Source organism: Pseudophryne corroboree, chromosome 6 (genome assembly GCF_028390025.1).
Source record: "Pseudophryne corroboree isolate aPseCor3 chromosome 6, aPseCor3.hap2, whole genome shotgun sequence".
In the NCBI taxonomy this organism is placed as follows: domain Eukaryota; kingdom Metazoa; phylum Chordata; class Amphibia; order Anura; family Myobatrachidae; genus Pseudophryne; species Pseudophryne corroboree.
In genome coordinates this window covers 68,060,137-68,204,315 of record NC_086449.1, presented here as the reverse complement: position 1 = coordinate 68,204,315, position 144,179 = coordinate 68,060,137, and the positions used below count along the sequence as shown (strand labels likewise).

The window sequence follows — 144,179 nt, the reverse complement described above, 5'->3', positions numbered from 1 at the left end:
ATGACGTGAACTGTGCTGAAGAACTCTGAATGAAGAAATGAATGATGACTTTTGAACGATGCTGAAGAACACTGAATGAAGAAATAAATGACTTGTGAACGATGCTGAAGAACACTGAATGAAGAATTGAATGATGACTTGTGAATGATGCTGAAAAACTCTGAATGAAGAAATTTGTCACGAACCTGGGTTGAGAGGGTTGAGAACTCAGGGATTCTTCCAATAGTCGGGTGGAAGAACTGTAGTCGGAATAGAGACGCCCGAATGTAGGTCTTCTTCATGCAGGACCAATACTGAACTTAGTCAGTGAACGATGCTGCGTGCACTGAATGAGGAATAAAACAAAGACTTGAGAATGGTGCTGGAGAACTCTGAACGAAGGAGTAAATGATGATTTGAGAACTATGCTGAAGAACACTGAACAAAAAGACAAGTGATGTTTTGAGAATGACGCTGAAGAACTCTGAATGAAGAGTTGAGTGATGACTTGTGAACAATGCTGAAGAACACTGAACGAGCAGATGAGTGATGATTTGAGAATGCTGCTGAATAACACTGAACAAAAAGACAAGTGATGTTTTGAGAACAATGCTGAAAAACACTGAACGAAGAGGCGCTGGCAGCAGCGGAGTCTGTGAGCCAAGGGACTCACAAGCCAGGAGCACTGGAGGCTGCAGGCTGAGACACACTTGTACGCTGGAAGCACTGGAGTCTGCGTGCTGGGAGACACACTTAGATGCTGGAAGCACTGGGGAGTCTGTGAGCCAAGAGACACAGTAGCTTAGCAGTGACGATACTTCCCTCTCTCTTCTCATTGGCAGAGGGGCGGTGCTAACAACACCAGCCCCCTCGCCCCCACGTGGACAATCATGGCGGCGCTTATGGAGCCAGGGACCGCCGATGGCAGCATCACCTGCACCCAGGGAGACAGGAGCCGGCGGGGGAAGAGACCACCCCAGAGACCAGTGCGGCCAGACAGGTAAGCCCTTGAACACTGACAGTGGCCCCTGGACACTTTCCTGGCTTGGTTGGGTGCTTGGAGTGAAAGATCCGCACAAGACAAGGGGCAGAGACATCCGAAGCTTTCACCCAACTTCTTTCCTCAAGACCATAACCTTTCCATTCCACCAGATACTGCAGATTCTTGCAGCAGTAACGAGAATCGAGAACACTCTTGACCTCAAACTCCGTTCCCTCTTCGGATCTCCACTGGAGCTGATCTTGGAGAGTCTGAATGGAACCGATTTAGAATAAGAGGGAGGAGAAGAGAAATATGGAAAGAGTTCGGTATTCGGAAGTGAGAGGGCAAACCCAATTTGCAGACAACTGGATTCAGGACTTGCAGTACAGGGTATAGACCGATGAATCTCAGAGCAAATTTCATAGCGGGTACCTTCAGACGAAGGTTGCGGGTGGAGAGCCGCACCATGTCGCCAATCTTGTATCGAGGAGCTGCCCATCGTTTCTTGTTCGTGAAAAGTTTATATCTGATGGAGACTTTTTTGAGGTTAGCATGAACTTTACTCCAAATGCGGCTGAAGTGCTGCAGAGTGGAAGTTTCGGCAGGAACATCTTCCGTAGGACAGGATGATAATTCCGGGTGGAATCCATAATTGATAAAAAAATGGGGTTTCACCAGTGGAGGTATGATACTGATGGTTATGGGCGAATTCTGCCCAGGGCAACAACTCTACCCAGTTGTCCTGAGAAGGCAAAAATTACATGCGGAGGAAAGTCTATAAGTCCTGGTTGACTCTTTCGGTTTGTCCGTTGGTCTGTGGGTGGTAGGCAGAAGAAAACAAGTTTTATTTGGAGGGCTGAACAGGGAGCTTTCCAGAATCTCGCAGTGAACTGCACCCCTCGAGCAGAAACCACCTCCTGGGGTAATCCATGTAGCCAAAATTGTTCCTGGATAAATAGTTAAGCCTGTTTGGGAGCTGTTGGTAGACCTGTCAAAGGAACAAAACGTGCCATTTTTGAGAAGCGATCCACGATCACCCAGATGGTGTTACAACCCTCAGAGGGGGGCAACTCGGTGATGAAGTCCATAGAGATATGGGACCAAGGTCTTCTAGAAATAGACAAAGGTCGAAGCAATCCAGCAGTAGGTAGACGAGGATCTTATGTTGAGTACATTGAGGGCAAGAGCTCACGAAATCTTGTATATCTCTCCTCATAGAGGACCACCAATAAGATCTACGCGAAAATTCAAATATTTTTTGGGCTCCTGGGTGTCCGGAGGACTTGCAGATATGAGCCTACTGCAGCAATTTCGGTCGGAGTTCAGCTAGAATGGACGTCCTCCCAGGAGGAGGACCTAGAGAAGTGGGAACTTCAGAAATGGAGACATGACTGAGAATTAAACTTTTCTCAACGGGATTCTCTTCATCGGAAGTGGTCAGGGAGCGAGACAGGGCACCAGCTTTTGCGCTGAAAGTCCCGTCCTGGTACTTAATGACAAATGAAAACCGAGTAAAAAAGAGTGCCCATTTAGCTCGACGGGGATTTAAACATTGGGCAGTCTTGATGTATAACAATTCCATGTGGTCGGTGTAGATGGTAATTAAATGTTTAGCACCCTCCAATAAATATCTCCACTCCTCTAAGGCAGATTTTATTGCTAAAAGTTCCTGATCTCCAGTGGTATAAATACGTTAAGCAGGTGAAAACTTTTGAGATTGGAAACCACATGGGTGCAACTTCCCATCAGAAGAGTACTGAGAGAGGACGGTTCCGACACCAACTGAAGAGGCATCCACTTCCAAGAAAAACGGTTCTTCAAAATTTGGCTGCTGGAGCACCGGAGCAGACATAAAGGCCGACTTCAACTGGACAAACGCTACAACAGCTTCGGGAGGCCACGAACTCGGATTGGAACCTTTCTTGGTCAGAGCAGTAATAGTGGAAAACCCTCTTATGAACATCCTATAATAATTTGCGAAGCCTAGGAATCTTTGCACCGCTTTCAAGGAGAGAGGTTGTGTACAAACCTGGATAGCTTTGAGCTTTCTTGGATCCATGAGAAGCTCTGTGCCCGAGATGACATCTCAGAGGAAAGGAATTGATGGAACTTCAAAAGTACATTTGGAGATCTTGCCATACAGATGGTTATTGCGAAGACGACATAGCACTTCTTTGACCCGAATTCTGTGCTCCGAAATGTCACAGGAAAAGATATGTCGTCCAGGTATACCACGACACATTGATATAGCATATCCCGAAAGATTTAGTTGACAAACCCTTGGAAGACTGCCAGAGCATTACATAGTCCAACTGGCATTACCAGATACTCCTACTGCCCATCCCTAGTGTTAAAAGCGGTCTTCCATTCATCCCCTTGTCTTATTCGAATGAGATTATAGGCTCCCCTCAAGTCGAGTTTTGTGAAGACTTTGGAACCGCATATCCTGTCAAAAAGCTTGGTAATCAGAGGTAATGGACATCCATTCTTGACGGTGATATCGTTTAACCCTCGATAGTCTATGTAGGGTCTTAATCCGCCATCTTTTTTTTCACAAAAAAGAAACCAGTTCCCTGCCGGAGAAGTGGAGGGCCGGATGAACTTCTTTTGAAGGTTCTCCCTGATATATTCCGACATCACTTGCATCTTGGGCAAAGACAAAGGGTGCGTACGACCACGAGGTGGCATCTTCCCAGGGATCAGGTCAATTGGGCAGACCCAGGGTCTATGGGGTGGTAACCGGTCGGCTACTTGCTCTGAGACTACATCTGCCAATTCCCGATAGGGCTCAGGAAGGGATTCTTCGATAGGCTTGGAGGAGGCATGCAGACTGATGTAAGGCAATTTGTGCGGCAAAAGGAACCCCAGGACAGAATTTGCAAAGTCTCCCAATCAATATGGGGATTATGAATCTTGAGCGAAGGGTAGGCTGAGAACCAACTCATGTGACATATCCGTAATCACCAGGAACTCCAGGTATTTATGATGCAAAGCTCCAACCTGTAAGTTGAGGAGCTAAGTTCGGTAGGAAACAATTCCGTTAGATATCTGGGGGCCATTAATAGCAGTTAACTTGATGGGTCGGTCGACGGGCCTCACTCTCAGATGAAACTCTCGGACACAACTGGCAGCAATAAAGTTCCCAGCAGCACCGGAATCCAATAATGCAAGTAAAGTCTTAGTGGAGAACCCCGTCGACAGCTGAACTGAAAGTAGACAGTCCTTCCCAGGAGATTTAACTGTAGTACCTAACTTGACTCCTCCAGAACAGGCTAGGTTTGTCCGTTTCCCGGGTGGGTCTTGCAGGATTTAATAAAATGATCCACGGCACCACAATAGAGGCAAATTGTACCTTCACGACGGCGTTGTCATTCTCCCAGAAAATAAGAATTTACTTACCGATAATTCTATTTCTCGGAGTCCGTAGTGGATGCTGGGGTTCCTGAAAGGACCATGGGGAATAGCGGCTCCGCAGGAGACAGGGCACAAAAGTAAAGCTTTTACAGGTCAGGTGGTGTGTACTGGCTCCTCCCCCTATGACCCTCCTCCAGACTCCAGTTAGGTACTGTGCCCGGACGAGCGTACACAATAAGGGAGGATTTTGAATCCCGGGTAAGACTCAAACCAGCCACACCAATCACACCGTACAACTTGTGATCTAAACCCAGTTAACAGTATGATAACAGAGGAGCCTCTGAAAGATGGCTTCCTAAACAATAACCCGAATTAGTTAACAATAACTATGTACAAGTATTGCAGATAATCCGCACTTGGGATGGGCGCCCAGCATCCACTACGGACTCCGAGAAATAGAATTATCGGTAAGTAAATTCTTATTTTCTCTATCGTCCTAAGTGGATGCTGGGGTTCCTGAAAGGACCATGGGGATTATACCAAAGCTCCCAAACGGGCGGGAGAGTGCGGATGACTCTGCAGCACCGAATGAGAGAACTCCAGGTCCTCCTTTGCCAGGGTATCAAATTTGTAAAAATTTACAAACGTGTTCTCCCCTGACCACGTAGCTGCTCGGCAGAGTTGTAATGCCGAGACCCCTCGGGCAGCCGCCCAAGATGAGCCCACCTTCCTTGCGGAATGGGCCTTAACAGATTTAGGCTGTGGCAGGCCTGCCACAGAATGTACAAGTTGAATTTTGTTACAAATCCAACGAGCAATCGACTGCTTAGAAGCAGGTGCACCCAACTTGTTGGGTGCATACAGTATAAACAGCGAGTCAGATTTTCTGACTCCAGCCGTCCTTTAAATGTATATTTTTAAGGCTCTGACAACGTCCAACAACTTGGAGTCCTTCAAGTCGTCTGTAGCCGCAGGCACTACAATAGGCTGGTTCAGGTGAAACGCTGATACCACCTTAGGGAGAAAATGCGGACGCGTCCGCAGCTCTGCCCTATGTCGAATGGAAAATTAAATAAGGGCTTTTATAAGACAAAGCCGCCAGTTCAGATACTCTCCCGGCCGAAGCCAGGGCCAGTAACATAGTCACTTTCCATGTGAGATATTTCAAATCCACATTCTTTAGTGGTTCAAACCAATTGGATTTGAGGAAATCTAAAACTACATTTAGATCCCACGGTGCCACCTTAGGCACCACAGGAGGCTGTATATGCAGTACTCCTTTGATAAAAATCTGGACCTCAGGGACTGAGGCCAATTCTTTTTGGAAGAATATTGATAGGGCCGAAATTTGAACCTTAATAGATCCCAATTTGAGACCCATAGACAATCCTGATTGCAGGAAATGTAGGAAAACGACCCAGTTGAAATTCCTCCATCGGAGCACTCCGCTGCTCGCACCACGCAACATATTTTCGCCAAATACGGCGATAATGCTTCGCGGTGACTTCCTTTCTTGCCTTTATCAAGGTAGGAATGACTTCTTCTGGAATGCCTTTTCCTTTTAGGATCTGGCATTCAAACGCCATGCCGTCAAACGCAGCCGCGGTAAGTCTTGAAAAAGACAAGGACCCTGCTGAAGCAGGTCCCTTCTCAGAAGTAGAGGCCACGGATCGTCCGTGACCATCTCTTGAAGTTCCGGGTACCAAGTCCTTCTTGGCCAATCCGGAGCCACTAGTCTTACTCCTCTTTGCCGTATAATCCTCAATACCTTTGGTATGAGAGGCAGAGGAGGAAACACCTATACCGACTGGTACACCCAATGTGTTACCAGCGCGTCCACAGCTATTGCCTGCGGATCTCTTGACCTGGCGCAATACCTGTCCAGTGTTTTGTTGAGGCGAGACGCCATCATGTCCACCATTGGTTTTACCCAACGGTTTAATAGCATGTGGAAAACTTCTGGATGAAGTCCCCACTCTCCCGGGTGAAGGTCGTGTCTGCTGAGGAAGTCTGCTTCCCAGTTGTCCACGCCCGGGATGAATACTGCTGACAGTGCTATCACGTGATTCTCCGCCCAGCGAAGGATCCTGGCAGCTTCTGCCATTGCCCTCCTGCTTCTTGTGCCGCCCTGTCTGTTTACATGGGCGACTGCCGTGATGTTGTCCGACTGGATCAACACCGGTCTTCCTTGAAGCAGAGGTTTCGCCTGGCTTAGAGCATTGTAGATTGCTCTTAGTTCCAGAATGCTTATGTGAAGAGACTTTTTCAGGCTCGACCACACTCCCTGGAAATTTCTTCCCTGTGTGACTGCTCCCCAGCCTCTCAGGCTGGCATCCGTGGTCACCAGGATCCAATCCTGCATGCCGAATCTGCGGCCCTCCAATAGATGAGCCTCCTGCAACCACCACAGAAGGGATACCCTTGTCCTCGGCGACAGGGTTATCCGCAGGTGCATCTGAAGATGCGACCCTGACCATTTGTCCAACAGATCCCTTTGCATGGAATCTGCCGAAAGGGATTGCTTCGTAAGAAGCTACCATTTTTTCCCAGGACTCTTGTGCATTGATGTACATACACCTTTCCTGGTTTTAGGAGGTTCCTGACCAGGTCAGATAACTCCTTGGCTTTTTCTTCGGGAAGAAAAACCTTTTTCTGAACTGTGTCCAGAATCATCCCCAGGAACAGCAGACGAGTTGTCGGCATTAATTGGGATTTTGGAATATTCAGAATCCATCCGTGCTGCTTTAGCACCTCTTGAGATAGTGCTAAACCCATCTCTAGCTGTTCTCTGGACCTTGCCCTTATTAGGAGATCGTCCAATTATGGGATAATTAATACGCCTTTTCTTCGAAGAAGAAATATTATCTCGGCCATTACCTTTGTAAAGACCCGAGATGCCGTGGACAAACCAAACGGCAGCGTCTGAAACTGATAGTGACAGTTTTGTACAACGAACCTGAGGTACCCCTGGTGTGAGGGGTAATTGGAACGTGGAGATACGCATCCTTGATGTCCAAGGATACCATAAAGTCCCCTTCTTCCAGGTTCGCTATCACTGCTCTGAGTGACTCCATCTTGAACTTGAACTTCTTTATGTACAGGTTCAAGGACTTCAGATTTAGAATAGGCCTTACCGAGCCATCCGGCTTCGGTACCACAAAAAGAGTGGAATAATACCCCTTCCCTTGTTGTAGAAGAGGTACCTTGACTATCACCTGCTGAGAATACAGCTTGTGAATGGCTTCCAAAACCGTCTCCCTTTCTGAGGGGGACGTTGGTAAAGCAGACTTCAGGAAACGGCGAGGTGGCTCTGTCTCTAATTTCAACCTGTACCCCTGAGATATTATCTGCAGGATCCAGGGATTTACCTGCGAGTGAGCCCACTGCGCGCTGTAATTCTTGAGACGACCGCCTACCGCCCCCGAGTCCGCTTGCGAAGCCCCAGCGTCATGCTGAGGCTTTTGTAGAAGCCGGGGAGGGCTTCTGTTCCTGGGAAGGAGCTGCCTGTTGCTGTCTCTTCCCTCGTCCTCTGCCTCGTGGCAGATATGAATAGCCCTTTGCTCTCTTATTTTTAAAGGAACGAAAGGGCTGCGGTTGAAAGGTCGGTGCCTTTTTCTGTTGGGGAGTGACTTGAGGTAGAAAGGTGGATTTCCCGGCCGTAGCCGTGGCCACCAAATCCGATAGACCGACCCCAAATAACTCCTCTACGCATCGCCTGTCCACTGTCGTGTCCATAAAGCTCTTCTGGCCGAAATGGACATAGCACTTACCCGTGATGCCAGTGTGCAGATATCTCTCTGTGCATCACGCATATAAAGAAATGCATCCTTTATTTGTTCTAACGACAGTAAAATATTGTCCCTGTCCAGGGTATCAATATTTTCGATCAGGGACTCTGACCAAACTACCCCAGCACTGCACATCCAGGCAGTCGCAATAGCTGGTCGTAGTATAACACCTGCATGTGTGTATATACCTTTTTGGATATTTTCCATCCTCCTATCTGATGGATCTTTAAGTGCGGCCGTCTCAGGAGAGGGTAACGCCACTTGTTTTGATAAGCGTGTTAGCGCTTTGTCCACCCTAGGAGGTGTTTCCCAGCGCTCCCTAACCTCTGGCGGGAAAGGGTATAAAGCCAATAACTTCTTTGAAATTAGCAGTTTTTTATCGGGGCACCCCACGCTTCATCACACACGTCATTTAATTCTTCTGATTCGGTAAAAACTACTGGTAGTTTTTTCACACCCCACATAATACCCTGTTTAGTGGTACCTGTAGTATCAGCTAAATGTAACATCTCCTTTATTGCCAAAATCATATAACGTGTGGCCCTACTGGAAAATACGGTTAATTCGTCACCTTCACCACCGGAATCAGTGCCTGTGTCTGGGTCTGTGTCGACCGACTGAGGCAAGGGGCGTTTTACAGCCCCTGACGGTGTTTGAGGCGCCTGGACAGGCACTAATTGAGTGTCCGGCCGCCTCATGTCGGCAAACGACTGCTTAAGCGAGTTGACGCTATCCCGTAATTCCACAAATAAAGGCATCCATTCTGGTGTCGACCCCCTAGGAGGTGACATCCTCATATTTGGCAATTGCTCCGCCTCCACACCAATAACGTCCTCATACATGTCGACACACACGTACCGACACACAGCAGACACACAGGGAATGCTCTATACGAAGACAGGACCCACTAGCCCTTTGGGGAGACAGAGGGAGAGTCTGCCAGCACACACCAAAAAGCGCTATATATGACAGGGATAGCCTTATGATTAAGTGCTCCCTTATAGCTGCTTTTATATTAATATATTGCCATTTATTTTGCCCCCCCTCTCTGTTATACCCTGTTTCTGTAGTGCAGTGCAGGGGAGAGACCTGGGAGCCTTCCTGACCAGCGGAGCTGTGACAGAAAATGGCGCCGTGTGCTGAGGAGATAGGCCCCGCCCCTTTTTCGGCGGGCTCGTCTCCCGCTATTTAGTACATTTAGGCAGGGGTAAATATCTCCATATAGCCTCTGGGGCTATATGTGAGGTATTTTTAGCCTTTTTAAAGGTTTTCATTTGCCTCCCAGGGCGCCCCCCCCCCAGCGCCCTGCACCCTCAGTGACTGCCGTGTGAAGTGTGCTGAGAGGAAAATGGCGCACAGCTGCAGTGCTGTGCGCTACCTTAAGAAGACTGCAGGAGTCTTCAGCCGCCGATTCAGGACCTCTTCTTGCTTCAGCATCTGTGAGGGGGCCGGCGGCGTGGCTCCGGTGACCATCCAGGCTGTACCTGTGATCGTCCCTCTGGAGCTTCATGTCCAGTAGCCAAGAAGCCAATCCATCCTGCACGCAGGTGAGTTCACTTCTTCTCCCCTCTGTCCCTCGTTGCAGTGATCCTGTTGCCAGCAGGAATCACTGTAAAATAAAAAACCTAAGCTAAACTCTCTAAGCAGCTCTTTATGAGAGCCACCTAGAATTGCACCCTTCTCGGCCGGGCACAAAAATCTAACTGGAGTCTGGAGGAGGGTCATAGGGGGAGGAGCCAGTACACACCACCTGACCTGTAAAAGCTTTACTTTTGTGCCCTGTCTCCTGCGGAGCCGCTATTCCCCATGGTCCTTTCAGGAACCCCAGCATCCACTTAGGACGATAGAGAAATAACCGGGACTGGTTGATCTGCATGGGTTTGTCCGGACTTGGCAATGCTGCTTGCCTAGGACAGAGAGGCCGGAATCTGGACCGATCCAACCGACTATGCTCACCACCACGCTCCTGTATGTGGAGGTCCACCAGAAGGCTGCCCTGAGGGCTTCGTTATTCCAGCGTAGTTCTGAAGCAATGGTCTGGAATTGGATGACGTACTGTCCTACCGAACGAGAGCCTTGACGAACACGGAGGAGTTTGGTAGAAGCGGTAGAGGACCTGCCGGGCTCATCGAAGATTCTTCGGAAGGAAGCAATGAAGTTGGTGTAATTGGAGACTAATGGGTAAGAACGTTCCCACAATGGAGACACCCAATTCAATGCTGAACCCTCAAGCAAGGAAATGATGTATGCCACTTTGGAACGAGCCATGATAAAATTATGTGAGAGCAGTTCAAAGTGCACCTCGCACTGGTTAAGAAACCCACGGCAATGTTTTGGATCTCCATTACAGTGGGATGGAGTAGGAAGCTGGAGGCGTGGCCTAATTGCTGCCAGAGGCTGTATGCTACTGGAAACTGCTACTGGGGCAGATACTGAAGGAGGACTCGGAACCACTGAGGCCAAAGATGCTTGGATTTGATCCTGACGGCCAGACAATTCCTGAAGATACTGCATCACCTGACCATGTGCCGCCTCCTGACTCTGTACCCAGGAAGCCAAGCTTTGAATGGAGCTTGCCTCCATGTTCCTGTCCCCCGAGTCCATTGGGCCTTAGTATACTGTCACAAACCTGGGTTGAGAACTTGGGGATTCTTCCGATGGTCGGGTGGAAGAACCATAGTTGGGTCGAAATAGAGATGGCCGAATGTAGGTCTTCCTCATGCAGGACCTATAGTGAACTTAGTCAATGAACGATGCTGGGTGCACTGAATGAGGAATAAAACAAAGACTTGAGAATGATGCTGGAGAACTCTGAACGAAGGAGTAAATGATGACTTGGGAACAATGTTGAAGAACACTGAACGAAGAGATGAGTGATGACTTGAGAACGATGCTGAAGAACACTGAACGAAGAGATGCTGGCAGCACTGGAGTCTGTGAGCCAATGGACTCACAAGCCTGGAGCACTGGACACTGCGGGCTGAGAGACACACTTGTATGCTGAAAGCACTGGAGTCTGCGTGCTGGGAGACACAATTAGATGCTGGAAGCACTGGAGTCTGCGTAGCGGGGGGGACACTTAGATGCTGGAAGCACTGGGGAGTTTGTGAGCCAAGAGACACACGGTGGTAGCTTAGTAGCGACAAAACTCAGGCGCTGGGGCTTTGCCCATCGTCTCCATTTGAACTTCCCGCCCTATTTTCATTTGCAGAGGGGCGGTGCTGATGTCATCAGCCCCCTCACCCCCATGGCGTGACATGGCGGCGCCTATGGAGCCGGGGACTGCTGGCGGCAGCATCGCCCACGCCTCGAGAGACAGGAGTCGGCGGGGGAAGAGACCACCCTGGAGACCAGTGCACCCGGACAGGTAAGCACGGCGGCCACTGCTGCGCAGCCATGACAAAATGAAAAATGACTTGGGAACGATGCTGAAGAACACTGAGCTCAGTGAGAGACTGGAAACACTTGCAATGCTGGGAACTCTGGAACTCAGTGAGTGGCTGTGAACCAATTCTCCTTGAAGGGCAGCGTGAGCCTGGGAGCAGCTAACAGGTGTCACAACTGAGGGCCTGAGCTGACGGGAGGCAGCCTCAGTTGTAGGGGCTGAGATGTACCGGAACCTGGGAGGTTGTATCAGACCCCTGGACATGTAAGTAACATGAAGAAGAACCGCCCGAAGGCGTGACCACGACAACTTGAATAAAAGTCAATTATGTTTATTTATGACAAACTCCATGCATCACAGTAGCAGTAAAAGAAACATAAAAGTCAGCAAAGAATAAATACAGTTCCTGGGAACTACAGGGTGGCAGGAGCCACAGGGCACTGGTAGTGTGAGATAGTTCTTATAATCTTCTAGATGGAAAGTCCTTACCAGGCCCGACTGTAGCAATGGAGATAACCCAGGATTGTACCAGCTGGTGTTCCAGGAAAAGCTGGGCTGCTGAAGATAAAACGGCTGCTGTGGATACTGGCTGGAACCAGACTGTTGTTGGCACGGAGTGGATACTGGCTGGAACCAGTTAAATAATAAATGAACTTGGGAGCGATGAAATATGAGCTGAAGTTAGGAGTTTGAGAGCGGTGAAATTATAATACCGGTGGAGAGTGGTAAAGTGTAGAAAGGACACCGGCCCTTTAAGAGAAGCTGTACTCTGCTGGAAACTGGGCTGGAAGCAGGTAATGTTGTAACTGGAAACAGATGAATCCACAATGGATCGGAGAGTCAGGCTACACCGCAGGTGGAATGCTGGTGCGGGTCTCTATGGTGGAAGTCTTGAGACAGGAGCTGGAACCTGGAAGACAATCACAGGAGAGAGACAAACAGGAACTAGGTTTGACAACCAAAGCACTGACGCCTTCCTTGCTCAGGCACAGTGTATTTATACCTGCAGCAAGGAAGGGATTGGCTAGGCAATTATGCAGATTAACAATACTGACAACAGATTGGAGGAAATGATCAGCTGACAGAATCCAAGATGGCTGCGCCCATGCAGACACTTGGAGGGAAGTTTGGTTTGTAATCCATGTGGTAATGAAAACAGTAATGGCGGCGCCGGCCACTGGAGACAGGAGACGCCAGGCTGATAAGTGCACATCCAACCACGCGGACACAGCGGAGGCCGCGGCTGACGTAATCGCCACTCTGACACTCTGCATGCAGAAGCTCAGGGACGGCGGCGGAGGCCGCGGGAGACGCCATGCCAGATGTAATATGGCGTTACTGTGACAGCGTCTCAGAGAGACAGGAGAGGATGCAGGAATGTGAACATTAGGATAACAGATGGGATCCGGTCCTGGAGCGCTGAGCCAGCCTTAGGAGGCATCTGATGGGTAAGAAATGGCGTCCAGATACCCGGATCGTGACAGCACCCCCCCCTTTAGGAGTGGCCCCAGGACACTTCTTTGGCTTTTGAGGAAACTTGGAATGGAATCTCCGGACCAAGGCAGGAGCATGGACATCAGAAGCATTGGTCCATGAACGTTCCTCAGGGCCATAACCCTTCCAGTCAATAAGATATTGTAGTTGACCGTAACGGTGACGTGAGTCCAGGATCTTGGCCACTTCATACTCAACGCCTCGTTGAGTTTGGACTTTCGGAGTTGGAGGAAGTGAGGAATGAAACCGATTCAAGATCAGCGGTTTCAACAGGGAAACATGGAATGTCCTGGGTATTTTTAAGAAGGGAGGCAACTGAAGTCTGTAAGCAACAGGATTGATGACTTGTTCAATCTTGAAAGGACCGATATAGCGAGGTGCAAACTTCATACTGGGAACTCTTAACCTCAAATTCTTCGTGGATAACCATACCCGATCACCCACCTTGAGAGCAGGAACTGCTCGACGCTTCTTATCCGCAAACTTCTTGTACCTGAACGATGCCTTGAGCAGAGCTGATCGTACGCTCTTCCAGATATTGGCAAACTGATGCAAGGTGATATCCACTGCGGGAACAGAAGTTGCTGGAAGCGGTTGGAACTCAGGGACTTTAGGGTGGAATCCAAAGTTAGTGAAGAATGGTGTTGAAGCAGATGAAGAATGATACTGGTTGTTATGACAGAACTCGGCCCAGGGAAGTAATTGAACCCAGTCATCTTGAGAGGAGGACACATAGATGCGGAGGAAGGCCTCCAAGTCCTGATTCACCCTCTCGGTTTGACCATTGGTCTGAGGATGGTAAGCCGTAGAAAACTTTAGCTTGACTTGGAGGACTTGACATAAACTTCGCCAGAATTTGGCTGTGAATTGAACTCCTCGATCTGAGATAATCTCTTCAGGAAGACCGTGGAGTCGGAAGATCTCTTGTATAAATACTTGAGCCAACTTGGAAGCTGACGGAAGACCGGTGAGAGGAATGAAGTGTGCCATCTTGGTGAACCGGTCAACTACCACCCAGATGGTATTGAACTTGTTGCACATGGGTAAATCTGTAATAAAATCCATCGACAAATGGGTCCAAGGTCGACGGGGAACAGATAGTGGAACCAGTTGCCCCGCAGGCGACTGGCGGGATACCTTATGTTGAGCACACTTTGGGCAAGATGCAATAAACTCCAAGACGTCCTTTTTCAGAGTTGGCCACCAATAGGACCTAGAGATAAACTCCAGGGTTTTTTGGATACCTGTATGTCCGGCAAAACGGGAAGCATGGGCCCAATGCATGAGCTTCTTCCTTAGCATCGGTTTCACAAAACTTTTCCCTGATGGGGGCGTAGAGTCCATCCCTACCGTGGAGAATGCCAACGGATTTATAATAGGATGCGTGTCTGAAGACTCTGACTCATTTTCTTGCTCCCATGAGCGGGAAAGGGCATCGGCCTTGCGATTCTGAGAGCCCGGACAGAACTGGAGTTTAAAGTCGAACCTGGAAAAGAAAAGTGCCCATCTGGCCTGACGAGGGTTGAGACATTGTGCGCCTTTCAGATATAAAAGGTTCTTGTGGTCTGTAAGTATGGTGATTGAATGAGAAGCTCCCTCCAACAGATACCTCCACTCTTCTAGAGCGAGCTTGATGGCTAGCAACTCCTGGTCGCCAATGGCATAGTTGCGCTCAGCTGGGGAGAACTTCCGGGAGAAGAAACTGCAAGGGTGTAAATGGCCATCTTTAGCCCTCTGAGATAACACCGCTCCTACTCCAACGGAGGAGGCATCCACCTCTAAGATGAAAGGAGAGTCGATGTCAGGCTGTTTCAGAACAGGCGCAGAGACGAACCTTTGTTTTAAAAGATGAAATGCTTGCATGGCTTCTTCAGACCACTTGGACGGGTTAGCACCCTTCTTAGTGAAAGCAGTAATAGGCGCCACAATGGTGGAAAAGTCTCGTATAAACTTTCGGTAATAGTTGGCGAACCCCAAGAACCTCTGGACCCCTTTGAGGGTTAAGGGTATCGGCCAATTTTGGATTGCTTGTAGTTTCTCAGGATCCATCTCTAGTCCGGAACCGGACACAATGTACCCTAGAAACGGAATGGACTTGACTTCAAAGACGCATTTCTCTAATTTGCAATAGAGATGATTGACACGGAGACGGGACAGAACCTCTTTAACCCAAAAACGATGTTCCTCTAAATCGTTGGCAAAAATGAGGATATCGTCTAGATAGACCACGACATGACGGTATAGAATGTCTCTGAAGATCTCATTGACAAAATGCTGGAAGACAGCTGGAGCATTGCTCAATCCGAAGGGCATGACGAGGTACTCATAATGTCCGTCACGGGTGTTAAAGGCGGTCTTCCACTCGTCACCCTCACGGATCCGGATGAGATTGTATGCACCTCTCAAGTCCAGCTTTGTAAAGATGGTAGCTCCGCTAACTCTGTCAAAGAGCTCAGTAATCAGGGGTAAAGGATAACGGTTCTTGATGGTAATGTCGTTCAAACCTCTGTAGTCAATGCACGGCCGCAGACCACCATCTTTCTTTTTTACAAAAAAGAAGCCTGCGCCGGCTGGGGAAGAAGAAGGTCGAATGAACCCCTTTGCTAGGTTCTCTTTAATGTATTCCTCCATAGAATGCGTCTCAGGCAGAGACAACGGATAAGTTCGGCCTCGAGGTGGAACCTTCCCTGGAACGAGATCAATCGGGCAGTCCCATTCTCTATGAGGAGGAAGGATATCAGCAGAAGCTTTACTGAACACATCCGTGAAATCTTGATATGGAGGAGGTGGAACATCAGACGACCTGGGGGAGGAAGAACAGACAGGCAATACTTTAAACAAACATGTCTCAGCACAGGAGGAACCCCATGCCAGGATTTGCGTAGTCGTCCAATCAATTGTAGGATTGTGAAGACGGAGCCATGGAAGGCCCAGGACCACAGGATGTGTGGCTCTTGGAATCACTAAAAAAGAAATAAGTTCGGAATGAAGAACTCCCACTCTCAGACGAACTGGTAGAGTCCTTAAAGAAATAACTGCATCAAAAATTTTGCTGCCATCCACGGCAGTTACAGAAATGGACGAAGGAAGTCTCTCGGTGGGTAGGGACCACCGTTTACCATAGGCTTCGGTAATAAAGTTCCCAGCTGCTCCGGAATCAAGGAGGGCAATGACGTTCCGATAACGTTGAGCAACTTGAAGCGAGACTGGGAGATTACAATCTTGAGGAGATGGAGAGGAGATCATTACTCCTAGCCGGCCCTCTCCTTGGCGAGCTAGGATTTGGAGTTTCCCGGACGTTTGGGACAGGCATTAATGGTGTGAGACGGAGCTGCACAATAAAGACAGAGAGACTCGGAGAGACGTCTTCGGCGCTCAGCAGGAGTTAAACGGGAACGGCCAATTTGCATGGGCTCATCTTTAGTTGGTGACAGTTGGCGAGGAGGAGGAGCAGAAGATTTTGGAGCAGATGATCTTCCACGCTCAGTTGCTCTCTCTCTGAAACGTAAATCAACTTTCGTGCAGAGTGAGATTAGCTCATCTAACTTAGAGGGTAAGTCTCTGGTAGCTAACTCATCTTTAATACGCTCAGATAAGCCATGCCAGAATGCAGCATACAGGACCTCGTCGTTCCATGCCAGTTGGGATGCCAGGATCTGGAACTGTATCAGATATTGTCCTACAGTACGTGACCCCTGGCGTAAACGGAGAATCTCGGATGAAGCTGAGGTTACCCGGCCTGGCTCGTCGAAGATGCGCCTGAATGTTGACACGAAGGCAGTGTAGGAAGATAGCAGGGTGTCGGACCTCTCCCATAACGGTGATGCCCAATCAAGGGCTGAGCCACTGAGAAGAGAAATAATGTAGGCAATTTTTGTACGGTCACTGGGAAAATTGCCAGGTTGTAGCTCAAACTGAATCTCACACTGGTTGAGAAATCCCCTGCAGAATCTTGGAGATCCGTCAAATTTTGCTGGCGTTGGAAGATGAAGACGTGGAGCAGAAATGGGTAAGGTGGGTGGGGTTATAGCTGGAGTCACTGTGGTTGACGCACCAGACGCGCCTGATCCACGGAGAGTTGTCTCAATCCCATCCAGCCGAGTAGAGAATCCTGGAGACAGCGGATGATGTGGCCCTGTGCAGCCTCCTGATGTTCTAGTCGGGCTGCCAGTTCTTGCATCGGCCTGGCCGCTTGATCCTGGTCTCCGGCTGGATTCATTAGGTCAGTGCTTACTGTCACAACTGAGGGCCTGAGCTGACGGGAGGCAGCCTCAGTTGTAGGGGCTGAGATGTACCGGAACCTGGGAGGTTGTATCAGACCCCTGGACATGTAAGTAACATGAAGAAGAACCGCCCGAAGGCGTGACCACGACAACTTGAATAAAAGTCAATGATGTTTATTTATGACAAACTCCATGCATCACAGTAGCAGTAAAAGAAACATAAAAGTCAGCAAAGAATAAATACAGTTCCTGGGAACTACAGGGTGGCAGGAGCCACAGGGCACTGGTAGTGTGAGATAGTTCTTATAATCTTCTAGATGGAAAGTCCTTACCAGGCCCGACTGTAGCAATGGAGATAACCCAGGATTGTACCAGCTGGTGTTCCAGGAAAAGCTGGGCTGCTGAAGATAAAACGGCTGCTGTGGATACTGGCTGGAACCAGACTGTTGTTGGCACGGAGTGGATACTGGCTGGAACCAGTTAAATAATAAATGAACTTGGAAGCGATGAAATATGAGCTGAAGTTAGGAGTTTGAGAGCGGTGAAATTATAATACCGGTGGAGAGTGGTAAAGTGTAGAAAGGACACCGGCCCTTTAAGAGAAGCTGTACTCTGCTGGAAACTGGGCTGGAAGCAGGTAATGTTGTAACTGGAAACAGATGAATCCACAATGGATCGGAGAGTCAGGCTACACCGCAGGTGGAATGCTGGTGCGGGTCTCTATGGTGGAAGTCTTGAGACAGGAGCTGGAACCTGGAAGACAATCACAGGAGAGAGACAAACAGGAACTAGGTTTGACAACCAAAGCACTGACGCCTTCCTTGCTCAGGCACAGTGTATTTATACCTGCAGCAAGGAAGGGATTGGCTAGGCAATTATGCAGATTAACAATACTGACAACAGATTGGAGGAAATGATCAGCTGACAGAATCCAAGATGGCTGCGCCCATGCAGACACTTGGAGGCAAGTTTGGTTTGTAATCCATGTGGTAATGAAAACAGTAATGGCGGCGCCGGCCACTGGAGACAGGAGACGCCAGGCTGACAAGTGCACATCCAACCACGCGGACACAGCGGAGGCCGCGGCTGACGTAATCGCCACTCTGCATGCAGAAGCTCAGGGACGGCGGCGGAGGCTGCGGGAGACGCCATGCCAGATGTAATATGGCGTTACTGTGACAGCGTCTCAGAGAGACAGGAGAGGATGCAGGAATGTGAACATTAGGATAACAGATGGGATCCGGTCCTGGAGCGCTGAGCCAGCCTTAGGAGGCATCTGATGGGTAAGAAATGGTGTCCAGATACCCGGATCGTGACAACAGGGACGATACTCAAGCACTGGAGCTGTGCCCAGTGCCTCCTTTTGTATAGCCCACCCGTCCTCTGATTGGGGGAGAGATCACCGGGCCGCGCCATTGGTCCACCCTGCCCACGTGGACACTGGGCACAATGGTGGTGCCCGTGGTCCGAGAGACGCCAGCCGGATGCCGGAGGAGACCCAGCGTGCGGCAGCAAGGTATGCTCGGCGGCCGCCACTCCCGCAGTGTGACAGAAGGATTAGTAGTGGGGAGAAAAGTTGTCTTAGTAGTTGCCAGTTCAGACACAATTTTATTTAGGTCTTCCCCAAACAAAATGTCCCCAGTGAAGGGGAGGACTTCCAAAGTCTTCTTTGAGTCCAAATCCACTTTCCATGACCTCAACCACAGTATGCGGTGCACCAGGAAAGACGTAGCTGATCCCTTGGCCGCCAATACTCCCACCTCAGAGGACGCTTCTTGAATGTAATAAGAAGTGGTGGTAATATGAGACAGGTATTGCCTGGCAGTTTCAGAGATATCCTCTGGCAGCTCTTCCTCTAACGCCTGAACCTACGCCTCAATACCTTTTGCCGCCCAAGAGGCAGCTATAGTGGGTCTATGAACAGGCAGAGTAGATAACACCACTAGGTGGCTGACATGAGAATCCACCGGTGGCGGAGTCTCCCATTTGTTACACAAGTCTGCTGGGAGAGGGTAGTGAGCCAAAGCCCATTTGGGAATAGGGGATTTCTTCCCTGGGTTAGACCAGGGTTTCGGTCTGATGTCCACTAAATGATCAGACTGGGGTAACAGTTTTAACCACCTTCTGCTGTTTAAACTTATCAGTTTTCTTTGCCACAGTAGTGTAATCCTCCTCATCTGTGATTTGAAGGATATGCTTAAGAGCAACCACCAGGTCAGGGACATCTATTAATAAGGGAGAATCTTTCTCAGTAACACAGGATTCCATGTCAGACAAGACCGTATGCTCCCCCTCCTCTTCATATGAGACATCAGAGAGGTTTGTAGACTGTGAGGAGCAAAGAGCCCGCTTAGAAGGACCAGGTACACGGGAGTGCACAACTATATTGTTAGACCCAAATTCACCTAGCCCAGGTTTACGGCATATAGTGACATATATTATTATTATATCTGGGAAACACTGAAAGTGAAACCACACAGCAGATACAGTCACATGCAATGCAGAAATGATATCACAATAATGCTGCACTGGACTTACATATATATCACAGCGAGGTCATAAACTGGAGTGTATAGCAGGATACTCATATAATATACTCTGCAATGTACACCTTTTCTCAACTAATGCTGTCTTTAAGGCATGTAGAATACGGAAGTAAATCTAAGGACACAGTGCTGTAAACAGGCACCTTTACATGGGAGACCTTGCCCAGCAATCCCGGAGACCTGCTGCTGCTCTCTGTAAGATGGCGCCCAGAGTCTCTGTGAGGGAGTGAGGTAGCTCCAGGGCGGGAAATCTGCAGGAGATGGCGCCCTGGGCTGGGACTTCAGGTCAAGTGGCACCTCCCCTATGCTGGTCTTCCACCCCAGGTATTATGGAGCCTCATTAAACTGGTGTTAGTACACCTGACCTGTGCTCTGAATGCCCTGGTGGTCTAGTGGGGTCCTTACTCAGTGACCGTCTCCATGCCAGTGCTGCGGTCCGTCTCCCCAGACCGTGGACGGATCGTAGTTCAATGGCGGGTCCTGCCTAGGAGACCCTCTTACCTCCTCCCTGTAGCAGCCACGTGATCCAGGAGAGCAATTTGCGACCGCACCTAAGTCGGGACGCCTTACCTGGGAATTTGGGAGGTGATGGAGCTGCAACACTGAATGTCACAATGATATACAGTGCTGCCAGCTCAGTTAGCAAAGTCAAATTCTTCCAGATGAAAAGCTTTTAGGGCTGCTCAGTGCAGCGCCCCTCCTCCGTGACCTGCTGCTGCAGGCACCAACTCAAAACTGAGCTCACTATGCCTGGAGGCGGGGTTACAGAGGAGGCCCCTATGCATCCTGGGACAGCTAAAGCTTTACCTGTTGGTGTCTCTGGATCCAGAGCCCTCTACACCCCGATGTTTCCCTGTGGAAACCAATGTACCCTGCTGCAGAAATTTGTTTTACACTATTTCCCTAATGTATGCTAGGTTTTTAATATTATAAAGTTAAATTTTAACTAAAGGGAAGACAGCAGTGAGCAGCAAATACAATATATTAGGGGCACTCAAATGTGATATACATGGCAGGACGCATGTGAATGCCGATTAGAGAGAAGGACATTATCAGGGAACACTTACTTTTGTTAGATCAGTGTTTTAGTCTGATTTCAATAGACTGAATAACTGTAGAAAGTTGAATACAAAGTACATCTTGATGTCAAGTTTACACTGAGTAATATTTATAGGTTTCCTTTGGCAGAAAGGGGATGCAGTCAATTAAAATCCCGACAGTCAAAATACCGATAACCATTGACCGATCGTCAAAATACCAAAATGGTCAAAATGCCGAAATTAAAAATGTCCGCAGACAAAATACAGACATTTAAATGTCGACAGGTCAAAAAAAATTACATGAGTTTTTCATTGAAACCAGCTTGTTCATACTTTAACATCTCAGATTACTTGTTTACTCCTATTATAACTAATAGGCTCCCACTGCACAGGTAAGTTATCATATGATATTTAATGCTCAATTCCTCTCCATACAGGATAGATATACTTTATTAGAGGGTGAGTAATGGTCAGGTACTAATACCTGTGGGAATTGGCCATGCAGGATATTTATTGAAAGTGGAATGAGTTTACCAATGACATTATATTTTCTCTGACGTCCTAGTGGATGCTGGGGACTCCGTAAGGACCATGGGGAATAGGCAGGCTCCGCAGGAGGCTGGGCACTTTAAAGAAAGATTATATACTATCTGGTGTGCACTGACTCCTCCCCCTATGCCCCTCCTCCAGACCTCAGTTAGAATCTGTGCCCGGCAAGAGCAGAGGCACCTAGTGGGCTCTCCTGAGCTTGCTAGAAAGAAAGTATGTTAGGTTTTTTATTTTCAGTGAGATCTGCTGGCAACAGACTCACTGCTACGAGGGACTGAGGGGAGAGAAGCAAACCTACCTGCTTGCAGCTAGCTTGTGCTTCTAGGCTACTGGACACCATTAGCTCCAGAGGGATCGAACACAGGCAGCAGTCCTTGGTCGTCCGGTCCCGAAGGCGCGCCGCCGTCCCCCTCACAGAGCCAAAAGCACTGAAGACCGGAGAAGATCCGAAGACGTCGAAAGCGGCGGCATGAAGACTCCTGTCTTCATTAAGGTAGCGCACAGCACTGCAGCTGTGCGCCATTGCTCCCGCAGAACACCACACACTCCGGTCACTGGTGGGTGCAGGGCGCTGGGGGGGGGGGCGCCCTGGGCAGCAATATTATAACTTTTGGGCAAAAAGTACCCACATATACAGCCTTTGCTGTATATGGGGAAAACCCCCGCCATTTTTACACAGGATCTGAGCTGGACAGAAGCCCGCCGCTGAGGGGGCGGGGCCTTCTTCCTCAGCACACCAGCGCCGTTATCACTTCACAGCTCCGCTGGAAGCAAGCTCCCTGGGCTCTCCCCTGCAGTATCCAGGTACTCCAAGAGCAAAAAGAGAGGGGGGGGGGCACATAAATTTAGGCGCAAAAACAGTTTATTCAGCTGCTACTGGGGTCACACTGAGTTTAGTGTCATTCCTGGGTAAAATAGCGCTGTGGTGTGTGCTGGCATACTCCTCCTCTGTCTCCCCAAAAGCCTTAGGGGGGTCCCTGTCCTCAGTCAGAGCATTCCCTGTGTGTCTGCGGTGTGTCGGTACGGCTGTGTCGTCATGTTTGATGAGGAAGGTTATGTGGAGGCGGAGCAGGTGCATATGGATGGGGTGTCGACACCGTCGGTGCCGACACCAGATTGGATGGATATGTGGAAGGTGTTAAATGATAATGTGAACTCATTACACAAAAGGTTGGACAAAGCTGAAGCCTTGGGACAGTCAGGGGCTCACCGTCTGCCTGATCCCGCGGGGCAGAAGCCCTCAGGCTCTCACAAGCGTACACTGTCTCAGTTAGACAACACAGATGCCGACACGGAGTCTGACTCCAGTGTCGACGATGAGCAGGCTAAATTACAGCCAAAAATCTCTAAAGCCATCCGATACATGATTATAGCAATGAAAGAGGTATTGCATATTAATGAGGAAATCCCTGTCCCTGACAAGAGGATTTATATGTTTGGGGAGAAAAAGCAGGAGGTGACTTTTCCCCCGTCACATGAGTTATGTGAAAAAGCCTGGGAATGTCCAGAAAAGAAGGTAGTAATTCCCAAGAGATTGCTAATGGCGTATCCTTTCCCGCTAACGGACAGGTCACGTTGGGAATCCCCTCCCAGGGTAGACAAGGCTTTAACGCGCCTATCTAAAAAGGTGGCTCTGCCGTCTCAGGATACGGCCGCCCTAAAGGATCCTGCAGATAGGAAGCAGGAAGCAATCCTGAAGTCTGTGTATACACTGTCTGGTACTCTCCTGAGACCAGCCATTGCGTCAGCATGGATGTGCAGCGCAGTAGCAGCGTGGGCGGATAACCTGACGGAAGAATTAGATACCCTAGACAGGGATACTATTTTGCTGACCCTGGGGCATATCAAGGATGCTGTTCTGTATATGCGGGATGCCCAGAGGGACATGTGATCTTTAAGTTCTAGAGTGAACGCACTGTCCATTGCTGCCAGAAGAGGTTTATGGACCAGGCAGTGGACAGGGGATGCCGATTCCAAAAAGCATATGGAAATTTTAGCATATAAGGGTGAGGAATTGTTTGGAGAAGGTCTCTCGGACCTGGTCTCTACCGCCACGGATGGGAAATCAAGATTCTTACCGTATGTTTCCTCACAGCCTAAAAAAGCACCATATTATCAGATGCAGTCCTTTCGTTCCCAAAAGGGAAAAAAGGCTAGAGGTGCATCTTTCCTTGCCAGAGGTAAGGGAAAGGGAAAAAAGCTGCATCATGCAGCCAGTTCCCAGGAGCCAAAGTTCTGCCCGGCCTCCTCTAAGTCTGCCGCATGACGTTGGGGCTCCACAGGCGGAGCCAGGAGCGGTGGGGACGCGTCTCAGACATTTCAGCCACCGATGGCTATGTTCACAGGTGGATCCTTGAGCGATAAAAATTGTGTCACAAGGATACAAACTGGAATTCGAAGAGGAGCCCCCTCAGCGTTTCCTGAAATCCGCCTTGCCGACTTCCCCCATGGAGAGGGAAGTAGTGCTGGCAGCAATTCACAAACTATTTCTACAGCAGGTGGTGGTGAATGTTCCCCTACTCCAGCAGGGGAAGGGGTACTATTCCACCTTGTTTGTGGTACCGAAACCGGACGGTTCGGTCAGGCCCATTTTGAATTTAAAGTCCCTGAACAGGTACATGAAAAAGTTCAAATTCAAGATGGAGTCGCTCAGAGCGGTCATTGCAAGCCTGGAAGAGGGGGATTTCATGGTGTCGTTGGACATTAAGGATGCTTACTTGCATGTCCCCATTTATCCTCCTCACCAGCAGTACCTCAGGTTTGTGGTACAGGATTGTCATTACCAATTCCAGACGTTGCCGTTTGGCCTGTCTACGGCACCGAGAGTATTTACCAAGGTAATGACGGAGATGATGGTACTCCTCCGAAAGCAAGGAGTTACAGTTATCCCATACTTGGATGATCTCCTCATAAAGGCGAGGTCCAGGGAGCAGTTGCTGAGCAACGTTGCGCTCTCTCAGGATGTGTTACAACAGTACGGCTGGATCCTGAATATCCCAAAGTCGCAGCTGATTCATACCAATCGTCTGCCCTTCCTGGGCATGATTCTGGACACGGACCAGAAGAGAGTATTTCTCCCAGAGGAGAAGGCACAGGAGCTCACGACTCTGGTCAGGGGCCTCTTGAAGCCAAAACAGGTATCGGTGCATCACTGCACACGAGTACTCGGGAAAATGGGTGGCGTCATACGAAACCATTCCATTCGGCAGGTTCCATGCGAGGATTTTTCAGTGGGATCTGTGGTCCGGCTCGCATCTTCAGATGCATCGGCTGATCACCCTGTCCCCCAGGGCCAGGGTGTCTCTGCTGTGGTGGCTGTAAACCTCTCACCTACTCGAGGGTCGCAGGTTCGGCATACAGAACTGGGTCCTGGTAACCACGGATGCCAGCCTCCGAGGGTGGGGGGCAGTCACTCAGGGAAGAAACTTCCAAGGACTGTGGTCAAGTCAGAAGACTTGTCTGCACATCAATGTCCTGGAACTAAGGGCAATATACAACGCCCTGAGTCAAGCGGAGCCTCTGCTCCGAGACCGCCCAGTGTTGATCCAGTCAGACAACATCACGGCGGTCGCCCATGTAAACCGCCAGGGCGGCACAAAAAGCAGGGTGGCAATGGCGGAAGCCACCAGGATTCTTAGTTGGGCGGAGAATCGCGTACAAGCACTGTCAGCAGTGTTCATTCCGGGGGTGGACAACTGGGAAGCAGACTTCCTCAGCAGACACGACCTACACCCGGGAGAGTGGTGACTTCATCAAGATTGCAAATCTATGGGAACGGCCACAAGTGGACATGATGGCGTCCCGTCTCAACAAAAAGCTAAAACGGTATTGTGCCAGGTCAAGGGACCCTCAGGCGATAGCTGTGGACGCCCTGACAACGCCATGGGTGTTTCAGTCGGTCTACGTTTCCTCCTCTGCCTCTCATACCCAAGGTATTGAGAATCATAAGAAGAAGAGGAATGAGAACAATACTCATTGTTCCGGATTGGCCAAGAAGGTCTTGGTACCCGGGAACTGCAATAAATGCTCTCAGAGGACCCATGGCCTCTGCTTCTTAGACAGGACCTGTTACAGCAAGGGCCCTGTCTGTTCCAAGACTTACCGCGGCTGCGTTTGACGGCATGGCGGTTGAACGCCGGATCCTAGCAGAAAAAGGCATTCCGGATGAAGTAATTCCTACGCTGATTAAGGCTAGGAAAGATGTGAGGCCAGAAAGGCCCCTACAGAGGAATTCCAGCTTGGGCGATTCCTACACTTTCTACAGTCAGGTGTGACTAAGGGTCTGAAATTAGGTTCCATAAAGGTCCAAATTTCGGCTTTATCCATTTTCTTTCAAAAGGAACTGGCTTCATTGCCTGAAGTTCAAACTTTTGTGAAAGGTGTGCTGCACATTCAGCCCCCTTTTGTGCCACCAGTGGCACCGTGGGATCTTAATGTAGTCTTGGACTTCCTGAAATCCCACTGGTTCGAGCCACTTAAGACAGTGGAGTTCAAATATCTCACTTGGAAAGTGGTCATGTTATTGACCTTGGCTTCGGCCAGACGTGTGTCAGAATTGGCGGCTTTATCATGTAAAAGCCCCTATCTGATTTTCCATGTAGACAGGGCAGAACTGCGGACCCGTCCGCAGTTTTTGACAAAGGTGGTGTCTTCTTTTCATCTGAACCAACCTATTGTGGTGCCTGCGGCTACTCGTGACTTGGAGGACTCCCAAGTTATTGGATGTAGTCCGGGCTTTGAAAATTTATGTTTCCAGAACGGCTAGAGTCAGGAAGACTGACTCGCTGTTTATACTGTATGCACCCAACAAGCTGGGTGCACCTGCTTCAAAGCAAACTATTGCGCGCTGGATCTGTAACACGATTCAGCAGGCTCATTCTGCGGCAGGATTGCCGCATCCAAAATCGGTTAAAGCCCATTCCACAAGGAAGGTGGTCTCTTCTTGGGCGGCTGCCCTAGGGGTCTCGGCATTACAGCTTTGCCTAGCAGCTACTTGGTCACGTTCAAACACGTTTGCAAAATTCTACAAGTTTGATACCCTGGCTAAGGAGGACCTTGAGTTTGCCCATTTGGTACTGCAGAGTCATCCGCACTCTCCCGACCGTTTGGGAGCGTTGGTATAATCCGCATGGTCCTTACGGAGTCCCCAGCATCCACTAGGACGTCAGAGAAAATAAGAATTTACTCACCGGTAATTCTATTTCTCGTAGTCGGTAGTGGATGCTGGGCGCCCGTCCCAAGTGCGGACTTTCTGCAATACCTGTATATAGTTATTGCGCAATACAGGGTTTTTTGTTATGAGCCATCTGTTCAGTGAGGCTCAGTTTCTGTTCACACTGTTAACTGGGTAAGTTTATCACTAGTTGTACGGTGTGATTGGTGTGGCTGGTATGGATCTTACCCTGGGTTCCAAATCCTTTCCTGGTAATGTCAGCTCTTCCGGGCACAGTTTCCTTAACTGAGGTCTGGAGAGGCATAGGGGGAGGAGTCAGTGCACACCAAATAGTATATAATCTTTCTTTAAAGTGCCCAGCCTCCTGCGGAGCCCGCCTATTCCCCATGGTCCTTACAGAGTCCCCAGCATCCACTACGGACTACGAGAAATAGAATTACTGGTGAGTAAATTCTTATTTAATACCTGCTAATTATATGGTGTCCCAACTGTACTGTACAGAAACCCCAATGTAGATCTGGTCAGTAAATGGAGACATAATAAGGGAATATAAATGTGAACATATACCTTGATGGGAGTGAGATATGATTTTTAGTACCAGCATAAATTTCAACCGTCAATGGAGATATATTATGTAATATTTTACCTCCTGCCATTTAGATGTCACCGGAACACTCATTGTAATAAGATTTCACATATGTCCCATTTATGTAGCTGGCAGATGGTACATTACTGAAGCACTTATATGTGTTACGAGCCGCCGGCTCGTGTCCCTGCACGCTCCGGCCATTTCTAGGTGACCAAGACACCAGAGAACTTCCACCCGGCAGCTTTCTGTTTGATGCTAGGTGACGGGACGCCAGGCACTTGCAGAGGCAGTTGAGCTCAGACATGCAGCGCTCCAGCTGGACAGAATTATTTATCAATGGGAGGCAGGCTGAGAAGCATGCCGATTTGCTCCTGTCTGCTATATCCCTCAGTCAGCCCTGCCAGGCCCCATCGGTTATAGTTCTTACTTGCAGCGGGACCCCTTGTCCCTTTGCTTGTAACTGAGTTCTCCCTGGTTAACCTGCTCCAGAATATCCTGTGTTCCTGTCCGAATTGTATGCATCAGTTTGCATACAGTTCGGCATTAGCCACATCCATTGCTGTGAGTCTGCTACTCTGTCCAGTTTTACCAGCCTGTAAATTTGCATGTCAGAGCAGTACCTTCTACGCTATTCTGGAAAACCTGGCCTGTCATCACCAGTTTGCATTCAGCTCAGCAACTATCATACCAACTACAGTGAGCCAACATTCCTGGCCTGTTCTCTCCTGCTATCAGCCTGCTTGGTGTAGCCATACCATCCACATAATATAGATCTACTGTCCTGTCAACTCCTGTCTACACTCTGCGAGGACGGCCGCCTTAATTGCTGTGTGCTGGCTAGTCTGCTCCACATGACTTAGTCCTTACTTGTCTAGTGTCTTTTGTCATTTCTTGAAAGTCTTAAGGTCCATTCCGTTGGTAGCTGGTCCAAGATGTCTGAAATAAGCTTGTACCACTGTCTGTAGCGTAAGTCCTGCGGGCATCTCACTACCAGTAAGCGTGCCATGCTTTATGGGAAAGGCGGCTTGTCAGTCCTACGGGTCTTATCCTTGGATGCTCGGGGGTGACTACCAAGATCTTCAAGCAGCGTTACAATTTGACGAAATAGATGAATAAGAGTAGTTTTAGAAAAAAAATATTTTTATTATTCACTTTTCATATTCTTTTTTATATCTTAATATTTTGCTGACCTCAATTTATACATTGAATAGGAGTTTAAACTGTAATAATAAAAGGTATATTTTTAAATGGTGCAACTCATTATAGACACTTCTTTCTCATGTAACTGCTTCAGTGGTTGCAATTTTTCCGAAAATGTAACTGATAATTCCCTCAGAGACCGTGCTGACTCCTGTTGCCTTCTCCTTGCAAACAATTCAAAAGAGCCCATCATGAATTTTCGATGGTTTCTTCTTCTTCCCATAGGATTTCCTTGATTTCCTCATTGTGAGGAGGATAACGCAGCTCTAGATCACTGTTTGTGGTCTTGCCCTCCAGTTAGAGCCTTTTGGCTTCGGCTTTGCAGGTTTATGCTGGAGCATTTGCTTAATTTTCTACCCTTTACTCCTGAATGGGCCATATTTGGGATGTTGCCCAGGAGTCAAAAACTCTAGCTGCTGCACACAGAGCAAGTAGGAAAGACCATACTGCAGGTATGGATTCAGCCAGGAATGCCTCCTTTCTAAGTGCTGTATTCAATAACTGTCGGAAGCTGCTGTCTTGTCGAAAAGACAGCAGCTTCCGACAGAAATAGTTCAGAAGGGGTTCCGACTTATTCACTAGGGGCTGATTTTTTCCGACAAGTCGGTAAGTCCCGACTTTTCGGAAAACATGTGGATCGGTGGAATAGCCGCCGATCCACGTGCTTCTGTCGGAAATGGGGCCAAATCCGACAGGTTTTGGCCCCCTTTCCGACAAACTCAATCCAACTTGAAAACACGTCGGATTGAGGTGAGGAGACATGTGGTGCTGCGGGCCGCGAGGGGAACAGAGATCGGCTACCGGCGAGGGAAGCTGGCTGTCTGCAGCGGTGGCAGGAGGCGCTGCAGGGAGACCTCTCTCCCTGCAGCGCCTCACCACGCCACAGACATCTCCGCCTGCAGCCAGCTCCCCCCGCAGGCACCTCTTTCCCTGCAGCACCTCCAGACATGTCCCCCCACAGCGAATCTCTGCTTCCCCCCGCTGCCCAGCTTACCCCCGCCGTTGTCATTCTCACGCCCCCGCCATCATCTGCACTTCTGGCCACTGTTGTCAGCGCATCTGCAGCCGCTGACAGCAGTGCTCGTCCATTGAATAGGGGTTGTCCGATCCATTCCGACAACTGCATGTCTGAATGGATCAGACTTTTATTGACTATAACCCTATGGCAGTGTTTCCCTAACTCAGTCCTCAGGGACCCCTAACAGTACAAGTTTTACAGGTCTCCAATTAAAATAATTAGCTCTACCTTTGGATATTTTTAAATGTGCAAGCCAGTATTTAATACACCTGTGTACCTACTAGGAGACCTGCAAAGCATTTACAGTTAGGGGTCCCTTAGGACTGAGTTTGGTAAACATTGCTGTAAGGAAACATCACTTATTTAGGATAGATTGGCTGGTTGTTTATTTGGCTAAAGAGTCTCTCACCACATCTTTTCATGTTTGGAGCAGTCATATAGCTATACCCCCATTGCAGACCTAATGACTGCTCATCCACTTTCACCCACCAAGTCTAGTAATGACCCTCCTATAGCCTTATTGGGGGGGTTATCTAGTCTGCATGGCGCTGTTCTCCTGCTCGATTTAGGTTTCTTAATTTTATTTTGTGAATTTTATTTCTTGAGTTGTCTATTTATCCATATATCACTGTACACTAATTATTTGTACACGATTCTTCAGAATCAATATATCAATGATAAGTGATCGTTTAGGGTTTTTTAATTTACCGTTAGACTGTCAGTACTATCCAGCTCCCTAATTACTCCTCTGGTTCTATCTTCTAAACCAGTGGTTCTCAAACTCGGTCCTCAGGACCCCACTCGGTACATGTTTTGCAGGTCACCTGTAGATTTTTAAACTGTGACAGTTGGTGATACACAGTGCAGCTTCTGGATGACATGGAAAACATGAACCGTGTGGGGTCCATAGGTCTGCAAACTCGGTCCTCATTACCCCACACAGTGCATGTTTTGCAGGTAACCCAGGTGGTGCACAGGTGTATTAATTACTCACAGATACATTTTAAAAAGGTCCGCAGGTGGTGTTAATTATTTCACTTGTGATTCTGCGAGACCTGCAAAACATGTACTGTGTGGGGTAATGGGGACCGAGTTTGCAGACCTATGATCTAAACTGTAGAAAACTTTTAAAAATATGAATACTTTTACTGTGCTAGTAAATAAAATTATTGTGAAGATACTTTATTAGTAGGCTTGGCATCCAATTTGCCATCCAATGGGCTTAATAACATGAATTTAAAATCAATCTGCTGTAGCCCATGGCATAATGATATTAGTTATTAGCTGTCTACTGCCAGCAAACTAACATGTTAGAATTTGATTAGCTGCTAAAGGATACAGGCAAACAGCATAAACTTGAACCATTTTACTAAAGAGTACGCATAATAGAATATAACAGGAATTAGAGAGAACAGATGAGACTTGTAGGGGTATATTTGTTACTTTTTTTTTAAAGTTACTGATTCTAATTACCTTGAGTGCTGGATTTAATAGAGCAATAGAAATACAAACAAAACAAGTCTGATTTTATGTGTAGTACTACTGACCTTTAATATCCAGCAGGGGTTAGGCACTAAGTATTGAAAGCTTTGAATAATGGTTTATTAAATATAACACATATGGTGAAAGAGAGACACATACAGAGTTCCTATAGAAATAACCAGTACTTATAGCTCTGCCTGTAATGGATAGAATCCCAGTATTGAGAGGAGCTGCTGGAACACTCTACTGGACAGAAAGCGTTCCTCTACTACTCCCAGCTGGATGTAGTGACCGGCGGTCACAACACCTCACCCGACATCTTACCCGCCAAAAATCCAGACGGTCGGCATGCCGACCAACAGGGACTATTCTCACTTGTGAGTGCCCGTAAGGGGCTTCTTGCACTCCCCCCCGTCGGCATTCCGCTGCCAGGATACCGGCGAAGGTATGCTGACTGGCGGCATACCTAACTCCTCCCAGTACCTACTTGAGATTCTATTAAAAAAAATCACTATTACAAACATTTTATTTGCCTTTCTCTAAGGCATATTGGAGAAAATTCAGAGCATAAAGTACAGCGGGGGAAAAAAAAAAAGGAACTTGAACCATGGCAAAAATAACAAATGTATTTGCACCCTTTGCATTGCAACATGGGTTTGTCTAGGTGCAAAGTTATTTGCTTTCTCATTCTATGCTTCCATCTCAGAATCAGGCCCACTGACATAATACAGGTTAACTTATGAAACATGTGTCACGTTCTAAGCATTTGAGTGATTCCTTGTGTATTAAATGTTTTCTTCTTGGTAAAACACTTGCTGCACTCAACATTTAAAGTGCTTCTCACCTGTGTGGCACTTCTTATGTCTAACAAGATTTGACTTCTCTGAAAAACACCTGCTGCATTCAGAACATACAAATGGTTTCTCTCCTGTATGAACCCTCTGATGACTGACAAGATTTGTCTTTTTGGAAAAACACTTGCTACATTGAGAGCATGTAAATGGTTTCTCTCTTGTGTGACTTCTCTGATGACCAACAAGCTGTGACATCTGGGAAAAATATTTGCTGCATTCAGAGCATTTAAATGGTTTCTCTCCTGTGTGAATCATCTGATGTTTATCAAGCTGTGACTTCTGGGAAAAGCATTTGCTGCATTCAGAGCATGCAAATGGCTTCTCCCCTGTGTGAGTCCTCTGATGACAAACAAGATGTGACTTCTGGGAAAAGCATTTGCTGCATTCAGAGCATGCTAATGGCTTTTCCCCTGTGTGAGTCCTCTGATGAATAACAAGAATTTGCTTTGAGGCATAACACTTGCTGCAGTCAGAGCATTTAAATGGTTTCTCTCCTGTATGATGCCTCTGATGTGTAACAAGCTGTCGCTTAGAGGTAAAACACTTGCTGCATTCAGAGCATTTAAATGGTTTCTCTCCTGTGTGAACCATGTGATGTCTAACAAGACTCCGCTTCCGGGAAAAACACTTGCTACACTCAGAGCATGTAAATGGTTGCTCTCCTGTGTGACTCATCTGATGTATGACAAGCTGTGATTTATGTGTAAAGCGTTTGTCACACACAGAGCACAGATATGGTTTCTCTCCTGTGTGAATCCTCTGATGAATGAGAAGATGTGTTTTAGCTGCACAGCGTAAGTCACACTCTGAGCACTGAAGTGTTTTCTCTCTTTTGTGCTTCATTTCTTCGAAGAGTAACAACTTTGTTACAGGTTACTCCTATCCTCTAAATAAAAACGGCTTTTGTTAACTCTCCAGAGGCGTAAGAAAGGACGTCTTTAGTTGGCTTGATCAGAGAACAATGTTCCTTTCAAAATTCACCTGCAAAAAAAAAAAAAGTATGTTAACATTAAAAAGCCTGAAGTTTACTGGCACAAACCTAATTTTTTTGGTAGAAAATAAGAATTTACTCACCGGTAATTCTATTTATCGTAGTCCGTAGTGGATGCTGGGAACTCCGTAAGGACCATGGGGAATAGCGGGCTCCGAAGGAGGCTGGGCACTCTAGAAAGATCTTAGACTACCTGGTGTGCACTGGCTCCTCCCACTATGACCCTCCTCCAAGCCTCAGTTAGGTACTGTGCCCGGATGAGCGTACACAATAAGGAAGGATTTTGAATCCCGGGTAAGACTCATACCAGTCACACCAATCACACCGTACAACTCGTGATAATATACCCAGTTAACAGTATGAAACAACTGAGCCTCTCAACAGATGGCTCAACAATAACCCGATTTAGTGAACAATAACAAGTATTGCAGATAAACCGCACTTGGGATGGGCGCCCAGCATCCACTACGGACTACGAGAAATAGAATTACCGGTGAGTAAATTCTTATTTTCTCTGACGTCCTAGTGGATGCTGGGAACTCCGTAAGGACCATGGGGATTATACCAAAGCTCCCAAACGGGCGGGAGAGTGCGGATGACTCTGCAGCACCGAATGAGAGAACTCCAGGTCCTCCTCAGCCAGGATATCAAATTTATAGAATTTTGCAAACGTGTTTGCCCCTGACCAAGTAGCAGCTCGGCAAAGTTGTAAAGCCGAGACCCCTCGGGCAGCCGCCCAAGATGAGCCCACCTTCCTTGTGGAATGGGCATTGACAGATTTTGGCTGTGGCAGGCCTGCCACAGAATGCGCAAGTTGAATTGTACTGGAAATCCAACGAGCAATAGTCTGCTTAGAAGCAGGAGCACCCAACTTGTTGGGTGCATATAGGATAAACAGCGAGTCAGATTTTCTGATTCTAGCCGTCCTGGAAACATATATTTTCGGGGCCCTGACCACGTCTAAAAACTTGGAGTCCTCCAAGTCTGTAGTAGCCGCAGGCACCACAATAGGTTGGTTCAGGTGAAACGCTGACACCACCTTAGGAAGAAACTGGGGACGAGTCCTCAATTCTGCCCTATCCATATGGAAAATCAGATAAGGGCTTTTACAAGACAAAGCCGCCAATTCTGATACACGCCTGGCAGAAGCCAAGGCCAATAACATGACCACCTTCCACGTGAGATATTTCAGATCCACGGTTTTTAGTGGTTCAAACCAATGTGATTTCAAGAAACTCAACACCACATTGAGATCCCAAGGTGCCACCGGGGGCACAAACGGGGGCTGAATATGCAGCACTCCTTTTACAAATGTCTGAACTTCAGGTACTGAAGCTAGTTCTTTTTGAAAGAAAATCGACAGAGCCGAGATCTGTACCTTAATGGAGCCTAGTTTTAGGCCCATATTCACTCCTGTAAAGAGATTGGTTACCCAGGGGTACTTGGGCGCTTTAGATACGAGATGTCCCGCCAAGCTGCAGTCTCAGAAAAAGGGAAGTCACTCCCGTAGGTAATGCACAAAAAAAGAGGTATTGAGACTGCGCTAAGTTTGATGAATACAACAATGTTAGTATAGTCAATAAAACAGTTTTATTTCTAAAATTAGTACAATAGGTGTAAAAAAAAATATTAGTAAAATAAGTACATGTAAGAAATATTAAATATTCAATGGTATGGTTTCTAAAATTCAGATAGACATTCCAATGGCTTACCCAATACGCCAGGTAGAGAGATTAAAATTTGTGGAGATATATGCAGTGACCGTTCCAGATATTTATCCCCTATATCATTATAGTCCAGCTTAAATCAACTGGCAGTTGATTGCAGCGAAACGCGTCAGGTGAACCAGGGACCCCTGCCAGGAATTGATTCTAAGGAGGACCGAACCATTCCCCAAGCTTTTGTCCAGACGGCCTTTCCAAATTCTCAGACTCTACACGGCAAACACTGCATAAAGGACTACACCAACCGTAACGCATGAGGAGCTCTCCACTAAAGATTCAGGAGCACATTACCCTCTAACGGTAACTAGTCCATCCATTGGACCTTGCCTAAATTCTGAGACTGTTGTTTAAGCTGGACTATAATGATATAGGGGATAAATATCTGGAACGGTCACTGCATATATCTCCACAAATTTTAATCTCTCTACCTGGCGTATTGGGTAATCCCTTGGAATGTCTATCTGAATTTTAGAAACCATACCATTGAATATTTAATATTTCTTACATGTACTTATTTTACTAATATTTTTTTTACACCTATTGTACTAATTTTAGAAATAAAACTGTTTTATTGACTATACTAACATTGTTGTATTCATCAAACTTAGCGCAGTCTCAATACCTCTTTTTTTGTCCATATTCACTCCTGCTTGCAGGAAATGCAGAAATCGACCTAGTTGAAATTCCTCTGTTGGGGCCTTTTCGGCCTCACACCATGCAACATACCTCCGCCATATGCGGTGATAATGATTTGCTGTAACCTCTTTCCTGGCTTTAATAAGCGTAGGAATGACTGCCTCCGGAATACCCTTTTCCTTCAGGATCCGGCGTTCAACCGCCATGCCGTCAAACGCAGCCGCGGTAAGTCTTGGAACAGACAGGGCCCCTGCTGGAGCAGGTCTTGTCTTAGTGGTAGAGGCCACGGGTCCTCTGAGATCATCTCTTGAAGTTCCGGGTACCATGTTCTTCTTGGCCAATCCGGAACCACGAGAATTGTGTTTACCCTTCGTCTTCTTATTATTCTCAATACCTTTGGTATGAGAGGCAGCGGAGGAAACACATACACTGACTGGTACACCCACGGCGTTACCAGAGCGTCTACAGCTATTGCTTGAGGGTCCCTTGACCTGGCGCAATACCAGTCTAGCTTTTTGTTTAGACGGGACGCCATCATGTCCACCTGTGGACGACCCCACTGATGAACAATCATTTGGAAGACTTCTGGATGAAGTCCCCACTCTCCCAGGTGGAGGTCGTGTCTGCTGAGAAAGTCTGCTTCCCAGTTGTCCACTCCCGGAATGAACACTGCGGACAGTGCTGGTACATGATTTTCCGCCCATGTGAGAATCCTTGTGGCTTCCGCCATTGCCATCCTGCTTCTTGTGCCGCCCTGACGATTCACATGGCGACTGCCGTGATGTTGTCTGACTGGATCAGCACCGGCTGGTGTAGAAGCAAGGATTTTGCTTGACTGAGGGCATTGTAGATGGCCCTTAGTTCCAGAATATTTATGTGAAGGGAAGTCTCCTGACTTGACCATAGTCCCTGGAAATTTCTTCCCCGGGTGACTGCTCCCCAGCCTCGAAGGCTGGCATCCGTGGTCACCAGGACCCAGTCCTGTATGCCAAACCTGCGGCCCTCCAGGAGATGAGCACTCTGCAGCCACCACAGAAGAGACACCCTGGTTCTGGGAGACAGGGTTATTAAGCGATGCATCTGAAGATGCGATCCGGACCACTTGTCTTACAAGTCCCATTGAAAAATTCTGGCATGGAACCTGCTGAATGGAATTGCTTCGTAAGAAGCTACCATTTTTCCCAGGACTCGCGTACAGTGATGCACCGATACCTGTTTCGGTTTCAGGAGGTCCCTGACTAGAGAAGACAACTCCCTGGCTTTCTCCTCCGGGAGAAACACTTTTTTCTGGACCGTATCCAGAATCATCCCCAGGAACATTAGACGTGTCGTCGGCATCAGCTGTGACTTTGGGATATTCAGAATCCAGCCGTGCTGGTGCAGCACTTCCTGAGATAGTGCCACTCCCACCAACAACTGTTCCTTGGACCGTGCCTTTATTAGGAGATCGTCCAAGTACGGGATAATTAAAACTCCCTTTTTTCGAAGGAGTATCATCATTTCCGCCATAACCTTGGTAAATATCCTTGGTGCCGTGGAGAGTCCAAACGGCAGCGTCTGGAATTGGTAATGACAATCTTGTACCACAAATCTGAGGTACTCCTGGTGAGGATGGTAAATAGGGACATGCAGGTAAGCATCCTTGATGTCCAGAGAAACCATGTAATCCCCCTCGTCCAGGCTTGCAATAACCGCCCTGAGCGATTCCATCTTGAACTTGAATTTTTTTTATGTACAAGTTCAAGGATTTCAAATTTAAAATGGGTCTCACCGAACCGTCCGGTTTCGGCACCACAAATAGTGTGGAATAGTAACCCTGGCCTTGTTGAAGTAGGGGTACCTTGATTATCACCTGCTGAGAATACAGCTTGTGAATTGCCGCTAGCACCGCCTCCCTGTCTGAGGGAGCAATCGGCAAGGCAGATTTTAGGAACCGGTGGGGTGGAGCCGTCTCGAATTCCAGCATGTATCCCTGTGATACTACTTGAAGGATCCAGGGATCCACCTGTGAGCGAGCCCACTGATCGCTGAAATTTCTGAGGCGGGCCCCCACCGTCCCTGGCTCCACCTGGGGAGCCCCACCGTCATGCGGCGGACTTGGAAGAGGAAGCGGGGGAGGACTTTTGTTCCTGGGAACCTGCTGTCTGTTGCAGCCTTTTTCCCCTACCTCTGCCCCTAGACAGAAAAGACCCTCCTTTTCCACGCTTGTTTTTCTGGGTCCGAAAGGACTGAACCTGATAAAATGGCGCCTTCTTAGGCTGCGAGGGGACATGGGGTAAAAATGCTGACTTACCAGACGTTGCTGTGGAAACTAGGTCGGAGAGACCATCCCCAAATAATTCCTCCCCTTTATACGGCAAAACTTCCATGTGCCTCTTGGAATCTGCATCTCCCGTCCACTGACGAGTCCATAAGCCTCTCCTAGCAGAGATGGACAATGCACTTACTTTAGATGTCAGCCGGCAGATTTCCCTCTGTGCATCTCTCATATATAAGACTGAATCTTTTATATGGTCAATTGTTAGGAGAATAGTGTCTCTGTCTAGTGTGTCAATATTTTCTGACAGTTTATCTGACCACGCAGCGGCAGCACTGCACATCCATGCTGACGCAATAGCTGGTCTAAGTATAATGCCTGAGTGTGTGTATACAGACTTCAGGACTGCCTCCTGCTTTCTATCAGCAGGCTCCTTAAGGGCGGCCGTATCCTGAGACGGTAGTGCCACCTTTTTTGACAAACGTGTGAGCGCTTTATCCACCCTAGGGGGTGTTTCCCAACGTGACCTATCCTCAGGCGGGAAAGGGAACGCCATTAGTACCTTCTTAGGAATTACCAATTTTTTATCAGGGAAAAGCCACGCTTCTTCACACACCTCATGTAATTCATCTGATGGGGGAAAAACTACGGGTAGTTTTTTCTCCCCAAACATAATACCCTTTTTAGTGGTACCTGGATGTAAATCAGAAATGTTTAACACCTCTTTCATTGCCTCAATCATGCAGTGAATGGCCTTGACAGGCATTAGATTTGACTCATCGTCGTCGACACTGGTGTCAGTATCCGTGTCGACATCTGGGTCTGCAACCTGAGGTAGCGGGCGTTTTAGAGCCCCTGACGACCCCTGAGACGCCTGGACAGGCACAAGCTGAGATCTCGGCTGTCCCACATTTGGCATGTCGTCAAATTTCTTATGTAAGGAGTCTATACGTGCACTCATCTCTTTCCATAAGCTCATCCACTCGGGTGTCTGCCCCGCAGGGGGTGACATCCCTTCTAAATGCATCTGCTCCGCCTCCACCTCATTATCCTCCTCAAACATGTCGACACAGCCATACCGACACACCCCACACACACAGGGAATGCTCAAACAGAGGACAGGACCCACAAAAAGCCCTTTGGGGGGACAGAGTAAGAGTATGCCAGCACACACCAGAGCGCTATATATGTACAGGGACTAACTGAGTTATGTCCCTAATAGCTGCTTTTCAATAATATATAGATATATCTTGCCAAATTTAATGCCCCCCCCCCTCTTTTTTCCCTCTTACTGTGACTGTAAACTGCAGGGAAGAGCCAGGGAGCTTCCTTCCAGCGGAGCTGTGAGGGAAAAATGGCGCCAGTGTGCTGAGGAGATAGGCTCCGCCCCTTTTTCGCGGCCTATTCTCCCGCTTTTTATGGACTTCTGGCAGGGGTATTTACCTCATATATAGCCCCTGGGGCTATATATTGAGGTATTTTAGCCAGCCAAGGTGTTTTTATTGCTGCCTCAGGGCGCCCCCCCCCAGCTCCCTGCACCCTCAGTGACCGCAGTGTTAAGTGTGTATGAGGAGCAATGGCGCACAGCTGCAGTGCTGTGCGCTACCTTGGTGAAGACTGATGTCTTCTGCCGCCGATTTTCCGGACCATCTTCTCGCTTCTGGCTCTGTAAGGGGGACGGCGGCGCGGCTCCGGGACCGAACACCAAGGACTGGGCCTGCGGTCGGTCCCTCTGGAGCTAATGGTGTCCAGTAGCCTAAGAAGCCCAATCCGGCTGCAAGCAGGCGAGTTCGCTTCTTCTCCCCTTAGTCCTTAGCTGCAGTGAGCCTGTTGCCAGCAGGTCTCACTGAAAATAAAAAATCTAAGACTATAACTTTCTAAGAGCTCAGGAGAGCCCCTAGTGTGCATCCAACCTCGGCCGGGCACGAAATCTAACTGGGGCTTGGAGGAGGGTCATAGTGGGAGGAGCCAGTGCACACCAGGTAGTCTAAGATCTTTCTAGAGTGCCCAGCCTCCTTCGGAGCCCGCTATTCCCCATGGTCCTTACGGAGTTCCCAGCATCCACTAGGACGTCAGAGAAATGTTATATTGTATAAGGAACTTGATGTATATTTATATACCATAGCAAATAGGACACCATAACTGAGCATTGTTTTTATATTTGCTTTTATATTTATTTATGTTTCCAAACTAGTGGGACCAAAAGCCGGCCAGCCAATAACGCAGGCTGCACAGCCATATATGGCGCCAAGCTTCAAGGGTGCAGTCTCCCGCCGCTGCACAAAAAGTGAGACTCCGCTCATCTGCTGTCTGCCAGCGCCTCCAGGTCCCGGCCTGACTGCTTCTCTTGTAGAGGTTGGCTGAGGGAGCGTCGCAGTCACCCCTACCCACCGCCATAAGTTACGTGTCCCGGACCCTCAGTGGCAGTGCTGCTGGTGAGCTCTCTTCTGCCCTCCCACCTTCCCAGAATATCGGTGTGGGCGTGACGTCAACGCGCACGGCATTCTGGGAGCAGCTGGCTGCACAGGGGGAGAGAAGTCTGAGAAGCAGCAGGATGGCATTGGGCAATTGCACGTGGTTCTACATGAGGCCGCCAGCCCACAAGCACTCGATCTGCAGCCTGCCTGCCTGAGATCCTGAGACCAGTCACTGATTCCAACACAGCACTGCAGGGAGAGTGCTGTCCCAAGGCTGGCCAGGGTGAGTGCTTATGTATACATGCCCTTGCTGGTTGTGTCTATCTCCCACCTCACCCCCTCTCTGTCCTCACCCCTTTCACATCCTCCCCTCACTCTCTGTTTTGTACTCCCCTCTCTCTCATCCTCACCTGTATCTCTCTTTTGTCCCCCCCTTCTCTCTCTTTTGGCCTCACTCTCTCTTTGTCCTCACCTCTCTCTTTAGTCCTCTTCACCTCTCTTGTCCTCACCTCTCTCGCTCTCTCATCATAGCGCACAGCATTTTGGGAGCGGCCGTGGAGGAGAGAAGTCCAAGTAGCAGCAGCACGACACTGGCGCATGGTACTACACGCGGCCAACTGCCCACAAGCACCTCGTCTGCAGCCTGCCTGTCTGAAGCCCTGACCCTGAGACCAGTCACCCACGCAGTCCCGGATCCCGGCCCCAGCAGCAGCACAGGGCCAGCTGTAGCATCAGCACTGCAGGGGCAGTGTTGCCCCCTGTGTAGGACGAGTGTGGGTGTATACATGCTGTGGCTGACTGTGTGTGCCTCTGTCCTCGTTTTCTTGGCCTCACCTCTCGCGCTATCATCCCCACTTCTTGCTCTCTCATCCCTACCTCTCAAGAGGAGCAGTCAGGCCGGGACCAGGAGGTGCTGGCGGACAGCAGAAGCTATGGATGAGCGGAGTCTCACCTTGCGCATCGGTGGGAGACGGCGCCACTGGAGCTTCCCTACATCTGCAGCTGTGTAGCCTGCAATCTTGGCCGGCCCTGCTGGTTATACTAAACAATTATTTTTATTCCACTAAGGGATGCCAAAATCTATATCCGCTTACAAAATAAAATAGGCTCAGGCCGGCCCTGGTGGGACCCCATTTCCAGTCAGATGTGTAGTATAGAGAAATCTATCTTCCTGCAACAGATACAATCTCTATACAATACAATCGACTGCTGAGACAAATTATGTCATCACACTGGAATGGAACGACAGTTGGTATGAACTCTGACCCAAACCGCCTGTGTTAGAGTTGCTCCGAAGAGTAATGGGGCAGTGACAGACACCGATAGAGGGGAGGGAGGGGGGGGGGGGGGGGGGGGGAGTTTTAGGGTGGGGAAATAGAGAAAAAGGGTAGAGGGGAGATAAAATGAGGGGAATGAAGACAGAGAAAAAAAAATAAGATTTTAAACCTACCGGTAAATCTTTTTCTCCTAGTCCGTTGAGGATGCTGGGGACTCCGTAAGGACCATGGGGTATAGACGGGCTCCGCAGGAGACATGGGCACTCTAAGACTTTAGATGGGTGTGGACTGGCTCCTCCCTCTATGCCCCTCCTCCAGACCTCAGTTAAAGAACTGTGCCCAGAGGAGACGGACAGTACGAGGAAAGGATTTTTGTTCATCTAAGGGCGAGATACATACCAGCCCACACCATACACACCGTACAAGATGGTACATACTAAACCAGCTAACAGTATGAACCAAACAGCATCAGCCAAAGACTGATCACAACTGTAACATAAACCTTATGTAAGCAATAACTATATACAACCCTTGCAGAAATTGTCCGCACTGGGACGGGCGCCCAACATCCTCTACATACTAGGAGAAAAAGATTTACTGGTAGGTTTAAAATCTTATTTTCTCTTACGTACTAGAGGATGCTAGGGACTCCGTAAGCACCATGGAGATTATACAAAAGCTCCAGACCGGGCGGGAGAGTGCGGATGACTCTGCAGCACCGACTGAGCAAACATGAGGTCCTCATCAGCCAGGGTATCAAACTTGTAGAATTTTCCAAAAATGTTTGAACCCGACCAAGTAGCAGCTCGGCACAGCTGTAATGCCGAGACACCTCGGGCAGCCGCCCAAGAAGAGCCCACCTTCCTAGTGGAATGGGCCTTTATCGAATTTGGTAACGGCAATCCCGCCATAGAATGAGCCTGCTGATTCGTGTTACAGATCCAACGAGCAATAGTCTGCTTAGAAGTAGGAGCGCCAACCTTGTTGGCCACATACAGGACAAACAAAGCCTCTGTTTTCCTAACTCTAGCCGTCCTGGCTACATACATTTTTAAGGCCCTGACTACATCCAGGGACTTGGAATCCTCCAAGTCACTTGTAGCCACTGGCACCACAATACAACCTATTGGTTCATATGGAATGACGAGACCATCTTAGGTAGAAATTGAGGACGAGTTCTCAACTCCGCTCGATCCACATGGAAAATCAGATATGGGCTCTTGTGAGACAAAGCCGCCAATTCAGACACCCACCTCGCAGATTCCAGGGCCAACAACATGACCACTTTCCAAGTGAGAAAGTTTAACTCCACCGTTTGAAGAGGCTCAAACCAGTGTGATTGAAGGAACCATAACACCACGCTAAGGTCCCAAGGTGCCACTGGAGGCACAAAAGGAGATTGAATGTGCAGCACTCCTTTCACAAAAGTCTGGACCTCTGGGAGAGAAGCCAACTCCTTCTGAAAGAATATAGAGGAGGCCGAAATCTGCACCTTAATGTAGCCTAACTTTAGGCCCATATCCACTCCGGTCTGTAGAAAATGGAGAAAACGACCCAGCTGAAAATCTTCCGTAGGAGCATTCTTGGCTTCACACCAAAACACATATTTCCTCCAGATACAGTGATAATGCCTTGCTGTTACCTCCTTCCTAGCTTTGATTAGAGTAGGGATGACTTCCCCCGGAATACCCTTCCTAGCTAGGATTTGGTGTTCAACCGCCATGCCGTCAAACGTAACTGTGGTAAGTCCTGGAACACGCAGGGCCCCTGTTGTAACAGGTCCTCCCTGAGAGGAAGAGGCCACGGATCTTCTGTGATCATTTCCTGAAGATCCGAATACCAGGCCCTTCAAAGCCAATCTAGAACAATGAGTATTGTCTGCACTCTTGTTCGTCTTATGATTCTCAATAGTTTTGAGATGAGTGGAAGAGGAGAGAACACATAGACCGACTGAAACACCACGGTGTCACTAGGGAGCCCACTGCCACTGCCTGAGGGTCTCTCGACCTGGAACAATACTTCCAAAGCTTTTTGTTGAGGCATGATGCCATTATGTCTATTTGAGGAAGTCCCCAACGACTTGTTACTTCTGCAAAGACTTCTTGATGAAGCCCCCACTCTCCTGAATGGAGATCGTGTCTGCTGAGGAAGTCTGCTTCCCAGTTGTCTACACCCGGGATGAAGACTGCTGACAGAGCGCTTACATGATTTTCCGCCCAGCGAAGAATCCTGGTGGCTTCTGCCAATGCTGCTCTGCTCCTTGTCCCGCCTTGGCTGTTTACATGCGCCACAGCTGTGACATTGACTGAATCAGAACTGGTAGGTTGCGAAGAAGATTCTCAGCTTGCTGTAGGCCGTTGTATATGGCCCTTAATTCCAGCACATTGATGTGTAGACAAGCCTCCTGGCTTGACCATATTCCCTAAAAAATTTCTTCCTTGTGTGACTGCTCCCCATCCTCGAAGGCTCGCGTCCGTGGTCACAAGAACCCAATCTTGAATGCCGAACCTGCGACCCTCTAGAAAGTGAGCACTCTGAAGCCACCACAGGAGACATACTCTGGCCCTGGGGGACATGCTTATCCTCCGATGCATTTGTAGATGGGACCCTGACCACTTGTCCAGAAGGTCCCACTAAAAATTTCTCACATGGAACCTGCCGAACGGAATCGCCTCGTAGGCCGCCACCATCTTTCCCAATACTCGAGTGCATTGATGAACTAACACTCTTTTTGGTTTTAGCAGGTCCTTGACCATGTTCTGGAGTTCCTGGGCTTTTTCCATTGGGAGAAAAACCCTCTTTTTCCGTGTCCAGAATCATGCCCAAAAATGCTAGCCGAGTTGTCGGAACCAACTGCGACTTTGGTCGATTTAGAATCCAGACGTGTTGTTGTAGCACTCTCAGGGAGAGAGACACGCTGTTTAGTAACTGATCTCTCGGTCTTGCCTTTATCAGGAGATCGTCCAAGTATGGAATAATTGTGACCCCCTGCTTGCGCAGGAGCACCTAATTTCCGCCATTACCTTGGTGAAAATTCTCGGGGCCGTGGAAAGCCCAAACGGCAACGTCTGAAACTGGCAATGACAATCCTATACAGCGAATCTCAGGTACGCCTGATGAGGATATATGGGGACATGAAGGTATGCATCCTTTATGTCCAGAGACACCATAAAATCCACCCCTTCCAGGCTGGAGATCACTGCCTGGAGAGATTCCATCTTGAATTTGAACCTCTTCAAATATAGGTTTAGGGATTTCAGAATTAGAATTGGTCTGACCAAGCCGTCCGGTTTCGGGGCCACAAACAGGGTTGAATAAAACCCCTTTCCCTGTTGCCCTGGGGGAACCTTGATAATCACCTGTTGTTGACACAGTTTCTGTATGGCAGCTGAAACTGTTTCCCTCTCTGCGGGAGAAGCTGGCAAGGCCGATTTGAAAAATTGGTGTGGAGGCACATCTTCGAACTCCAATTTGTAGCCTTGGGATACAATTTCGATCACCCAAGGATCCAAATCCGACTGAACCCAGACCTGGCTGAAGAGACAAAGACGGGCCCCCACCGGTGCGGACTCCCGCAGCGGAGCCCCAGCGTCATGCTGTGGATTTTGTAGAGGCCGGGGAGGATTTTTGTTCCTGGGAACTAGCCGTAGCTGGTGCTCTTTTCCCTCTACCTTTACCTCTGACAAGGAAGAGCCCCGACCCTTTCTGAACTTATGCGACCGAAAGAACTGCATCTGGTATTGAGGTGTTTTCTTTTGCTGTGGGGGAACATAAGGCAAAAAAGAAGACTTACCCGCGGTAGCTGTGGAAACCAGGTCCACAACTAGGTCTCACAGCCTCTCTCATATATAACGCTGCGTCCTTAATGTGACCCAAGTTATCTACCCACGCTGCAATTGCGCTACCAACCCATGCCGATGCTACTGCCGGCCTGAGTAGGGCTCCAGTGTGCGCGTAAATTGATTTCAAGGTAGTTTCCTGCCTGCGATCCGCAGGATCTTTTAGGGCCGCCGTGTCCGGGGATGGTAGTGCCACCTTTTTGGATAAGCGCATCAAAGCCTTGTCCACCGTGGGCGAGGATTCCCACTATAACCTATCCTTTGAGGGGAAAGGATACGCCATAATAATTCTCTTGGTAAACCTGCAGTCTCTTGTCTGGAGTTTCCCAAGCTTTTTCAAATAAAGCGTTCAGCTCATGAGATGGAGGAAACATTACCTCAGGTTTCTTCCCCTTAAACATGCAGACCCTCGTGTCAGGGACAGAGGGGTCCTCTGTGATATGTAAAACATCTTTTATTGCAATAATCATATATTGAATACTCTTGGCCACTCTTGGGTGTAACCTTGCATCATCATAGTCGTCACTGGAGTCAGAATCCGTATCGGTATCAGTGTCTGCTACCTGGGAAAAGGGACACTGCCAAGCCATGGATTGACTCCCTGCTTTGTCCTTGGACTCTGCTTTGTCCAATCTCTTATGCAATAAAGTCACATTAGCCTTTAACACATTCCACATGTCCAATCAATCCGGTGTCGGCTGTGCCGACGGAGACACCACCACCATCTTCTCTGCATCCTCCCTAGATGAGCCTTCCGCTTCAGACATGTCGACACAAACGTACTGACACCCCCGCACACACTGGGATCTATAAATATGGGGACAGTACCCCAATAGGCCCTTTAGAGAGACAGAGAGACAGAGAGAGTATGCCAGCACACACCCAGCGCCACTAGACACTGAAACACAGTCCCAGCCTATACAGCGCTTTTTTGTATATGTGATTTGCACCAAATAAATGTGCCCTCCCCTCGTTTTTTATCCCGTTACTTGGTTCAGCAGGGGAGAGTCCGGGAGCAGCTTCTCTGCAGCATGCTGTGGAGAAAATGGCGCTGGTAAGTGCTGGAGGATCAAGCCCTGTCCCCTCGACGGCGGGCTTCGGTCCCGCTCAATTTTATTATACTACGGAGTTTTATAATATACTGCCTCCGCAATACCTAAGCCTGGTGCCAGTCTTATTTGAGGTAATTATTGCTGCCCAGGGCGCCCCCCCTGCGCCCTTGTTGTGTCTGTGTGGGAGCAATGCCACGCAGCGCGACTGCTGCGTGGTACCTCACTGAAGATCTGAAGTCTCCTGCCGTCTGTGAAGTCTTCTTTCTTCTTATACTCACCCGGCTTCTATCTTCCGGCTCTGTGAGGACGGCGGCGTGGCTCCGGGACGAACAGCGAGGACGACGCCTGTGTTACGACCCTCTGGAGCTAATGGTGTCCAGTAGCCTAAGACGCAGAGCCTATCAGTATAGTAGGTCTGCTTCTCTCCCCTTAGTCCCATGATGCAGGGAGCCTGTTGCCAGCAGTGCTCCCTGAAAATAAAAAACCTAACAAAAGTCTTTTCAGAGAAACTCAGTAGAGATCCTCTGCAGTGCATCCAGTCTCCTCTGGGCACAGGATCTAACGGAGGTCTGGAGGAGGGGCATAGAGGGAGGAGCCAGTTCACACCCATCTAAACTCTTAGAGTGCCCATGTCTTCTGCGGAGCCCATCTATACCCCATGGTCCTTACGGAGTCCCCAGCATCCTCTAGGACGTAGGAGAAACATAAAATCAAGGTAAGACTTGCCATTATAACTAGTGATGAGCGGGTTCGGTTCCTCGGAATCAGAACCCGCCCGAACTTCACCCATTTTACACGGTTCCGAGGCAGACTCGGATCCTCCCGCCTTGCTCAGTTAACCCGAGCGCGCCTGAACGTCATCATCCCGCTGTCGGATTCTCGCGAGATTCGTATTCTATATAAGGAGCCGCGCGTCGCCGCCATTTTCACTCGTGCATTGGAGATGATAGGGAGAGGACGTGCAGCGTTCTCTCAGTTGTGTTCAGTGTGCTGCAAATATCTGTGCTCGGTGTGCTGCAAATATCTGTGCTCAGTGTGCTGCAAATATCTACGTTCTCTGCCTGAAAAACGCTACATATCTGTGCTGCATTGTAGTATATAGTAGGAGGACAGTGCATAATTTTGCTGTGACCACCAGTATATATATAGCAGTACGGTACAGTAGTCCAATGCTCTACCTCTGTGTCGTCAAGTATACTATCCATCCATACCTGTGGTGCATTTTAGTTGTGCGCAGTATATATAGTAGGAGGACAGTGCATCATTTTGCTGACCACCAGTATATAATATATAGCAGTACGGTACAGTAGTCCACTGCTCTACCTGCCTCTGTGTCATCAAGTATACTGTCCATCTATACCTGTGGTGCATTTAAGTTGTGCGCAGTATATATAGTAGGAGGACAGTGCATAATTTTGCTGACCACCAGTATATAATATATAGCAGTACGGTACAGTAGGCCACTGCTCTACCTACCTCTGTGTCGTCAGGTATACTATCCATCCATACCTGTGGTGCATTTAAGTTTTGCGCAGTATATGTAGTAGGAAAACAGTGCATAATTGTGCTGACCACCAGTATATAATATATAGCAGTACGGTACAGTAGTCCACTGCTCTACCTACCTCTGTGTCGTCAAGTATACTATCCATCCATACATGTGGTGCATTTAAGTTGTGCGCAGTATATATAGTAGGAGGACAGTGCATAATTCTGCTGACCACCAGTATATAATATATAGCAGTACGGTACAGTAGACCATTGCTATTGATATATTACTGGCATATAATTCACACATTAAAAAATCCACTTCCACTTCGTGCTGAAGCTGCTGCCACTAGTCATGGCCGAGACGATGAAATGCCATCAACGTTGTCTGCCAAGGCCGATGCCCAATGTCATAGTAGAGAGCATGTAAAATCCAAAAAACAAAAGTTCAGTAAAATGACCCAAAAATCTAAATTAAAAGCGTCTGATGATAAGCGTAAACTTGCCAATATGCCATTTACAACACAGAGTGGCAAGGAACGGCTGAGGCCCTGGCCTATGTTCATGGCTAGTGGTTTAGATTCACATCAGGATGGAAGCACTCATCCTCTCGCTAGAAAAATTAAAAGACTTAAGCTGGCAAAAGCACAGCAAAGAACTGTGCATTCTTCTAAATCACAAATCCCCAAGGAGAGTCCAATTGTGTCGGTTGCGATGCTTAACCTTCCCAACACTGGACGGGAAGAGGCGGCGCCTTCCACCATTTGCACGTCCCCTGCAAGTGCTGGAAGGAGCACCCGCAGTCCAGTTCCTGATAGTCAAATTGAAGATGTTACTGTTGAAGTACATCAGGATGAGGATATGGGTGTTGCTGGCGCTGAGGAGGAAATTGACAAGGAGGATTCTGATGGTGAGGTGGTTTGTTTAAGTCAGGCACCCGGGGAGACACCTGTTGTCCATGGGACGAATATGGCCATTGACATGCCTGGTCAAATTACAAAAAAAAAATCACCTCTTTGGTGTGGAATTATTTTAACAGAAATGCAGACAACTGGTGTCAAGCCGTGTGTTGCCTTTGTAAAGCTGTAATAAGTAGGGGTAAGGACGTTAACCACCTAGGAACATCCTCCCTTATACGTCACCTGGAGCGCATTCATCAGACGTCATTGACAACTTCAAAAACTTTGGGTGACAGCGGAAGCAGTCCACTGACAACTAAATCCCTTCCTCTTGTAACCAAGCTCCTGCAAACCACACCACCAACTCCCTCAGTGTCAATTTCCTCCTTACACAGGAAAGCCAATAGTCCTGCAGGCCATGTCACTGGCAAGTCTGACGAGTCCTCTCCAGCCTGGGATTCCTCCGATGCATCCTTGAGTGTAATGCCTACTGCTGCTGGCGCTGCTGTTGTTGCTGCTGGGAGTCGATCGTCATCGCAGAGGGAAAGTCGGAAGACCACTTGTACTACTTCCAGTAAGCAATTGACTGTCCAACAGTCCTTTGCGAGGAAGATGAAATATCACAGCAGTCATCCTGCTGCAAAGCGGATAGCTCAGGCCTTGGCAGCCTGGGCGGTGTTAAACGTGTTTCCGGTATCCACCGTTAATTCACAGGGAACTAGAGTATTGCTTGAGGTACTGTGTCCCCGGTACCAAATACCATCTAGGTTCCACTTCTCTAGGCAGGCGATACCGAGAATGTACACAGACGTCAGAAAGAGAGTCACCAGTGTCCTAAAAAATGCAGTTGTACCCAATGTCCACTTAACCACGGACATGTGGACCAGGGGAGACTCAGGACTATTTGACTGTGACAGCCCACTGGGTAGATGTATTGCCTCTCGCAGCAAGAACAGCAGCGGCGGCACCAGTAGCAGCATCTTGCAAACGCCAACTCGTTCCTAGGCAGGCTACGCTTTGCATCACCGCTTTTCAGAAGAGGCACACAGCTGACAACCTCTTACGGAAACTGAGGAACATCATCGCAGAATGGCTTACCCCAATTGGACTCTCCTGGGGATTTGTGACATCGGACAACGCCACCAATATTGTGCGTGCATTACATGTGAACAAATTCCAGCACGTCCCATGTTTTGCACATACATTGAATTTGGTGGTGCAGAATTATTTAAAAAACGACAAGGGCGTGCAAGAGATGCTGTCGGTGGCCCGAAGAATTGCGGGCCACTTTCGGCATTCAGCCACCGCGTGCCGAAGACTGGAGCACCAGCAAACACTCCTGAACCTGCCCCGCCATCATCTGAAGCAAGAGGTGGTAACGAGGTGGAATTCAACCCTCTATATGCTTCAGAGGATGGAGGAGCAGCAAAAGGCCATTCAAGCCTATACAGCTACCTACGATATAGGCAAAGGAGGGGGAATGCACCTGACTCAAGCGCAGTGGAGAATGATTTCAACATTGTGCAAGGTTCTGCAACCCTTTGAACTTGCCACACATGAAGTCAGTTCAGACACTGCCATTCTGAGTCAGCTCATTCCCCTCATCAGGCTTTTGCAGAAGAAGCTGGAGGGATTGAAGGAGGAGCTAAAATGGTGCGATTCCGCTAGGCATGTGGGACTTGTGGATGAAGCCCTTCATTCGCTTAACCAGGATTCACGGGTGGTCAATCTGTTGAAATCAGAGCACTACATTTTGGCCACCGTGCTCGATCCTAGGTTTAAAGCCTAAGTTGGATCTCTCTTTCCGGCAGACACAAGCCTGCAGAGGTTCAAAGACCTGCTGGTGAGACACATGTCAAGTCAAGCGGAACGTGACCTGTCAACAGCTCCTCCTTCACATTCTCCCGCGAGGAAAAGGCTAAGAATTCCGAGCCCATCCACTGGCGGTGATGCAGGGCAGTCTGGAGCGAGTGCCGACATCTGGTCCGGACTGAAGGACCTGGCAACGATTACCGATATGTTGTCTACTGTCACTGCATATGATTCTGTCACCATTGAAAGAATGGTGGAGGATTATATGAGTGACCGCATCCAAGTAGGCACGTCAGACAGTCCGTACGTATACTGGCAGGAAAAAGAGGCAATTTGGAGGCCCTTGCAGAAACTGGCTTTATTCTACCTAAGTTGCCCCCCCTCCAGTGTGTACTCCGAAAGAGTGTTTAGTGCAGCCGCTCACCTTGTCGCAATTGGCGTACGAGGTTACTTCCAGAAAATGTGGAGATGATGTTCATCAAAATTAATTATAATCAATTCCTCCATGGAGACATTCACCAGCAATTGCCTCCAGAAAGTACACAGGGACCTGAGATGGTGGATTCCAGTGGGGACGAATTAATAATCTGTGAGGAGGGGGATGTATACAGTGAAAGGGGTGAGGAATCGGACGATGAGGAGGAGGTGGACATCTTGCCTCTGTAGAGCCAGTTTGTGCAAGGAGAGATTGATTGCTTCTTTTTTGGTGGGGGCCCAAACCAACCAGTCTTTTCAGTCACAGTCGTATGGCAGACCCTGTCGCTGAAATGATGGGTTTGTTAAAGTGTGCATGTCCTGTTTATACAACATAAGGGTGGCTGGGGGGGCCCAAGGACAAATCCATCTTGCACCTCTTTTTTCTTTCATTTTTCTTTGCATCATGTGCTGTTTGGGGATTATTTTTTGAAGTGCCATCCTGTCTGACACTGCAGTGCCACTCCTAGATGGGCCAGGTGTTTCTGTCGGCAACTTGGGTCACTTAGCTTAGCCATCCAGCGACCTTGGTGCAAATTTTAGGACTAAAAATATTGTGAGGTGTGAGGTGTTCAGAATAGACTGGAAATTAGTGGAAATTATGGTTATTGAGGTTAATAATACTATGGGATCAAAATGACCCTCAAATTCGATGATTTAAGCTGTTTTTGTAAAAAAACACCCGAATCCAAAAACACACCCGAATCCGACAAAACATTTTCAGGGAGGTTTTGCCAAAACGCATCCGAATCCAAAACCAAAACCCGAAAAATGTCCGGTGCACATCACTAATTATAACCAGTACATAATGTAATACAGCCTACTAAAGTTTCATAAAGAACCATAGATGATAATACCTGCTACCAATCTGGTCACATCTGTTGTCATCTGATGCACTAGGTTTCTGGCATTTTCTCTACATGTCATGGAAATGGGGATATTATAAAACCCTCCAGTCATTCTGATCAGTATGAGGTGTGTAGAGGAAACCAGTTTACTTAAGAGCAGATAGGTGATTTTGATGCGAGAGACACAGGTAGATTTGGGGAATATCAACAAAGTCATATTTTGTTTTATGTACTTGCCATAAAACCTTTCATTAATTGAATTGATGTTGCCTGCCATATACATCCCCCCTCCCTACTTTAAGCAGGACACCAGCTTTTTCCACTATAAAATTCCTTCTAGAGACAACACCACATGCAAACTGAAGAGAACAGGAACAAGTGGAAGACGACATAGCATTACATAAGGGAGGGAAAAGAGTTTCCCAGAGAGACCATGAGAAAATAAGATTTTACTTACCGATAAATCTATTTCTCGTAGTCCGTAGTGGATGCTGGGGACTCCGTCAGGACCATGGGGAATAGCGGCTCCGCAGGAGACAGGGCACAAAAGTAAAAGCTTTAGGATCAGGTGGTGTGCACTGGCTCCTCCCCCCATGACCCTCCTCCAAGCCTCAGTTAGGATACTGTGCCCGGACGAGCGTACACAATAAGGAAGGATTTTGAATCCCGGGTAAGACTCATACCAGCCACACCAATCACACTGTACAACCTGTGATCTGAACCCAGTTAACAGCATGATAACAGCGGAGCCTCTGAAAAGATGGCTCACAACAATAATAACCCGATTTTTGTAACAATAACTATGTACAAGTATTGCAGACAATCCGCACTTGGGATGGGCGCCCAGCATCCACTACGGACTACGAGAAATAGATTTATCGGTAAGTAAAATCTTATTTTCTCTGACGTCCTAGTGGATGCTGGGGACTCCGTCAGGACCATGGGGATTATACCAAAGCTCCCAAACGGGCGGGAGAGTGCGGATGACTCTGCAGCACCGAATGAGAGAACTCCAGGTCCTCTTTAGCCAGGGTATCAAATTTGTAGAATTTTTACAAACGTGTTCTCCCCCGACCACGTAGCTGCTCGGCAGAGTTGTAATGCCGAGACCCCTCGGGCAGCCGCCCAGGATGAGCCCACCTTCCTTGTGGAATGGGCCTTGACAGATTTAGGCTGTGGCAGGCCTGCCACAGAATGTGCAAGTTGAAATGTGCTACAAATCCAACGAGCAATCGTCTGCTTAGAAGCAAGAGCACCCAGTTTGTTGGGTGCATACAGGATAACAGCGAGTCAGTTTTCCTGACTCCAGCCGTCCTGGAAACCTATATTTTCAGGGCCCTGACAACATCTAGCAACTTGGAGTCCTCCAAGTCCCTAGTAGCCGCAGGTACCACAATAAGCTGGTTCAGGTGAAACGCTGACACCACCTTAGGAAGAAACTGGGGACGAGTCCGCAGCTCTGCCCTGTCCGAATGGACAATCAGATATGGCTTTTGTGAGACAAAGCCGCCAATTCTGACACTCGCCTGGCCGAGGCCAGGGCCAACAGCATGGTCACTTTTCATGTGAGATATTTATTTCAAATCCACAGATTTGAGCGGTTTAAAATGTGATTTGAGGAATCCCAGAACTACGTTGAGATCCCACAGTGCCACTGGAAGCACCAAAAAGGGGGTTGTATATGCAATACTCCCTTGACAAACTTCTGGACTTCAGGAACTGAAGCCAATTCTTTCTGGAAGAAAATTGACAGGGCCGAAATTTGAACCTTAATGGACCCCAATTTGAGGCCCATAGACACTCCTGTTTGCAGGAAATGCAGGAATCGACCGAGTTGAAATTTCTTCGTGAGGCCTTCCTGGCCTCACACCACGCAACATATTTTCGCCACATGTGGTGATAATGTTTTGCGGTCACCTCCTTCCTGGCTTTGACCAGGGTAGGAATGACCTCTTCCGGAATGCCTTTTTCCCTTAGGATCTGGCGTTCCACCGCCATGCCGTCAAACGCAGCCGCGGTAAGTCTTGGAACAGACCTGGTACTTGCTGAAGCAAGTCCCTTCTTAGCGGCAGAGGCCATGAGTCCTCTGTGAGCATTTCTTGAAGTTCCGGGTGCCACGTCCTTCTTGGCCAATCCGGAGCCACGAGTATAGTTCTTACTCCTCTACGTCTTATAATTCTCAGTACCTTGGTTATGAGAAGCAGAGGAGGGAACACATACACCGACTGGTACACCCACGGTGTTACCAGAACGTCCACAGATATTGCTTGAGGGTCTCTTGACCTGGCGCAATACCTGTCCAGTTCTTTGTTCAGGCGGGACGCCATCATGTCCACCTTTGGTCTTTCCCAACGGTTCACAATCATGTGGAATACTTCCCGATGAAGTCCCCACTCTCCCGGGTGGAGGTCGTGCCTGCTGAGGAAGTCTGCTTCCCAGTTGTCCACTCCCGGAATGAACACTGCTGACAGTGCTATCACATGATTTTTCGCCCAGCGAAGAATCCTTGCAGTTTCTGCCATTGCCCTCCTGCTTCTTGTGCCGCCCTGTCTGTTTACGTGGGCGACTGCCGTGATGTTGTCCCACTGGATCAATACCGGCTGACCTTGAAGCAGAGGTCTTGCTAAGCTTAGAACATTGTAAATTGCCCTTAGCTCCAGTATATTTATGTGGAGAGAAGTCTCCAGACTTGATCACACTCCCTGGAAAATTTTTTTTTTTTTTTTTCCTGTGTGACTGCTCCCCAGCCTCTCAGGCTGGCATCCGTGGTCACCAGGACCCAGTCCTGAATGCCGAATCTGCGGCCCTTTAGTAGATGAGCACTCTGCAGCCACCGCAGAAGAAACACCCTTGTCCTTGGAGACAGGGTTATCCGCTGATGCATCTGAAGATGCGATCCGGACCATTTTTCCAGCAGATCCCACTGAAAAGTTCTTGCGTGAAATCTACCGAATGGAATCGCTTCGTAAGAAGCCACCATTTTTCCCAGGACCCTTGTGCAATGATGCACTGACACTTTTCCTGGTTTTAGGAGGTTCCTGACTAGCTCGGATAACTCCCTGGCTTTCTTCTCCGGGAGAAACACCTTTTTCTGGACTGTGTCCAGAATCATCCCTAGGAACAGCAGACGTGTCGTCGGAAACAGCTGCGGTTTTGGAATATTTAGAATCCACCCGTGCGGTCGTAGAACTACTTGAGATAGTGCTACTCCGACCTCCAACTGTTCTCTGGACCTTGCCCCTATCAGGAGATCGTCCATTTTCTTTGAAGAAGAATCATCATTCGGCCATTACCTTGGTAAGGACCCGGGGTGCCGTGGACAATCCAACCGGCAGCGTCTGAAACTGATAGTGACAGTTCTGTACCACGAACCTGAGGTACCCTTGGTGAGAAGGGCAAATTGGGACATGGAGGTAAGCATCCCTGATGTCCCGGGACACCATATAGTCCCCTTCTTCCTGGTTCACTATCACTGCTCTGAGTGACTCCATCTTGATTTGAACCTTTGTATGTAAGTGTTCAACTATTTCAGATTTAGAATAGGTCTCACCGAGCCGTCTGGCTTCAGTACCACAATATAGTGTGGAATAATACCCCTTTCCTTGTTGTAGGAGGGGTACTTTGATTATCACCTGCTGGGAATACAGCTTGTGAATTGTTTCCACTACTGCCTCCCTGTCGGAGGGAGACGTTGGTAAAGCAGACTTCAGGAACCTGCGAGGGGGAGACGTCTCGAATTTCCAATCTGTACCCCTGGGATACTACTTGTAGGATCCAGGGGTCCACTTGCGAGTGAGCCCACTGCGTGCTGAAACTCTTGAGACGACCCCCCCCACCGCACCCGAGTCCGCTTGTACGGCCCCAGCGTCATGCTGAGGACTTGGCAGAAGCGGTGGAGGGCTTCTGTTTCTGGGAATGGGCTGCCTGCTGCAGTCTTCTTCCCTTTCCTCTATCCCATGGCAGATATGACTGGCCTTTTGCCCGCTTGCCCTTATGGGGACGAAAGGACTGAGGCTGAAAAGACGTTGTCTTTTTCTCCTTTATACGGCAATACTTCCATGTGCCGTTTGGAATCTGCATCACCTGACCACTGTCGTGTCCATAAACAACTTCTGGCAGATATGGACATCGCACTTACTCTTGATGCCAAAGTGCAAATATCCCTCTGTGCATCTCGCATATATAGAAATGCATCCTTTAAATGCTCTATAGTCAATAAAATACTGTCCCTGTCAAGGGTATCAATATTTTCAGTCAGGGAATCCGACCAAGCCACCCCAGCGCTGCACATCCAGGCTGAGGCGATCGCTGGTCGCAGTATAACACCAGTATGTGTGTATATACTTTTTAGGATATTTTCCAGCCTCCTATCAGCTGGCTCCTTGAGGGCGGCCCTATCTGGAGACGGTACCGCCACTTGTTTTGATAAGCGTGTGAGCGCCTTATCCACCCTAAGGGGTGTTTCCCAACGCGCCCTAACTTCTGGCGGGAAAGGGTATACCGCCAATAATTTTCTATCGGGGGAAACCCACGCATCATCACACACTTCATTTAATTTATCTGATTCAGGAAAAGCTACAGGTAGTTTTTTCACACTCCACATAATACCCTTTTTTGTGGTACTTGTAGTATCAGAAATATGTAACACCTCCTTCATTGCCCTTAACAAGTAACGTGTGGCCCTAAAGGAAAATACGTTTGTTTCTTCACCGTCGACACTGGAGTCAGTGTCCGTGTCTGTGTCGACCGACTGAGGTAAAAGGACGTTTTAACGCCCCTGACGGTGTTTGAGACGCCTGGACAGGTACTAATTGGTTTGCCGGCCGTCTCATGTCGTCAACCGACCTTGCAGCGTGTTGACATTATCACGTAATTCCTTAAATAAGCCATCCATTCCGGTGTCGACTCCCTAGAGAGTGACATCACCATTACAGGCAATTGCTCCGCCTCCTCACCAACATCGTCCTCATACATGTCGACACACACGTACCGACACACAGCACACACACAGGGAATGCTCTGATAGAGGACAGGACCCCACTAGCCCTTTGGGGAGACAGAGGGAGAGTTTGCCAGCACACACCAAAAACGCTATAATTATACAGGGACAACCTTTATATAAAAGTGTTTTTCCCTTATAGCATTTTAATATATATAGTCATATCGCCAAATAAGTGCCCCCCCTCTCTGTTTTAACCCTGTTTCTGTAGTGCAGTGCAGGGGAGAGCCTGGGAGCCTTCCCACCAGCATTTCTGTGAGGGAAAATGGCGCTGTGTGCTGAGGAGAATAGGCCCCGCCCCCTTTTCGGCGGGCTTCTTCTCCCGTTTTTCTGAGACCTGGCAGGGGTTAAATACATCCATATAGCCCCCAGGGGCTATATGTGATGTATTTTTAGCCAGAATAAGGTACTATCATTGCTGCCCAGGGCGCCCCCCCCAGCGCCCTGCACCCTCAGTGACCGCTGCTATGAAGTGTGCTGACAACAATGGCGCACAGCTGCAGTGCTGTGCGCTACCTTATGAAGACTGAAAAGTCTTCTGCCGCCGGTTTCTGGACCTCTTCACTTTTCGGCATCTGCAAGGGGGTCGGCGGCGCGGCTCCGGGACGAACCCCAGGGTGAGACCTGTGTTCCGACACCCTCTGGAGCTAATGGTGTCCAGTAGCCTAAGAAGCCAATCCATCCTCCACGCAGGTGAGTTCACTTCTCTCCCCTAAGTCCCTCGATGCAGTGAGCCTGTTGCCAGCAGGACTCACTGAAAATAAAAAACCTAACAAAACTTTTACTCTAAGCAGCTCTTTAGGAGAGCCACCTAGATTGCACCCTTCTCGGCCGGGCACAAAAATCTAACTGAGGCTTGGAGGAGGGTCATGGGGGGAGGAGCCAGTGCACACCACCTGATCCTAAAGCTTTTACTTTTGTGCCCTGTCTCCTGCGGAGCCGCTATTCCCCATGGTCCTGACGGAGTCCCCAGCATCCACTAGGACGTCAGAGAAACAAATTTAACAGTATGTAAAAACACTGATTTATCCTACATCCAATCAAGGGTGTGACAGCTTATGCCCCCTACACATTAGGTGACCCTCCGCCGAAGGTGCCCAACGGCCGATACGGCGAGCGGAAGACCCGGCGGCGAGGGCGTAGTGAAATTTCCTTCACTCCCCCCGTCACCCAGGCCCATAGCAGTGCATGCTAATATGGACGAGATTGTCCATATTGGCCTGCATGCATAGGCGATGGAGCACCAACGATGAACGAGTGCGGGGCCACGCATCGTTCATCGTTGGTGCCTACACACTTAACGATACGAAAGCGTTCTCGTTCATTAATGAACGAGAACGTTCATATCATTGTGTGTTATCTGCCAGTGTGTAGTACCCATTACACTGGGATCTCCAAAGACAAGCTGAAAAAGGGTGGGAATGTGCCAGAATTAGAAACACGCAACACCATTCAATTGATATCTGTGAATCCCACCACTAGAGGTTGCCTGCTGGCAGCAATTCACACATGCTTCCAGTGCCAACATTTTTGCCTGCAAGATAGTTAGCAGAAATGTGCAAAAAGTACCCAGTTTGGGTGCCCAAACAGCACTTTCTGTGGCCTTGCAAGGACTTTAGTTGGGTGCTTTTGGGCGTGTCAACAGTAATGGGAGCCCGATCGGAGCAACAATTGAATTGCTCAGATGGGTGCCGTATTTTGTAAACATGTATAGAGAGGACCGGATTGCTGCCTTGCATAGCTGTTCGCCAGAAGCCACCAGCACTTATAGCATGATTAGAATAAGCCTGGATGGTCTGTGACACAGGCTTCTAGGGAGACACATGCCTTTTTGAAAAAAGTGGTAAGTCATCTTACTACCATTTGGTTACTGGCCAACCACATTTATAAGCATCATACAGAATACAGAGAAAGTCAATTTTATGAATGGACGCAGTCCGCCGTCACTACTCTATCTGTCAGGGAATTCCAAACACGTATTGTCCTTACTGTGAAGAAACCTTGTTGCCTCGGTGTGCGAAATCTACAGATGACCAGGTTGCTGCCCTGCACAACTGATTCAAATGTGCACCATGACGCACAGCCGAAGAAGCCCCAATAGCACACATTGGGTGGAATTCAATTGTTTGAAAAGTCGGTTGGGTGTGTTTTTTCCTGTCTATTAGATTGGAAAAAACAGACACCCAACTGACTTTTCAAATAACTGAATACTCCCCATTGAGCCTGAAAGGTGTCTGGAACAGTTACAGTGGAACAAATGGCTGCAGTAATAGATGTTTTTGAAGCTGGCCAGCCTAGTTTTTGGGGCATCTGCTAATACCAACAAAGATTAAGTACATCACACAAGTGATCTCTGGTTGCCATCTATGATGCTCACACCAAGAAACATATTTCGTCCACATACAATGATAAATCCTAGAAATAACTGTTTTTTTGCATGGATCATGATTTCCACAACTTTACTAGAAAACCCCTTGGCTCTCAATATCTTGGTTTTAAGAACCAAGCCATCAAGGCCAACCAACACCAATCTGTGTGTAGACATGGACCCTGATGAAGATGTGGAAGATCTGATAGCATAAAAGAGAGTCTGGAAGCAGCAGTGACAGGTGGTTATCCGTGCGCAGGAGAGGTGATTGCTACAGGCTGACCAGAGCGGGCAGGGGCAAGAGTGGAGGGGGATCACACTGGAGATGTGGGTGGGTTAGGAGCGGGTAAGTGCTAAGTAGGAGAGAGTGAGGAATTTAGATTGAATTCTTAAGGGTATTAGGAGGCAGTGTGAGGATTGGCATAGTGAGGAGCAGAAACATGCGACAAAGATCAGTCTTAAGATCAGCATTAAGAAGGAACTGAACTGCAGAGTGATGGGTGCTGGGAAGACCAGAGAAGAGTCACCTACAACAGTTAAGAGATAAGGGACTGGAGCAATGTTTTGTAGCGGAGGGGAGGAAGACGCTTACCATGGCAATGTTCTGGAGATGGGAGTGAGTGACTGAAAGACTTAAAGCACTGTAAATATTCTGGTGTTGTCAACAGTGAGGCCAAGGTGGAGAAGAGTGGAAAACAACAAGATCAGTACTGGATATATTAAGCTTGAGCGTGGGTTAAGACATTCGTGAAGCGATGGTAGACAGAGATACATAAAGACAGTACTATACAGATGATGTCCCCACTCCTAATCCACATGGAGGGTGGGTATCCACAATCTGTATGTGTCGTCTACGATGCAATAGTCCCAGATTGAATCAATCATGATATATCCATAACAAGGTCATAGTGAAAATTTGTTCAAATAATCATACAATATAAGCGGGAAATATGATCCCAACCGGTGGCAGCTGCAGCAGCATCGACCACACAATGCATGAGGGGGGGGTTAGCGCGTATAAACATACATGCTATGCTGTATGTAAATATATGCGCTGGCTGGTTACCCCTGGGATCGGCATAGCTATATATCAAAGCTCCCGCTGCACCCGGGACTCCAGTACCGATTCCTTGCACAGTGGGAATAAATGGTATAAATTGGTCAAAAAGTACAATAAATTGGTCAAAAAGGTGTGGGAATAAATGGTATAAATTTGTCACAATGATCTACCAGTGCTGAGTGCAGTGACTGTTCTATCAAATCATAACTGTATCATTTTCAGTATGGCAGTCATTAGTAAGAGCTACTGACCCCCGACAAGTAAACCTCAGCTATATATATATATATATATATATATATATATATACATACATCCATCCAAGGAAAATACAGGCACTCACCACTTCCTTATTGTAGAAGAAATTTAATCACAGGTATATCTCACATAGAGATGGTCAACAGCATGTCAGCAAATTGTGTCGACGTTTCGGCTCCATCTGAGCCTTTTTCAAGACAGACAAAGTAACAACAGGTTCACACCCAACAACCCATAACATCCACCAAACCCTGGATCACTTATATAGCAAAGCCACATTACAGACCCCGCCCATCAATCACCCAACAGGAAGTGACTAAAACACTAATTCTATGATATCTGGTGAGGACCAAACTTAAGAACCAGAAAAACAACTGCTGTATACTAATCATGAGATTAACAAATAGCTTTCAATCTAGATGCGCTGGCTATGTTAATCGAAAAACGGCTGATCGCGGTTAATTGCCGCGATGCCGGAAGTCGCGTGCGTTCCATACACACGTGACGCGCAGACGATGTTATAATGGCGGAAACGGTATGCGTTTCACAACCGTGAAGCGCAACCATGTGACCAAATCATCTAAAGCTACAAAAAACTGCTGCCACCCACTCGTACGCAGCCAATATAAGTACTGATGCTCAATAGCATGTCACATGGCGCCTTCATGACAGCATTTAAATGGTTACTTAAAACATAAACAGCTAAATGTTGGATGTAATGAGACTGCACGAGGACCACATATTAGTACCAGGTGTACATATTGAAAAATATATATATATGTATACAATCATTCCGCATAGACACAGGCTATAATTTGTGTTACACAAAACACCTATGTTAGACCAACAATATTGCCATAGTAGATAAAGCCATGCTCCTGTCTTGAAACCATGGTCACTAGATATTATACAAGTGGCCCAACCCATCTCCCCCATAAATGAAACTATTCAGAAGCAATCATAAGGAGAGGGGTGTACAAAAAAGATAAAGAACATGGGTATGTACACTTAGGGACTAAATGTGATCCATGAAGGGTCTGTGATATGGCCTCCGCCAAAAAAATGGCCCAGGGTGGACACCAACATATAGGACATACACAAAACATATATTTCATCAAGCACGTAGGAATCATGCATAGGAAATTATGTTAGAATTAAGATTAAAAAAACCTCCAATGATAGCCCTATCCTAGAAAAATATTAAAAGGGATTAGCCTCGTTTAGCCCCCGAGGTGCTAAAGTATCCAACTCATAAATCCATTTGGTTTCTCGTTGTCGTAACTGCCTTTCCCAGTCACCCCCTTGTGATGGTCTTGGTACATAATCTATCAACATGCACTTCCGGCTAGATATTAAATGTCCTCTAGTTGCAAAATGTTGCGCCACCGGTTTGTCAGATGTCTTTGAGACCAGTGCAGCTCGAATCGACGTACGTTGGTTTGCCATTCTGTCTCGAAAGTTCCTTGTCATACCGACGTAGTAGTACCCACATGGACAGACAATGATGTAAATTACATGGTCCATGGTACAATGTAACCGATGGTGGATTTTAATCTGTTGACCACTATGTGGGTGTGCGAAGCTTGTCCCAGTCATCATTGATCGGCACGTAGTACAGCTGGGGCACCGATAACAACCTTTTTTAGTTTCCGAAAGCCAGGTCTTATTACCGGCTGATGGTTGTAAGGTCGGTCGCATCAGCAACTGTCGGAGATTTTTGCCGCGTCTGTAGGCACAAAGCGGTGGCTGCAAATTTAACCCTTTAAGCACAGGGTCAGTGGCCACAATCGGCCAGTGTTTACGCAGCACTTTCTCAGACTTTGACGAAGCAACGTCATATGTAGATGCAAATATCATTCTGTTAGCCTGTCTTTTGTCACAATGGTCGTTGGAGTGGGAGTGCCTGTGTCTTGCTTTGTTTAAGCATCTTGTAACGGTTTTCTTCGTATAACCCCGTTCATAGAACCTCTTGGCCATCGCCTCGATCTGCGTCTCCGTGTCATCATGGATGGTATTATTACGCAGCACTCGCATGAACTGCGAGATCGGTAGGCTCTCTTTGAGGTGAGCTGGGTGGTGACTGGAGGCGTGAAGGAGTGTGTTTCTATCAGTCTCCTTTCTATAGAGGGTTGTAGCGAGTCTTCCTTCATGTCGAAAAAGGGTCACATCCAAAAAATTAACCTTATCACGGTTGATGTGATAGGTAAAACGGATAGGGCTATTCAGACTATGGAGGTAGTCAATCATCGCATAAAACTCAGTGTCGGTCCCCAGCCAAATAATAAAGACATCATCGATATAACGAACAAAAAACAAACACTTGGGCCCAAACATTGGCATAATGTTATCAGATTCATATTTATGCATATAAAGATTGGCATACGATGGGGCCAAATTTGACCCCATCGCAGTACCACTGCATTGAATGTAAAAATCTTTCCCATAAGCAAAATGGTTCTTTTTTAACACTAAACCTGCAAGGTCAAGTAAGAATTCAGATGGAGGACCTTCATGGGGCCCCACAGTCAGGGCATCACGCATAGCCTCAAGGCCCTCTGTATGCGGAATGACTGTGTACAAGGACTGAATGTCCATAGTTACTAGCCATGTATCTTCAGGTATTGGGCCAAGTGAATCAATTTTATCAAGCAAATCCGCAGTATCCCTGATATAGCTAGGCATCCTTGTTACAAGTGGTTGGAGAAAGGAATCTATAAAGATTGCTAATGGCTGTAAAACAGAACCCATTGCCGAGATGATCGGACGACCGGGAGGATCATTCATAGATTTATGTATTTTCGGTAGTGTGTAGATGATTGGACATACTGGACTATCCACTGTTAGGTAGCCAGCTATCTTGTGGTCCAACCATCCACACACCAAAGCTTGGTTAATAGTAGTGTCAACAAGTTTCTTGATCTGTAACATGGGACTACCTCTACATTTCACATATACATTGGAGTCAGCCAATTGCCTGAGTATCTCAGCGTTATATTTACACCAGTCCTGCACCACCACGGCACCGCCCTTATCAGCTTGTCGAATCACTATCTGATCATTGTTTTTCAAACTCATCAATGCTTCCCTCTGTATTGAGGAAAGATTGTTGTACCGTGGTGGTGCAGTCCCAGCTCGCATATCGCTGTCAGTTAATCGAAGAAATGTGCGTATACTTGGATTAGTGGACTGGGGATCAAAGGCACTTGGTCTAGCTAATCCAGTTACTTGAGTAACTTCATTATTTTTATCTGAAAAAAACTCTCGCAATCTGAGCTTTCTCCCAAACTTATAATGGTCCACAGCCCACCCAAATCTATTATGCGGGACAGTGGGAACAGATGAAAGGCCCAGTGCTAAAATCTCTGTCTCTACTTGTGAAAGCTTGTGAGTTGACAAGTTGAAAACCGCATCTATTGGTATTTTCTTGGACGTCCCCTTCGCCTTGTAGCCACCCCTTCTCGAGGGGAACCGCGTTCTATGTTTCTGTTGGGGTTTATATCGGTCCGAACATTCCTCCCTAAAAAAGCACCAGAGGGAGGTCTATTGTCAATCACTTCGCTCTCAGAATTCGATTGGGATGAGGAATTGTCCAAGGGGCCCTGATATCTACTTCTGTTATATGGACGCTGTCTTCTACCTGTATAACCCTTGGATTCGCCTCTCAACCACCTGTACACCTGATTATTACTGTAGTCAGAATTAACAGTAACCAATTTTTTTCGTTTAAACGTAATGAGTTCTTGTTCATAAGTATTGACCTGCTCAGTCAGGTGGTCAACCCATTTATCAGCGGTATCAATCACCAGTGTAGGCAAATGCAATGAATTGAACCTGGCCAAGTCCTCTCGCACTTGTTTTAATTCCGTCCCCACCTCCTCAATCACGAGGAGGATGAGGTCTAACGAGCACTTATTTAAAACACCACACCATTTGGTGCAAAAGGTTGGACTATTGCGTCCAATGGTGGGTATGTTGTTAACACGAAATCCTCTGGGGATTTTTTTATTCCTATAGTAGTCCGAGAGGAATTGGCCATGTAAAGTGAGATCTACTTCACGCTTTCTTAATCTCAACAGTTTGTGAAACAAGTCTAACGGTGTCTCATCTGGCAATTTAGAGAATTCTGTATGATCAAATAACACCTTTTCAGCGTCGTCATCAGTAAGAGATAAAAAAGTGCTGTGTGCTAACTGAAAGGTAGCCTCATCAATCACTTGATTAGGATCAATTGACATATTAATAGCAACACAGCTGGACAAACCCACAAATCAAATGATGCTTGATTAGTCAGATCTAAAACCACAGAATATAGACCAGGGGCCGACACTAGAGTTCAGCGATGACCGACCAAACACAAATACAAAAATTATAACAAAAAACATATATATTCATAAAGAATACTAAAAAATACTAAAAGATCACCATATGTTAGTGAAGAAATGGCATAGAGGCATGTTGGAAAAAGATCTTTGTATGAAGAAAAATACTTATGTAGACAAATCCAAGGCGGGTGTCGGACTAAAGAAGCGGATTGTAACACAAGCCGTTCCCAAATATATCTATTCAATCCACACTCACTGCTGCAGTCCACAACATAGGCGGTGCTCCATAAAGGGCTCCCAAGAAGTCCAAAATATATCCAAGGAAAATACAGGCACTCACCACTTCCTTATTGTAGAAGAAATTTAATCATAGGTATATCTCACATAGAGATGGTCAACAGCATGTCAGCAAATTGTGTCGACGTTTCGGCTCCATCTGAGCCTTTTTCAAGACAGACAAAGTAACAACAGGTTCACACCCAACAGCCCATAACATCCACCAAACCCTGGATCACTTATATAGCAAAGCCACATTACAGACCCCGCCCATCAATCACCCAACAGGAAGTGACTAAACCACTAATTCTATGATATCTGGTGAGGACCAAACTTAAGAACCAGAAAACCAACTGCTGTATACTAATCATGAGATTAACAAATAGCTTTTCAATCTAGATGCGCTGGCTATGTTAATCGAAAAACGGCTGATCGCGGTTAATTGCCGCGATGCCGGAAGTCTTGTGCGTTCCATTAGATAATTGGAAAGCCCTGTGTGAGCTAGGATGTTCCGCTCAACCTCCATGCCATCAAACGAAGCTGCCGTAAGTCTGGGTAGATGAACGGTCCTTGTTGAAGAGCTCTTCGTAGTGGTAGAGGCCAAGGGTACTCTACGGACATGTGCAGAAGGGCCGTGTACCGCGCTCTTCGGGGCCAATCCAGGGCAATCAAGACTGCTTCCACTCTCAGGTGTCTGATCCACTTGAGCACCATTGGGATCACAGGAATCAGAGGAAACAGGTAAACCAGCTGGTAGGGCCAAGGCGAGGTCAACGCATCCACTGCGCTCCCCAGATGGTCCCTGGTCCGTGAGCAGTAACAGTGAAGCTTCTTGTTGAGATGAGAGGCCATCAGGTCGATCTGTGGGCAACCCCAACTGTCGATGATCAGTTGGAACACCTGAAGGTGTAGTCCCCACTCCCCCGGGTGGAGGTCGTGGCGACTTAGGAAGTCCGCCTCCCAGTTGTTCACTCCCGGAATGAAGATTGCGGACAGCGCTCTTGCATGTTTATCTGTCCAGAGGAGTATCCTTGACACTTCTCGCATGCAGGCCCTGCTTTTTATCTCTCCATATTGGTTGATGTAGGCCACTGCCGTGGCGCTGTCCGACTGCACCTGGCTCACCCGATCCCTTAGTAGAAAAGATCGGGTTGGGTGTGCACCATCATGCTGAAGTGTTTGCGGAAGCAGAATTGGTGTTCTGGTTCTGAGACCCAGCAACTGCTGGTTTCCTAGGTTTTCCCCTGGAGCCTCTTTCTGCGTTGGAGGCTCCTCTGGCTCTGGATCGAAATCTGGAGGACTGATTAGACGGTCCCCGATAGGTACGTCTAGCAGGAGGGGCCCCCGAAGGGAGAAACGTGGATTTCCCGTCCGTAGCCTTCGAAATCCAGGTGTCCAGGTCACCTCCAAAGAGCCATTCACCTGTGAAGGGAAGTTATGCCACATTATGTTTTGAGTCAGCATCAGCAATCCACTGACGTAACCATATGGCTCTGCGCGCAGACACAGCCATAGCCGTGGTTCTAGCATTAATAGTACAAATCTCTTTTAAGGAGTCACAGATGACTGTGTCTTGAATGTGAGTCAGTAAGGCAACAGTGTCGACTAAGGTCATATTAACTGAGACCTTCCTTTATTTGACAAGCCCAGGAATGGATTGCATGTGTCATCCAGCAACCTGCAATGATTGGCCTTTGTGCTACGTCAGCAGCAACGTAAATAGATTTTAGAGTGGTCTCTATTTTTCTATCTGCGGGATCCTTAATCGTAATATTACCTATAATGGTCTTTAAAGACCATTATAGGTAATATTTAAATCTAATTTCTAAGTAACTAGTAGCTTTTAATTTAGTTCATCACAAATTTATCTCATTCACTCTTTTTAGCAAAGGTTGATATACACATAAGATATTGGATCATATTAGATCCGATTAATTCCCATCAAGCTACTCACACTTTGATATATCAATTCCCCTCAGATATTTATGATTAATCTCTAATGAAGGACAATTGATGAGACATTCACCATTAATTTTAATTAGGATCACTTAGCTAATTCACTTGAATTTATAGTTCAGTATATAATTCTCCATAAATAATTAATATAAAATATTTATTTATTGTAGATTTTCCCCGGACATAGGTCTTTCATCAATTTTAAAACCTTCTGATAGCTCCATAAGTGGATACCAGCCGGCCAAACGCTGCTAGGTGGGTACCCACTTTAAAAGTTTTTGAATCCTTACTTCCCTATATTTCCTTCCTTCCATAAAACTTATGTTTCTCTTCACCCAAACAGTTCTTTTATCCCCTGAAGAAGTCCGCTTAGGACGAAACGCGTAGGATTCATCGATCATTGTACACTATCCTTTTTGCTTCAAGTGTCCTCCTAGAGCTCACACCGTTAGGTGAGGGGGCCATTCTTGGTTTAACATCATAGCAATTTGATATGTGTCCAACTGGTCGGAATGTTTTATGAAATTAAGTGATTACATTGTATGTAATTTTGTATTAAAAATTATTTTAACAAAAAGTTCTGTTATTAATCTGTTATTTTCTGTTGGGTGAATATTTCTGGTGAGTGGGTTTCTCTAGGCCCCAACTGGGAAGACTCTGAGAGGAATAGACCCCAAGAGAACCTACTATATGTGGATGAATTGATTATCACTCAAACATCTTAGTTTACTAGCGCACTCTGTTTTTTCTGTGTTTCTATTAGCAGGGGGGCTTTCAGTTGTGCTGCTTATTTGTAAGCGCAGGAAAGGTATTGGAATTTATATATATATATATATATATATGTACTTTTATTATTTTCGCCAATTATTTTTTGGCAATGAATGGGTTAATTAACACTTTCTCCCCAACACATCAGAATGAATGTAAAAAAGATGGATGAGGGGGAAAGGGGGACGACGACACGACTTTTATGAAACAGATGGTCACATCCTCACTTCATTAATGTCAGTGGGAATTTCCCTCTGTTTGGGCCACTGTCTGTTCCTGCGGAACTCAGAAAACTTCAAGTTCTGTATGTGGGTTGGCGGGCTGTGGGCGGGAGGACAGGACAGCGCAGGACGGGCGGACCCGAGGGAGTGCGGTGTGACATCAGCGCGTCACACCGTGGCCAGGATCACAGTGCAGGGCGGGCAGGAGGGAACGCGGTGTGACATCAGCACGTCACATCGCGAGCCAGATGGTGCTGTGTCTCGGCAGCGCAACCGTCCATTACCCCTGTTCCCTGACCACTGATGAACACAGTAAATAAGAATTTACTCACCGGTAATTCTATTTCTCGTAGTCCGTAGTGGATGCTGGGGACTTCGTAAGGACCATGGGGAATAGACGGGCTCCGCAGGAGACTGGGCACCCTAAAGAAAGATTAGGTACTATCTGGTGTGCACTGGCTCCTCCCTCTAAGCCCCTCCTCTAGACCTCAGTTAAGGAAACTCTGCCCGGAAGAGCTGACATTACAAGGAAAGGATTTTTGGAATCCAGGGTAAGACTCATACCAGCCACACCAATCACCACCGTACAACTTGTGATAACCTTACCCAGTTTACAGTATGAACAAAACTGAGCATCACTCAACGGATGCCTCATAACAATAACCCTTTATTAAGCAATAACTATATACACGTATTGCAGAAAGTCCGCACTTGGGACGGGCGCCCAGCATCCACTACGGACTACGAGAAATAGAATTACCGATGAGTACATTTTTATTTTCTCTAACATCCTAGTGGATGCTGGGGACTCCGTAAGGACCATGGGGATTATACCAAAGCTCCCAAACGGGCGGGAGAGTGCGGATGACTCTGCAGCACCGAATGGTCGAACACAAGGTCCTCCTCAGCCAGGGTATCAAACCTGTAGAATTTTGCAAAAGTGTTTGACCCTGACCAAGTAGCAGCTCGGCAAAGCTGTAATGCCAAGACCCCTCGGGCAGCCGCCCAAGAAGAGCCCACTTTCCTTGTGGAATGGGCCTTTATCGAATTTGGTAACGGCAATCCCGCCATAGAATGAGCCTGCTGATTCGTGTTACAGATCCAGCGAGCAATAGTTTTCTTTGAAGCAGGGGCATCCAACCTGTTGGGTGCATCCAGGATAAACAGCGAGTCAGTCTTCCTGACTCCAGCCGTTCTGGTCACATAAATCTTCAAAGCCCGGAATACGTCCAGCAACTTGGAGTCCTCCAAGTCACGAGTAGCCGCAGGAAACACAATAGGTTGGTTCAAATGAAAAGATGACACCACCTTTTGGCAGGCATTGCGGAAAAGTCCTCAATTCTGTCCTGTCCATATGGAAAATCAGATAGGGGCTTTTACATGACAAAGCCGCCAATTCTGACACACGCCTAGCCGAAGCAAAGGCCAACAGCATGACCACTTTTCACATGAGATACTTGAGCTCCACGGTCTTAAGTGGCTCAAACCAGTGGGATTTCAGGAAATCCAACACAACGTTAAGATCCCAAGGTGCCACTGGTGGCACAAAAGGGGGCTGAATGTGCAGCACTCCCTTAACAAACGTCTGAACCTCAGGTAGTGAAGCCAGTTCTTTTTGAAAGAAAATGGATAGGGCCGAAATCTGGACCTTTATGGACCCCAATTTTAGGCCCATAGTCACTCCTGACTATAGGGAGTGCAGGAATCGACCCAGCTGGAATTCCTCTGTAGGGGCCTTCCTGGCCTCACACCAAGCAACATATTTTCGCCATATCCAGTGATAATGCTTTGCTGTCACGTCCTTCCTAGCCTTTATCAGCGTAGGAATAACTTCATCCGGAATGCCCTTTTCTGCTAGGATCCGGCGTTCAACCACCATGCCGTCAAACGCAGCCGCGGTAAGTCTTGGAAAAGACAGGGCCCTTGTTGTAACAGGTCCTGTCTGAGGGGCAGAGGCCATGGGTCCTCTGTGCATTTCTTGTAGTTCTGGGTACCAAGTCCTTCTTGGCCAATCCGGAACCACGAGTATTGCTCTCACTCCTCTTTTTCTTATGATTCTCAGCACTTTGGGTATGTGAGGAAAAGGAGGAAACCCATATAACGACTGGAACACCCATGGTGTTACCAGTGCGTCCACAGCTATCGCCTGAGGGTCCCTTGACCTGGCGCAATACCTTTTTAGTTTTTTTTTTTGAGGCGGGACGCCATCATGTCCACCCGTGGCAGTTCCCATCGATTTGTAATCTGTGTGAAGACTTCTTGATGAAGTCCCCACTCTCCCGGGTGGAGGTCATGCCTGCTGAGGAAGTCTGCTTCCCAGTTGTCCACTCCAGGAATGAACACTGCTGACAGTGCACTGACGTGATTCTCCGCCCAGCGAAGAATTCTGGTTGCTTCTACCATCGCCACCCTGCTCCTTGTGCCGCCTGGGCGGTTTACATGAGCCACTGCGGTCTGACTGTATCAGAACCGGTTGGTCGCGAAGCAGGGTCTCTGCTTGACTTAGGTTGTAAATGGCCCTTAGTTCCAGGATATTGTGAAGGCAAATCTCCTGCCTTGACCACAGCCCTTGGAAATTTCTTCCCTGTGTGACTGCCCCCCACCCTCGGAGGCTTGCATCCGTGGTCACCAGGACCCAGTCCTGAATGCCGAATCTGCGACCTTCGAGAAGGTGAGCACTCTGCAGTCACCACCGGAGACACACCCTGGCTCTGGGGGATTGGGTGATTAACCGATGCATCCGAAGATGTGATCCGGACCAGTTGTCCCAATGTAAGGTCCTCGTATGGAACCTGCCGAAGGGAATGGCCTCGAATGATGCCACCCTCCTTCCCAGGACTCGAATGCAGTGATGCACTGACACCTGTTTTGGTTTTAATAGATTCCTGACCAGTGTCACAAGCTCCTGAGCTCTCTCTATCGGGAGATAAACCCTTTTCTGGTCTGTGTCTAGGATCATGCCTAGGAGAAGCAGATGAGCTGTAAGAACCCACTGCGACTTTGGAATATATAGAAACCAGCCGTGTTGCCGTTTCAACTTCCAGAGAAAGTGATACGCTGTTCAGCAACTGCTCTCTTGATCTCGCTTTTATGAGGAGATCGTCCAAGTACGTGATAATAGTGACACCTTGCTTCCGCAGGAGCAACATCATTTCCGCCATTACCTTGGTGAATAATCTCAAGGCCGTGGAGAGACAAAACGGCAACGTCTGAAATCGGTAATGACCATCCCGTACCGCAATTCTGAGGTACCCCCCGATGAAGTGGATAAATGGGGACAAGAAGGTATGCATCCTTTATGTCCCGAGTCACCATAAAATCTCCCCCTTTCAGGCTTGCAATAACCGCTCTTAGCGATTCCATCTTGAACTTGAAACCTTTCAGGTATATGTTCAGGGATTTTAAATTCAATATGGGTCCGACCGAACCATCTGGTTTTGGGACTACAACCTGGTCGAAAAACAATCCCCTCCTTGTTGAAGGAGGTGAACCTTGACCACCACCTGTTGAAGTTACAATTTGTGAATTGCAGTTAACACTGTTTTCCTCTCGTGGGGGGAAGGGGCAGGGTCGTCGGTGTGGGGGCATCTCTCAAAGTCCAGCTTGTATCCCTGAGACACAATATCTATTGCCCAGGGATCTAACAGGGAGCGAACCCACTTGTGGCTGAACTTCCGAAGGCGTGCCCCCACCGGGCCTAGCTCTGCCTGTGGAGCCCCAGCGACATGCGGTGGATTTTTGTAGAGGCCGGGGAGGACTTCTGTTTTCTCTGCCCCCGCCTCTGGCAAGAAAGGACGCATCTCGGACTTTGTTTCTTTATTCGAAAAGCTGCATTTGATAATGTCGTGCTTTCTTAGGCTGTGCAGTGATATAAGGCAACATATCAGAATTACCAGCTATAGCTGTGGAGACCAGTCCGAGAACCCTTCTCCCCACAACCCTCAGTCTTCCATATGCCTCTTAAGTCGGCATTATCTGTCTATTGCATATTGTACAGGACACGTCAAGCAGAAATCGACATAGCTGTGACTCTAGAACCCAGTATACTCATGTCTCTATGGGCATGTTTTATATATACATCTCTCTTAAGACACCATCATATATATATATCTACATACATACTAGGGTCTCAATCTCTGCTGATAAGGTACCTGTCCACGCTGCCACAGCGCTATAAACCCATGCCGACACAATCGCCGGTCTGAGTAGTGTACCAGAATGTGCACGCTATCTGCAGGATCCCAGAGAATAGCTGTAACATCAGGGCTGCCTTTTGTGACACCCTAGGGGAAGATTCCCATCATATCCTGGCCCTAGTGGGGAAAGGATACTGCCTGAGAATTCTTTGTGGGAAGCTGCAGTCTCTTGTCTGGAGATTCCCGCTCTTTTCCTCATGAGAGGAGGGAAATTTACCTCAGCTGTCTTTCCCTTAACATGTGTACCCTTGTGTCAGGGACAGATGAGTCATCAGTGATATGCAAATCATCTTTTATTACAATAATCATATATTGAATACCTTTCAGCCATCTTGGCTGTAACTTTGCATTATCGTAGTCGACACTGGAGTCAAACTCCGTGTCGACATTAGTGTTTATTATTTTTGGATAGTGAGCATTGTGAGACTCTGAAGGTCTCTGTGACAGAGGGACAGACATGGGTAGATTTCCTGTCTGTTCTCCAATCTTTTGTGCCATAAATTCACCTCAGCACTTACACATATCCAAACCGGTGTCGGCGTTGTCGACGGAGACACCCTCACACACACATATTTGCTCCATCTCCTCCTTAGGGGAGTCTTTTACCTCAGACATGTCGACACACACGTACCGACACACCACACACACAGGGGATGCTCTATTTGAAGACAGTTCCCCCATAAGGCCCTTTGGAGAGACAGAGAGACAGTATGCCAGCACACACCCCAGCGCTATATGACCCAGGAATCACACAGTAACTTAGTGTTAACCCTGTAGCTGCTGTATATATGGGGGGTAATTCCAAGTTGATCGCAGCAGGACATTTTTTAACAGTTGGGCAAAACCATGTGCACTGCAGGGGATACAGATATAACATTTGCAGAGAGAGTTAGATTTGGGTGGGTTATTTTGTTTCTGTGCAGGGTAAATACTGGCTGCTGTACTTTTACACTGCAATTTAGATTGTAGATTTAACTCACCACACCCAAATCTATCTCTCTCTGCACATGTTATATCTGCCTCACCTGCAGTGCACATGGTTTTGCCCAAATTGCTAACAGAATTCCTGCTGCGATCAACTTGGAATTACCCCCATTGTTTTTATGCCAATTTTATGTGCCCCCCCTCTCTTTTTCACCCTCTCTATCGTGCAGGGGAGAGCATGGGGAGTTTCTCTCAGCGGATCTTTGGAGAAAAACTGGCGCTGGTGAGTGCTGAGGAAGAAGGCCCCGCCCCCTCAGCGGCAGGCTTCTGTCCCGCGATTTTGTGTAAAATTTATGGCGGGGGCTCATGCATATAACAGTGTCCAACTGTATATATGCTGCTTTTGCCAGGAGGTACCCAATTGCTGCCCAGGGCACCCCCCCCTGTGCCCTGCACCCTACAGTGACCGGAGTGTGTGGGTGTAATGTGGGAGCAATGGCGCACAGCTGCAGTGCTGTGCGCTACCTCATGTGAAGACAGGAGTCTTCTGCCGCCGATTTCGATGTCTTCTTGCTTCTGCCGGTCTTCTGTACTTCTGGCTCTGCGAGGGGGACGGCGGCGCGGCTCCGGGAACGGACGATCAAGGTTAGGTACCTGTGTTCAATCCCTCTGGAGCTAATGGTGTCCAGTAGCCTAAGAAGCGCAACCTAGCTGCAGATAGGTAGGTTTGCTTCTCTCCCCTCAGTCCCACGTAGCAGTGAGTCTGTTGCCAGCAGAAGCTCACTGAAAATAAAAAACCTAACAAATACTTTCTTATTAGCAAGCTCAGGAGAGCCCACTAGGAGCACCCAGCTCTGGCCAGGCACAGATTCTAACTGAGGTCTGGAGGAGGGGCTTAGAGGGAGGAGCCAGTGCACACCAGATAGTACCTAATCTTTCTTTAGAGTGCCCAGTCTCCTGCGGAGCCCGTCTATTCCCCATGGTCCTTACGGAGTCCCCAGCATCCACTAGGACGTTAGAGAAAGATTAATGATTATTGTGCACAATAATAGCGTCTCTCCCCCACTATGCCCGGTACCGGTATACAGGGACAGTGTTTGGCGGAGTTGTGGAGGCTGCTGCAGCTGCTGTTCATGCAGAGGAAGGCACCAAAATGCAGCTGAGCCCGCCCTAATGTAGCTCCGCCCCCACCATGGCACCAGAGCTACTGTGCTATATTTATGCTGGCATGTCTCCATTTACATGTACAACCTCACATAAATGCTTGGTACACTGTAGTAAGCCAGTCTCACGGAGGGCTGTAGCGGGTCCCCCTCAGGAGAGACCCATACACTGCACCCGCGCTTTCAGCCGCACATTTGCCCGGGGGACCCTCCTAGCGGGGCCCCCCGGTAGGTACTCACCACCGGCGATCATTTTTAGGCAGTGTTAGGGGTGTGCGGCGTGCTGCAACAGCCAAGGCGCCATGTCCTGCTGAACGAACAGCCCCTCAGGATGGTGGTCCTGCAGCGGAGAAGCAGCTTTGCACCTCAGGAGGCCGGTGATCCCCCCTTAACTCCAACGGCGAAGGTATGCTGTTGCCCAAACAGCATACCGAAATAAATAAAATTAGAAGTAAAATGAAGAAAAACTCTGGAGCATCAGCGTGTGTAACCTCTCCTGAGGGCACTTTTTCTAAACTGAGCTGTAGGAGGAGGCATAAAGGGGAGGAGCCAGCACAGACAGTGAAGAATTTTAAAGTGCACTAGCTCCTTTGGACCCGTCTATACCCCATCGTACTAATTCTGTCCCCAATATATGTTATGGATGCTAGAGAAAAAAGGAGTACATACCTCCCAACTGCCTGCTTTGCTAAAGAGGGACACACTCGCTCCCGAAAAGGGGGCATGGCTTCGCGGGAGGACCTGCGATCGCGAGCCAAGCCCAGTTTTTCTCACTGAGGGGGCATGCCCAGCGCTCCGTGAGCCGCTGGCATGCCCCCTCTCCTCCTGTCTCCACTGAATAGATACTGAATAATCTATTCACCGCTGCTCTGCGAGTGCAGGAGACTCCCAACTGCCCCCCCCCCCCCCCAGAGGTACAGTCCCAAGAAAAAGGGACTTTCCCGTGAAAATCAGGACAGTTGGGAGGTATGGGAGTACATAAAGACTCTGCACAGAGACAATTCCCTGCAGCACAAGATTGCTGAGAAGATGATGGCCCTCATTCCGAGTTGATCACACGCTAGCTGCTTTTAGCAACAGTGCAAACGCTAAGCCGCCGCCCTCTGGGAGTGTATCTTAGCTTAGCAGAAGTGCAAACAAAAGGTTAGCAGAATGGCTCAAAAATCTTTTCATGTAGTTTCTGAGCAGCTGAAAACCTACTCCTACCTTGCGATCACTGCAGTTTAGGTCATGGTTAGACGTCACAAACACGCCCTGCGTTCGGACAGCCACTCCCCCGTTTTCCCAGGCACGCCTGCGTTTTTAGCACACTCCCTGAAAACGGCCAGTTACCACCCAGAAACACCCACTTCGTGTCAATCACTCACCGATCAGCAGAGCGACAGAAAAGCATCACTCGACCTTGTGTAAAACTGCACAGTTGTGTGTGAAAGTACTTCGCGCGTGCGTGCTGCGGCCCATGCGCAGAAATTCCGCTTTTTCACCTAATCGCCGCGCTGCGAACGAAAGCAGCTAGCGATCAACTCGGAATGAGAGTCGATATACAGATTCAGTTGCACAAAATTAATTGCAAAGACACTGGGCACATAATTAATCCGCAAAGAAACATATGCCTCCATGGCTGAGCAATAAGGCAGTACAGGAGTCTGTGGTGGTAAGTACATACAGAACGTGCACAGATTCAAAAGAACTTACATCAAGTAAATTGCAGTAACGGTCATTATATAACATCTGCCTGGAGAGAAATCCCTGGAGGCTGAGTGGTTATAATACAGCACAAAGGGGGTAATTCTGAGTTGATGGCAACAGGAACTTTGTTAGCAGTTGGGCAAAACCATGTGCACTGCAGGCGAGGCAGATATAACATGTGCAGAGAGAGTTAGATTTGGGTGGGTTATTTTGTTTCTGTGCAGGGTAAATACTGGCTGCTTTATTTTTACACTGCAATTTAGATTGCAGATTGAACACACCACACCCAAATCTAACTCTCTCTGCACGTTATATCTGCCCGACCTGCAGTGCACACGGGGGGGGTCATTCCGAGTTGTTTGCACGTTGCCGATTTTTGCTATACTGCGAATAGTCGCTTACTGCGCATGAGCAAGGTACGCAGAGCGCATGCGCTTAGTTATTTTACACAACAGTTAGGTATTTTACTCACAGCATAACGAAGCTTTTTCATCGCTCTGCTGATTGTAGTGTGATTGACAGGAAGTGGGTGTTTCTCGGCGGAACTGGCCGTTTTATGGGTGTGAGCGGAAAATCGCAGGCGTTCGAGTTGCAAAACGCAGGAGTGGCTGGAGAAACGGGGGAGTGGCTGGGCAAACGCTGGGTGTGTTTGTGACATCAAACCAGGAACGAAAAGGACTGAGCTAGTCGCAATGGCTGAGTAAGTCTGGAGCTACTCAGAAACTGCAGGGTAATCGTTACGAGAAAATTAGCGAAGCTTTCGTTAGCAATTCTGCTATGCTAAGATACACTCCCAGTAGGCGGCGGCTTAGCGTGTTCCTGCTTCGATCAACTCAGAATTACCCCCAAAGTCAACTGCATAAGGTAAATTGTAACAGCAGTGAGTACATAAAGATGCGGGCACAGACTAACATGCTTGAAGGTATGAGGTATATGCACAATGTACAGGGATGTCACATACAGACGGAACTTTAATAAATATTTCTCTTGCGTCCTAGAGGATGCTGGGGACTCCAAAAGGACCATGGGGTATAGACAGGATCCGCAGGAGACATGGGCACACTAAAAAGACAGGGTGTGAACTGGCTCCTCCCTCTATGCCCCTCCTCCAGACCTGTTAGATTATGTGCCCAGGAGTGACTGGACACACACTAGGGGAGTTCTACTGAGTTTCTCTGGTAAGACTTTTGTTAGGTTTTTTATTTTCAGGGAGACCTGCTGGCTACAGGCTCCCTGCATCGTGGGACTGAGGAGAGAGAAGTCAGAACTACTTCTTCTTAGTTAAGGGCTCTACTTCTCGGCTACTGGACACCATTAGCAACAGAGGGTTCGATCACTTGGTGCGCCTAGCTGCTTGTTCCCGGAGCCACGCCGTCACCCCCCTCACAGAAGCCAGAAGTCGGGTGAGTATGAGAAGATCAGAAGACTTCAGACGGCAGGAGACTTCAGTGACGGAGGTACAGCGCAGCGGTAGCGCTGCGTTCCATGCTCCCACACACACCAACGGCACTCACAGGGTGCAGGGCGCTGGGGGGGGGAGCGCCCTGGGCAGCAGTTACTGAAGGCTTTTTTACACTGGCCAAAGGCATATTCGGTGTCCGGGCACCGTATACGATACCCCCGCCAGTATATAAAATTCAAATTTGAGCGGGACTACAGCGTGCTGGGAAGGGGCGGGGCTTAGCCGCACAGCTTACGAGCGCCATTTTCTCTCTCCACAGCCGCTGCAGAGACACTGGCCCGGACCTCCAAGCTCCTTAGAAGTAACAAGGGAGCAAAACGGGGGAGAGGGGGCGGGGGGGGGCACATGCAATTTGGTGCTTAGATGTGTATTTTACAGCGCCAACAACATATATTATTTGTTTGTAGTATATGGGCGCTGGGGTGTGAGCTGGCATACTCCCTCTGTGTTCTCTCTACAGGCTTCCCTGTGGGTCTGTCCCCTTTATTTGGCCGGTGCGAGGAAGTTACTGGGGGCGCAGAAAAGGATTTGGGAATGACTCTGTCAGCACAGCCGACGGCTGATTGGGTGAATATGTTGAGTACACTGAATACAAATGTGGCTTTATTGTCTATGAGGCTGGATAAATCTGATTCTCAGACACAAACATGCAGGAAATCCATGGTGGACGCTTTGTCTCAGGTACAGACCCCCTCAGGGTCACATAAACATTCATTTACCCAGATGGCAGATACAGATACCGACACAGACTCTGATTCCAGTGTCGATTTCAATGAGGCTACTCTACATCCAAAGGTAGTTAAGAGTATTCAGTACATGATTGTGGCTATTAAAGATATTTTACATATTTCTGAAGAACCTCCTGTTCCAGATACAAGGGTTTATTTAAAGGGAAAAAGCCTGAGGTGAAGTTTCCCCCCTCTCATGAACTGAACGCTCTTTGTGAAAAGGCTTGGGAGTCGCCTGACAAAAGGTGGCTGATTCCCATGAGAATTTTTATGGCATATCCTTTCCCCTCTGACGACAGGGAGAAATGGGAATCGTCTCCAAATGTGGACAAGGCTCTGTCCCGACTGTCCAAAAAGGTGGCACTTGCGTCTCCTGACATGGCTACCCTCAAGGATCCGGCAGATCGCAAGCAGGAGACGACATTGAAGGCCATTTTTATTACTGCTGGTGCATTACTCAGGCCTGCTGTGGCGTTGGCTTGGGTGAGTAGTGCTATTGCTAAGTGGGCTGATAATTTGGCATCTGACATGGATACCCTTGATAAGGATAACATTCTTTTGACTCTTGGTTATATCAAGGACTCTGCAGATTACCTAAAGGATGTGGCGAGGGATATTGGCCTCTTGGGATCAAGAGCCAATGCCACGGCGGTCTCAGCCAGGAGGGCGCTGTGGATTCATCAATGGAATGCTGATGCCGACTCCAAGAAAGCTATGGAAGCTCTTCCTTTTAAAGGTAGTGTCTTGTTTGGTGATGGCCTTGCTGACCTGGTGTCTACCGCTACTGCGGGTAAGTAATCTTTTCTTCCTTATGTTCCCGCACAACAGAAAAAGGCGCCCCATTATCAGATGCAGTCCTTTCGGCCTAATAAATACAAAAAAGGAAAGGGCTCGTCCTTCCTCGCTTCAAAGGGTAGAGGAAGGGGGAAGAGGTCACCTGCTGTGCCTGGCACCCAGGACCAAAAGTCCTCCCCCGCCTCTACCAAGTCCACCGCAGCACGCTGGGGCTCCCCTCCGGGAGTCCGTGGCGGTGGGGGGCCGTCTCCGATTCCTCAGTCAGGTCTGGGTTCAATTGGCCCTGGATCCTTGGGTCTTAGACATAGTCTCCCAAGGGTACAGACTGGAGTTTCAGGAGATACCCCCCCCGCCGCTTTTTCAAGTCGGCCTTGCCAGTTTCTCTTCCAGAAAGGGAAGTAGTAAATGCTGCAATACAAAAGCTGTGTCAACAGAGGGTCATTGTACCGGTTCCCCCTGTTCCAATGGGGGGAAGGGTTCTATTCGATCCTCTTTGTCGTGCCGAAGCCGGACGGCTCGGTCAGACCGATTCTGAACCTAAAATCCCTCAATCCATACTTGAAAACTTTCAAGTTCAAGATGGAATCTCTTCGAGCTGTGATCTCCAGCCTAGAAGGGGGGGATTTTATGGCGTCAGTCGACATAAAGGATGCCTACTTACACGTCCCGATATATCCTCCTCATCAGGCCTTCCTAAGATTTGCGGTGCAGGATTGTCATTACCAATTGCAGATGTTGCCGTTTGGGCTTTCCACAGCCCCGAGGGTTTTTACTAAGGTAATGGCGGAAATGATGGTACTGCTTCGCAAGCAGGGGGTCACAATTATCCTGTACTTGGACGATCTCCTTATAAAGGCGAGATTAAAGGAAAAGTTGCTAAGAAATGTGGAACTCTCCCTGTCGGTTCTGCGACATCACGGTTGGATTCTAAATTTGCCGAAGTCTCAGTTGATCCCGACAAATTGGCTGCCCTTCTCGGGCATGATCCTAGACAAGGAACTACAGAGAGTGTTTCTTCCGGCGGACAAAGCTCTGGAAATCCAGACCATGGTCAAGGAACTTCTGAGACCGGCAAGAGTGTCGATTCATCAATGCACTCGAGTGCTAGGGAAGATGGTTGCGGCTTACGAAGCAATTCCGTTTGGCAGGTTTCATGCCCGGGTGTTTCAGTGGGATCTGCTAAACAAATGGTCCGGGTCTCACCTGCACATGCACCGGAAAATAAGTCTATCTTCCAGGACCAGGATTTCTCTCCTGTGGTGGCTGCACGGTTCTCACCTTCTAGAGGAACGCCGTTTCGGAATCCAGGACTGGGTCCTGCTGACCACAGATGCAAGTCTCTGAGGCTGGGGTGCCGTCACACAAGGAAGAAGTTTCCAGGGAAAATGGTCAAGCCAGGAGTCTTGTCTCCACATAAATGTTCTCGAGCTAAGAGCCATTTACAACAGCCTCCTGCAGGCGAAGAACCTTCTTCAGGGTCTCCCTGTCCTGATCCAGTCGGACAACATAACAGCGGTGGCGTACGTAATCTGCCAAGGCGGTACAAGGAGCAGGGCGGCAATGGCAGAGGACACAAGAGTTCTCCGCTGGGTGGAACAGCACGTGAGCGCTTTGTCAGCAGTCTTCCTTCCGGGCGTGGACAACTGGGAAGCAGACTTTATCAGCAGACACGATCTACATTCAGGAGAGTGGGCTCTTCATCAAGATGTATTTGCAGAAGTAACAAGGAATTGGGGAATTCCTAAAATAGACATGATGGCGTCTCGCCTCAACAAGAAGCTTCCAAAGTATTATTCCAGGTCGAGGGACCCCCAAGCCAGTGCAGTGAACGCCCTGGTAACTCCGTGAGTGTTTCAGTCGGTGTACGTGTTCCCTCCTCTTCCTCTCATTCCAAGAGTGTTGAAGATTATAAGACGAACAAGGGTTAAGGCAATACTCGTCATTCCCGATTGGCCACGGAGGGCCTGGTATCCGCATCTTCAGGAGTTATTAGTAGAAGATCCTTGGCCGCTTCCTCTACGAGAGGACGTCTTACTGCATGGGCCCTGCATGTTTCCCGACTTACCACGGCTGCGTTTGACGGCGTGGAGGTTGAACGCCAGATCCTAGCTCGGAAAGGTATTCCCGGGGAGGTCATCCCCACTCTCCTTAAGGCTAGGAAGGAGGTCACGGCGAAACATTATCACCGTATTTGGAGAAAATATGTGTCGTGGTGTGAAACCAAAGCGGCTCCTGTGGAGGAGTTTCATTTGGGCCGTTTCCTCCATTTTTTTGCAGGCAGGTGTGGATGCAGGCCTGAAATTGGGTTCCATCAAAGTGCAAATTTCGGCTTTATCTATTTTCTTTCAAAAAGAATTGCCCGTCCTTCCTGAGGTTCAGACTTTCGTGAAGGGAGTGTTGCATATCCATCCTCCGTTTGTGCCACCCGTGGCACCGTGGGATCTGGAAGTGGCGTTACAGTTTCTTATGTCTCACTGGTTTGAACCTTTGCGAAAGGTTGAGTTAAAGTTTCTCACTTGGAAAGTGGTTACGCTTTTGGCTTTGGCGTCTGCCAGACGAGTGTCAGAATTGGCGGCTTTGTCGCACAAAAGCCCATATTTGATTTTTCATGTGGGTAGAGCGAAATTGAGGACTCGTCAACAATTTCTGCTTTTCACATAAATCAACCTATTGTGGTATCTGTAGCTACGAAGGCAGTGGCAGTCCCAAAATCTCTTGATGTCGTAAGAGCTTTGAAAATTTATGTCGCCAGGACGGCTCTTGTTAGGAAAACGGATCCACTGTTTGTCCTGTATGCTTCCAACAAGATTGGAAATCCTGCTTCCAAGCAGACCATTGCACGCTGGATTTGTAATACAATTCAGCAAGCTCATTCTTCGGCTAGGTTGTCGTTGCCGAAGTCAGTAAAGGCCTATTCTACAAGGAAGGTGGGCTCGTCTTGGGCGGCTGCCCGAGGGGTCTCGGCACTTCAACTTTGCCGAGCAGCTACGTGGTCGGGTTCAAACACTTTTGCTAAGTTCTATAAGTTTGATACCCTGGCTGAGGAGGACCTCAGTTTTGCTCAATCAGTGCTGCAGAGTCGTCCGCACTCTCCCGCCTGGTCTGGAGCTTTGGTATAGACCCCATGGTCATTTTGGAGTCCCCTGCATCCTCTAGGACGTAAGAGAAAATAGAATTTTAATACTTACCGGTAAATCCTTTTCTCCTAGTCCGTAAAGGATGCTGGGCGCCCATCCCAGCGCGGACTGTTTCTTGCAGTTTGTATTGATACTTGTTTTCGGTTGCACAAAGGTTGTGTATCAGTTGTGTTCAGCTTGTTCCTGTTAGTTCATACTGTTATCTGGTATTCCTGCTAATCCAGTTGTACGGTGTATTTGTGGTGTGGGCTGGTATGTCTCTCGCCTTAGTTTAACAAAAATCCTTTCCTCAAAATGTCCGTCTCCCCTGGGCACAGTTCCTATAACTAAGGTCTGGAGGAGGGGCATAGAGGGAGGAGCCAGTTCACACCCATTCAAAGTCTTATAGTGTGCCCATGTCTCCTGCGGATCCAGTCTATACCCCATGGTCCTTTTGGAGTCCCCAGCATCCTCTAGGACGTAAGAGAAAATAGGATTTTGGTACTTACCGATAAATCCTTTTCTCCTAGTCCATAGAGGATGCTGGGCGCCCGTCCCGGTGCGGACTATTACTTGCAGGGTTTTCTTGCTGGTTAAATTAGTTTATACACGGGTTGTGTATTGTTTTGTTTCAGCTTGTTGCTGGTGTTAATGCATACTGTTATCTGGTTTAACGTTACTCCGGTTGTACGGTATGTTTGTGGTGTGGGCCGGTCGGTTTGTAGGCCTTAGTTTAAACAAAAATCTTTTCCTTGAAATGTCCGTCTCTCTTGGGCACAGTTCCTATAACTGAGGTCTGGAGGAGGGGCATAGAGGGAGGAGCCAGTTCACACCCAGATTAAGTCTTTTTAGTGTGCCAAAGCTCCTGCGGATCCCATCTATACCCCATGGTCCTTTTGGAGTCCCCAGCATCCTCTACGGACTAGGAGAAAAGGATTTATCGGTAAGTACCAAAATCCTATTTTTCTAGCCTGAAGAAGTGTGGAAATGACCACACTGGGAATACCCATTCGGACTAGGATATGGCATTCAACCGCCATGCTGTCAAACGCAGCCGCGGTAAGTCCTGATACACGCCCCGATCTCGATGTAAGAGTTCCTCCCGTAGAGGAAGAGGCCAGGGATCTTCTATGAATAAATCTTGAAGAACTGGATACCAAGCCCTCCTTGGCTAGACAGGAACAATGAGGATCGCCAGAACCTCTGACCCTCTTACATTTATCACCTTCAGCAGAGTGAATGCGGAAGGGACACATATACCGACTAAAAACACCCAAGCTGTCACGAGGGCGTCCACTGTTATAGCTTAAGTGTCCCTTAACCTGGAACCATATTCCTGAGGTCTCTTGTTGAGGCGAGACGCCAACATGTCCAACTGAGGCACTCCTCAAAGACTTGTCACTTCTGTGAAAACTTCTCGATGACGACTGTATTTCTCCCGGATGGAGATCGCGTCTGCCGAGGAAATCTATTTCTCTGTCGTTTACATCCGGAACGAAGACTGCTAATATAGCGTTCACCCATCTTTCCACCCAGCGGAAAACTTTTGCGGCTTCTGCCATTGCCGCTTTTTTCCTTGTTCCGCCCTAGCGGCTTACTTACGCCACTGCTGTCAAGTCGTCCGACAGAATTAACACGGGCAGATCACGAAGAACATGTCCGTTGAATGTAGCTCTTAAATCAAGAAAGCTTACTGCAGACAAGCTTCCCAGCCTGACCTTTTCCTCTGGAAAAACTTCCCTTGCAAAGACTGCTCCCCAGCCTTGGAGATCCGCATGCATGGACACTAGGATCTAATCCTGGATCCCAAACCTTCGTCCCTCTAGGAGGTAAGAACTGTGCAGACACCACAGGAGCGATATCCTGGCCACTAGGATTATATTCCGGTGCATGTGTAGGCGAGACCCGGACAACATTCCCAACAGGTCCCGTGAAAATCACTCTGGCCTTCGACCTGCTCACCGAAAAGGCCTCCTAGGCCGCACCCAACCTCTTCATCAACGGAACATATTGATGGCGTGGCACTGCAAATCTGATCCGACTCAGGATCCTCAGACTTCTTTCCACAGGAAAACACAGAACCTCAACCGTTCAGCATCAACCCTGATACCACCTCCGACATCTGCGTCGTTGGGAACAACAGCCCTTCCTTGTGTTGAAGAACAGTCAGAGAGAAACAACGATTTGCACCACTTGTTTCTTGACCTCGCCTTCATCAGGCGAACATCTCAGTACAGAATAACAATGGCTCTTACTATTGAAAGAAAATCATCATACTACCATCACTCCAGTGAAATGGCAAAGACCATCCTGGCTATCCCTCCAGGTAATGTGAATGCGTAGAACAACGCAGGTAAACTTTTTTTTTTTATAACCGGGACAGGAGGACAAGACCCTGAACCTGGCGCACCTCTGTATGGCGTCGCGTACTACCTCCCCTTCCAGAGGGGCAACGGCAATATCCATTAGACAATCAGTGAGGTGACACATCTGTAACTCCAGAATGTCCCCCTTTGGATTCCATAAATAACTCACCGGTCCTAGTCTATTCCCAGACTAAGTGAAAGTAGTAACGGAGTCCTCACCGGAGCAGGTCCCGCCATACAGACTCTGTGACATGCAGTGTATGTGGGAGAAACAGAAACGACATCCTCTTCTGCGAACCTAATAAGGCTGCAGAACTCTTAGCTTTTCACCTTCCACAGGCTGTACAGAAAAGGAAAAAAGTGTATCGAACCGATTAAAATTACTGCATCCCACAAAAGAATGCGTCACCAACCGTTGTGAGGGAAACTAATTCCCGAAGTTAGACTTACCAGGAATATCCCCCGAGATTGACTGAACTGAGGCATCCCCCCAAACAGGGGGACACCGTCCCAGGGAAAAAGTCCAGTAACTCTTGGAGTTAGCCTCAGCATTCCCCCGGCCACACTTCCTGTATACGTACGGCAGCCTGCCGCAATGTTATAGAGAAGAACCAACATAAGGAACCTCCCCTGTCTCTTTAGGGTAAATCTATCTGATGTCTTACCGAATACAAACACTCTCTCATGTGCATGCAATGCAAATAAGCCCACAGCATAGAAAATAAGAATTTACTTACCGATAATTCTATTTCTCATAGTCCGTAGTGGATGCTGGGACTCCGTCAGGACCATGGGGATTAGCGGGCTCCGCAGGAGACAGGGCACATCTAAAAAAGCTTTTAGGTCACATGGTGCGTACTGGCTCCTCCCCCCATGACCCTCCTCCAAGCCTCAGTTAGGTACTGTGCCCGGACGAGCGTACACAATAAGGAAGGATCTTGAATCCCGGGTAAGACTCATACCAGCCACACCAATCACACCGTACAACTTGTGATCTGAACCCAGTTAACAGTATGATAACACAAACGAAGTAGCCTCTGAACAGATGGCTCACAACAACAGTAATAACCCGATTTTTGTAACAATAACTATGTACAAGCATTGCAGACAATCCGCACTTGGGATGGGCGCCCAGCATCCACTACGGACTATGAGAAATAGAATTATCGGTAAGTAAATTCTTATTTTCTCTAACGTCCTAGTGGATGCTGGGACTCCGTCAGGACCATGGGGATTATACCAAAGCTCCCAAACGGGCGGGAGAGTGCGGATGACTCTGCAGCACCGAATGAGAGAACTCCAGGTCCTCTTTAGCCAGAGTATCAAATTTGTAAAATTTTACAAACGTGTTCTCCCCTGACCACGTAGCTGCTCGGCAAAGTTGTAATGCCGAGACTCCTCGGGCAGCCGCCCAGGATGAGCCCACTTTCCTTGTGGAATGGGCCTTTACAGATTTAGGCTGTGGCAGGCCTGCCACAGAATGTGCAAGTTGGATTGTACTACATATCCAACGTGCAATCGTCTGTTTAGACGCAGGAGCACCCAACTTGTTGGGTGCATACAATGTAAACAACGAGTCAGATTTTCTGACTCCAGCTGTCCTTGAAATATATATTTTTAATGCTCTGACAACGTCCAGTAACTTGGAGTCCTCCAAGTCGCTAGTAGCCGCAGGCACCACAATAGGCTGGTTCAAGTGAAATGCCGAAACCACCTTAGGGAGAAATTGAGGACGTGTCCTCAATTCTGCCCTGTCCGAATGGAATATCAGATATGGGCTTTTGTATGACAAAGCTGCCAACTCCGAAACTCTCCTGGCTGAAGCCAGGGCCAACAGCATGGTTACCTTCCATGTAAGGTATTTTAAATCTACCGATTTTAAAGGCTCAAACCAATGAGATTTGAGAAAATTTAGAACCACGTTCAAATCCCACGGTGCCACTGGAGGCACTATTGGGGGTTGTATATGTAGTACACCTTTGACAAAAGTTTGTACTTCAGGCACTGACGCCAATTCCTTCTGGAAGAAAATTGATAAGGCCGAAATTTGAACTTTAATGGACCCCAATTTGAGGCCCATAGACAATCCTGCTTGCAGGAAATGTAAGAATCGACCCAATTGAAATTCTTCCGTTGGAGCCTTCTTGGCCTCACACCACGCAACATATTTTCTCCAAATGCGGTGATAATGTTGTGCGGTCACTTCTTTCCTGGCTTTAATTAAAGTAGGAATAACTTCCTCAGGAATGCCCTTCTCTTTTAGAATCCGGCGTTCAACCGCCATGCCGTCAAACGCAGCCGCGGTAAGTCTTGGAACATACAAGGTCCCTGCTGAAGCAGATCCCTTCTTAGAGGTAGAGGCCACGGATCCTCCGTGAGCATCTCTTGAAGTTCCGGATACCAAGTTCTTCTTGGCCAGTCCGGAGCTACCAGTATTGTTCTTACTCCTCTTTTCCGTATAATTCTCAGTACCTTTGGTATGAGAGGCAGAGGAGGGAACACATACACTGACTGGTACACCCACGGTGTTACCAGAGCGTCCACAGCTATTGCCTGAGGGTCTCTTGACCTGGCGCAATACCTGTCCAATTTTTTGTTGAGGCGAGACGCCATCATGTCCACCTTTGGTTTTTCCCAACGGTTCACAATCATGTGGAAAACTTCTGGATGAAGTCCCCACTCTCCCGGGTGAAGGTCGTGTCTGCTGAGGAAATCTGCTTCCCAGTTGTCCACTCCCGGGATGAACACTGCTGACAGTGCTACGACATGATTCTCCGCCCAGCGCAGAATCCTTGCAGCTTCTGCCATTGCACTCCTGCTTCTCGTGCCGCCTTGTCGGTTTACGTGGGCGACTGCCGTGATGTTGTCGGACTGGATCAACACCGGCTGACCCTGAAGCAGCGATTTTGCCAGGCTTAGAGCATTGTAGATCGCTCTTAGCTCCAGTATATTTATGTGAAGAGACGTCTCCAGGTTTGACCACACGCCCTGGAAGTTTCTTCCCTTTGTGACTGCTCCCCAACCTCGTAGGCTGGCATCCGTAGTCACCAGGACCCAGTCCTGTATGCCGAATCTGCGGCCCACTAACAGATGGGCAGTCTGCAACCACCACAGGAGAGACAACCTTGTTCTCGGTGACAGTGTTATCCGCTGATGCATGTGCAGATGCGATCCGGACCATTTGTCCAGCAGATCCCACTGAAATGTTCGTGCATGGAATCTGCCGAATGGAATCGCTTCGTACGAAGCCACCATCTTTCCCAGGACTCTTGTGCATTGATGTACTGACACAGTTCCTGGTTTTAGGAGGTTCTTGACAAGTTCGGATAACTCCCTTGCTTTCTCTTCCGGGAGAAATACCTTTTTCTGAACCGTGTCCAGAATCATGCCCAGGAACAGCAGATGTGTTGTCAGGGTCAATTGAGATTTTGGAAGATTTAGAATCCACCCGTGTTGCTGAAGCACTACTTGTGTTAGCGCTACACCGACTTCCAGCTGTTCTCTGGACTTTGCCCTTATCAGGAGATCGTCCAAGTAAGGGATAATTAATACGCCTTTTCTTCGTAGAAGAACCATCATTTCGGTCATTACCTTGGTAAAGACCCGAGGGGCCGTGGACAACCCAAACGGCAGCGTTTGAAACTGATAATGACAGTCTTGTATCACGAACCTGAGATACCCTTGGTGTGAGGGGTAAATCGGGACATGTAGATAAGCATCTTTTATGTCCAAGGACACCATGAAGTCTCCTTCTTCCAGATTCGCTATCACTGCTCTGAGTGACTCCATCTTGAACTTGAATTTCTTTATGTACAGGTTCAAGGATTTCAGATTTAGAATAGGCCTTACCGAACCGTCCGGTTTCGGTACCACAAATAGTGTGGAATAATACCCCTTTCCCTGTTGTAGGAGGGGTACCTTGACTATCACCTGCTGAGAATACAGCTTGTGAATGGCTTCCAAAACCGACGTCCTTTCTGAGGGAGACGTTGGTAAAGCAGACTTTAGGAACCGGCGAGGGGGAGACCTTTCGAACTCCAGCATGTAACCCTGAGATACTATCTGCAGGACCCACGGGTCCACTTGTGAGTGAACCCATTGATTGCTGAAAATCTTGAGTCGACCCCCCACCGTTCCTGAGTCCGCTTGTAAAGCCCCAGCGTCATGCTGATGGCTTTGTAGAAGCCGGGGCGGGCTTCTGTTCCTGGGCAGGGGCTGCTTGCTGCCCTTTCTTACCCTTTCCTCTGCCTCGCGGCAGATAAGACTGTCCTCTTGGTCGCTTTTTATAGGAGCGAAAGGACTGCGGCTGAAAAGACGGTGTCTTTTTCTGTTGGGAGGGGGTCTGAGGTAAAAAAGTGGATTTGCCGGCAGTTGCCGTGGCCACCAGGTCCGAAAGACCGACCCCAAACAATTCCTCTCCTTTATATGGCAATACTTCCATATGCCTCTTGGAATCCGCATCACCTGACCACTGTCGCGTCCATAAACTTCTTCTGGCAGATATGGACATCGCGCTTACTCTTGATGCTAGAGTACAAACATCCCTCTGAGCATCTCGCATATAAAGGAAAGCATCCTTTAATTGCTCTAGAGTCAATAAAATACTGTCCCTATCCAGGGTATCAATATTTTCAGTCAGAGAATCCAACCACACTACCCCAGCACTGCACATCCAGGCTGAGGCTATTGCCGGTCGCAGTATAACACCAGTATGTGTGTATATACTCTTCAGTGTAGTTTCCAGCCTCCTATCTGCTGGATCCTTGAGGGCGGCCGTATCAGGAGACGGCAACGCCACTTGCTTTGATAAACGTGTGAGCGCCTTATCCACCCTAGGGGGTGTTTCCCAGCGCGCCCTAACCTCTGGTGGGAAAGGGTATAATGCCAATAACTTCTTGGAAATTAGCAGTTTTCTATCGGGGTTAACCCACGCTTCATCACACACGTCATTCAATTCCTCTGATTCTGGAAAAAATACAGGTAGTTTTTTCACCCCCCACATAATACCCCTTTTTGAGGTACCAGCAGTATCAGAGATCTGCAAAGCCTCCTTCATTGCCGTGATCATATAACGTGTGGCCCTATTGGAAAATACGTTTGTTTCTTCACCGTCGACACTAGATTCATCTGTGTCGGTACCCGTGTCGACTGACTGAGGTAAAGGACGTTTTACAGCCCCTGACGGTGTCTGAGACGCCTGAACCGGTACTAACTGGTTTGCCGGGCGTCTTATTTCGTCAACTGACTTTTGTAATGTGCTGACATTATCACGTAATTCCATAACTAAAGCCATCCATTCCGGTGTCGACTCCCTAGGGGGTGACATTACCATCATCGGCAATTGCTCTGCCTCCACACCAACATCGTCCTCATACATGTCGACACACACGTACCGACACACAGCAGCCACACAGGGAATGCTCTAATCGAAGACAGGACCCCCTAGCCCTTTGGGGAGACAGAGGGAGAGTTTGCCAGCACACACCAAAAGCGCTATAAATGTATATAAACAACCCTAGAAGGTGTTGTTTACTATATATGCGCTCTTAATATATAAATATCGCCAATTTATGCCCCCCTTCTCTTTGTTACCCTGTTTCTGTAGTGCAGTGCAGGGGAGAGACCTGGGAGCCTTCCTCACCAGCGGAGCTGAGCAGGAAAATGGCGCTGAGTGCTGAGGAGAATAAGCTCCGCCCCTTTTCCGGCTGGCTTTTCTCCCGGTTTTTAAGAAACTGGCCTGGGTTAAAATACATACATATAGCCTTAATGGCTATATGTGATGTATTTATTTTGCCACTAAAGGTAATTATATTGCTGCCCAGGGCGCCCCCAGCAGCGCCCTGCACCCTCCGTGACTGAGTCAGTGAGCCGTGTGACAACAATGGCGCACAGCTGCCGTGCTGTGCGCTACCTTCAAGAAGACTGAGGAGTCTTCTGCCGCCTGCTTTCCGGACCTCCGTTCTGCCGTCTCTTCAGCGTCTGTAAGGGGGATCGGCGGCGCGGCTCCGGGACGAACCCCAGGCTGACCTGTGTTCCGACTCCCTCTGGAGCTAAGTGTCCAGTAGCCTAAGACTCCAATCCATCCTGCACGCAGGTGAGTTGGAAATCTCTCCCCTAAGTCCCTCGATGCAGTGATCCTGTTGCCAGCAGGAATCACTGAGATTGAAACCTAAAAAAAAACTTTTCTAAACAGCTCTTTAGGAGAGCCACCTAGATTGCACCCTCTCGGACGGGCACAAAAACCTAACTGAGGCTTGGAGGAGGGTCATGGGGGGAGGAGCCAGTACGCACCATGTGACCTAAAAGCTTTTTTAGATGTGCCCTGTCTCCTGCGGAGCCCGCTAATCCCCATGGTCCTGACGGAGTCCCAGCATCCACTAGGACGTTAGAGAAATATAATATCACTTAGCTTTCCTGTATACGATCCTTTGAGATAGGGCCCGTGTCGACCAGGCATTGACCATCCCAGTATTCTATCCGTGGCGGGAAAAGAATAAACCTTCGGACTTCTGGAGAGGGTGTGAGTCACGGCCGACCTAGAGCTTTATCAACAGAGCGACCAGCACATGAGAAGGAATACTATTACTTCAGTATTCATTATAAATCATAATATGAATATACATCTTGTAATACACATATACACACACATATCCTAAATATATATATAACATACATATAAGCGGATTGTGCGGAGCCTTCGGGTCCCCCATGACATTAATGTGTTCCGAACGTGTATGACCATGTACTGAAAAGCCCCAGTTGTGGCTCTACCAGGAAACATTATAGTCGACAGAAAACCCTAGTATTCGTCGACAGCAGTGATTAGTAACCAGGCAAAATTTTATTCTTGCGACCCCAAGGGGTCCGAGGGAAGTATACCTATACAAATATCACTCCCCCACAAAAACTACAATGTCTGTGCTCAAGCTACAGGCCCATGGAACCTTACCATACATATACCTATAAAGTATATACACAGGTATAAGTCAGTTACCGCATGTCCATTTACACCCGGTGAAAACAGTTGGTGCCGACAGGGCCACCCACATACTACTGTGCCTCCCATATAGTATTTACTTTCCACAAGCATACCACTACCGACCTGATCAAGTACCCACATACGTCGGCGATGCCGTCAGTGAACCCCATAGGAGTTTATGACAGAACATTCACGCCTGTCGACACAAGTGAACTAAAGTGGGTATAACTGACAGGGAGCACACAGAAAAATACACACAAGAATGATTTCATACTCATCTCTGAATCAACTAGTGTTATATATGTCCAAATAACAATAAAAGACTGTGCTCCCCCCCCCTTTGGCGGGGACAGAGAGAAAATGTTGCTGACTCCAGTGTGTGTGAGGACTAAGCCCCGCCCCCCTCGGCGCACTCTAGCCCCATTATCTTATATATGCAGGCCGGGGATCGTATATAGTGTAAACACACTATATACCACCTGAAAATGCTGTTCAGGGTGCCCCCCTCTGCGCCCTGCACCCAAGTAAACCGTTGGTGTGTGGGAGAACCGGCGTGCCGCGCGACCGCCGCTATGTTCTGGCGGGGTATCGCACGCGGTGCCCGGGGCCCGTAGCCTCAGTAACTGCTGCCCAGGGCGCTCCCCCCCCAGAGCCCTGCACCCTATGAGTACCGCTGGCGTGTGGGAGGACGGAGCGCAGCGGGACCGCTGCTATGAAATGGCGGGGGAATCGTACGCAGCGCCCGGGGCCCGTATGCTCTTTTGCCAGTTAAAACTTGACCTCAGTAACTGCTGCCCAGGGCGTTCCCCCCCAGCACCCTGCACCCTGTGTGTGCCGTTGGTGTGTGGGAGCAAGGAGCGCAGCGCTACCGCAGCGGTTACCTCTGTTACTGAAGTCTTCTGCCGTCTGACGTCTTCTGTACTTCTCATACTCACCCGGCTTCTTTGTTCTTTCTTCTGGTTTCTGTGAAGGGGGTGACGGCGCGGCTCCGGGAACAAGCAGCTAGGCGCACCAAGTGATCGAATCCTCTGGAGCTAATGGTGTCCAGTAGCCTAAGAAGCAGAGCCTTGAACTAAGAAGAAGGTCTGACTTCTCTCCCCTCACTCCCACGATGCAGGGAGCCTGTAGCCAGCAGGTCTCCCTGAAAATAAAAAAACTAACAAAGTCTTTTCAGAGAAACTCAGTAGAGCTCCCCTAGTGTGTGTCCATTCACTCCTGGGCACAAAGTCTAACTGAGGTCTGGAGGAGGGGCATAGAGGGAGGAGCCAGTTCACACCCAGTTTAAGTCTTTATAGTGTGCCCAAGCTCCTGCGGATCCGTCTATACTCCATGGTCCTTTTGGAGTCCCCAGCATCGTCTAGGACGTAAGAGAAACATGGGTTAATGCGCACTCCCGTGCATTTACCCGTGTTTTTTGAGCTAGTGGAAAAGGGGCATAAAGGTAATAGTTGGAGGCGTGGATAGTGGAGGAACTATCCCGCTGGCCTAGCTCCTCCCCCTTTTGTTGTGACTCCTCCCCCTGACAGAAAAGGTCCCTTTGCCCACTTGGATCTAGCCGCAACCGTCACTCTACCCCTCAGGCTAGCAGTGGGAACAGTTGGGTGACGTCATCCTGTGCACTGGCGTGCGCAGCACATTTTATTAGGGGGTGCACCATCGGAGGGGTGTGTCTAGCACCGCCTTTTGGGCGTGTTTAGTACCTTCTATTGATGGTCAACACATATAAAATATCTTTGTACCAATCCTAATACAGCAGATACATTGTCAGATGTTGTGGTGTGCACCAAACAAGCACCCCTGATGGCACTCACTGCAATTACACTGCTCCTCCTCAGCCTGGTCATGCTGCCCCTCTCTTTCCCCTGCAAACTCCTAAGAGGAACGCTGGCTGCATGCTGCTCCTTATCAGTGGCTGGCGTTGGCATAGAATAGAAGGAGAGAGGTATGTATGTGGCGGGTGTGACGGGTGGGCATGCGAGCAGCATGACATAATCACATCACTTCACACTGTTTTTGTACATGGAGGTGGAGCTGGGAATTTGAAAGCTGGTGGCAGTGGCACCCTTGATTAACCCAGGCGTCCAGTCAGTAATGCATTCCCGACATGGTGTAGCGCAGAGGGGACAGTAATCAGCCTGCTCGGCGATCGCTGCATCAGGCATGTGAGATCGGGGGGGGGGGGGGGGGGGGGGGCAGACATTAGGGGGTGATCCTGTGGGTTATAACGTGCACTTTATTATAGCGCAGCAGCACAGACACAGGCCGCAGGCAGGCCTAGCTCCTCCCCCTGACGTCATAGGTCACGTAAGCCACTTGGATCTGGCATCTACCCAGGCCGCAGCCGCACATCCCGCCCGCCCATCACTCGCCACCCATCCCTGTGCGGGAAGCCGCTCACACACACCAAGCATGGGCTCTAATACACCGGGCACAGCGCTCACCTCACTGCCGGTCACCGCCTTCCCGAATCCCGCCGCCACATCCAGCTTACGTCACCAGCTCCGGCCGAGAGATCAGAGGGGAGGAGAGTGGGCGGAGACACAGAGAAGGGGGAGGAGACTCGGCTGTCACTCAGAGTCCATGAGAAGACGGGGCGGGGACACGAGAGATGGGGAGGAGGCTGGATAGAAACACGGGATGAGTTTAACTGCTAATGAGATACCTGCTCGTCACGCGTTCCCGCCCTTCCTCTTCCTCAGAGCCCCGCCCACTCTCCTCATCCCGCGTTTCTATCCAGCCTCCTCCCCATCTCTCGTGTCCCCGTCTTGTCATGGACTCTGAGTGATAGCCGGGTCTCCTCCCCCTTTCCTGCGTCTCCGTCCAGTCTCCTCCCCTCTGATCTCTCGGCCGGAGCTGGTGACGTAACCTGGATGTGGCGAGGGCGGGGAATCGCGAGTGACGGTGACAGGCAGTGAGGTGAGCGCTATGCCCGGTGTATCAGAGCCGCCATGCTTGGTGTGTGTGAGCGGCTTCCCGCACAGGGATGGGGGGTAAGTGAGCGGCGGGCTGGGGATGTGAGGCCTGTGTCTGTGCTGCTGCGTCATAATAAAGTGCACGTCATACCCCACAGGATGACGTCACCCAGATGTACTCACTGCCAGCCAGAGGGGTATACTGACAGCAGCATCACCTCCAGCCTCTGCACATAACACACGTGACGCCCTATGAGAAAAATGTGATGTGATATATATATATATATATATATATATTTCTCTAACGTCCTAGTGGATGCTGGGAACTCCGAAAGGACCATGGGGAATAGCGGCTCCGCAGGAGACTGGGCACAACTAAAGAAAGCTTTAGGTCACCTGGTGTGCACTGGCTCCTCCCCCTATGACCCTCCTCCAAGCCTCAGTTAGATTTCTGTGCCCGGCTGAGCTGGATGCACACTAGGGGCTCTCCTGAGCTAGAAAGAAAGTATAGTTTAGGTTTTTTTATTTACAGTGAGACCTGCTGGCAACAGGCTCACTGCATCGAGGGACTAAGGGGAGAAGAAGCGAACCTACCTAACTGGTGGTAGCTTGGGCTTCTTAGGCTACTGGACACCATTAGCTCCAGAGGGATCGCACACAGGACCCGACCTCGTCGTCCGTTCCCGGAGCCGCGCCGCCGTCCCCCTTACAGAGCCAGAAGCAAGAAGGTCCAGGAAATTGTCGGCTGAAGACTTCTGTCTTCTCCAAGGTAGCGCACAGCACTGCAGCTGTGCGCCATTGCTCCTCATGCACACCACACACTGCGGTACTGATGGGCGCTGGGGTGGGGCGCCCTGAGCAGCAATATTTACACCTTGGCTGGCGAACTAACACCATTTATAACCCCAGGGGCTATATAGGTGAAAAAATACCCCTGCCAGACTTACTAAAAAAGCGGGAGAAAGCCCGCCGAGAAAGGGGCGGAGCCATCTCCCTCAGCACACTGGCGCCATTTTCCCTCACAGCTCCGCTGGAAGGATCGCTCCCTGGCTCTCCCCTGCAGTCCTGCACTACAGAAAGGGTAAAAAAGAGAGGGGGGGGCACTAAATTTAGGCGCAGTATATTAATATATATAGCAGCTATAAGGGAAAACACTCTGCATAGGTGATATCCCTGTGATAGATAGCCCTCTGGTGTGTGCTGGCATACTCTCCCTCTGTCTCCCCAAAGGGCTTTGTGGGGTCCTGTCCTCTGTCAGAGCATTCCCTGTGTGTGCTGTGTGTCGGTACTGCTGTGTCGACATGTATGAGGAGGAAAATGATGTGGAGGCGGAGCAAATGCCTGTGAATGTGATGTCACCCCCTGCGGGGTCGACACCTGTGTGGTTGAACTTATGGAAGGAATTACGTGAAAGTGTCAACTCCTTACATAAAAGGTTTGACGACATAGGACAGCCGGCTACTCAGCTTGTGCCTGTTCCAGCGTCTCAGCTGTCATCAGGGTACTTAAAACGCCCACTACCTCAGGTGACAGACACAGATGTTGACACGGATACCGACTCCAGTGTCGACGACGATGAGACTAGTGTACCCTCCAATAGGTCCACCCGTTACATGATTGAGGCAATGAAAAATGTATTACACATTTCTGATAATACCCCAGGTACCACAAAAAAGGGTATTATGTTTGGTGAGAAAAAACTACCTGTAGTTTTTCCTGCATCTGAGGAATTAAATGAGGTGTGTGAGGAAGCGTGGACTTCCCCCGATAAGAAATTGATTATTTCTAAACGGTTATTGGCAGCGTACCCTTTCCCGCCAGAGGATAGGTCACGTTGGGAAATACCCCCTAGGGTAGAAAAAGCGCTCACACGCTTATCAAAAAGGGTGGCACTAACGTCTCCGGATACGGCCACTCTGAAGGAACCTGCTGATAGAAAGCAGGAGGTTACCCTAAAGGCTATATACACACACTCGGGCATTATATTGCGACCAGCCATTGCTTCGGCATGGATGTGCAGTGCTGCCGCTGCGTGGTCAGATTCCCTGTCGGATAATATTGATACTATGGATAGGGACAATATTTTGCTGACGATAGAGCATATAAAAGACGCAGTCTTATACATGCGTGATGCACAGAGGGATATTTGCCGGCTGGCATAAAAAATAAGCGCTATGTCCATTGCCGCCAGACGAGGGTTATGGACTCGGCAATGGTCAGGTGATGCCGACTCGAAGCGGCACATGGAAGTTTTGCCCTATAAGGGGGTGGAACTGTTTGGGGATGGTCTTTCAGACCTCGTTTCCACAGCTACTGCTGGGAAATCGACATTTCTCTAACGTCCTAGTGGATGCTGGGAACTCCGTAAGGACCATGGGGAATAGCGGGCTCCGAAGGAGGCTGGGCACTCTAGAAAGATCTTAGACTACCTGGTGTGCACTGGCTCCTCCCACTATGACCCTCCTCCAAGCCTCAGTTAGATTTCGTGCCCGGCCGAGGTTGGATGCACACTAGGGGCTCTCCTGAGCTCTTAGAAAGTTATAGTCTTAGAATTTGTTATTTTCAGTGAGACCTGCTGGCAACAGGCTCACTGCAGCGAGGGACTAAGGGGAGAAGAAGCGAACTCGCCTGCTTGCAGCCGGATTGGGCTTCTTAGGCTACTGGACACCATTAGCTCCAGAGGGATCGACCGCAGGCCCAGCCTTGATGTTCGGTCCCGGAGCCGCGCCGCCGTCCCCCTTACAGAGCCAGAAGCAAGAAGATGGTCCGGAAAATCGGCGGCATGAAGACTCTGTCTTCACCAAGGTAGCGCACAGCACTGCAGCTGTGCGCCATTGCTCCTCTCACACACTTCACACTCCGGTCACTGAGGGTGCAGGGCGCTGGGGGGGGCGCCCTGAGGCAGCAATAAAAACACCTTGGCTGGCTAAAATACCTCAATATATGGCCCCAGGGGCTATATATGAGGTAAATACCCCTGCCAGAATTCCATAAAAAACGGGAGAATAGGCCGCGAAAAAGGGGCGGAGCCTATCTCCTCAGCACACTGGCGCCATTTTTCCCTCACAGCTCGGCTGGAGGGAAGCTCCCTGGCTCTTCCCTGCAATTCTACAGTACAGTAAGAGGGAAAAGAGAGGGGGGGCATTAAAATTGGCACTGTATACAGTATATTATATAAAAGCTATTAGGGACATAACTCAGTTAGTCCCTGTATATATATAGCGCTCTGGTGTGTGCTGGCATACTCTTACTCTGTCCCCCCAAAGGGCTTTTGTGGGTCCTGTCCTCGTTTAGAGCATTCCCTGTGTGTCTGTGGTGTGTCGGTACGGCTGTGTCGACATGTTGAATGAGGAGGCTTATATGGTGACAGAACAGAGGCCGATATATGTGATGTCGCCCCCTGTGGGGCCGACACCAGAGTGGATGGATAGGTGAAAGGTATTAACCGACAGTGTCAACTCCTTACATAAAAGGGTGGATGACGTAACAGCTGTGGGACAGCCGGCTTCGCAGCCCGCGCCTGCCCAGGCGTCTCAAAGGCCATCAGGGGCTCAAAAACGCCCGCTCTCTCAGATGGCAGACACAGATGTCGACACGGAGTCTGACTCCATTGTCGACAAGGTGGAGACATATACACAATCCACTAGGAACATCCGTGACGTGATCCCGGCAATAAAAAATGTGTTATACATTTCTGACTTTAACCCAAGCACCTCTAAAAATGGGTTTTAGGTTTGGGGAGAAAAAACAGGCAGTGTTTTGTTCCCCCATCAGATGAATAAATGAAGTGTGTGAAAGCGTGGGTTCCCCCGTTAAGAAACTGGTAATTTATAAAAAGTTACTGATGGCGTACCCTTTCTCGCCAGGTGGATAAGTTACGCTGGGAGATATCCCCTAGGGTGGATAAGGCGCTCACACGTTTGTCAAAAAAGGTGGCACTGCCGTCTTAGGATACGGCCACTTTAATAGGTACCTGTTGATAAAAAACAGGAGGCTATCCTGAAGTCTGTATTTACACACTCAGGTACTAGACTGAGACCTACAGATAGTGCTGCTGCAGCGTGGTCGGTGACCCTGTCAAACAGGGATACTAGTTGGCAAACATAAAAACATATTAAAGACGTCGTCTTATATATGGGGGATGCACAGAGGATATTTTGCCGGCTGGCATCCAAAATAAATGTAATGTCCATTCTGTCAGGAGGGTATTAGAGACCTGTCACTGGACAGGTGATGCTGACTTAAAAAGCGCATAGAGAGCCTTATAAGGGTGAGGAATTATTTGGGGATGGTCTCTGGGACCTCGTATCCACAGCAACTGCTGGGAAGAAATAATTTTACCTCAGGTTTCCTCACAGACAAAGGTACAGTCCTTTCGGCTTCAGAAAAGCAAGCGGGTCAAATGGCGCTTCCTTTCTGTACAGAGACAAGGGTAGAGGGAAAAAAGCTGCACCAGTCAGCCTGTTCCCAGAATCAAGATTCTTCCCCCGCCTCCTGTGAGGCCACACCATGACGCGGGTGCTCCACAGGTGTAGTCAGGTACGGTGGGGGGCCGTCTAAAAAAATTCAGCAATTAGTGGGCTCGCTCACAGGTGGATCCCTGTTTCTTTCAAGTAGTATTTCAGGGGTACAAGCTGGAATTCGAGATGTCTCCCCCCAGCCGTTTCCTAAAATATGCCTTGCTGACAACTCCCTCAGGCAGGGAGGCTGTGCTAGAGGCAATTAATAAGCGGTATTCCCAGCAGGTAATACTCAAGGTGCCCCTACTTCAACAAGGACGGGGTTACTATTCCACACGGGTTGGGGTACCGAAACCGCATGGTTCGGTGTGACCCATTTTATATTTAAAATCCTTGAACACAAAAATTCAAGTTCAAGATGGAATCGCTCAGGGCGGTTATTCCAAGCCTGGACGAGGGGGATTACATGGTATCCTGGGACATCAAGGATGCTTACCTGCATGTCCCCATTTACCATCCTCGCCAGGAGTACCTCAGATTTGTGGTACATGATTACCATTACCAAGTCCAGACACTGCCGTTTGGACTGGACATGGCACCGAGGGTGTTTTATCAAGGTAATGGCCGAAATGTTGATACTCCTTCAAAAAAAGGGAGTTGTAATTATCCCGTACTTGGACAATCTCGTTATAAGGGCGAGGTCCAAGGAGCAGTTGGTAGTCGGGGTAGCACTATTTTGGAAAGTGCTACAACAGCATGGTTGGATTCTAAACAGTCCAAAGTCACAGCTGGTTCCTATGACACGTCTACTGTTCCTGGGGATGGTTCTGGACATAAACCAGAAATAGTGTTTCTCCCGGAGGAGAAAGCCAAGGAGTTGTCATCTCTAGTCAGAGACCTCCTGAAGCCAAAATAGGTAGCGGTGCATCATTGCACGCGAGTCCTGGGAAAAATGGTAGCTTCCTACGAAGCAATCCCATTAGGCAGGTTCCATACAAGAACTTTTCAGAGGGACCTGTTGGACAAGTGGTCCGGATCGCATCTTTCGATGCATAGGCTGATAACCCTGTCTCCAAGGACCAGGGTATCTCTACTGTGGTGGCTGCAGAGTGCCCATCTTCAAGAGGGCCGCAGGTTCGGCATACAGGACTAGGTCCTAGTGACCATGGATTCCAGCCTTTGAGGCTGGGAGGCAGTCACACAGGGAAGAAATTTCCAGGGACTTTGGTCAAGTCAGGTTATTTCCCTACACATAAATATTCTGGAACTGAGGGCCATTTACAATGCCCTGAGGCCGGCAAGGCCTCTGCTTCAAAACCAGCCGGTACTGATCCAATCAGACAACATCACGGCAGTCGCCCATGTAAACCAACAGGGCGGCACAAGAAGCAGGATGGCGATGGCAGAAGCCACAAGGATTCTCCGATAGGCGGAAAATCATGTGTTAGCACTGTCAGCAGTGTTCATTCCCGGAGTGGACAACTGGGAAGCAGATCTTCTCAACAGACACGACCTCCACCCGGGAGAATGGGGACTTCCTCCAGAAGTCTTCCAATAGGATTGTACACCATTGGGAAAGGCCACAGGTGGACATGATGGCGTCCCGCCTCAACAAAAAGCTATAAAAGATATTGCACCGGATCAAGGGACCCTCAGGCGATAGCTATGGACGCTCTGGTAACACCGTGGGTGTACCAGTCGGTTTATGTGTTCTCCCCTCTGCCTCTCATACCAAAGGTACTGAGAATAATAAGAAGGCGAGGAGTAAGAACGATACTCGTGGATGGCCAAGAAGAGCTTGGTACCCAGAACTTCAAGAATTTATATCAGAGGACCCATGGCCTCTGCCACTCAGACAGGACCTGCGGCAGCAGGGGCCCTGTCTGTTCCAAGACTTACCGCGGCTGCGTTTGTCGGCATGGCGGTTGAACGCCGGATCCTGAAGGAAAAGGGCATTCCGGAGGAAGTCATTCCTACGCTTACTAAAGCCAGGAAAGAGGTTACAGCAACTCATTATCACCGCATATGGCGAAAATATGTTGCATGGTGTGAGGCCGAAAGGGCCCCAACAGAGGAATTTCAACTAGGTCGATTTCTGCATTTCCTGCAAGCAGGAGTGACTATGGGCCTTAAATTGGGTTCCATTAAGGTACAGATCTCGGCTCTGTCGATTTTCTTTCAAAAAGAACTAGCTTCAGTACCTGAAGTTCAGACATTTATAAAAGGAGTGCTGCAGAGTCAGCCCCCGTTTGTGCCTCCTGTGGCACCTTGGGATCTCAACGTGGTGTTGAGTTTCTTAAAATCACATTGGTTTGAACCACTAAAAACCGTGGATCTGAAATATCTCACGTGCAAGGTGGTTATGTTATTGGCCTTGGCTTCTGCCAGGCGAGTATCAAAGTTGGCGGCTTTGTCTTGTAAAAGCCCTTATTTGATTTTCCATATGGATAGGGCAGAATTGAGGACTCGTCCCCAGTTCTCCCAAAGGTGGTGTCAGCGTTTCACCTGAACCATCCTATTGTGGTGCCTAGGCTACTAGGGACTTGGAGGACTCCAAGTTGCTAGACGTTGTCAGGGCACTGAAAATATATGTTTCCAGAACGGCTAGAGTCAGAAAATCTGACTCGCTGTTTATCCTATATGCACCTAACAAGCTGGGTGCTCCTGCTTCTAAGCAGACTATTGCTCGTTGGATTTGTAGTACAATTCAGCTTGCACATACTGTGGCAGTCCTGCCACAGCCAAAATCTGTCAATGCCCATTCCACAAGGAAGGTGGGCTCATCTTGGGCGGCTGCCCGAGAGGTCTCGGCTTTACAACTTTGCCGAGCAGCTACTTGGTCAGGGGCAAACACGTTTGCAAAATTCTACAAATTTGATACCCTGGCTGAGGAGGACCTGGAGTTCTCTCATTCAGTGCTGCAGAGTCATCCGCACTCTCCCGCCCGTTTGGGAGCTTTGGTATAATCCCCATGGTCCTTACGGAGTTCCCAGCATCCACTAGGACGTTAGAGAAAATAAGAATTTACTCACCGGTAATTCTGTTTCTCGTAGTCCGTAGTGGATGCTGGGCGCCCATCCCAAGTGCGGTTTATCTGCAATACTTGTACATAGTAATTGTTAACTAAATCGGGTTATTGTTGAGCCATCTGTTGAGAGGCTCTATTGTTTCATACTGTTAACTGTGTTTCATATCACGAGTTGTACGGTGTGATTGGTGTGGCTGGTATGAGTCTTACCCGGGATTCAAAATCCTTCCTTATTGTGTACGCTCGTCCGGGCACAGTATCCTAACTGAGGCTTGGAGGAGGGTCATAGTGGGAGGAGCCAGTGCACACCAGGTAGTCTAAGATCTTTCTAGAGTGCCCAGCCTCCTTCGGAGCCCGCTATTCCCCATGGTCCTTACGGAGTTCCCAGCATCCACTACGGACTACGAGAAACAGAATTACCGGTGAGTAAATTCTTATTTTTTTGCCACAGGCTGCCCCACCACAAAAGAAAGCACCGTATTATCAGGTACAGTCCTTTCGGCCCCAGAAAAGCAAGAGGGCTAGAGGCTCATCCTTTCTGCCAAGAGGCAAAGGTAGAGGAAAAAAGCTGCAACACACAGCTAGTTCCCAAGAGCAGAAGTCCTCCCCTGCGTCCGGTAAGTCCACAGCATGACGCTGGGGCTGCTCAGGCGGACCCGAGTACGGTGGGGCCCGTCTCAGAAATTTCAGCGTACAGTGGGCTCTCTCACAGGTGGATCCCTGGGTCCTTCAAGTAGTGTCTCAGGGGTACAGGCTGGAATTCGAGACGTCTCCCCCCCGCCGTTTCCTGAAATCTGCCTTACCGGCAACTCCCTCCGCCAGGGAGGCAGTGTTGGTGGCTATTCAAAAACTATATTCACAACAAGTGATTGTCAAGGTACCCCTCCTTCAGCAAGGAAAGGGTTACTATTCCACAATGTTTGTGGTACCGAAACCGGACGGTTCGATGAGACCCATCTTAAATTTAAAATCCTTGAACACATATATCAAAAGATTCAAGTTCAAGATGGAATCGCTCAGGGCGGTTATTGCGAGCCTGGAAGAGGGGGATTACATGGTATCTCTGGACATCAAGGATGCATACCTGCATGTCCCCATTTATCCTCCTCACCAGGAGTACCTCAGATTCGTGGTACAGGACTGTCGTCATCAGTTCCAGACGCTGCCGTTTGTGTTGTTCACGGCACCAAGGGTCTTTACCAAGGTAATGGCCGAGATGATGATACTCCTTCGCAAGAGAGGAGTTTCAATTATCCCATACTTGGACGATCTCCTGATAAAGGCGAGGTCCAAAGAACAGTTGGTAGTGGGAGTAACACTTTCTCGGGAAATGCTACAACAGCACGGCTTTATTCTCAATATCCCAAAGTCACAGCTGGTCCCGACGACACGTCTTCTGTTCCTGGGAATGATTCTGGACACAGACCAGAAAAAAGTGTTTCTTCCAGTGGAAAAAGCCGAGGAGTTGTCATTTCTAGTCAGAAACCTCCTAAAACCAGGACAGGTGTCGGTACATCAATGCACACGAGTCCTGGGAAAAATGGTAGCTTTATACGAAGCAATTCCATTCGGAAGATTCCATGCAAGGATCTTCCAGTGGGACCTGTTGGACAAATGGTCGGGGTCCCATCTCCAGATGCAGCAGCGGATAACTCTGTAGGCAAGGACCAGGGTGTCGCTACTGTGGTGGCTGCAGAAGCCTCATCTACTAGAGGGCCGCAGATTCGGAATACAGGACTGGGTCCTAGTAACCACGGACGCCAGCCTTCGGGGCTGGGGTGCAGTCACTCAGGGAAGAAACTTCCAAGGACTGTGGTCAACTCAGGAGAGTTTACTTCACATAAATATTCTGGAGCTAAGGGCCATTTACAATGCCCTAAGCCAAGCAAGGCCCCTGCTTCAAAATCAGCCGGTACTGATCCAGTCAGACAACATCACGGCGGTCGCCCATGTAAACAGACAGGGCGGCACAAGAAGCAGGAGGGCAATGGCGGAAGCCACACGGATTCTCCGATGGGCGGAGAATCACGTGTTAGCACTGACGGCAGTTTTCCTTTCCGGGAGTGGACAACTGGGAAGCAGACTTCCTCAGCAGGCACGACCTCCACCCGGGAGAATGGGGACTTCATCCAGAAGTCTTCCAACTGCTGGTGAACCGTTGGGAAAAACCACAGGTGGACATGATGGCGTCCCGCCTCAACAAAAAGCTAAAAAGATATTGCGCCAGGTCAAGGGAACCTCAGGCTATCGCTGTGGACGCTCTAGTAACACCGTGGGTGTAACGGTCGGTTTATGTGTTTCCTCCTCTGCCTCTCATACCAAAGGTACTGAGAATAATACGACAGCGAGGAGTAAGAACTATCCTCGTGGTTCCGGATTGGCCAAGAAGAGCTTGGTACCCGGAACTTCAAGAGATGCTGTCAGAGGACCTTGGCCTCTGCCACTCAGACAGGACCTGCTGCAGCAGGGACCCTGTCTGTTCCAAGACTTACCGCGGCTGCGTTTGACGGCATGGCGGTTGAACACCGGATCCTGAAAGAAAAAGGCATTCCGGAGGAAGTCATCCCTACCCTGATCAAAGCCAGGAAGGATGTCACGGCAAAACATTATCACCGCATTTGGCGGAAATATGTTGCCTGGTGTGAGGCCAGGAAGGCCCCAACGGAGGAATTTCAACTGGGTCGATTCCTGCATTTCCTACAAGCAGGAGTGACGTTGGGCCTCAAATTGGGGTCCATTAAGGTCCAGATTTCGGCCCTGTCTATTTTCTTCCAAAAAGAACTGGCTTCATTGCCTGAAGTTCAGACTTTTGTCAAAGGAGTTCTGCATATTCAGCCTCCTTTTGTGCCACCAGTGGCACCTTGGGATCTCAATGTGGTTTTGGAGTTCCTGAAATCACATTGGTTTAAACCACTTAAGACAGTGGAGCTCAAATATCTCACGTGGAAGGTGGTCATGTTATTGGCCTTGGCTTCGGCAAGGCGTGTATCGGAATTGGCGGCTTTGTCATGTAAAAGCCCTTACCTAATTTTCCATACAGATAGGGCAGAGTTGAGGACTCGTCCTCAGTTTCTCCCGAAGGTGGTATCAGCGTTTCACCTGAACCAATCTATTGTGGTGCCTGCGGCTACTAGGGACTTGGAGGATTCCAAGTTACTGGACGTAGTCAGGGCCCTAAAAACTTATGTTTCTAGGACGGCTAGAGTCAGGAAAACTGACTCGCTGTTTATCCTGTATGCACCCAACAAGCTGGGTGCTCCTGCTTCGAAGCAGACTATTGCGCGCTGGATTTGTAGCACTATTCAGATGGCGCATTCTGCGGTGGGATTACCGCAGCCTAAATCTGTAAAAGCCCATTCCACAAGGAAGGTGGGCTCATCTTGGGCGGCTGCCCGAGGGGTCTCGGCTTTACAACTTTGCCGAGCTGCTCCTTGGTCAGGGGCAAACACGTTTGCTAAATTCTATAAATTTGATACTCTGGCTGAGGAGGACCTGGTGTTCTCTCATTCGGTGCTGCAGAGTCATCCGCACTCTCCCGCCCGTTTGGGAGCTTTGGTATAATCCCCATGGTCCTTTCGGAGTCCCCAGCATCCACTAGGACGTTAGAGAAAATAAGAATTTACTCACCGGTGATTCTATTTCTCGTAGTCCGTAGTGGATGCTGGGTGCCCATCCCAAGTGCGGATTGTCTGCAATACTTGTAAATAATTATTGTTACAAAATCGGGTTGTTATTGCGAGCCATCTGTTCAGAGGCTCCATTGTTATCATACTGTTAACCGGGGTTCCTATCACGAGTTATATGGTGTGATTGGTGTGGCTGGTATGAGTCTTACCCGGGATTCAAAATCCTTCCTTATTGTGTCAGCTCTTCCGGGCACAGTGTCCTAACTGAGGCTTGGAGGAGGGTCATAGGGGGAGGAGCCAGTACACACCAGATAGTACTAAATCTTTCTTTAGATGTGCCCAGTCTCCTGCGGAGCCGTCTATTCCCCATGGTCCTTACGGAGTCCCCAGCATCCACTACGGACTACGAGAAATAGAATTACCGGTGAGTAAATTCTTATTTTTTCCCCCCATCTGAATAAGTAAATGAAGTGTGTGAAGAAGCGTGGGCTTTCCCCGATAAAAGATTGGTAATCTCTAAAAAGTTACTAATGGCGTTCCCTTTCCCGCCAGAGGATAGGGCACGTTGGGAAACACCTCCTAGGGTGGATAAAGCGCTCACACGTTTGTCTAAAAAGGTGGCACTACCATCTCCGGATACGGCCGCCCTCAAGGAGCCTGCAGATAGGAAGCAGGAGGCGATCCTGAAGTCTGTATATACACACTCAGGCATTATACTTAGACCAGCTATTGCGTCAGCATGGATGTGCAGTGCTGCCGCTGCGTGGTCAGATTCCCTGTCAGAAAATATTGACACCCTAGACAGGGACACTATTCTGCTAACCATAGAGCATATAAAAGACTCAGTCTTATACATGAGAGATGCACAGAGGGAGATTTGCCGGCTGGCATCTAAAATAAGTGCATTGTCCATTTCTGCTAGGAGAGGCTTATGGACTCGGCAGTGGACAGGGGATGCAGATTCTAAAAGGCACATGGAAGTTTTGCCTTATAAGGGTGAGGAATTATTCGGGGATGGTCTCTCGGACCTAGTTTCCACAGCAACAGCTGGGAAGTCAGCATTTTTACCCCATGTTCCCTCACAGCCTAAGAAGGCACCGTTTTATCAGGTACAGTCCTTTCGGACCCAGAAAAACAGGCGAGGAAAAGGCGGGTCCTTTCTGTCCAGAGGCAGAGGTAGGGGAAAAAGGCTGCAACAAACAGCAGGTTCCCAGGAGCAAAAGTCCTCCCCCGCTTCTTCCAAGTCCGCCGCATGATGGTGGGGCTCCACAGGCGGAGCCAGGTACGGTGGGGGGCCGCCTCAAAAATTTCAGCGATCAGTGGGCTCGCTTACAGGTGGATCCCTGGATCCTTCAAATAGTATCTCAGGGGTACAAACTGGAATTTGAGGCGTCTCCACCCCACCGGTTCCTAAAATCTGCCTTGCCGATTACTCCCTCAGACAGGGAGGCTGTTCTAGCGGCAATTCACAAGCTGTATTCCCAGCAGGTGATAATCAAGGTGCCCTACTTCAACAAGGACGGGGTTACTATTCCACACTGTTTGTGGTACCGAAACCGGACGGTTCGGTGAGACCCATTTTAAATTTAAAATCCTTGAACACATACATAAAAAAATTCAAGTTCAAGATGGAATCGCTCAGGGCGGTTATTGCAAGCCTGGACGAGGGGGATTACATGGTATCCCTGGACATCAAGGATGCTTACCTGCATGTCCCCATTTACCATCCTCACCAGGAGTACCTCAGATTTGTGGTACAGGATTGCCATTACCAATTCCAGACGCTGCCGTTTGGACTGTCCACGGCACCGAGGGTGTTTACCAAGGTAATGGCGGAAATGATGATACTCCTTCGGACAAAGGGAGTTTTCTCTGACGTCCTAAGTGGATGCTGGGACTCCGTAAGGACCATGGGGAATAGCGGCTCCGCAGGAGACAGGGCACAAGAATAAAAGCTTTAGGATCAGGTGGTGTGCACTGGCTCCTCCCCCTATGACCCTCCTCCAAGCCTCAGTTAGATTTTTGTGCCCGAACGAGAAAGGTGCAGGCTAGGTGGCTCTCCTGAGCTGCTTAGAATAAAAGTGTATTTTAGGTTTTTTATTTTCAGTGAGTCCTGCTGGCAACAGGCTCACTGCATCGTGGGACTAAGGGGAGAAGAAACGGACTCACCTGCGTGCAGAGTGGATTGGGCTTCTTAGGCTACTGGACATTAGCTCCAGAGGGACGATCACAGGTTCAGCCTGGATGGGTCCCGGAGCCGCGCCGCCGGCCCCCTTACAGAGCCAGAAGAGCGAAGAGGTCCGGTGAAATCGGCGGCAGAAGACGATCCTGTCTTCAGACTAAGGTAGCACACAGCACCGCAGCTGTGCGCCATTGCTCTCGGCACACTTCACACTCCGGTCACTGAGGGTGCAGGGCGCTGGGGGGGAGCGCCCTGAGACGCAATATAACAGATAATACCTTAGGTTGGCAAAAGAAAACATCACATATAGCTCTTGGGCTATATGGATGTATTTTAACCCCTGCCATTTTTACAGAAAAGAGCGGGAGATAAGGACGTCGTGAAGGGGCGGAGCCTATCTCCTCAGCACACAAGCGCCATTTTCCCTCACAGCTCCGCTGGAAGGACAGCTCCCTGACTCTCCCCTGCAGACTTGCTACAGAATCAGGGTAAAAAAGAGAAGGGGGGGCACTATTGGCAGCTAAAAATTATATAAACAGCAGCTATAAGGGAATAACACTTATATAAGGTTATCCCTGTATATATATATATATATAGCGCTTGGTGTGTGCTGGCAGACTCTCCCTCTGTCTCTCCAAAGGGCTTGTGGGGTCCTGTCCTCTATCAGAGCATTCCCGGTGTGTGTGCTGTGTGTCGGTACGTGTGTGTCGACATGTATGAGGAGGAAAATGATGTGGAGGCGGAGCAATTGCCTGGGTTAGTGATGTCACCCCCTAGGGTGTCGACACCTGACTGGATGATCGTATTTAAAGAATTAAGTGATAATGTCAGCACTTTGCAAAGAACGGTTGATGACATGAGACAGCCGGCAAATCAATTAGTGCTTGTCCAGGCGTCTCAGACACCGTCAGGGGCCCTAAAACGCCCGTTACCTCAGTGGGTCGACACAGACCCAGACACAGATACTGAGTCTAGTGTCGACGGTGAGGAGACAAACGTAATGTCCAGTAGGGCCACACGTTACATGATCACGGCAATGAAGGAGGCATTGAACATTTCTGACACTACAAGTACCACAAAGAAGGGTATTATGTGGGGTGTGAAAAAAACTACCAATAGTTTTCCCTGAGTCAGATGAGTTAAAAGAGGTTTGTGATAAAGCGTGGGTTTCCCCCGACAAAAAACTGCTAATTTCTAAAAAATTATTGGCACTATATCCTTTCCCGTCAGAGGTTAGGACGCGTTGGGAAACACCCCCTGGGGTAGATAAGGCGCTCACACGTTTATCTAAACAAGTAGCGTTACCGTCTCCTGATACGGCCACCCTCAAGGAACCAGCAGATAGAAGGCTGGAAAATATTCTTAAAAGTATATACACACATACTGGTGTTATACTGCGACCAGCAATCGCTTCAGCCTGGATGTGCAGTGCTGGAGTCGCGTGGTCGGATTCCCTGACTGAAAATATTGATACCCTGGATAGGGACAATATACTGTTAACTATAGAGCATTTGAAGGATGCATTACTATATATGCGTGATGCACAGAGGGATATTTGCACCCTGGCATCAAGAGTAAGTGCTATGTCCATTTCTGCCAGAAGAGCGTTATGGACGCGACAGTGGTCAGGCGATGCGGATTCCAAACGACATATGGAAGTATTGCCGTATAAAGGGGAGGAGTTATTTGGGGCTGGTCTATCGGACCTGGTGGCCACGGCAACGGCTGGAAAATCCACCTTTTTACCCCAGGTCACTTCACATCAGCAGAAAAAGACACCGTCTTTTCAAACTCAGTCCTTTCGTTCCCATAAGTACAAGCGAGCTAAAGGCCATTCCTTCCTGCCCCGGGGCAGAGGAAGGGGAAAAAGACTGCACCATGCAGCCGCTTCCCAGGAGCAGAAGCCCTCCCCTGCTTCTGCCAAGTCTTCAGCATGACGCTGGGGCTTTACAAGCAGACTCAGACATGGTGGGGGCCCGTCTCAAGAATTTCAACGCGCAGTGGGCTCACTCGCAAGTGGACCCCTGGATTCTACAGGTAGTATCGCAGGGGTACAAACTGGAATTCGAGGCGTTTCCCCCTCGCCGGTTCCTGAAGTCTGCTCTACCAAAGTCTCCCTCCGACAGGGAGGCAGTTTTGGAAGCCATTCACAAGCTGTATTCCCAGCAGGTGATAATCAAGGTACCCCTCCTACAACAGGGAAAGGGGTATTATTCCACGCTGTTTGTGGTACCGAAGCCGGACGGCTCGGTGAGACCAATTTTAAATCTGAAATCCTTGAACACTTACATAAAGAGGTTCAAATTCAAGATGGAATCACTCAGAGCGGTGATAGCAAACCTGGAAGAAGGGGACTATATGGTGTCTCTGGACATCAAGGATGCTTATCTCCACGTCCCAATCTACCCGTCTCACCAAGGGTACCTCAGGTTTGTAGTACAAAACTGTCATTATCAGTTTCAGACGCTGCCGTTTGGGTTGTCCACGGCACCTCGGGTCTTTACCAAGGTAATGGCCGAAATGATGATTCTTCTTCGAAGAAAAGGCATCTTAATTATCCCTTACTTGGACGATCTCCTGATAAGGGCAAGGTCCAGGGAACAGTTAGAAGTCGGAGTAGCACTATCTCAGGTAGTGTTACGTCAGCACGGGTGGATCCTAAATATTCCAAAATCGCAGCTGATTCCTACGACACGTCTACTGTTCCTAGGAATGATTCTGGACACAGTCCAGAAAAAGGTGTTTCTCCCGGAGGAGAAGGCCAGGGAGTTATCAGAGCTAGTCAGGAACCTCCTAAAACCAGGCCAGGTGTCAGTGCACGAGGGTCCTGGGAAAAATGGTGGCTTCTTACGAAGCGATTCCATTCGGAAGATTACATGCAAGAACTTTTCAGTGGGATCTACTGGACAAATGGTCCGGATCGCATCTTCAGATGCATCAGCGGATAACCCTGTCGCCAAGGACAAGGGTGTCTCTTCTGTGGTGGCTGCAGAGTGCTCATCTACTAGAGGGCCGCAGATTTGGCATTCAGGATTGGATCCTGGTGACCACGGATGCAAGCCTGAGAGGCTGGGGAGCAGTCACACAGGGAAGAAATTTCCAGGGCTTGTGGTCAAGCATGGAAGCATCTCTTCATATAAACATTCTGGAACTAAGGGCCATTTACAATGCCCTAAGTCAAGCGAAACCCCTGCTTCAGGGTCAGGCGGTATTGATCCAATCGGACAACATCACGTCAGTCGCCCACGTAAACGGACAGGGCGGCACGAGAAGCAGGAGGGCAATGGCAGAAGCTGCAAGGATTCTTCGCTGGGCGGAAAATCATGTGATAGCACTGTCAGCAGTCTTCATTCCGGGAGTGGACAACTGGGAAGCAGACTTCCTCAGCAGACACGACCTCCACCCGGGAGAGTGGGGACTTCACCCAGAAGTCTTCCACCTGATAGTAAACCGTTGGGAAGAACCAAAGGTGGACATGATGGCGTCCCGTCTAAACAAAAAACTAGACAGATATTGCGCCAGGTCAAGGGACCCTCAGGCAATAGCGGTGGACGCCCTGGTAACGCCGTGGGTGTACCAGTCAGTGTATGTGTTCCCTCCTCTGCCTCTCATACCAAAGGTACTGAGAATCATAAGAAGGAGAGGAGTAAGAACTATACTCGTGGCTCCGGATTGGCCAAGAAGGACTTGGTACCCGGAACTTCAAGAGATGCTCACGGACGAACCGTGGCCTCTCCCTCTGAGAAAGGACCTGCTCCAGCAGGGGCCTTGTCTGTTCCAAGACTTACCGCGGCTGCGTTTGACGGCATGGCGGTTGAACGCCGGATCCTGAGGGAAAAAGGCATTCCAGATGAAGTCATCCCTACCCTGGTCAAGGCCAGGAAGGACGTAACCGCAAAACATTATCACCGCATTTGGCGAAAATATGTTGCGTGGTGTGAGGCCAAGAAGGCCCCTACAGAGGAATTTCAACTGGGTCGTTTCCTCCATTTCCTGCAAACAGGACTATCTATGGGCCTAAAATTAGGGTCCATTAAGGTTCAAATTTCGGCCCTGTCGATTTTCTTCCAGAAAGAACTGGCTTCAATGCCTGAAGTTCAGACATTTGTAAAAGGGGTACTGCATATACAGCCTCCTTTTGTGCCTCCAGTGGCACCTTGGGATCTCAATGTTGTGTTGAGTTTTCTAAAGTCACATTGGTTTGAACCACTCACCACTGTGGACTTTAAATATCTCACATGGAAGGTGACGATGCTGTTAGCCCTGGCTTCAGCCAGGCATGTGTCAGAATTGGCGGCTTTATCATATAAAAGTCCTTACTTAATTTTTCATTCTGACAGGGCAGAATTGAGGACTCGTCCTCAATTTCTACCTAAGGTGGTTTCTGCATTTCACATGAACCAACCTATTGTGGTACCTGCGGCTACTAGGGACTTGGAGGACTCCAAGTTGCTTGACGTTGTCAGGGCCCTGAAAATATATGTTTCCAGGACGGCTGGAGTCAGAAAATCTGACTCGCTGTTTATCCTGTATGCACCCAACAAGCTGGGTGCTCCTGCTTCTAAGCAGACGATTGCTCGTTGGATTTGTAGTACAATTCAGCTTGCACATTCTGTGGCAGGCCTGCCACAGCCAAAATCGGTAAAAGCCCATTCCACAAGGAAAGTGGGCTCATCTTGGGCGGCTGCCCGAGGGGTCTCGGCTTTACAATTTTGCCGAGCAGCTACTTGGTCAGGGGCAAACACGTTTGCAAAATTCTACAAATTTGATACCCTGGCTGAGGAGGACCTGGAGTTCTCTCATTCGGTGCTGCAGAGTCATCCGCACTCTCCCGCCCGTTTGGGAGCTTTGGTATAATCCCCATGGTCCTTACGGAGTCCCAGCATCCACTAGGACGTCGGAGAAAATAAGATTTTACTTACCGATAAATCTATTTCTCGTAGTCCGTAGTGGATGCTGGGCGCCCATCCCAAGTGCGGATTGTCTGCAATACTTGTATATAGTTATTGTTACAAAAATTCGGGTTATTATTGTTGTGAGCCATCTTTTTAGAGGCTCCTTTTCGTTTTATCATACTGTTAACTGGGTTCAGATCACAAGTTGTACGGTGTGATTGGTGTGGCTGGTATGAGTCTTACCCGGGATTCAATATCCTTCCTTATTATGTACGCTCGTCCGGGCACAGTATCCTAACTGAGGCTTGGAGGAGGGTCATAGGGGGAGGAGCCAGTGCACACCACCTGATCCTAAAGCTTTTATTCTTGTGCCCTGTCTCCTGCGGAGCCGCTATTCCCCATGGTCCTTACGGAGTCCCAGCATCCACTACGGACTACGAGAAATAGATTTATTGGTAAGTAAAATCTTATTTTAATTATCCCGTACTTGGACGATCTCCTAATAAAGGCGAGATCCAGGGAGCAGTTGTTGGTAGGAGTAGCATTATCTCAGGAGGTGCTACACCAGCACGGTTGGATTCTGAATATTCCAAAGTCACAGCTGGTTCCGACGACACGTCTACTGTTCCTGGGTATGATTCTGGACACAGTCCAGAAAAAAGTGTTTCTCCCGGAGGAGAAAGCCAAGGAGCTGTCATCTCTAGTCAGAGACCTCCTGAAACCAAAACAGGTGTCGGTGCATCACTGCACGCGAGTCCTGGGAAAGATGGTGGCTTCTTACGAAGCAATTCCTTTCGGCAGGTTCCATGCCAGAATCTTTCAGTGGGACCTGTTGGACCAATGGTCCGGATCGCATCTTCAGATGCATCGCCTAATAACCCTGTCTCCAAGAACCAGGGTGTCTCTGCTGTGGTGGCTGCAGAGTGCTCATCTCCTAGAGGGCCGCAGATTCGGCATACAGGACTGGGTCCTGGTGACCACGGATGCCAGCCTTCGAGGCTGGGGGGCAGTCACACAGGGAAAAAACTTCCAAGGACTATGGTCGAGTCAGGAGACTTCCCTACACATAAATATTCTGGAACTAAGGGCCATTTACAATGCCCTAAGTCAGGCAAAACCCCTGCTTCTACACCAGCCGGTACTGATCCAGTCAGACAACATCACGCAGTCGCCCATGTAAACCGGCAGGGCGGCACAAGAAGCAGGATGGCAATGGCAGAAGCCACAAGAATTCTCAGATGGGCGGAAAATCACGTACTAGCACTGTCAGCAGTGTTCATTCTGGGAGTGGACAACTGGGAAGCAGACTTTCTCAGCAGGCACGACCTCCACCCGGGAGAGTGGGGACTTCATCCAGAAGTCTTCACACTGATTGTAAATCGTTGGGAACGGCCACAGGTGGACATGATGGCGTCCCGCCAAAACAAAAAATATTGCGCCAGGTCAAGGGACCCTCAGGCGATAGCTGTGGACGCTCTAGTGACACCGTGGGTGTACCAGTCAGTTTATGTGTTCCCTCCTCTGCCTCTCATACCAAAGGTTCTGAGAATAATAAGAAAATGAGGAGTAACAACAATACTCGTGGTTCCGGATTGGCCAAGACGAGCGTGGTATCCGGAACTTCAAGAGATGGTCTCAGAGGACCCATGGCCTCTGCCGCTCAGACAGGACCTGCTGCAGCAGGGGCCCTGTCTGTTCCAAGACTTACCGCGGCTGCGTTTGATGGCATGGCGGTTGAACTCCGGATCCTAGCGGAAAAGGGCATTCCGGAGGAAGTCATTCCTACGTTGATTAAAGCCAGGAAAGATGTAACTGCAAAACATTATCACCGCATATGGCGGAAATATGTTGCTTGGTGTGAGGCCAGAAAGGCCTCAACAGAGGAATTTCAACTAGGTCGATTGCTGCACTTCCTACAGGCAGGAGTGACTATGGGCCTGAAATTAGGCTCCATTAAGGTACAGATCTCGGCTCTGTCGATTTTCTTCCAGAAAGAACTAGCTTCACTAACTGAAGTTCAGACATTTGTAAAAGGAGTGCTGCATATTCAGCCCCCTTTTGTGCCTCCAGTGGCATCTTGGGATCTCAACGTGGTGTTGAGTTTCCTAAAATCACATTGGTTTGAGCTACTAAAAACCGTGGATCTAAAATATCTCACGTGGAAAGTGGTCATGTTATTGGCCTTGGCTTCGGCCAGGCGTGTATCAGAATTGGCGGCTTTGTCATGTAAAAGCCCTTATCTGATTTTCCATATGGATAGGGCAGAATTGAGGACTCGTCCCCAGTTTCTCCCTAAGGTGGTATCAGCCTTTCACTTGAACCAACCTATTGTAGTGCCTGCGGCTACTAGGGACTTGGAGGATTCCAAGTTACTGGACGTAGTCAGGGCCTTGAAAATTTATGTTTCCAGGACGGCTAGAGTCAGGAAAACTGACTCGCTATTTATCCTGTATGCACCCAACAAACTGGGTGCTCCTGCTTCTAAGCAGACTATTTCTCGCTGGATTTGTAGCACAATTCAGCTGGCGCATTCTGCGGCTGGACAGCCGCATCCTAAATCAGTAAAAGCCCATTCCACGAGGAAAGTGGGCTCATCTTGGGCGGCTGCCCGAGGGGTCTCGGCTTTACAACTTTGCCGAGCTGCTACTTGGTCAGGGGCAAACACGTTTGCAAAATTCTACAAATTTGATACCCTGGCTGAGGAGGACCTTGAGTTCTCTCATTCGGTGCTGCAGAGTCATCCGCACTCTCCCGCCCGTTTGGGAGCTTTGGTATAATCCCCATGGTCCTTTCGGAGTTCCCAGCATCCACTAGGACGTTAGAGAAAATAAGATTTTACTCACCGGTAAATCTATTTCTCGTAGTCCGTAGTGGATGCTGGGCGCCCATCCCAAGTGCGGATTGTCTGCAATACTTGTACATAGTTATTGTTAACAAAAGGGTTATTGTTGAGCCATCTGTTGAGAGGCTCAGTGTTTTCATACTGTTAACTGGGTATAGTATCGCGAGTTATACGGTGTGGCTGGTATCAGTCTTACCCGGGATTCAAAATCCTTCCTTATTGTGTCCGCTCTTCCGGGCACAGTATCCTAACTGATGCTTGGAGGAGGGTCATAGTGGGAGGAGCCAGTGCACACCAGGTGACCTAAAGCTTTCTTTAGTTGTGCCCAGTCTCCTGCGGAGCCGCTATTCCCCATGGTCCTTTCGGACTTCCCAGCATCCACTACGGACTACGAGAAATAGATTTACCGGTGAGTAAAATCTTATTTATATATATATATATATATATATATATATATATATATATATATATATATCTCTGTCTCCACCATCCCCCTCTTTCTTTTTATCTTTATCCCTCTCAGACTTTTTTATCTTTCTCACACCACCCCAAAACTTCTTTCCACCCCCTACCACCAATGCCTGTCACTTGCCCGTCACTCTTGTGCATCTCTAACACAGTTGTGGGGCTCAGAGTTCAAGACAACTGTGGTTACATTCCAGTGTGATGACTTCATTTCTCTAACGTTCTAGTGGATGCTGGGGACTCCGTAAGGACCATGGGGAATAGACGGGCTCCGCAGGAGACTGGGCACTCTAAAGAAAAGATTAGGTACTATCTTTTGTGCACTGGCTCCTCCCTCTATGCCCCTCCTCCAGACCTCAGTTAGAATCTGTGCCCGGCCAGAGCAAGAGGCACCTAGTGGGCTCTCCTGAGCCTGCTAGATAAAGAAAGTATTTGTTAGGTTTTTTATTTTCAGTGAGCTTCTGCTGGCAACAGACTCACTGCTACGTGGGACTGAGGGGAGAGAAGCAAACCTACCTAACTGCAGCTAGGTTGCGCTTCTTAGGCTACTGGACACCATTAGCTCCAGAGGGATCGAACACAGGTACCATACCTCGATCGTCCGTTCCCGGAGCCGCGCCTCCGTCCCCCTCGCAGAGCCAGAAGCACTGAAGCCCGGAGAAGACAGAAGACGGCGAAATCGGCGGCATGAAGACTCCTGTCTTCATTAAGGTAGCGCACAGCACCGCAGCTGTGCGCCATTGCTCCCACAGCACACCTTCAAACTCCGGTCACTGTAGGGTGCAGGGCGCTGGGGGGGGCGCCCTGGGCAGGAATTTGCAATACCTTTGGCATAAATATGCATATATACAGTCATAGACTGTATATATACAAAACCCCCCGCCATCTTTACACAGGAGAAGCGGGACAGAAGCCCGCCGCTGAGGGGGCGGGGCCTTCTTCCTCAGCACACCAGCGCCATTACTCCTTCACAGCTCCGCTGGAAGCAGCTCCCCAGACTCTCCCCTGCAGTATCCAGGTACAAGACGGGCAAAAGAGAGGGGGGGCACATAAATTTAGGCGCAAAGAAGCAAATAATCAGCAGCTATTGGGTAAACACAGATTATAGTGTAAATCCCTGGGTTATATAGCGCTGTGGTGTGTGCTGGCATACTCCTTCTCTGTCTCACCAAAAGCCTTAGGGGGGTCCTGTCCTCAGTCAGAGCATTCCCTGTGTGTGTGCGGTGTGTCGGTACGTCAGTGTCGACATGTTTGATGAGGAAGGGTTCGTGGAGGAGGAGCAAGTGCATATGGATGGGGTGTCGACACAGTCTGTGCCGACACCGGATTGGATGGATATGTGGAAGGTGTTAAATGATAATATGAACTCCTTACATAAAAGGTTGGACAAAGCTGAAGCCTTGGGACAGTTAGGGTCTCACCCAGTGCCTGATCCCACAGTGCAGAGGCCCTCAGGGTCTCATAAGCGCCCACTATCCCAGTTAGTCGACACGGAGTCTGACTCCAGTGTCGACGACGATGAAGCTAAATTACAGCCTAAAATGACTAAAGCCATCCGCTACATGATTATAGCAATGAAAGATGTATTGCACATTTCTGAGGAAATTCCTGTCCCTGACAAGAGGATTCATATGTTTGGGGAGAAAAAACAAGAAGTGACTTTCCCCCCTTCACATGAATTATGTGAAAAAGCCTGGGAATCTCCTGAAAGGAAGGTAATAATTCCCAAAAGATTACTTATGGCGTATCCTTTCCCGCCAACGGACAGGTTGCGCTGGGAATCCCCTCCCAGGGTAGACAAGGCGTTAACGCGCTTATCTAAGAAGGTGGCCCTGCCGTTTCAGGATACAGCCGCCCTAAAGGATCCTGCACATAGATAGCAGGAAGCAATCCTGAAGGCTGTGTATACACATTCTGGTACTCTCCTGAGGCCAGCCATTGTTTCAGCATGGATGTGCAGCGCAGTAGCAGCATGGACAGATACTCTGTCGGAGGAGTTAGATACCCTGGACAGAGATACTATCTTGCTGACCCTGGGACATATCAAATACGCTGTTCTATATATGCGGGATGCCCAGAGGGACATATGCTCACTGAGCTCTAGAGTAAGCGCAATGTCCATTTCTGCCAGAAGAGTCTTATGGACTAGGCAATGGACAGGGGATGCTGATTCTAAAAGACATATGGAAGTTTTACCATATAAGGGTGAGGAATTGTTTGGGGACGGTCTCTCGGACCTGGTTTCCACAGCTACAGATGGGAAGACCAAATTCTTGCCGTATGTTTCCTCACAGCCTAAGAAAGCACCGTATTATCAAATGCAGTCCTTTCGTCCCCAAAAGAACAAAAAGGTTAGAGGAGCATCTTTTCTTGCCAGAGGTAAGGGAAAAGGGAAAAAGCTGCATCAGGCAGCCAGTTCCCAGGAGCAAAAGTCCTCCCCGGCCTCCTCTAAATCTGCTGCATGACGCTTGGGCTCCACAGGCGGAGCCAGGAGCGGCGGGGGCGCGTCTCAAGAATTTCAGCCACCAGTGGGTATGTTCACGGGTGGATCCTTGGGCGATACAAATCGTGTCTCAGGGATACAAGCTGGAATTCGAAGAGACGCCCCCTCAACGTTTCCTGAAATCTGCCTTGCCGGCTTCCCCCATGGAGAGGGAAGTAGTGCTGGCGGCAATTCACAAACTATATCTCCAACAGGTGGTGGTAAAGGTTCCCCTACTTCAGCAAGGAAGGGGTTACTATTCCACGTTGTTTGTGGTACCGAAACCGAACGGTTCAGTCAGGCCCATTTTGAATTTAAAGTCCCTGAACATTTACATGAGAAAATTCAAGTTCAAAATGGAATCGCTCAGAGCGGTCATTGCAAGCCTGGAAGAGGGGGATTTCATGGTGTCGCTGGACATCAAGGATGCTTACTTGCATGTCCCCATTTATCCTCCTCATCAGGAGTACCTCAGGTTTGTGGTACAGGACTGTCATTACCAATTCCAGACGTTGCCGTTTGGCCTGTCCACGGCACCGAGAATATTTACCAAAGTGATGGCGGAGATGATGGTACTCCTTCGGAAGTAGGGAGTTACAGTTATCCCATACTTGGACGATCTCCTCATAAAGGCGAGGTCCAGGGAGCAGTTGCTGATCAACGTAGCACGCTCTCAGGACGTGTTGCGACAGCACGGCTGGATCCTGAATATTCCAAAGTCGCAGCTGATTCCTACGACTCGTCTGCCCTTCCTGGGCATGATTCTGGACACAGACCAGAAGAAGGTGTTTCTCCCGGAGGAGAAGGCTCAGAAGCTCGTGACACTGGTCAGAGGTCTCTTAAAACCAAAACAGGTATCGGTGCATCACTGCACGCGAGTATTGGGAAAGATGGTGGCGTCATACGAAGCCATTCCCTTCGGCAGATTCCATGCGAGGATCTTTCAGTGGGATCTGCTGGACAAGTGGTCCGGATCGCATCTTTAGATGCACCGGCTGATCACCCTGTCCCCCAGGGCCAGGGTGTCTTTTCTGTGGTGGCTGCAGAGTTTTCATCTACTCGAGGGTCGCAGATTCGGCATACAGGACTGGGTCCTGGTGACCACGGATGCAAGCCTCCGAGGATGGGGGGCAGTCACTCAGGGAAGAAACTTCCAAGGACTGTGGTCAAGTCAGGAGACTTGTCTGCACATCAATATCCTGGAACTAAGGGCAATATACAACGCCCTGAGTCAAGCGGAGCCTCTGCTCCAAGACCAACCAGTGCTGATCAAGTCAGACAACATCACTGCGGTCGCCCATGTAAACCGCCAGGGTGGCACAAGAAGCATGGTGGCAATGGCGGAAGCCACAAGGATTCTTCGTTGGGCGGAGAATCATGTACAAGCACTGTCAGCAGTGTTCATTCCGGGAGTGGACAACTGGGAAGCAGACTTCCTCAGCAGACACGACCTACACCCGGGAGAGTGGAAACTTCATCAAGAAGTCTTCTCGCAGATTGTAAATCACTGGGAACGGCCACAGGTGGACATGATGGCGTCCCGTCTCAACAAAAAGCTAAAAAGGTATTGCGCCAGGTCAAGGGACCCTCAGGCAATAGCTGTGGACACTGTGGTAACGCCGTGGGTGTTCCAGTCAGTCTATGTGTTTCCTCCTCTACCTCTCATACCCAAGGTGTTGAGAATCGTAAGAAAAAGAGGAGTGAGAACAATACTCATTGTTCCGGATTGGCCAAGAAGAACTTGGTACCCGGAACTGCAAGAGATGCTCTCCGAGGACCCGTGGCCTCTGCCTCTCAGACAGGACCTGTTGCAACAGGGGCCCTGTCTGTTCCAAGACTTACCGCGGCTGCGTTTGACGGCATGGCGGTTGAACGCCGGATCCTAGCAGAAAAGGGCATTCCGGAGGAAGTTATTCCTACGCTAATAAAGGCTAGGAAGGACGTGACTGCAAAGCATTATCACCGGATATGGCGAAAATATGTTGCTTGGTTTGAGGCTAGGAAGGCCCCTACAGAGGAATTCCAGCTTGGGCGATTCCTACACTTCCTGCAGTCAGGTGTGACTATGGGTCTAAAATTAGGGTCCATAAAGGTCCAGATTTCGGCCCTATCCATTTTCTTTCAAAAGGAACTGGCTTCACTGCCTGAGGTTCAGACATTTGTTAAAGGAGTGCTACATATTCAGCCCCCTTTTGTGCCACCTGTGGCACCGTGGGATCTTAACATAGTGTTAGATTTCCTGAAATCCCACTGGTTTGAGCCACTTAAGACAGTGGAGCTCAAATATCTCACTTGGAAAGTGGTCATGGCTTCGGCTAGGCGTGTGTCAGAATTGGCGGCTTTGTCATGTAAAAGCCCCTATCTGATTTTCCATGTAGACAGGGCAGAACTGCGGACCCGTACACAATTTCTGCCAAAGGTGGTGTCATCTTTCCATCTGAACCAACCTATTGTGGTGCCTGCGGTTACTCGGGACTTGGAGGACTCCAAGTTACTGGACGTAGTTCGGGCTTTGAAGATTTATGTTTCTAGAACGGCTGGAGTCAGAAAGACCGACTCGCTGTTTATACTGTATGCACCCGACAAGCTGGGTGCTCCTGCTTCAAAGCAAACCATTGCTCGCTGGATCTGTAACACGATTCAGCAAGCTCATTCTGCGGCAGGATTGCCGCATCCAAAATCAGTAAAAGCCCATTCCACAAGGAAAGTGGGCTCTTCTTGGGCGGCTGCCCGAGGGGTCTCGGCATTACAACTTTGCCGTACAGCTACTTGGTCAGGGTCAAACACTTTTGCAAAGTTCTACAAGTTTGATACACTGGCTAAGGAGGACCTTGAGTTTGCCCATTCGGTGCTGCAGAGTCATCCGCACTCTCCCGCCCGTTTGGGAGCTTTGGTATAATCCCCATGGTCCTTACGGAGTCCCCAGCATCCACTAGGACGTTAGAGAAAATAAGAATTTACTCACCGGTAATTCTATTTCTCGTAGTCCGTAGTGGATGCTGGGCGCCCGTCCCAAGTGCAGACTTTCTGCAATACATGTATATAGTTATTGCATAATAAAGGGTTTTTTGTTATGAGCCATCCGTTCAGTAAGGCTCAGTTTATGTTCATACTGTTAACTGGGTAAGTTTATCACGAGTTGTACGGTGTGATTGGTGTGGCTGGTATGAGTCTTACCCTGGGTTTCAAATCCTTTCCTGGTAATGTCAGCTCTTCCGGGCACAGTTTCCCTAACTGAGGTCTGGAGGAGGTGCATAGAGGGAGGAGCCAGTGCACACCAGATATAGTACCTCATTTTTCTTTAGAGTGCCCAGTCTCCTGCGGAGCCAGTCTATTCCCCATGGCCCTTACGGAGTCCCCAGCATCCACTACGGACTACGAGAAATAGAATTACTGGTGAGTAAATTCTTATTTTTTCTCAGTTGTAGATTGTACTGTATAGAGAGTGTATCTGTTGCAGGAGGATGGAGTACTTTATACTGGAAATGGGATCCCATCAATTTAGACACATCTAAAAACAATGCTCAGTTAATGTGTCATATTTACTATGGTGTATAAACATATATGATGTTCCTTATACAATATAAAATTTCTAACAAAAAAATAGGTTTGCGCTGGTAATCCTCAAGCTTTTAAACGTTAACATACTTTTTTTTTTTTTTTTTGCAGGTGAAAGGGACATTATTTTCTAATCAAGCGAACTAAAGACATCATTTATTGAAGGCTCTGAAAGGTGTACAAAAACTCTTGTCGTTTGGAGCATAGTAGAAACCTATTATAACTAAGTTGTTACTCATCGAAGAAATGAAGAACAAAAGAGAGAAAACACTTCAGTGCTCAGAGTGTGACTTACGCTTTGCAGCTAAAACACATCTTCTCATACATCAGAGGATTCACACGGGAGAGAAACCATATCTGTGCTCTGAGTGTGACAAAACCTTCACACGTAAATCACAGCTTGACATACATCAGATGAGTCACACAGGAGAGCACCCATTTAAATGTTCTGAGTGTAGCAAGTGTTTTTCCCGGAAGTTCAGTCTTGTTACTCATCAGATGGTTCACACAGGAGAGAAACCATTTAAATGCTCTGAGTGTAGCAAGTGTTTTGCTAGAAAAAAAACACTCATTACGCATCAGATGATTCACACAGGAGAGAAACCATTTAAATGCTCTGACTGCAGCAAGAGTTACACCAAAAAGCGACATCTTGTTACACATCAGTGGAGTCACACAGGACAGAAACCATTTACATGTTCTGAATGTAGCAAATGTTTTTCTCAGAAGTCACATCTTGTTAGTCATGAAAGAAGTCACACAGGGGAGAAACCATTTGCATGCTCTGAATGTAGCAAATGTTTTGCTGAGAAGCAACAACTTGTTGTACATCAGAGGACTCACACAGGAGAGAAATCATTTATATGCTCTGAATGCAGCAAGTGTTTTATTGAGAAGTCGCATCTTGTTAGACATCAGATGATTCACACAGGCGAGAAACCATTTAAATGCTCTGAATGCAGTAAGTGTTTTATCAGTAAGCAACAACTTATTAGCCATCGGAGAAGTCACACAAGAGAGAAACCATTTACGTGCTCTGAATGTGGGAAGTGTTTTTCGGAGAGGTCAAATCTTGTTAGACATCAGAGGAGTCACACAGGAGAGAAGCCATTTAAATGTTCGGAGTGCAACAAGTGTTATACCCTTAAAGAGAATCTAGTTAGACATCAGAAGAGTCACACAGGAGAGAAATAATTAACATGTTCTGAATGCAGCAGGTGTTTTACCAAGAAGAAAGCACTTATTACTCACACGAGGAGTCACTGTAATGCTTAGAATGTGGCAAGTGATTCATAAGTTAAATTGTATAATGACAATTGACATAATTCTGAGATGGAAGCACAGCATGAGAAAGCCGGTCACTTTGCACCAGGACAATCCATGTTGCTTTTCAACGGGTGCAAATACATTTGTTATTTTTGCCAAGGAACAAGTAACTGTTTTTTGTTTTGTTTTTTGCTGTACTCTATGCTCTGAATTGCCCCCAATATGCCTTGAAGAAAGGCAATATTTATTTTCTTACAGTAACAGTAGTAGAGGAAAGCTTTCTGTCCAGTAGAGTGTTCCAGCAGCTCCTCTCAGTACTGGGATTCTCTGACTGGCAGAGCTATGATTACTGGTTATTTCTATAGAAACTCTGAATGCTTCTCTGTTTCACCCTATGGGTTATATTTACTAAACAGTTATTCAAAGCTGCCAATTCTTACTGCCTAATCCCTGCTGGATATTAAAGGCCAGTAGTAATATACACAAAATCAGACTTGTTTTGCTTGTATTTCTATTGCTCTTTTAGAATTGGTGGCTTTGAAAAAAGAATATTTAGTAAATATACCCCTACAAGTCTCTTATCTATTCTCTCTTATTCCGCCTTCTTTCCTGAATACCTTTATATTCTAGTATGAGTACTATGTACCTTTTTAGTAAAATTATGTGGGTAAAATCTACTTCGTCTGTATCCTTTAGCTACCAATCAAATAACATTTGTTAGTTTGCTGGTAGTATACAGTAAATAGCTGATATCAGGTTACAGTACATTGTTGATTTTAACTTCATGTTATTAAATAAGGCCCACGGAGGGCACATTGTTTGGTAAGCCTACTAATAAAGTCTCTTCATAATTATTATTTTATTTACTAGCACAGTAAAAGTGTTCATGTCTTGTACATTTTTCCACAGTTAGAAGATAGAACCAGGGGAGTATTCAGGGAGTCGGGTAGTACAGCCAGTCTAACAGCAAATACAAAAACTCTAAAATATCACTTATTTCTCTGACGTCCTAAGTGGATGCTGGGACTCCGTAAGGACCATGGGGAATAGCGGCTCCGCAGGAGACGGGGCACAAAAGTAAAGCTTTAGGATCAGGTGGTGTGCACTGGCTCCTCTCCCTATGACCCTCCTCCAAGCCTCAGTTAGATTTTTGTGCCCGAACGAGAAGGGTGCAGGCTAGGTGGCTCTCCTGAGCTGCTTAGAAGTAAAGTTTAAATAGGTTTTTTATTTTCAGTGAGACCTGCTGGCAACAGGCTCACTGCATCGAGGGACTAAGGGGAGAAGAAGCGAACTCACCTGCGTGCAGAGTGGATTGGGCTTCTTGGCTACTGGACATTAGCTCCAGAGGGACGATCACAGGTACAGCCTGGATGGGTCCCGGAGCCGCGCCGCCGGCCCCCTTACAGATGCTGAAGAGTGAAGAGGTCCAGAAATCGGCGGCAGAAGACGTTCCTGTCTTCATTAAGGTAGCGCACAGCACTGCAGCTGTGCGCCATTGCTCCCAGCACACTTCACACTGCGGTCACTGAGGGTGCAGGGCGCTGGGGGGGGGGGCGCCCTGGGCAGCAATGTAAATACCTCCTATGGCAAAAAATACATCACATATAGCCCCTGGGCTATATGGATGTATTTAACCCCTGCCAGTTTTCCAGATAAAAGCGGGAGAAGAGCCCGCCGAGAAGGAGGCGGGGCCTATCTCCTCAGCACACGGCGCCATTTTCCCACACAGCTCCGCTGGTAGGAAGGCTCCCAGACTTTCCCCTGCACTGCACTACAGAAACAGGGTACAACAGAGAGGGGGGGCACTTATTTGGCTAAAAATATATATAAGCAGCTATAAGGGATAGACACTTATTATAAGGTTGTCCCTATACAGTTTATAGCGCTTTGGTGTGTGCTGGCAAACTCTCCCTCTGTCTCCCCAAAGGGCTAGTGGGGTCCTGTCCTCTATCAGAGCATTCCCTGTGTGTGTGCTGTGTGTCGGTACGTTTGTGTCGACATGTATGAGGAGAAAAATGATGTGGAGACGGAGCAGATTGTCTGTAATAGTGATGTCACCCCCTAGGGGGTCGACACCTGAGTGGATGTACTGTTGAAAATTACGTGACAGTGTCAGCTCTGTATAAAGACAGTGGTTGACATGAGACAGCCGGCTACTCAGCTTGTGCCTGTCCAAACGTCTCATAGGCCGTCAGGGGCTCTAAAGCGCCCGTTACCTCAGATGGCAGATACAGACGCCGACACGGATACTGACTCCTGTGTCGACGGTGAAGAGACAACCGTGATTTCCAATAGGGCCACACGTTACATGATTGAGGCAAGGGAAAATGTTTACACATTTCTGATAATATGAGTACCACCAAAAAGGGGTATTATGTTTGGTGAGGAAAAACTACCTGTAGTTTTCCTGAATCTGAGAAATAAAATGAGGTGTGTGATGATGCGTGGGTTTCCCCCCGATAACAATTGATAATTTCTAAAAAGTTATTGGCAGTATACCTTTTCCCGCCAGAGGTTAGGGTGCGTTGGGAAACACCCCCTAGGGGGGATAAGGCGCTCACACGCTTGTAAGAACAGGGGCTCTACCCTCTCCTGAGATGGCCGCCCTTAAGGATCCTGCTGATAGAAAGCAGGAGGGTATCCTAAAATGTATTTACACACATACTGGTGTTATACTGCGACCAGCAATCGCCTCAGCCTGGATGTGCAGTGCTGGGTTGGCGTGGTCGGATTCCCTGACTGGAAATATTGATATCCTAGATAAGGACAGTATATTATTGCTTATAGAGCATTTAAAATATATGCGAGATGCACAGCGGAATATTGCCGACTGGCATCAAGTATAAGTGCGTTGTCCAATTCTACCAGTAAAGTGGTCAGGTGAGGCGGATTCTAAACGGCATTTGGAAGTATTGCCTTAAAAAATGGCATTTGGGGTCGGTTTTTCAGACCTGGTGGCCACGGCAACAGCTGGGATATCCACGTTTGTACCCCAGGTCGCCTCTCAAAATAAGACGCAGTATTATCAGGCGCAGTCCTTTGTTGGCAAGCGGACAAAAGGTTCCTCTTTTCTGCTCGTGACAGAGGGAGAGGAAAAAGGCTACAGAGATGAGCCAGTTCCCAGGAACAGAAACCCTTTCCCGCCTCTGCCAAGCCCTCAGTATGATGCTAGGGCTTTACAAGCTCAGGCACGGTGGGGGCCCGTTCTCAATGAATTTCAGTGCGCAGTGGGCTCACTCGCAAGTAGACCCCTGGATCCTTCAGGTAATATTTCAGGGGTACAAATTGGAATTCGAGACGTCTCCCCCTCGCCGTTTCCAAAAGTCGGTTTTACCGACGTCTCCCTCTGACAGGGAGGCAGTTTTGGAAGCCATTCACAAGCTGTATTCCCAGCAGGTGATAATCAAGGTACCCCTCCTGCAAAAGGAAACGGGGTATTATTCCACACTATTGTGGTACCGAAGCCAGACGGCTCGGTGAGACCGATTCTAAATCTAAAATCTTTGAATACAGAGGTTCAAATTCAAGATTGAGTCACTCAGAGCAGTGATTGCGAACCTGGAAGAAGGGGACTACATGATGTCTCGGGACATCAAGGATGCTTACCTTCATGTCAAAAAATTTACCCTTCTCACCAAGGGTACCTCAGGTTATGGTACAGAACTGTCACTATCAGTTCAGACGCTGCCGTAGGGATGGTCCACGGCACCCCGGGTCTTTACTAAAGTAAGGACCGAAATGATGATATTCCTTCGAAGGAAGGGAATTTTAGTTATTCTTTACTTGGACGATTCCCTGATAAGGGTAAGATCCAGGGAACAGTTGGAGGTCAGTGTAGCACTATCTCAGGTAGTGTTGCGGCAGCACGATTGGATTCTCAATATTCCAAAATCGCAGCTGGTTCCGACGACTTGTCTTCTGTTCCTAGGGATGATCCTGGACACAGTCCAGAAAGAAGGTGTTTCTCCCGGCGGAGAAAGCCAGGGAGTTATCCGAGCTAGTCAGGAACCTCCTAAAACCGAGCCAAGTCTCAGTGCATCAATGCACAAGGGTTCTGTGTAAAAATGGTGGCTTCCTACGAAGCAATCCCATTTGGCAGATTCCACGCAAGGACTTTCCAGTGGGACCTACTGGAAAAATGGTCCGGGTCGCATCTTCAGATGCATCAGCGGATAACCCTGTCACCAAGGACAGGGGTATCCCTCCTGTGGTGGTTGCAGAGTGCTCATCTTCTAGAGGGCCGCAGATTCGGCATTCAGGACTGGGTCCTGGTGACCACGGATGCCAGCCTGCGAGGCTGGGGAGCAGTCACACAGGGAAGGAATATCCAGGGCTTATGGTCAAGCCTGGAGACATCACTTCACATAAATATCTGAAGCTAAGGGCCATTTACAATGCTCTAAGTTTAGCAAGACCTCTGCTTCAAGGTCAGCCGGTGTTGATCCAGTCGGACAACATTACGGCAGTCACCCACGTAAACAGACAGGGTGCCACAAGAAGCAGGAGGGCAATGGCAGAAGCTGCAAGGATTCTTCGCTGGGCGGAAAACCATGTGATAGCACTGTCAGCAGTATTCATTCCGGGAGTGGACAACTGGGAAGCAGATTTCCTCAGCACGACCTCCACCCGGGAGAGTGGGAACTTCACCCAGAAGTCCTCCACATGATTATAAACCGTTGGGAAAAACTCGACAGGTATTGCGCCAGGTCAAGGGACCCTCAGTCAATAGCTGTAAAGGCTCTGGTAACACCGTGGGTGTACCAATCAGTGTATGGGTTCCCTCCCCTGCCTCTCATACCCAAGGTACTGAGATTGATAAGATGGAGAGGAGTAAGCACTATATTCGTGGCTCCGGATTGGCCAATAAGGACTTGGTAACCGGAACTTCAAGAGATGCTCACGGAGGATCCGTAGCCTCTACCTCTAAGAAGGGACCTGCTCCAGCAAGGACCCTGTCTGTTCCAAGACTTACCGCGGCTGCGTTTGACGGCATGGCGGTTGAACGCCGGATCCTGAAGGAAAAAGGCATTCCGGATGAAGTCATCCCTATCCTGATCAAAGCCAGGAAGGATGTAACCGCAAAACATTATCACCGCATTTGGCGAAAATATGTTGCGTGGTGCGAGGCCAGTAAGGCCCGACGGAGGAAATTCGACGATTCCTACATTTCCTGCAAACAGGAGTGTCTATGGGCCTGAAATTGGGGTCCATTAAGGTTCAAATTTCGGCTCTGTCAATTTTCTTCCAAAAAGAACTAGCTTCAGTCCCTGAAGTTCAGACGTTTGTAAAAGGGGTACTGCATATACAGTCTCCTTTGGTGCCTTCAGTGGCACCTTGGGATCTCAATGTGGTTTTTGGGTCCCAAAAGTCACATTGGTTTGACCCACTTAAATCTATGGAGTTAAAATATCTCACAGGAAAAGTGGTCATGCTGTTGGCTCTGGCCTGGGCCAGGCGCGTGTCAGAATTGGCGGCTTTATCCTGTAAAAGCCCTTATCTGATTTTCCATTCGGACAGGGCAGAATTGAGGACTCGTCCTCAGTTTCTCCCTAAGGGGTTTCAGCGTCCACCTGAGCCAACCTATTGTGGTGCCTGCGGCTACTAGGGACTTGGAGGACTCCAAGTTGCTAGACGTTGTCAAGGCCGGAAAATATATGTTTCCAGGACGGCTGGAGTCAGAAAATCTGACTCGCTGTTCATCCTGTATGCACCCAACAAGCTGGGTGCTCCTGCTTCTAAGCAGACGATTGCTCGTTGGATTTGTAGTACAATTCAGCTTGCACACTCTGTGGCAGGCCTGCCACAGCCAAAATCTGTTAAAGCCCATTCCACAAGGAAAGTGGGCTCATCTTGGGCGGCTGCCCGCGGGGTCTCGGCTTTACAACTTTGCCGAGCAGCTACTTGGTCAGGGGCAAACACGTTTGCTAAATTCTACAAATTTGATACCCTGGCTGAGGAGGACCTGGAGTTCTCTCATTCGGTGCTGCAGAGTCATCCGCACTCTCCCGCCCGTTTGGGAGCTTTGGTATAATCCCCATGGTCCTTACGGAGTCCCAGCATCCACTTAGGACGTCAGAGAAAATAAGAATTTACTTACCGATAATTCTATTTCTCGTAGTCCGTAGTGGATGCTGGGCGCCCATCCCAAGTGCGGATTGTCTGCAATACTTGTATATAGTTATTGTTACAATAACATCGGGTTGTTTATTGTTGTGAGCCATCTTTCAGAGGCTCCTACGTTTTATCATACTGTTAACTGGGTTCAGATCACAAGTTGTATGGTGTGATTGGTGTGGCTGGTATGAGTCTTACCCGGGATTCAAAATCCTTCCTTATTATGTACGCTCGTCCGGGCACAGTATCCTAACTGAGGCTTGGAGGAGGGTCATAGGGGGAGGAGCCAGTGCACACCACCTGATCCTAAAGCTTTACTTTTGTGCCCTGTCTCCTGCGGAGCCGCTATTCCCCATGGTCCTTACGGAGTCCCAGCATCCACTACGGACTACGAGAAATAGAATTATCGGTAAGTAAATTCTTATTTTTTATAAGGCAAATGTATTTTCTTTTGTCTTTTTTTTTTTTAAGTGTGTAATAGTGTTTTTTTTTATTGATTCTGAAAAATTTTGATAAATTAATCAGTGTACAATGTTGCGTATATAGATAAATCAAGAAATAAAGTTCATAAAATAAACTGCAAAATACAGAAATTGAGCAGCAAGACAGTGCTAGGAGACCCCCAATAAGGCTATAGGAAGGTCATTACTAGATGTAGTGAGTACTATGAGGTTGGTGAAAAGTACTGAATGAGCAGCCGTTATGCAGTGGGAGTTTAGCTATATAACTTTTCCAGACATGAAAAGATTTGGTGACTAGATTCTTCAGCCACGAAACCTCCAGCCAATCCATCCTAAACAAATAAAATTGTTTCCCAAACTCTGGTCAATCCAATTAGCTGTGTTGATCTCACAGGTGTGAGTCATTTCGGTAGGAGCCACACTTTACGGAGGCCCGAAGTCGCACAAAAGTGCTCGCCACACCATAGAGGTCTGAGCGATTGTGTGCCACTTGGGGCTGTTTTCAGCTTGCAAAGGGTGCAAGATTGGGTTCAGTTGGCGCATAAAACACTGTGTGGCAACAGCACATTGCACCATTGCTGTTAATTGTATTGACCCCACAGGGACTCCTAAAAGTGAATGTTTATAGGTACCTGCAAAACAAACACTGTTAAGGGTACCTGAGGAGTGAGTTTTGGAAATACTGCCATTAATGAGAGGAGGCATTCCTAGCTAAATCCTTACCTCCAGTATGATTTTTTTAGCTGTTGCACTCAGAGCAAGTAGGAGTTTTTGACTCCCAGGCAACACCTGCGGGACCGGAGGCAAGATCCCTAATATAGCTAATTTGGGAGTAAAGGCTAGAAAATTAACCAAATGCTCCAGAGCAATCCTGTTTCGAAGCCAAAAGGTTCTAACTAAAGAGCATGACCACAAACAGTGATACAGATCTGTATTATCCTCACAATGAGGACATCTATGGGAAGAAGAAACCATAAAAATCCACAATGTGGGTTAATAAAATCGCTACCTATAATCTATGGCTGGGAGAGACAGCAGTTAGAGCAAATTATAAGTTGTTACATTAAGGAAACATTGCAACCACTGAGGCAGTTATATCACAAAGAGAGAGAGAGAAATAACTGTCCATAATGGGTGCCCTATTTTAAAATATACCTTTTTATTATAACCATTTAAAATACTGTTCAATGTATAGCTAGTCAGAAAAATATTAAAATATAGAAAAAAATGTGAAAAGTGAATAATAAAAATATTTTCTTCTGAAACTGTTCACTCTTATTCGTCTTCTATTCCGTCATATAAGTATTTCAATAATGTACAATCTGCCCTCTACATAAATGGGACATACTGTATGTGAAATCTTATTACAGTGAGTGTTCCAATGACCTACATCTAAATAATGTCAAGAGGTAAAATATCACATAATATATCTACATTGATGAATGTTGAAATTCGTCCTTTTATAAAAATCATGTCTCGCTCCCATCAAGGTATACGTTCACATTTATATTCCTTTATAAGTCTTAGGTGGTCTTATGTCTCCATTTATGGGTTTCTGCACAGTACAGTTGGGACACCGTATAATATACAAGTATTAAATATGTAATTGGTAAACTCATTCCCCTTTTAATAATTATCCTGCATGGTCAATTCCCAGAGGTTACTCGACCATTATACACCCCCTAATAAATCATATCTGTCATATATATATAGAGAGAGAGAGAGAGAGAGAGAGAGCAATTGGGCATTAAATACCTTGTGATAGCTAACCTGTGCAGTTGGAGTCTATTAATTATAATTGGATTCAACACATAATTTTATTGTATTGGATATATATCAGTTGGTGCTTGGAGTCCTATTTTGATACATATATTGCTTACCCAATATTTCTCCAACGTCCTAGTGGATGCTGGGAACTCCGTAAGGACCATGGGGAATAGACGGGCTCAGCAGGAGACTGGGCACTCTAAAGAAAGATTAGGTACTATCTGGTGTGCACTGGCTCCTCCCTCTATGCCCCTCCTCCAGACCTCAGTTAGAATCTGTGCCCGGCCAGAGCTGGGTGCTCCTAGTGGGCTCTCCTGAGCCTGCTAGAAAAAGAAAGTATTTGTTAGGTTTTTTATTTTCAGTGAGCTTCTGCTGGCAACAGACTCACTGCTACGTGAGAGAAGCAAACCTACTTATCTGCAGCTAGGTTGCGCTTCTTAGGCTACTGGACACCATTAGCTCCAGAGGGATCGAACACAGGTACCTAACCTCGATCGTCCGTTCCCGGAGCCGCGCCGCCGTCCCCCTCGCAGAGCCAGAAGAAAAGAAGCAGCAGAGGCATGAAGACATCGAAATCGGCGGCAGAAGACTCCTGTCTTTACATAAGGTAGCGCACAGCACCGCAGCTGTGCGCCATTGCTCCCAGCACACCTTCACACTCCGGTCACTGTAGGGTGCACGGAGCTGGGGGGGGGGGGGGGGGCGACCCGGGCAGCAATTTGAATACCTTTTGGCATAAGAGTACATATATACAGTCAGAGACTGTATGTATGTACAAACCCCCGCCATTTTTTCCACACAGAAGCGCACCAGCGCCATTTCTCTTCACAGCTCCGCTGGAAAGAAGCGCCGCAGGCTCTCCCCTGCAGTATCCAGGTGCAAAAAAGGTTAAAAGAGAGGGGGGGGGGCCACATAAATTTAGGCGCAAAATTGTGGTATACAGCGGCTACTGGGTAAACACTAGGTGGTAGTGTAATCCCTGGGTTATATAGCGCTGTGGTGTGTGCTGGCATACTCTTTGTCTCCCCAAAAGCCTTTGTGGGGTCCTGTCCTCAGTCAGAGCATTCCCTGTGTGTGTGTCGGTACGTCAGTGTCGACATGTTTGATGAGGAAGGGTACGTGGAGGCGGAGCAAGTGCATATGAATGTGGTGTCGGCGCCGACACCTGATTGGATGGATATGTGGAAGGTGTTAAATGATAATGTAAACTCCTTGCATAAAAGGTTAGACAAAGCTGAGGCCTTGGGACAGTAAGGGTTTCACCCACTGTCTGATCCCACAGTTCAGAGGCCGTCAGGGTCTCATAAGCGTCCACTATCCCAGTTAGTCGACACAGATGTCGACACGGAGTCTGACTCCAGTGTCGAGGACGATGAGGCTAAATTGCAGCCTAAAATGACTAAAGCCATCCGCTACATGATTATAGCAATGAAGGATGTATTGCACATTTCTGAGGAAATTCCTGTCCCTGACAAGAGGATTCATATGTTTGGGGAGAAAAAAAACAAGAAGTGACTTTCCCCCCTTCACATGAATTAAATGAATTATGTGAAAAAGCCTAGGAATCCCCTGAAAGGAAGGTAATAATTTCCAAGAGATTACTTATGGCGTATCCTTTCCCGCCAACAGACAGGTTACGCTGGGAATCCCCTCCCAGGGTAGACAAGGCGTTAACACGCTTGTCTAAGAAGGTGGCCCTGCCGTTTCAGGATACGGCCGTCCTGGACAGGGACATTGTTTTACTAACCCTGGGGCATATCAAAGACGCCGTCCTATATCGTCTCAAAAATTTCAGCCACCAGTGGGTTTGTTCACAGGTGGATCCTTGGGCGACATAAGTTGTGTCGCAGGGATACAAACTGGAATTCGAAGTGACGCCTCCTCAACGTTTCCTAAAATCAGCCTTGCCAGCTTCCCCCATGGAGAGGGAGGTAGTGTTGGCGGCAGTTTACAAACTATATCTCCAGCAGGTGGTGGTAAAGGTTCCCCTACTTCAACAGGGAAGGGGCTACTACTCCACCATGTTTGTGGTACCGAAACCGGACGGTTCGGTCAGACCCATTTTGAAGTCCCTGAACATTTATCGGAGGAAATTCAAGTTCAAAATGGAATCGCTCAGAGCGGTTATTGCAACCTGAAAGGGGGATTTTATGGTGTCTCTGGACATCAAGGACGCTTACTTGCATATCCCTATTTATCCTCCTCATCAGGAGTACCTCAGGTTTGTGGTACAGGACTGTCATTACCAATTCCAGACGTTGCCATTTGGACTGTCCACGGCACAGAGAATATTTACCAAGGTGATGGCAGAGATGATGGTGCTCCTTCGGAAGAAAGGAGTTACAATTATCCCATACTTGGACGATCTCCTCATAAAGGCGAGATCCAGGGAGCAGTTGCTGATCAACGTGGCACACTCTCAGGAAGTGTTGCGACAGCACGGCTGGATTCTGAATATCCCAAAGTCTCAGCTGATTCTTACGACGCGTCTGCCCTTCCTGGGCATGATTCTGGACACAGACCAGAAGAAGGTGTTTCTCCCGGAGGAGAAGGCCCAGGAGCTCATGACTCTGGTCAGAGGACTCCTACAACCGAAACAGGTATCGGTGCATCACTGCACGCGAGTACTGGGAAAAATGGTGGCGTCATACGAAGCCATTCCCTTCGGCAGGTTCCATGCGAGAATTTTTCAGTGGGATCTGCTGGACAAGTGGTCCGGATCGCATCTTCAGATGCACCGGCTGATCACCCTGTCCCCCAGGGCCAGGGTGTCTCTTCTGTGGTGGCTGCAAAGTGCTCACCTCCTCGAGGGACGCAGGTTCGGGATACAGGACTGGGTCCCGGTGACCACGGATGCAAGCCTCCGAGGATGGGGGGCAGTCACTCAGGGAAGAAACTTCCAAGGGCTGTGGTCAAGTCAGGAGGCTTGTCTGCACATCAATATCCTGGAACTAAGGGCCATATACAACGCCCTGAGTCAAGCGGAGCCTCTGCTCCGAAACCAGCTGGTGCTGGTTCAGTCAGACAACATCATTGCAGTCGCCCATGTAAACCGCCAGGGCGGCACAAGAAGCAGGGTGGCAATGGCGGAAGCCACCAGGATTCTTCGTTGGGCAGAGACTCACGTGCAAGCACTGTCAGCAGTGTTCATTCCGGGAGTGGACAATTGGGAAGCAGACTTCCTCAGCAGACACGACCTCCACCTGGGAGAGTGGGGACTTCATCAAGAAGTCTTCTCGCAGATTGTAAATCGATGGGAACTGCCACAGGTGGACATGATGGTGTCCCGTCTCAACAAAAAGCTAAAAAGGTATTGCGCCAGGTCAAGGGACCCTCAGGCAATAGCTGTGGACGCTCTGGTAACACCGTGGGTGTTCCAGTCGGTCTATGTGTTTCCTCCTCTGCCTCTCATACCCAAGGTGTTGAGAATCGTAAGAAAAAGAGGAGTGAGAACGATACTCATTGTTCCGGATCGGCCAAGAAGAACTTGGTACCTCGGAACTGCAAGAAATGCTCACAGAGGACCCATGGCCTCTGCCTCTCAGACAGGACCTGTTGCAACAGGGGCCCTGTCTGTTCCAAGACTTACCGCGGCTGCGTTTGACGGCATGGCGGTTGAACGCCGGATCCTAGCAGAAAAGGGCATTCCGGATGAAGTTATTCCTACGCTGATAAAGGCTAGGAAGGACGTGACAGCAAAGCATTATCACCGGATATGGCTAAAATATGTTGCTTGGTGTGAGGCCAGGAAGGCCCCTACAGAGGAATTCCAGCTTGGGCGATTCCTACACTTCCTACAGTCAGGTGTGACTATGGGCCTAAAATTAGGGTCCATAAAGGTCCAGATTTTGGCCCTATCCATTTTCTTTCAAAAAGAACTGGCTTCACTGCCTGAAGTTCAGACATTTGTTAAAGGAGTGCTGCATATTCAGCCCCCTTTTGTGCCACCAGTGGCACCTTGGGATCTCAATGTAGTATTGGATTTCCTGAAATCCCACTGGTTTGAGACACTTAAGACAGTGGAGCTCAAGTATCTTGGTGCCTGCGGCTACTCATGATTTGGAGGACTCCAAGTTACTGGACGTAGTCCGGGCTTTGAAGATTTATGTTTCTAGAACGGCTGGAGTCAGGAAGACTGACTCGCTGTTTATACTGTATGCACCCAACAAGCTGGGTGCACCTGCTGCAAAGCAAACTATTGCTCGCTGGATCTGTAACACGGTTCAGCAGGCTCATTCTGCGGCAGGATTGCCGCATCCAAAATCAGTAAAAGCCCATTCCACAAGGAAGGTGGGCTCTTCTTGGGCGGCTGCCCGAGGGGTCTCGGCATTACAACTTTGCCGAGCTGCTACTTGGTCGGGTTCAAACACTTTTGCTAAATTCTACAAGTTTGATACCCTGGCTGAGGAGGACCTTGTGTTTGCCCATTCGGTGCTGCAGAGTCATCCGCACTTTCCCGCCCGTTTGGGAGCTTTGGTATAATCCCCATGGTCCTTACGGAGTTCCCAGCATCCACTAGGATGTTAGAGAAAATAAGAATTTACTCACCGGTAATTCTATTTCTCGTAGTCCGTAGTGGATGCTGGGCGCCCGTCCCAAGTGCGGACTTTCTGCAATACGTGTATATAGTTATTGCTTAATAAAGGGTTATTGTTATGAGGCATCCGTTGAGTGATGCTCAGTTTTGTTCATACTGTAAACTGGGTATGCTTATCACAAGTTGTACGGTGTGATTGGTGTGGCTGGTATGAGTCTTACCCTGGATTCCAAAAATCCTTCCCTTGTAATGTCAGCTCTTCCGGGCACAGTTTCCTTAACTGAGGTCTGGAGGAGGGGCATAGAGGGAGGAGCCAGTGCACACCAGATAATACTTAATCTTTCTTTAGAGTGCCCAGTCTCCTGCGGAGCCCGTCTATTCCCCATGGTCCTTACGGAGTTCCCAGCATCCACTACGGACTATGAGAAATAGAATTACCGGTGAGTAAATTCTTATTTTTTTTATTAACTTGAATCCTTGTTTGTTACTTAATGTGTCTAGATAGTTCCCAGTACAGTAGCTAGCTTTCTGCCAAAGGAAACAAAACATTAAAGAATACTCACTGATAATTCTCACCAGCATAGACAGGAAGTTTTTTCAGGGACCGCTCCCCTCGCCATATATTCTGGCTCATCCGTATTACACATGTCTTTTTGAGTGTCTCATTACAATGGTAACTGAAAAAAACAACACTCAAGGAAGGGATTATATTGGCTGCCATGGAGTCTCTCAAAGAAAAATAATTATCGATGAGTATAATCTGATGTTTTCTTTGTTTCTCCATGGCAGCCATAAATTAGGAAATACCAAGACTTTATATATTATATGGGTGGGGCAATAACAAACACATACTTGCTGCATAATTATTTTTATTTGCTTCTTGCAGAACTTTACTCCAAAATGAGAATCTGACACATACAAAGCATACTGAATTGTAAACCTGTGAACTCTTCTGTGTCAGCCCTTCACCTTTTAGATTGTAAGATCGCAGGAGCAAGGCCTTCTTTCCTCAGGTGCCTTTTCTTACTTACACTTATACTACATACGCCCTTTGATGGCACCTAATCCCTGGTTTTCCATACCTGTCCTATATTGTCTTGAACTGTAAGTGCTGTTTTCTTGTTTGCTCATTTGATTTTCTCTAACGTCCTTAAGGATGCTGGGACTCCGTAAGGACCATGGGGAATAGACGGGCTCCGCAGGAGATAGGGCACTTTAAGAAAGCTTTGGATTCTGGGTGTGCACTGGCTCCTCCCTCTATGCCCCTCCTCCAGACCTCAGTTTTACACTGTGCCCAGAGCAAGATGGGTGCACTGCATAGAGCTCTCCAGAGTTCTCTGCCTGAAAGCATTTTTGTTTGGATTTTTCTTTCTACTTTTTACTACTTTTTCACAGGGAGCACTGCTGGCAACAGGCTCCCTGCATCGAGGGACTGAGGAGAGAGGAGCAGACCTTCTTGTCAAAGATAGGCTCTGCTTCCTCGGCTACTGGACACCATTAGCTCCAGAGGGGGTGAACGCAGGTTCTTACTGGGTGTCCACCCACGGAGCCGCACCGCCGTTCTCCTCACAGAGCCAGAAGTACAGAAGTCAGAAGACGTCTCAGGCGGCAGAAGCCATCAGCTTCACTGAGGTAACGCACAGCACTGCAGCTGTGCGTCATTGCTTCCATACACCTCACACACTCCGGTCACTGTAAGGGTGCAGGGCGCAGGAGGGGGTGCCCTGGGCAGCAATATAAACCTCTGCATGGCAAAAAGTCTATATACATGTACAGGTGGGCTCTGTACATGTATATAAAAGAGCCCCCGCCATATTTTACTACGTTTGAGCGGGACAGAAGCCCGCCGCCGAGGGGGCGGTGCTTCTCCCTCAGCACTCACCAGCGCCATTTTCTCTCCACAGCACTGCTGAGAGGAAGCTCCCCGGACTCTCCCCTGCTTACACACGGTGAAAGGGTGCTTAACAGAGAGGGGGGGGGCACATCATTGGCGGTTTACATATTACACAGCGCTGCTGGGGAAAAACATTTTGTGTTGGTCTCCAGGGTTATTGCGCTGGGGTGTGTGCTGGCATACTCTCTGTCTCTCCAAAGGGCCTTGACAGGGATACTGTCTTCAGAAAAGGGGTTCCCTGTGTGTGTGAAGTGTCTGTACGCGTGTGTCGACATGTTTGACGAGGAAGGCTCGCTTACTATGGAGGGGGAGTGTTTGAATGTCAGAACGCCGACACCGGAATGGGTGGATATGCTGAATGTCTTGAATGCAAATGTCAATCTATTGCATAAAAGGTTAGACAAGGCAGAAGCTAGGGATCAGTCAGGTACCCAGTCCATGCTTGTCCCTGTGGCGCCAGGCCCGTCGGGGTCTCAGAAGCGCACCATATCCCAGATCGATGACACAGATTCTGACACTAGTGTCGACCTATGAAGATGCAAAATTACAGCCGAAGGTGGCAAAAGATATTCGGTACATGATTATGGCCATTAAAGAGGTTTTGCATATTACTGAGGAACCCCCTGTCCCTGACACGTGGGTACACATGTATAAAGAGAAAAGGCCTGAAGTCACTTTTCCATCACCATTTGAATTAAGTGAATTGTGCGAAAATGCTTGGGACTCTCCAGATAGGAGACCACAAGTTCCCAAAAGGATTCTTATGGCGTATCCTTTTCCACAAACTGATAGGATACGCTGGGAATCTTCACCAAAAGTGGACAAGGTGCTGACACGCTTGTCCAAAAAGGTGGCACTGCCTTCTCGGGATACAGCTTCCCTCAAGGAACCGGCTGATCGCAGGCAGGAAATTACCTTGAAGCACATTTACACTCACTCCGGTACTATTGCTAGACCGGCTATGGCGTTGGCCTGGGTTTGTAGTGCGGTTGTGGCATGGGCAGATTCTTTATCTACGGAAATTGACACCTTAGATAGGGATGCCATTCAAATGACCATAGAGCATATCAGAGATGCTGCCTTGTATATGAGAGATGCTCAGAGAGACATTTGTTTATTAAGCTCCAGAATAAATGCTATGTCTATTTCTGCTAGGCGACTCCTGTGGACCTGGCAGTGGACGGGAGATGCCGATTCTAAGCGGCACATGGAGTCCTTGCCGTACAAGGGGGAGGAGTTGTTTGGAGACGGCCTCTCGGACCTTGTCTCTACGGCTACGGCTGGTAAGTCGAATTTCTTACCTTATGTCCCCCCGCAGCATACTAAGAAGGCACCTCATTATCAAATGCAGTCCTTTCGTTCCAATAAAAACAAGAAGGTGCGGGGATCGTCCTTTGTTACCAGAGGAAAAGGCAGGGGAAAGAAGCTGCACACAGCTAGTTCCCAAGAGCAGAAGTCCTCCCCTGCATCTGCAAAGTCCACCGCATGACGCTGGGGCTTCCCGGGGGGAGGCAGATCTGGTGGGGGCTCGTCTTCGGAATTTCAGCCACGTCTGGGTTCAATCGCAGGTGGATCCCTGGGCAGTAGAGATTGTTACTCAGGGATACAGGCTGGAATTCGAAGACTTGCCTCCTCGCCGGTTTTTCAAATCGGCTCTGCCGACTTCCCCGTCAGAGAGGGAGTCAGTGTTGACAGCAATCCAAAAATTGTATGTTCAACAGGTGATTGTCACAGTTCCTCATCTCCAGCAGGGAGAGGGATATTATTCAACCCTGTTTGTGGTCCCGAAACCGGACGGTTCGGTCAGGCCCATTTTAAACCTGAAATCTCTGAACTTGTACTTGGAAAGGTTCAAGTTCAAAATGGAATCACTCCGGGCGGTCATCGCCAGCCTGGAGGGGGGGGGGGGGGATTGGATGGTGTCCCTGGACATAAAGGATGCATACCTTCATGTTCCAATATTCCCCCCCATCAGGCGTTCCTGAGATTTGCAGTGCAGGACTGTCACTACCAATTTCAGACGTTGCCGTTTGGGCTTTCCACGGCCCCGAGGGTTTTCACCAAGGTAATGGCGGAAATGATGGTGCTCCTGCGCAGGCAGGGGGTCACAATTATCCCATACTTGGACGATCTCCTAATAAAGGCGAGATCTCGGGAGAAGTTGCTGGACAGCCTGTCTCTGTCCATGAAGACGTTGCAGCTACACGGCTGGATTCTCAATATACCGAAGTCCCAGCTAGTTCCTACAACGCGTCTGACCTTTCTGGGCCTGATCCTAGACACAGACCAGAAAAAGGTTTTTCTTCCGATCGTAAAGGTTCAGGAACTCATGACCATGGTCAGGAACCTATTGAAACCAAAGAAGGTTTCAGTGCATCAGTGCACGCGGGTCCTGGGGAAGATGGTGGCTTCATACGAGGCCATCCCCTTAGGCAGATTCCATGCGAGGACTTTTCAATGGGACCTCTTGGACAAGTGGTCCGGGTCCCATTTACAAATGCATCAAAGGATCACCCTGTCTCCCAGGACCAGGGTATCTCTCCTGTGGTGGCTGAACAGTGCTCACCTTCTAGAGGGTCGCAGGTTCGGCATTCCGGACTGGGTCCTGGTGACCACGGACGCAAACCTCCGAGGCTGGGGAGCAGTGGCACTGGGAAGAAATTTCCAAGGTCTCTGGTCAAGCCTGGAGACTTGTCTCCACATCAACATCCTGGAGTTGAGGGCCATATAAAACGCCCTGCGTCAAGCGGAGAACTTACTTCGGAGAAGACCGGTTCTGATTCAGTCAGACAATGTCACGGCAGTGGCTCATATAAACCGCCAAGGCGGAACAAGGAGCAGAGTGGCCATGGCAGAAGCGACCAGGATTCTACGCTGGGCGGAAGGCCATGTAAGCGTGCTGTCAGCAGTGTTCATCCTGGGGGTGGACAACGGGGAGGCGGACTTCCTCAGCAGGCACGACCTGCATCCCGGGGAGTGGGGACTTCATCAAGAACTCTTTGCACAGATCGCGGATCGGTGGGGCTTGCCTCAAATAGACATGATGGCGTCCCGTCTCAACAAAAAGCTAAAGCGGTATTGCGCCAGGTCAAGGGACCCTCAGGCGGTAGCGGTAGACGCTCTGGTGACACCTTGGGTTTCCTCCTCTCATACCCAAGGTGTTGAGAATTGTAAGAATAAGCAGGGTCAGAACAATCCTCATTGTTCCAGATTGGCCACGGAGGACTTGGTATCCGGAACTGCAAGAGTTGCTCACAGAAGATCCGTGGCCTCTTCCTCTAAGGCAGGACCTGCTGCAGCAGGGGTCCTGTCTGTTCCAAGACTTACCGCGGCTGCGTTTGACGGCATGGCGGTTGAACGCTGGATCCTAGCGGAAAAAGGAATTCCGGAGGAAGTCATTCCTACCCTGATCAAGGCTAGGAAAGACGTGACGTTGAAACATTGTCACCGAATATGGCGGAAATATGTTTCTTGGTGTGAGGCCAGAGCTGCTCCTATGGAGGAGTTCCATTTGGGCCGTCTACTTCACTTCCTTCAAACAGGAGTGACCTACTGAGTACTGGGATTCTATCCATGACAGGCAGTGCTATAAGTACTGGTTATTTCTGTAGGAACTCTGTATGCGTCTCTCTTTCACCATATGTGTTATATTTAGTAAACTGTTATTCAAAGCTGACAATACTTAGTGTGTAACCCCTGCTGGATATTAAAGGTGCGTAGTACTACACACAAAATCATACTTGTTTTGCTTGTATTTCTATTGCTCTATTAAACCCAGCACTCAAGGTATTTAGAATCAGTGACTTTGAAAAAAGTGCTAAATATACCCCTACAAGTCTCGTCTATTCTGTCTTATACCTTTTATATTCTGCACATTTATTGGTAAGCTGCTCAATCAGATTGTGATGTCACTCAGGTGCTAAAAGGGAGGGGTAATTCTGTGTAAGAGAAAATAAGAATTTACTCACCGGTAATTCTATTTCTCGTAGTCCGTAGTGGATGCTGGGTACTCCGTAAGGACCATGGGGAATAGACGGACTCCGCAGGAGACTGGGCACTCTTAAAAGAAAGATTAGGTACTATATCTGGTGTGCACTGGCTCCTCCCTCTATGCCCCTCCTCCAGACCCCAGTTAGGGAAACTGTGCCCGGAAGAGCTGACATTACCAGGAAAGGATTTGGAATCCAGGGTAAGACTCATACCAGCCACACCAATCACACCGTACAACTCGTGATAAATATACCCAGTTAACAGTATGAACAACAAATGAGCCTCATTTAACAGATGGCTCATAACAATAACCCTTTAGTTAAGCAATAACTATATACATGTATTGCAGAGAGTCCACACTTGGGACGGGCTCCCAGCATCCACTTTTACTGATTTAGGATGCGGCAGTCCAGCCGCAGAATGTGCAAGCTGAATCGTGCTACAGATCCAGCGAGCAATGGTCTGCTTTGAAGCAGGAGCACCCAGCTTGTTGGGTGCATGCAGGATAAATAGCGAGTCAGATTTTCTGACTCTAGCCGTCCTGGAAACATAGATTTTCAGGGCCCGGACTACGTCCAGCAACTTGGAATCCTCCAAGTCCCGAGTAGCCGCAGGCACCACAATAGGTTGGTTCAAATGAAACGCCGATACCACCTTTGGGAGAAATTGGGGACGAGACCTCAATTCTGCCCTGTCCATATGGAAAATCAGATATGGGCTTTTACATGACAAAGCCGCCAACTCTGACACACGTCTAGCTGAGGCCAAGGCCAACAGCATGACTACCTTCCACGTGAGATACTTCAACTCCACGGTCTTAAGTGGCTCAAACCAATGTGATTTCAGGAAATCCAACACAACGTTGAGATCCCAAGGTGCCACTGGAGGCACAAAAGGGGGCTGAATATGCAGCACTCCCTTAACAAACGTCTGAACTTCAGGCAGTGAAGCCAGTTCTTTTTGAAAGAAAATAGACAGGGCCGAAATCTGGACTTTTATGGATCCCAATTTTAGGCCCATAGTCACTCCTGACTGTAGGAAGTGCAGAAATCGACCCAGCTGGAATTCCTCTGTTGGGGCCTTCCTGGCCTCACACCAAGCAACATATTTTCGCCATATGCGGTGATAATGTTTTGCTGTCACATCCTTCCTAGCTTTTATCAGCGTAGGAATCACTTCATCTGGAATGCCCTTTTCCGTTAGGATCCGGCGTTCAACCGCCATGCCGTCAAACGCAGCCGCGGTAAGTCTTGGAACAGACAGGGCCCCTGCTGTAGCAGGTCCTGTCGGAGCGGCAGAGGCCATGGGTCCTCTGAGATCATTTCTTGTAGTTCTGGGTACCAAGTTCTTCTTGGCCAATCAGGAACGATGAGTATAGTTCTTACTCCTCTCCGTCTTATTATCCTCAGCACCTTGGGTATGAGAGGAAGAGGAGGGAACACATACACCGACTGGTACACCCACTGTGTAACTAGGGCGTCCACAGCTATCGCCTGAGGGTCCCTTGACCTGGCGCAATATCTTTATAGCTTTTTGTTGAGTTGGGACGCCGTCATGTCCACCTGTGGTCGTCTCCAACGATTTACAACCATCTTGAAGACTTCTGGATGAAGTCCCCACTCTCCCGGGTGGAGGTCGTGCCTGCTGAGGAAGTCTGCTTCCCAGTTGTCCACTCCCGGTATGAACACTGCTGACAGTGCTAGTACGTGATTCTCCGCCCATCGAAAAATCCTTGTGGCTTCTGCCATAGCCATCCTGCTTCTTGTGCCGCCCTGGCGGTTTACATGGGCGACCGCCGTGATGTTGTCTGACTGAATCAGCACCGATTGGTTTTGAAGCAGGGGTTCTGCTTGACTCAGGGCGTTGTAAATGGCCCTTAGTTCCAGAATGTTTATGTGTAGGGAAGTCTCCTGACTTGACCACTGTTCTTGGAAGTTTCTTCCCTGAGTGACTGCCCCCCATCCTCGGAGGCTTGCATCCGTGGTCACCAGGACCCAGTCCTGTATGCCGAATCTTCGGCCCTCGAGAAGATGAGCACTCTGCAGCCACCACAGTAGAGACACCCTCGCCCTCGGGGACAGGGTGAGCAACCGATGCATCTGAAGATGCGATCCGGACCATTTGTCCAACAGATCCCACTGAAAAATCCTTGCATGGAACCTGCCGAAGGGAATTGCTTCGTAAGAAGCCACCATCTTTCCCAGGACTCGTGTGCAGTGATGCACCGACACCTGTTTTGGTTTCAGGAGATCCCTGACCAGAGATGACAATTCCTGGGCCTTCTCCACAGGGAGAAACACCTTCTTCTATTCTGTATCCAGAATCATGCCCAAGAACAGCAGACGCGTCGCAGGAATCAGCTGCGACTTTGGGATATTCAGAATCCAGCCGTGTTGTTGCAGCACTACCCGAGATAGTGCTACGCTGGCCAACAACTGTTCCGTGGACCTCGCCTTTATAAGGAGATCGTCCAAGTACGGGATAATTATAACTCCCTTCTTTCGAAGGAGTATCATCATTTCGGCCATTACCTTGGTAAATACCCTCGGTGCCGTTGACAGACCAAACGGCAACGTCTGGAATTGGTAATGACAATCCTGTACCACAAACCTGAGGTACTCCTGGTGAGGTGGGTAAATGGGGACATGCAGGTAGGCATCCTTAATGTCCAGTGATACCATAAAATC

At 48.5% G+C, this 144,179-nt stretch overlaps 2 protein-coding genes across 5 annotated transcripts; one reads left to right on the top strand and one right to left on the bottom strand.

Moving 5' to 3' along the window:
- Positions 1–30,845: 30,845 nt before the first annotated feature.
- LOC134936164 (zinc finger protein 300-like) lies at positions 30,846–93,646 on the bottom strand. Of its 2 annotated transcripts, none has more exons than XM_063931091.1 (2): positions 93,455–93,646; positions 30,846–32,637 (listed from the first exon to the last, which is right to left on the bottom strand). In XM_063931091.1, exon 2 carries the CDS (start codon positions 32,497–32,499, stop codon positions 31,624–31,626), a length of 876 nt encoding a protein of 291 aa, XP_063787161.1. In that variant the 5' UTR covers positions 32,500–32,637; positions 93,455–93,646; the 3' UTR covers positions 30,846–31,623. The 2 variants fall into 2 exon arrangements, with proteins under 2 accessions (XP_063787161.1, XP_063787162.1); XM_063931092.1 differs by lacking the exon at positions 93,455–93,646 and adding an exon at positions 92,825–93,027.
- Positions 92,848–123,633, top strand: LOC134936162 (gastrula zinc finger protein XlCGF17.1-like). Of its 3 annotated transcripts, none has more exons than XM_063931090.1 (2): positions 92,848–92,955; positions 121,575–123,633. In XM_063931090.1, the coding sequence occupies exon 2, from the start codon at positions 121,710–121,712 to the stop codon at positions 122,655–122,657; it is 948 nt and encodes a 315-aa protein (XP_063787160.1). In that variant the 5' UTR covers positions 92,848–92,955; positions 121,575–121,709; the 3' UTR covers positions 122,658–123,633. The 3 variants fall into 3 exon arrangements, with proteins under 3 accessions (XP_063787160.1, XP_063787158.1, XP_063787159.1); XM_063931088.1 differs by lacking the exon at positions 92,848–92,955 and adding an exon at positions 93,733–93,929; XM_063931089.1 differs by lacking the exon at positions 92,848–92,955 and adding an exon at positions 93,917–94,003.
- Positions 123,634–144,179: the final 20,546 nt, after the last annotated feature.

Excerpts from the sequence above, each read along its gene's own strand:
- LOC134936164 (XM_063931091.1), bottom strand. The coding sequence starts at position 32,499 with ATGAAGCACAAAAGAGAGAAAACACTTCAGTGCTCAGAGTGTGACTTA.
- LOC134936162 (XM_063931090.1), top strand. The coding sequence starts at position 121,710 with ATGAAGAACAAAAGAGAGAAAACACTTCAGTGCTCAGAGTGTGACTTA.